General features: G+C 41.9%; 1 long non-coding RNA gene across 1 annotated transcript; it reads left to right on the forward strand.

Annotated features, from left to right (window-relative positions):
- The first annotated feature begins 34,958 nt into the window (after window positions 1-34,958).
- Window positions 34,959-78,485, forward strand: LOC134336795 (uncharacterized). Its single transcript, XR_010015888.1, has 3 exons — window positions 34,959-35,019; window positions 71,439-71,500; window positions 78,370-78,485. It is a non-coding gene; the product is annotated as an uncharacterized LOC134336795 (long non-coding RNA).
- Window positions 78,486-144,179: the final 65,694 nt, after the last annotated feature.

The raw sequence follows: 144,179 nt of genomic DNA on the forward strand, positions 1-144,179 counted from the left end.
CCCTCCTCCTTTACTTGCCCTCCATGGTCCACTCCCCTCTTCTATAATATTCCTTCTTCTCCAGTCCTTTACCTTTCCCACCCATCTGGCTTTACCTTTCACCTTCTAGCTTGCCCACCTTCTCTTCCCTCACAGTTTTATTCTGGCATCGTCCCCCCTTCCTTTCCAGTCCTGAAACATTGGCTGTTCATTCATAGATGCCGCCTCCAGCATTTTGGATATGTTGTTCTGGATTTACAACATCTGCACAATCTCTTATGTTTTTGTGATACCTTGGGTTTTCTTGGCATGAATAGTGCCCATTCCCTTGTTACTTGAGAGCAAAACTTTCCAAAATCTCTCCAATTACTTGTAATAGAAGTTGGCCTTGAGATCATCTATCTTAAGGATTCCTGCAAAGGCAAAGGATTGCACTTCAAAATTCATGGTTCTCACATTATAAGTATACTGGAACTGCTCTGTGGGATTTCCTTGAAATGCAAAACCAGCTGGTAAAATGACACAGGATACGTAAAGAGGAAGAGAACCTTTCAACCAACTGGTCTGTACTGGTGTTTATTTTTTTAAATGAGCCTCCTCCCATTACTTCTACCTTATCTCAGCATACTTTCTATTGCATACAAGCCAAGTTTCCAATTAAACAAATTGATTCAAACAGTTCCTTTGATGATGGGTTATATATTCTAGCCACTCTTTGAATTAAGAAAATTTTCCTTATTTACCAGTTGGATTTATTAGTGGCTATCTTGTATGTATTGCCACTGGTTTGAAATGATCCCCGGAGGGAATAATATCTACCCTAACCAATACATTTATATTTTTTCCATGTCTGTTCCCTCTTCAAACAGTAAATGTTTATTTCTCTCCAGCATATGCTATGATTGCTGATCTTTGCTGATAAGTCAGTTACCAAATCCTCCACAACTATTTATTCAATGCTCTTGATACTTGATATTAGTAAAGATCAAGAGCTATCACCAATCAAGGAAAGGACTGCCAAGTCTTTTCGCCTTGTTTCTTGGTCTGTTTGGTGATTTTCTGGAGTGTATTTTATAATTTCTGTCATTTTTGCAGCAGCATGAATGTGCAAACTGCAGTTCCAGCGATCTTCTTTGATGTTGCAGCAGCAAGGCGTAAATCCATAAGCTCATCTTCCTCTTCAGATCTTAGGCTGAAATTGTCTTCATTCATTGCCCTATCTACAGTATGAGCGTTATATGGCTTCAGACTAGGATGTAACGAAATGTGGATGTAATCCTCCTCTGGCATGTGAGAGTTGATTAAAGACCAGCTGATCAGAATTCATATTTGGCTTGGTCTGATAGGGTGTAAGGACAAGGATGGTAAAGTAAGGGAACCTTGGATACCAAGAGGTACTAAATTTAGGCAGTAAAAGTAAGGAAGTATAATTAAGGTTTAGGAAGCTTAAATCAAACTGAACCTTTGTAAATATAAAGATATCCAAAAAATGCACAGGCAGGTGATTTGGAAGGCTAAAAGAAACCACAAAATGTTCTTGAAGAGCAGGATCAAAGATAATCCATAAGAATTTTATACATATTACGAAAAAGTGGATAACCAAGGAGAGTGTAGGTTTATTCAAGCATAAAGAAAGGAATTTGTGCTTTGAGTCACAGCAAGTGTCTAAGGCAGTGGTCCCCAACCACTGGGCCGCGGACTGGTACTGGGCTTCAAAGCACGTAATACCGGGCCGCGAGGAAACGATATGAGTCAGCTGCACCTTTCCTCATTCCCTGTCACGCACTGTTGAACTTGAACATAGGGTTGCCAACTGTCCCGTATTTGCCAGGACATCCCGTATGTTGGGCTAAATTGGTTTCTCCCATACGGGACCGCCCTTGTCCCGTATTTCCTCCACTAAGGTAGAGCGTTCCTATGAAATCTTTCGTGTCGAAATGGCGTAAAGCAAAGAAGCAATTACCATTAAGTTATATGGGAAATATTTTTTGAGCGTTACCAGACCCAAAAAATAACCTACTAAATAACACATAAAACCTAAAAGAACACTAACATATAGTAAAAGCAGGAATGATATGATAAATACACAGCCTATATAAAGTAGAAATAATGTATGTACAGTATAGTTGGGAAGATTAAGCCAAAACCGATTTGTGGAAAAAAAATTGGCACGTACACGCATGCGCACAGAGGCGCCTGCGCAAGGCTTCATGGTCATGGTAGTCTTTCTCGGGCTAAACACAAGTGTCCCGGGATTTGACTGCTACTTTTGTCCCTTATTTGGGAGTGATAAAGTTGGCAACACTAATTGTAAAAGACCTGTTGAGGTGAGTATAACCCTACTTGAACCCCTCCCCCTCCGTCAGCCGGTCCGCAAGAATATTGTTGGGGACCCCTGGTCTAAGGTACTATATGAGTACTTTGTGTCGGTATTTGCTGAGGAGAGTTAAAATTGAAGGAGAGTGAAAATAGGATGCGGCATGCTAATATCCTAGGACAAATTGTGATTAAGAAGGAGGTTTCAATAGGTACATTTAATGTCAGAGAAATGTATACAATATACATCCTGAAATTCTTTTTCTTCACAAATATCCATGAAGACAGAGGTGAACCCCAAAGCCCACCCCTGCTCCCCCCTCCCACGCACAAGCAGCAGCAAAGCAACGACCCACCCCCACCAGCAAAAAAGCATCGGTGCCTTCCACTAAGCACTCAAGCATGCAGCAAAGCATCAATAAAGACACAGACTTGCACTACCTCAAAGTCTACTCATTCACCCAGTAATTCGACATACTACAGGCTCTTTTTCTCCCTAATAAGGGGAAAAGAGGTGTTCCCGTTTCACAGTGAAGAGGATACATAACAAACAACTCACTGATTTATGAAGTTAAAAGTTTTTTGCATCGCTTTTTCTGAGCTCTGCGCCCAGACAGTCGGCCCCGGAAAGGCTCAGGTCTCTGGACACACCGCCAACGGCAACTAACCTGCTGCTTCCAGTGTTCTGAGTTCTCCTGCGATGCCTCAGTCAGGGGCACCATCCTAGAATCAGCCCGTCTCCAGAGCCATGAAAATCCGGCATTCTGAAGGCATGCTCGTTTTGCAGCCCGCGTCCTTGGGGTATCAAAAAGTGGCCGGTTCTGAGGCCCTGAGAGTGGATCACAGCCCTGCAAAGAACCGAAGTCAGAGTGTAACTCTGGGTCAGGTCCTTGAAAAGAAGAAAAGACATATATCAAAGAGAGAAATAGAGGTGTTTCCAAAGATACAAGCAAAGGAGTTGCCATTTAGCCACATCATAACTTCGTTCTGCCCTTAGTGTGGTGTCTTCTGAAAAGCACTAAGGCTCCAAGGTCTGATGTCATACATTGTATATCCTTGCATATCGTAAGAAACAAGTGAGGAGATCATTTGGCCTTTGGCAAAAAAAAAAAATTTTTGTACTTGCTAACAGACAAGACACTGGAAGGCTGGACAGCATCAGAAATTGTGCTTTTCTTCAGGAAGGGAAATAGGGATAATCCAAATTAATATAATCCAATGAGCCTCACGTCAGTGGTAGGGAAGCTGTTGGTGAAAGTACATAGGCATAAGAATTATGCACATCCTGAAAGACATGGGCTTGCTTAGGGTCAGTCAGCATGGCTTTATGCGGGACAGGACATGCATTGCAAACTTGACTGAGTTTTTGAGGAGGTGCTAAAGATACTTCATGACGGTAAGTCAGTGAACACTACCTACATGGAATTTAGCAAGGCATTTGACAAGGTACCTCCAGCAGGTCATGGAATCACAGGGAAGCTGGAAGTTTAGATTCAATATATGTCACAAAGAACATATCCTTGATCCTTGTGTTACACCACTGATCATGGATCTTCAGCCAGAATAATAGACTTCCACGCATTACTCCTTGTCTCTTATGGGCAAGAGGAAGACAGAAGACCAATATACGGACTGTCAGATGGAATTTACAACAGGCAAGTGTAAGTGTCGTACTTTGGGAGGTCAGATAAAGGTGGAAAGTACTCAGTTAATAGTTAGACCCTTAACAGCATTGAAGTACAGAAGGGTCTTGGAGCCCAAATCCATAGTACATTGAAAGTGGTTGTACAAGTAGATAAAATGATAAAGCAGATATGTGGATTGCTAGCCTTCATTTTAACAGAGTTGAGTAACGAGTTAGGAAGTCCTCTGCAGCTACATTGCCTATAAAAAGTATTCACCACCCCCCCCCCCGGAACTTTTCAGGTTTTATTGTTCTCCAGCATTGAATCACAATGGATTAATTTGACTTTTTTGACACTAATCAACAGAAAAAAAGATTCTTTTGTGTCAAAGTGATCTCTACAAAGTGATCAAAATTGATTACAAATATAAAACACAAAATAATTGATTGCATAAGTATTCACCCTCTCCAAGTCAGTATTTAGTAGATGCACTTTTGGCAGCAATTACAGCCTTGAGTCCATGTGGATAGGTCTCTATCAGCTGGACACCGTAATTTTCCCCACTCTTCTTTACAAAACTGCTCAAGCTCTGTCAGACTGCATGGGGATCAGGAGTGAATAGCCTATTTCAAGTGCAGCCACAAAATCGCAAATGAATTGAGGTCTGGACTCTGACTTGGTCACTCCAGGACATTAACTTTGTTGTTTTTAAGCCATTCTATGTATCTTTGGCTTTATGCTTGGGGTCATTGTCTGTTGGAAAACAAATCTTCTCCCAAGCCACGGGTCTCTTGCAGACTGCATCAGATTTCCCTCTGGGATTTCCCTGTATTTTGCTGCATTCATTTTACCCCTTACCTTCGCAAGCCTTCCAGGGCCTGCTGCAGTGAAACATCTTCACAGCATGATGCAGCCACCACCATGCTTCAGGGGTGGTGTGTTTTTGATGAAGTGCAGTGTTTGCCTTACACCAAACACAACATTTAGTCTGAAGGGTAAAAAACTCAATTTTGGTTTCATCAGACAGTTGAAACTTCTTCCAGCTGACTTCAAAGTCTCTCACATGCCTTCTGGCAAATTCTACTCAATATTTCATGTGAATTTTTTTTCAACAGTAGCTTCCTCTTTGCCATTCTCCCATAAAGTTGTGACTGGTGAAGCACTTGGACAACAGTTGTATGCAGAGTCTTTCCCATCTCAGCCACTGAAACTTGTATCTCCTCCAGAGTTGTCCTAGGTCTCTTGGTGGCCTCCCTCACTAATACTCTTCTTGCACAGTCACTCAGTTTTTGAGGAGAGCCTGCAGATTTACAACGGGGCCATATTCTTTCCATTTTATGATGATTAACTTAACTGTACTCGCAGGGATATTAAGTGACTTGGAAATTTATTGTATCCATCTCCTGACCTGTGCTTTACAACAACCTTTTCGCGGAGTTGTTTGGAGTGTTCTTTTGTCATCATGGTGTGGGTTTTACCAGGATACTGACTCAGCAGCTTTTGGACCTTCCAGATACAGGAGTATTTTTACTACAATCTATTGAAACACCCTGACTGCACACAGGTCTCCAAAAACAGATCTCCATTCAACTAATTACATGACTTCTAAAACCAATCAGCTGCATCAATGATGATTTGGTGTGCAATATTAAAGCGGGTTGGGTGAAAACAATAAAACATGAAAATTTCCAAGGGAGGTGAATAAGCACTGCATATAAAACCTTAGACCAGATTTGTTGTAACGTCAGCAGTTCAGGTCACCTTATTATAGTAAGGATGGAGAAACTGGGAAAAGGGTACATTAGAAGCTTAGTAGTATGCAGCCTGGATTAGAGGGATGAGCTTTAAGAAACGGTTAGACAAACTTGGGTTGTTCTCCGTAGAGCATCAGAAGCTGAGGGGAGACCTGATGGAGGTTTTCAAAATTATGAAAGGCATGAATGGGGTACTCATTCAGAATCTTTTTTCCTGGATAGAAATTTCAAATATATATGACATAATATTGGAGGGAGAACGTTTAAAGGCAATTTGAGGGGCTTGTTTTCATACAGAGTGGTAGGTTCCTGGGTTATCAGGATTGTGGTGGTAGTAAGCAGTTTGGTGTCGTTTAAGTGGCTTTTAGATCAACTCACTATGTAGGGAATCATAGGAAGAGGACAGCTGGTATAAATTGGCATCAGATTAGTACAGCACCTTGTGCTAAATGGCTTGTCCAATGCTGAAACAAATAATTCAATAACTCAAAGGCTTCAACTGTCACTGAGTAAGGATTACTGCAATTTGTTGAATTCTGTTGGATGGGGCTTGATCATGAAAATATCCAAACACATTGAAAAACTAAAGCTGCAATGAATAAATTATATAATCCTCATTTAAATAGGTGAAGTGGGTCTGTTTTAAACTGCAGAACTGAGAAAATACTGTAACATTGGGCTACATTTTCTTGTAAAATACACCAGTTATTCAGACAACTGGACTGTATTTTGATTCACTTCAGTATCACTCATCAAATAATGTGAAAATACCTACTGTAAGTAGCTTTGTCCTTGTTTTTTATCATCTCTCTCCTGTATGCATTCTTTGCTGTGGTGGAATTGGTTTCCCTGTTGATTCATTTATTGGATCAGAATGTCGCTAACAAGACAGCATTTCTGATGTATCTCTTTCTTACTTTGACAAGGTGATGGTTGATCCACTGATGTGATGGTACTGGTCGAAAAGGATGCACCAGTCCATGAGGTTAAAGATTGTCAAGATTTATTTGTTGCTTTTGACAGGTTACAGTGCCACTTTTTAAGTAGGTATTTAGTTACCAAACACTTAGGCCAGATCAGTTTTGCATTTATCTCTTTAGTACAACTGGAATGTTACAATAGAGGGTGCCCTCAAAGGAATTCTTTTTTTCCCTACAAGTTGGTAGCTTCTGTCATTGTTATCGTGGGCATATTCACTCAATGGACATTTTTTAGGTACATCAGAGCACCTGTTTGTTAATGTAAACATCGAATCAGCCAATAATGTCGCAGCAACTCAATGCATAAAAGCATGCAGTCCTGCTTTTTGTTCAGTTGTAGTTCTGACCCTTCAGAGCGGGAAAGAAATGTGACCTAAGTGATTTTGACTGTGAATGATCATTGGTGCCAGACAGAGTGGCTTGAGTATCTGAGAAACTGCTGATCTCCTGAGATTTTCATGCACAACGGACTCCAGAGATTACAGAGAATGTTGCAAAACATGAATATCAACCAGTGAGTGGCAGCTTTATGAGCAAAACTGATTTATTTGTGAAGAGGTCAGAGGAGAATTGTCAGACTGGTTCAAGCTGACAGTAACTCAAATAACCATGTGAAGCAGTGGTATGCAGAAGTGCATCCCTGAATGTACAACACTTTGGAACTTGAAATGGATGAGCAACAGCAGCAGAGGACCACACCAGGTTCCACTACTGTACCTAATAAAGAGGCCATTGAGTTTAAATTATACCACACAGAGTTTGGTGAGGGTGAGGTCAGGGAGGCTTATCCCTCAGAAAGCTTCACTTGCTTCCTGCCACAGACACAAAATGAGACTGGATCTTTCAGGACCCTATCAGTTTTGGTACCACCAAACTTTTGGTTATGCGCATTGAAGTTTCCCACGCATGTATTCTTTCTATTTTTATTGTTTTTTCCATGTCTTTCAACATATACTAATTCATCAGTTGGTAAGGGATGGTTGGGGCAATAAGGAGAAGTCCTTACCAAAGTCTGATAGTCTGATATTAGACTATGAGTTCTGGAGTTGATATATATTACTTTACCGCTCTCCTTTGTGTGTCTGTCCTGACAATGGGATTGTACTTTGAAACATTCTGCCGCACTGCGAATAAGGAAGGCTCTGTTAGGCCACTGCTTGCATTACATATTGCATTCACCAGTACTTCTGGAACTGAAAGAAACTAGTCATCTTACAAAATGAATCAATATACCAAAGATGCAGTTGGGGATCTGAGCTCAAACCAGTGGATTACTAGTCTCAACCCCTGGATTATTAGTCCAGTAAATTCACTGCTGCACTACCACAGCATTTAGTCTGAATAAAATGGGCAGTCACATTGCATATTGTTGAAGTTGAGCCTCCTCTTAACTACTAAGCATTTTGACGTGTTATTTTGGGAAATTCTGACTTAAGTGAGTGAAGATTAGTGTCACAATGGACAAGGGTTTATAAAAGAAAGAATATCCAGAGGTAGCAACAGTTTAAGTGTAATGTTCCTCCAATTAGGCCACAATAAATCGCCTCCAAGAACATTTGCAGATCTAAAGTACGAGTTTCTTTTCTCTACCTTGGTGTCATCCTTTCCTGTTATCTCTAGCAAATGGTTTGACTGGTCAGATTTCTTTCCAAATAAAATGAAATTGTTGTTAATGTATGATCTGAAGGTTTCCAAATGAGTAATAGAAGGTTTCTTAAAGCCTAAGTTAAACAAATATGTTTATGAAAATCAAATCCAATTGACCTTCCAGTATCTTCCTAATACAGAATTATATAAAAAACAAAATAAATGATTAATTCAATAATGTGGTTAATGAGAACTTCCTTCAGCAAAACTTGACATGAGATTCCCAAAACAGAATCTGTGTTAGTTAGTTTGTTTGTTAATTTTGATGCCTGTCAATAGTAATGAAGTTGTACTCATTGACAAAGGTTAACTAGATTATTTTGAGCTGTCAATGAAACAATTAACATTATAACAAACATTATAACAGCTTTCCCATTGACTGAGATAACTTACTGTGCAACAAATTGCAAGTGAAGCTACTTCAGAATACTAAAATAGCTGCTGTCAAGAATAGCGGCTAGTCTGTATATTAACACTGGTGTCAAAGTGCTTAATGTTTTGCAATTCATCTGTGCAATTCTTTAACACAGACAAAATAAAATGTGTTTCAGTGATCTAATTTTTTCTTGAAGCTGGATGAAACAACATCAGATTTTTCACCTACTCTGGAATTTACAAAAGGTATTCCAGCATAGACCTCATAAAACAATAACTCAAAATCTACAATTTCTTTCTGTTTTTCCCATCAATTACATCAGTCAGTATAACTGTCCTGAGACTGTGGTGTTGCCAGACTTGATCAATGGTTGAGGTGACCCCTAAGTAATTAGAACACCTTCTTTTCACCTGCTTTACGCGTTGCTCTTCCAATCCAGGTACAAAATTGTGCTTCAGGATGAAATGCTTCTCCTCAAGCTTACCTTGAATTTTCTTGGAATGGTGGAGAAGGATGGGGTCAGGGGGAGAAATATAATTAAAGAGACTGGAGATTCAGAGTCACCCCTACCTGCAGGATGAAACTATAAGATCCCTTCATATAAGACCATAAGATATAGGAGCAGGATTAGGCCATTTGCCCCATGGAGTCTGCTCCCCATTTCATCATGACTGATCCAATGTTCCTCTCCGCCCCAATCTCCTGCCTTATTTCCATATGCTTCATGCCCTGACCAATCAAGACTCTATCAACCCCTAACTTAAATAAACACAAAGACGACCTCCATAGCAGCCTATAAACAAGAATTTCACAGATTCACCAAGCACAGGCTAAAGAAATTCCTCTTCATCTCCAATCTAAAAAGACACCCCTATATTCTGAGGTTGTGTCCTCTGGTCTTAGACTCTGCCACCATAAGAAACACTTTCTCCATATCCACTCTATCAGGGGCTTTCACCATTCGATAGGTTTCAATGAGGTCACCCCTCATTCTTCTGAATTCCAGTGAATACAGGCCAGGAGCCATCAAACGCTCTTCATATGACAAGTCATTCAATCCTGGAATCATTTTTATGGATCTCCTTTGAACTCTCTCTAGTTTCAGCACATCATTTCCAAAATAAAGAGCCCAAATATGCTCACAATACTCCAAGTGAGGCCTCACCAGTGCTTTATAAAGTTTCAACATTACATCCTTGCTTTCATATACCAGTCATATTCATATTCATATTTCAAATGAATGCTAACAGTACATTTACCTTCTTCATCACAGACTCAACTTGAAAATTAACCTTTAGGGAATCCTGCACAAGGACTCCCAAGTCCCTTTGCACCTCCAATTTTTTGCATTCTCTCTGCATTTAAAAGATAGTCAACCCTTTCATTTCTTCTACACTTGCGTGCACTTCCCAACACTGTATTCATCTGCCACTTCAGTGCACATCCTCTTAATCTGTCTAAGCCCTTCTGTAGCCTCTCTTCTTAATCAAAAGTATCTGCCCCTCCACCAATCTTCATATTTTCTGCAAACTTTGCAACAAAGCCATCAATTCCATCATCCAAATCATCAACATATAATGTGAAAAGAACCAGTCCCAACAGAGACTCCTGTGGAACACTGCTAGTCTCTGGCAGCCAGTCCAAAAGGGCTCCCTTTGTTCCCTCTCTTTGTCTCCTGCCAATCAGCCACTGCTTTATCCATACTAGAATCTTTCCTGTAATACCATGGGCTCATAGCTTGTTAAGCAGCCTCATGTGTGGCACCTTGTCAAATCCAAGTACATAACATGAACCAATTCTCCTTTATCTATCCTGCTTGTTACTTCAAAGAATTCCAACAGATTTGTCAGACAAGATTTTCCCTAAAGGAAACTATGCTGACGATGGTCAAATTTATCATGTGCCTCCAAGTAATCGAGGGCGCGGCTTAGGATAATGGCACCTAATGGCCACTCCTTTGCTTGCACCTTTGGATACAGCTCTATTTTGATATTTAATATCTGTTTTTTTCCTTTTCAGGTTTCTTTTGAAGACCCTGACCTGAAGGTACACACTGACTTCGGTTCTTTGCTGGAATGGGACCAGCTCTCAGGGCCTCACGACCAGCCATTTCTCGATATGCTAAGGATACCTAGAAGACTAGTACGCCTTTGTGTGCTGGATTTTCATGGCTCTGGAAGCAAGTGGATTCGAGGTCGGTGCTGCCACAGAAAACTGGTGTCTTGTGGGAAACGGAAGATCGTAAGCTGAGAGTTCGCTGTTGGCTGTGTGCCCTGGGATCCGAGTTCTTTGGGCACAGAGCTCGGAAAAAGCGACATAACGGAGTTTTGACACCATAAATCAACAAGTTGTTTTGTTATGACTCCTCTCTTGCTGAGAAACGGGACACCATTTTTCCCTTATTAGGGAGAGAGAGAGAGCCTGTGGTACGTCAAGTTACCGGGTGAACGAGTAGTCTTTGGAGTACTGCAAGTCTATGTCTTTACTGATGCTTTGCTGCATGATTGAGTGCTGGTGGAGGGTGCAGATGATTTTTTGCTGCTGGAGGAGGGGTGGAGGTCGTTGCCTTGCTGTTGCTTATGCGTGGGAGGGGGAGATGGGGGAAGGATTTGGGGTTCTAATATTTAACTGTCATTCATTCTTTGGAGCATCCTCTGTTTTCGTGGATGTTTGCGAAGAAAATGAATTTCAGGATGTATGTTGTATACATTTCTCTGACATTAAATTGAACCTATTGAAGTACCCTGAGACCTCACCTTAATAATCGACTCCAACATCTTCCCAACCACTGAAGTCAGACTAACAGGCTCATAGTTTCCTTTCTTCTGCCTCTCTTCTGTTTGAAGAGTGGAGTGACATTTGCAATTTTGCAGTCTTCCAGATCCTTTCCAGAATCTAGATCATTACTAATGCTTCCGCGATGTCTTCAGCCAGCTCTTTCAGACTCTGAGGTGTACACTATTGGTCCAGGTGACTTATCTACCTTCAGATCTTATAGTTTCCTAAGAACCTTCTCTCTAGTTATGATAACTTCACACACTTAATGCACCCTGAGCCATGGAACTTCCTCAATACTGATAGTATCTTCCACAGTGAAGACAGATGCAAAATACTTATTCAGATCATTCACTAGTTCATTGTTCCCCATTATTATCTCTCCAGCATTGTTCTCCAGTGGTCGAATATTCACTCTTGCCTCTCTTTTACAAGTTATGTATCTAAAGAAATGTTTGGTATCCTCTTTAATATAATTGGCTAACTTAATTTCATATTCCCTCTTTACATTCTTAAAGACTTTTATAGTTGCCTTCTGATGGTTTTTAAAAGCTTCCCAATCCTCTTACTTCCTACTAATTTTTGCTTAATGTATGCTCTCTCTTTGATTTTTATGTTGGCTTTGACTTCTCTTGTTAGCCATTGTTGTATCATCTTGCCTTTAGAATAGTGTTTCCTCTTTGGAATGTATATATCCTGTGCCTTCTGAATTGCTTCCAGAAAATCCAGCCATTGCTGCTCTGCCATCATCCCTGCCAGTGTTCTTTCACAATCAATTCTGGCCAACCAACTCCTCTGTCATGGCTCTGTAATTTCTTTTACTCCACTGTAATACTGATATATCTGACTTTAGCTTCTCCTTCTCAAATTTCAGGATGGATTCAATCATATTATGATAACCTGCCCCTAAAAGTTCTTTTACCCTAAGGTCTCTAATCAATTCTGGTTCATTGCACAGCATCCAATCCAGAATAGCTACTGGGCTCAACCAAACGCTGCTCTAAAAAGCCATCTTGTAGGCACTCAAGCAACTCCCCTTCCTATAATCCAGCACAAACCTGATTTTTCCAACCTACTTGCATAGCGAATCCCCCCATGACTGTTGTAACATTGCCCTTTTGGCTTGCATGTTTTATCTCCCATTGTAATTTGATTCAACACCTTCTGACCCTCTGTCTCCACTTCCTAATGATTTGATTTCATTTTTTACCAATAAAGCAATGCCAGCCCCTTTGCCTTACAATGTGTATCCATGGACATGAAGTTCCCAGCTATAATCTTTCAGCCATGATTTAGTCGAAACACAAAAAATATTGGAGGAACTTAGCAGGCTAGACAGCATCTATGAAAAAGAGTACAATGGAAATTTCGAGACGAGACCCTTCATCAGGACTGAGGAAACAGAGTGAGAAGTCAGAGTGAGAAAGCAGGGGGAGCGGAGGAAGAATCACAAGGTGATAGGTAAAACCGGCAGGGGAGTGAGAGGGTTGAAGTAAAGAGGTGGGAATTTGATTGGTGAAAGAGATACATGGCTGGAGAAGGGGGAATGTAATAGGAGAGGACAAAAGGCCATAGCAGAAAGAAAATGAGGAAGAGAACCAGAAGGAGGTGATGGGCAGGTAAGGGGATAAGTTGAGAGAGGGAAATGAGAATGGGGAATGGTGCAGGAACTGGGAGGAGCATTCCCAGATGTTCAAGAAATTGATGATCATGCCATCAGGTTGGAGGCTACCCAGACAAAATATCAGGTGTTGCTCCTCTTCATGACAGTAGAGGAGGCCATGGACAAACATGTCAGAGTGGGAATAGGAAGTCGAATTAAAATGGGTGGCCGCTAGGAGATCCTGCTTTTTCTGGCAGTCAAATTGTAGGTGCTCGGCAAATCAGTTTCCCAATATACGTCAGGCCTCATCGAAAAACAGGAGGCCACACTATGAGCACCGGATATAGTAGATGACCCCAATGGACTCAAGTTGAGATGTCCCCTCACCTGGAAGAACTGCTAGGGGCCCTACATGGTAGTGATGGAGGAGGTGTAGGGGCAGGTGTGGCAATTATTCTGAATGGTAGTGAGGGAGGAGGTGTAGGGGTAGGTGTAACGATTATTCTGAATAGCAGTAAGTGGAGGAGGTGTAGGGGCAGGTGTAACAATTATTCTGATGGTAGTGAGGGAGGAGGTGTAGGGGCAGGTATGACAATTATTCTGAATGGTAGTGAGGGAGAAGGTGTAGGGTCAGGTGTGATGATTATTCTGAATGGCAGTGAGGGGAGGAGGTGTAGGGGCAGGTGTAACAATTATTCTGAATGGCAGTGAGGGAGGAGGTGTAGGGGCAGGTGTGACAATTATTCTGAATGGCAGTGAGGGGAGGAGGTGTAGGGGCAAGTGTAACAATTATTCTGAATGGCAGTGAGGGGAGGAGGTGTAGGGGCAGGTGTGACAATTATTCTGAATGGCAGTGAGGGGAGGAGGTGTAGGGGCAGGTGTGACAATTATTCTGAATGGCAGTGAGGGGAGGAGGTGTAGGGGCAGGTGTAACAATTATTCTGAATGGCAGTGAGGGAGGAGGTGTAGGGGCAGGTGTGACAATTATTCTGAATGGTAGTGAGGGAGGAGGTGTAGGGGCAGGTGTGACAATTATTCTGAATGGCAGTGAGGGGAGGAGGTGTAGGGGCAGGTGTAACAATTATTCTGAATGGCAGTGAGGGAGGAGGTGTAGGGGCAGGTGTGACAATTATTCTGAATGGCAGTGAGGGAGGAGGTGTAGGGGCAGGTATGACAATTATTCTGAATGGTAGTGAGGGAGAAGGTGTAGGGGCAGGTGTGACGATTATTCTGAATGGCAGTGAGGGAGGAGGTGTAGGGGCAGGTGTAACAATTATTCTGAATGGCAGTGAGAGGAGGAGGTGTAGGGGCAGGTGTAGCGATTATTCTGCTTGCAAGGCTAAGTGCCAGGAGGGAGATCAGTGGGGAGGGATGAATGGACAAGGGAGTTGCATAGGGAGCAATCCTTGTGGAAAACAGAAAATGGCGGGGGGGGGGGCAAACAGAAAGATGTGCGTGGTGGTGGGATCCCATTGGAGATAATGGAATTTACAGAGAATTATGTGCTGGATGTGGAGGTTAGTGGGGTGGTACGTGAGGTCAAGAGGAACCCTATCCCTGGTGGGGTGGCGGAAGGATGGGGTGAGGGCAGACATATGTGAAATAGAAAAGATGCGTTTGAAGGCAGCATTGATGGTGGAGGAAGGGAAACCCCTTTCTTTGAAGAAGGAGGATATCTCCTTAGTTTTGGAGTAAAAAGCTTCAGCCTGGGAGCAGATGCAGTGGAGACAGAACAATTAAGAGAAGGGGATGGCAGTTTTACAAGTAACAGGGTGGGAAGAGGTACAGTGCAGGTAGCTGTGAGGGTCAGTGGGTTTATAACAGACATCAGTAGATAAGCTGTCACCAGAGATAGAGACAGAGAGATCAATAAAGAGTAGGTAGGTCTCATGATTCAGTGAAGCCTAGAACATCATACCTGCAAATCTGCATCTGTGCTACAAGTTCATCTACCTTATTCTATGTACTGCACACGTTCAGATATGACTTCAGCCCTTTTTTGATTTTTGTCTGCCTTTTACATTGCAACTGATCCTGTTGACTGCAATTTTTCCCTATCAGCATTCTCTCCTCACTACACATTCCTCGCATTTACAAACCAGCTACCTCACCCTCATCACTATTATCTGCTTTTCCTACGATACTTCTTGTATTTAAATTCAAGATTCAATATTCAAGATTCAAAAAACTTTATTGTCATTCTAACCATACATCAGCTCTGCAGGGCAGAATGAGACAGCGTTTCTCAGGGGCCGTGCAATCATAACATAACAAATGCAACACTAAATAATAAACATAACAATAAATAGTAAAACACAACAGCCACATGTCAGTAAAAATCATGTTATAAGTGTCCAGTGCAAGTTAGAAGTGTCCAAAGCAGAGTCAGGTGGAGTAGCTATTTAGTAGTCTGGGGCAGGTGTAGGGGCAGCTTAGGACTCTAGTAGTACCATGCTCAGCTTTTGATTCCTAACTTTGTCTGAAATCTTACCAACATCTTCTTCCACAACCTCTTCACTAACTATTCTGGCACTCTGGTTCCCATCCCCCTGCAACTTTAGTTTAAACCCCACCATGCAGCAATAACAAACCTTCCCGCTGGGATATTAGTCACCCTCCAGGTCAGGTTCATACTGTCCCTTCAGTACAGGTCCCATCTTCCCTGGAAGAGAACCCAATGATCCAAAAATCTGATGCAGTTCCTCCTATACCAACTTTTAAACCACATATTAAACTGTATAATCTTCCTAGTTCTGGCCTCACTATCACGTGGCATGGGTAGCAATCCTGAGATCACAACCCTGGAAGTCATGCCATTTATCTTTGCACCTAACTCCATGAACTCCCTCTGCAGAACCTTGTCACTCATCTTACCTACCCATGTCATTGGTACCCACATGGACCATGACTTCTGGCTGTTCACTCCCACTTATAAATGCTGAGGACTCAATCCAAGATATCACAGACCCTAGCACCCAGGAGGCCACTTACCATCCGGGAATCTCATTCTCGCCCACAGAACCTCCTGTTCATTCAGGTAACTACCGAATCCCCTATCACCACAGTGTGTCTCTTCTCGCACACTTTCCTTCTGATTCACAGAGGCAGATTTAGTGCCAGAGCCCAGACCATTTTGACTTTACTTTGTTAGCTCAACACCTCCCCTCTGACAGTATTCAAAGTGGTACGCCTGTTATTGAGGGCAATGGCTGCAGTGGCACTCTCCTCTTTCTGACTGTCACCCGGTTTCCTGTGTCCTGCACCTTGTGTGTAACTATCTCTCTATGTCTTAGCACCACTTCAGCCTCCTGAATGCCCCAGAGTTCATCCAGTTCCAGCTCTAACTCCCTAATGCAGTTTGTTGGAAGCTGCAACTGGATGCGCTTTTCATATTTGAAGTCATCAGGGACACTAGAGGTCTCCCTGCCTTCCCACATCCTGTGAGAGGAGTATTTCACTATCCTGCCTGTCATCCCTACTGTCCTAGCTGAGCAGAAATAAAGAAGAAAAAACCTGACCTTTTCTTTCCTTTGTTTTCTCTGAGCGAAGCCTCTCTTCACAGAAGTCTTGAAAAGCTAAAGCTTAAAGATCACCACTCCGATTAATATCCACTTAGACAACTGCTGCTGCAGTGGACCTGATTGAAATCCCCTCTTCTCTAAACTTCCAGTGTCTGGATTGGCCACAGGTCAAAGTTCTATAACTCTGCCACGACCCTGGTCTTGCCTTTTATCATTGCCCAGTGGACCTGATTGAAGTCCCCTCCTCTCCAAACTTCCAGTGTCCAGATTGGGCATTGAAACGTGATGCTCTGTAAAGCAGCTACCAACCCCTCTATCTGTGGTCAGCTCGCCTTAGACTTAACTGATCATCAACATGCAATTTTTTTCTATAACATAAAGCAAACATATCTGAAACACAGAAATCAAATGTGTAATGCACTTGATCTTGTAAGGGGTAAAATTCAAAGGTGAAAATGTTGAACGTGTTTACAAGTAAGCACTCAACTTTTGATTTCATTTTGTGGTGAGAATTAGGTGGGTGGAGTTGTGGAGAGAAAAAATAAGGGCTTAACTTCCTGACCTTTAACTTGAGGTCCGATGGAGGAGAAAAGGGAAATTATTTAGGTTTAAAAATTCCTTCCTTGCTCTTATTCCTCCATATTCCACAGGGAAGATTTAACAAAATACCAGTGGACCCTGGTTTAGATCTTCATGGAAGGAACTGTCTGGTCTTAAACTAGTGCCTCTTGTTCTTATGAATAGTTAAAGTGAAGAACACTGTCATTAATGTCTGTACACAAATCAGCCGTCTTGTTTTAACCGTTGACTGAATTCCACAGCCAATAAATTGATATTTCAACTAAGAATAAAGATGCTGGATGAACTCAACCGGTCAAATAGCATCTGTGGAAAGATAAACCAATTACTTTTCAGGTCGAAGACCCTGCACTGGTAGCTTATAGTGACGAGCTTTCAAACGGAAATTTTAGCTGGATTCTCTTTCCACATATCCTGTTTTGCTGGCTAAGTTTTTCCAGCATTTCTGTTCTATTTTGTTTCAGATTCCAGTATATGAAGTTAAGTATGTTTTAAGTTAAAATTACACCTATCTTGCAATTTTGAAATTGCAACACTCTTCACCAGAATGTTGTCTAGGTTGGAGGAATTTAGGTATAAGGAAAAATTGGATAGCTGGGCCTGTTTTCCCTAGAACAAAGGAAGTCAACCTGATAGAAGTATATAAAGATGATAATAGGCATGTAGAGGGTAGTTAGCCAATATTTTTTCTCATGTTAGGGGTTATCGAAAACTAGAGGGCATATGCTTAAGGTGAGGGGAAGAAGTTTCAAAGGTGATCTGAGGAGTACAGAGAAAGCGGATGCACATCCTGCCAGAAGAATTGGTGGAATCAGATACAATTAAAATGTACAAGTGTTGTTTAGGATGGCATAGTAAAATTCTTTTTCAAAACAGGCAAATGGGATAAGTATAGATGGACAAAAATGTAATCATAAATATAGTGTGTCAAAAAGCCTGTTTTCATGTTCTATGAATCTATGACTGTATATAGCATACTGATATAATTTTTCATATATTTCCAGCTTTCATTCAGCTTAGGCTCCCAACAAAATGCTTGCAGAACTTCTACTGGTTCCTGTAAATGTCTTTCTCTAATCTGGCCTTCCCTGTCACTTTTCCATCAAATTCCTTCAAAATTCCTCTCTCAAACATTTAGTGTCCTAACAATGAAATTCTTCTGATATCTCTGTTAGATTAATTAGTGTCTATTTTACTTATCTATGCCTTGAACACTTTACTCTACATTCCATTTTTCCCTTGTGCTACCTCACTCTACTGGAAGTATAAAGAAACTGTAGCTTTTGAAGCAACATTAAATTTTTACAGTTCACTCAAAGAAAAAACAGGGGTGGTGGAATTCAGAAATAAGATGGTAATTGTAAGGTCTATACCCTCGTGTATATCAGCATATGAAGAATTAATCCGATAAGCTCCCTGTGTTGATCAAAGCCATTTTGCTCCTTTTTTGCACGTCAATTGTAAGCTTCATGTTGTAATCACTGGGCCTTGGTCAGCATGAACCTTCCAGTGACTTGGAACCTGTCATGTCAACAGAATCATTCCTGTCCTGTGGACAGCTCAGAAAATATAGGAAAGCACACAGTTTTTATTCCTCAGCACTTTCTCTGAGAGCAGCACTTACCTTCTCCTGTGGCTGCCGTTGGGAGTGGTCTTTAAATACCGACTCCCCAGTGAGCAATTGACAATGTGATCTATAAGCTCTGCTCGTGGCTCCTGACTAATAATAACCATCTCATTTCCCCATTCTGTTGCCGTCCTTAAAGGTAAGTGTCTATAATATGAAGTATGCCAGTGCAAAATAAATATTCTAAATCAAAGTATCGTTATAATTCAGAGCATTCCAATGATCAGCAGCAAGATACCACAGTGACATTCCCTCAGTGACCGTTTTATACATGATTTTGCTTATCCAATTGTCTCAAAGCAAAGCTTCCTCTGTGACATGGAGGAAGGCCATCTGTTTCCCCTTCTAAAACAATAATGAATTTCAGCACCATTAGAATTGACTGAGACATGCCTCCTTGCAGTCCTACTCAGGGCTATTTCCTCACATCTCACTTATTAGTGAATCATTAATGAATATGGCAATGCTACTTAATGCTTTCATACACAGCTTAAAGGTTTCATCATCTTGGCCGCCAATTCCCATCTCAAACTCACTTTCACCTTATTCATCTTCTCCCTTCCCACCTCAATTTAGGAATAAATTAGTGACCATTATTCATCTCAGGCTCACAAAATCTCACAGCTCTCTTGATTTCACTTTCTTCTGTTCTGTGACAATTCCTTTGAATTCTCTCAATTTCTTTCCCTTAATTGTATATGCTCTGATTATGTTTTCCAAAACTAGTGCTTCTGATAGGGCTTTGTTTTCTTAACAGTACCCGTCTATGACAATTGATGGAGATCTTAGCTATCCACTCCATTCCCACTCTTCTGGTTCCACCTCTTCTTTTTCACCCCAAATAAGGAAAGTGCTCCACTTCGCCTCAACTTCCACCCCAGCAGTTTGAAGGTTCAAAGGTTCAAGTATTATTTCTTATACCTCAGAAGTGATCCTCCCACTCTGTTTTCACTAGTCTGAAGCAGTTGTTTACTCTGTGATGATCGCCAGCACACACTCTCCTCTCTATAGTATATTTCTATGGGACCAGTTAGAATGTTATACCTGCCCATTTCCTCTTCTTACTTTCAAATTTTGAGCACACTTTCTAGGTGAAGAGGCAACCACCTTATACATCCAATATTGCGTACTGCACTCTGTACTTATAATATGCTGTCCTACAAAATAGCAGAAACGCAGATATGGTGAAAGCTTGACAGAACACCTCTTTTCATTCTGCAGGGGTGATTCTGATCATCCAAAAGCTTTAAAGGTTCATCCCCCTCTGACCTTGGTCTTGTACACCAGTCTAACAAAGACCAAGGTAAGCTTGTGAAGCAGCAACTCATCCTCTGACAGGTCACATTGTAGCCTTCAGGATTCAATATCAAATTCAACAGATACATGTGTGTGTGTGTATATATATATTCACACATTCTCAGACTTCTTCCTTCTTGTCACTCTTCTTCTGAAGTTTCATAAATCATTCCTCTCCCCCAATATTCACACTTCCATCAAATGCAACTTCATTGCCACTTTCACCTGGCATCACTTGTGTCATTTAGTCTCATGAACCATTCAGAAGTCTGATGGTAAAAGGGAAGAAGCCGTTTATAAAATGTTTAATGTGGGTCTTCATGTTGCTGTTCTCCTTTCCTGATGGTAGTAACAGAAAGAAAGCTTGAACCAGATAGTGAGGGTATTTACTGATGGATGTCACCTTCCATGACACCAACTGTTGAAGATGTCATTGATGGTGAGGAAGGTTGTGCCCAAGATGGAACTGTCTGAGTGTACAGCACTTTGAAGTATCTTATGATCCTGTGCATTTGAGTTCCATAGCAAGCGGCGATGCAACCAATAAGAAAACTCTTCATCGTAAATCATTTTGCTTAGCTTAGTTGTGTATGAAACTCACGGCATCATTTATTGAGGACCTCCTGATTGAATGCTAATTGGTTTACTAATTGCTCTTTGATGAGATGATCTAGAAGAATGTCCCAAGTATGACTTTCCGGGGACTTTTCTGCCCTTCATTTTTGTCCTACTTCTGGGACCATGACCTGGCCCCTGCTCATTCTTTCCTTCTTGAGCTCCTTTGAACAAAATAACTGAGGCAGCAACCAGATATTGCAGGAGGCTAGAAATCAGTACAAACTCTTTGTTTTTCCAATATATCATTCTCTGGATACTTTATAATTTTAAAAGAAAGCCAAAAGAACCAATCATCCTGAAATCTTTATTCCTTAGAAATCAATTAGTAACTAACCTGCAAGTAATTGATGATCTGATTAAATAGCATAGTCAGGATTCTTTCCGAGTGCTAAGTGCTTGATCTTCTGTGTTGAACATATGGTATTTATTGTTGAGGTACAATTTGACAGCATGAGTGTTAACTCAGCTTTGCACATGGATTGATGCCACAATCTGCCTGCTCTGCATAATTCCACAAGTAAGAACCTTTCACGTTTCAGCATCCTTCCCAAAATGGCAGTTAATATACCCTGTGCTATAAACGTGTGCATGTGCATTTGCAGTGATGAATGGACACATATCCAAATGTGACACCTAATCCTTGATAAGTACATTTAACAACATGTGCCAAACATTATCCGGCTTTACTCTTCCTATTTAAATGTACAATGTGCACATTTTAAGTTAACTGGCAATCAATAATGATTTTGGGAACTTATTAGCCTCTGTCTGTTTCTGTACCCAATGAACCCCATAATTTGCTGCCATTCATAAACGTTGAAATTCGTGAGTCCAAGACATTTACGTAAATAGTGAACAATAGTAATACAAATCGATTCCCACCTTTTGACAATTTGAGTAATTATCTTTCCATGCTTGCCTCTGTTTTCTGTTATGTAGTCAGCCTGTTCTCCTCTTGGCCTTTCGATTTAGATTGCTACAACACTGCCAATTATAGTTGAGTTCTGGGCAGTTTTGTATGTGTTGACTTGTTAGAGACTTGATTGAAACTGACAGAATTCTCTTGAGATTCTTGCTGACAGAGAGAGAGGAGAATCTTTCCCATCTGTTCTGCTTGGATTGAAGCCAAGCTCCTTGGGACAAGAAGGGATAGTGTTGTTAATGATCTTGGTATTTTAATACTGTGTGCCATAGAATCCCGCAGGATTTGACAGTTTGAAAAGGAGTAATTTGCTTTTAGTGCCTTGATGGATACAAACCTATATTTGGATGAACAAAATGCTTTCTTATACAGCTGTGTTATTAAGACAAGTTGAGTTACAGTCTCTGGGCTATTTTCTGTGTATGTAGCAAGTGAAACAGATAGATAAAGTCAGAGAGACTGATGATGCCCCTATCTAGAGAACAGCTTGAATCATCTAATCACCAGCTTCTTATTTATCCTATGTGTTTTAAGCTTGGTTTTCTGCACCATAGGCCTGCGAGTTGATCTGGGTTACCAACATTTGAAGATTAAAATGTAAGATCATAAAGAGCTAGTCATTCAAGAGGCATTATATTTGTCATCATTACTATCCCTTCAGAAATTTCCACCACAAGGTATCTCAAAACCACAAAAGTCAGCACTGTAGTATATATTGCTAGATGTTGCAACTGACTTCATACATCAGAATTGGTGAGTGTCTGTGCATCTACATTCACTTGCTAAGCACATGCAATGCTCATATACAGCATACGTTTGAAGAGTGGCCAGATTGTGTTGTCAGTCTCCAGTCAATGCTGATTTCACAGCAAGTCTCCCAAATCAGATCTCTAATGAGAGTGTGAACTTTAAAAGGTAAGTCTCTCGTCAGATTCTTTCTTTGTTTGTTTATTAGCAATAAGCTACAGAAGGAGGAATGGTTGCGGAGTCTGTTCTTTATGTCAGATGTGGGACTTCAGAGAAATCTCCAGCCTCCTTGATAACTACATCTTGGTCAAGTGCATGCAGCTGCAGCTCCTCACAGACCGTGCTAGGGAACTTGAAAATGAGGAGGTGATAGATAGGACCTACAGGGAGATAGTTATCCCCATATTGTATGAAGCACGTAGCTGGGTGACTGCCAGGAGAAGGAAGGACCCTGTGTACCCTGTGGATGTTCTCCTCAAAAGTAAGTATACAACTTTGAATAATTGTTGTGGTGGGAGGTGGTGAACAATCAGGGGATCAATCAACCTGGTGTCAGAGTTACCAGATCTCTGACACTGTGGCTCAGAAGAAAGGGAGAAGAAGAGAAGTGTAATGGTGATAGGGGATTCTATAGTTAGGGGAGAAGACATGAGATTCTGTGGATATGAAAGAGATACCCGAATGGTATGCTGCCTTCATGGTCCTAGGATCACAGATGTCTCAGATGAGGTCTACAGCATTCTAAAGTGGCTGGGTTAGCAGCCAAAAATCATGGTAAATATTGGTACCAACAACACAGTTAGGATAAGGGATAAGGTCCTGAAGAATAAATATAGGGAGCAAGGTAAAAAGCTAAAATGCAGGACCTCAAGCTTAGTTATCACTGGATTGCTGCCTATGCCATGTGCCAGTGAGGATAAGAATAGAATGATTTGGTTGATAAACCTGAATGGAAGGGGTAGCCAATATCCTTGTGGGTAGATTTCTAAGAGCTATTGGGGATTGTTTAATGTCATTTGCCACAGAGATGGGAACTAGAGTGCTAGAACAGAGGATGGGGCAGTTGGTGTACAGGTACATGCAGATTGTAAAGCAACTACCTCACTGAGGCCAGACGGCAGCTCTCTGACACCTCCTCTTACTTACCCCTGGAACAGGACCCCACCAAAAAACATCAACCCTTTGTCCCCCGCACAATCACCGCCCTTATCAACTCCGGAGACCTTCCATCCTCAGCCACTAAACTCATTATTCCCACACCCCGCACCACTCGGTTTTACCTCCTCCCCAAGATACACAAGCCTGACTGTCCCGGTAGACCCATAGTTTCTGCCTGCTCCTGTCCCACCAAACTTGTATCTACGTACCTGGACTCCATTTTGTTACTCATAGTTCAGTCCCTCCTCACCTACATCCGGGATACATCCCATGCCCTCCACCTCTTCAATAACTTCCAGTTCCCCGGTCTCGACTGCTTCACTTTCACTGTGGATGTCCAATCCTTATACGCCTCCAATCCCCATCAAGAAGGCCTCAAAGCCCTCCTCTACTTTCTGGATAACAGACCTCACCAGTTCCCCACCACCACTACCCTCCTCCAGTTGGCGGAACTGGTTCTCACACTGAATAACTTCTCTTTTAGCTCTTCCCACTTTCCTCAGACCAAGGGTGTAGCTATGGGAACTCGCATGGGCCCTAGCTATGCCTGCCTCTTCGTTAGTTATGTGGAACAGTCTGTGCTCCAAACCTATTCTGGTACTGATCCCCAACTTTTCCTTCAGTACATCGACGACTACATTGGTGCTGCTTCCTGCACCCATGCTGAGCTCGTCAATTTCATCGACTTTACTTTTAACTTCCACCCAGCCCTCAAATTCACTTGATCTATCTCGGACACTTCTGTCCCCTTTCTCGGTCTCTATCTCTGGAGACAGACTGTCCACTGACATCTTCTACAAGCCCACAGACTCTCATATCTACCTCGACTATACCTCTTCCACGTGCAAAAATGCCGTTCCCTATTCCCAGTTCCTCCGTCTCCACCGCATCTGCTCCCAGGATGAGGCTTTCCATTCCAGGACATCTCAAATGTCCTCTTTCTTTAATGATCGTGGTTTCCCTTCTACCGTCATCAATGATGCCCTCACCCGCATCTCCTCCATTTCCCGCACTTCGGCCCTCACTCCATCCACCCACCACCACGACAGGGACAGAGTACCCCTTGTCCTTACCTACCACTCCACCAGCCTCCGGATCCAGCACATTACCCTCTGCAACTTCCGCCACCTTCAACAGGACCCCACCACTAAGCACATCTTTCACTCTCCACCCTTCTCCGCTTTCCGCAGGGATTGGTCCCTCCATGACTCCCTTATCCACACATCCCTCCCCACGGATCTCCCACCTGGCACTTATTCCTATAAGCGCAAGTGCTACACCTGTCCCTACACCTCCTCTCTTGCCACCATTCAGGGCCCCAAACAGTCCTTCCAGGTGAGGCAACACTACACTTGTGAGTCTGTTGGGGTCATCTATTGCATCCGGTGCTCCCGGTGCAGCCTCCTCTACATCGGTGAAACCCGATGCAGATTGGGGACCGCTTCGTCGAGCACCTCCGCTCCGTCCACCACAATAGACAGGATCTCCCGGTAGCCACTCACTTCAACTCTGCTTCCCATTCCCATTCAGATATGTCCATACATGGCCTCCTCTACTGCCATGATGAGGCTAAACTCAGGTTGGAGGAGCAACACCTCATATACCGTCTAGGTAGTCTCCAGCCCCTTGATATGAACATAGAATTCTCCAACTTCCGGTAATTCCCTCCCCCTCCCTTCCTCTATCCCTATTTCACTCTGCCCCCTCCCCCAGCTGCCTATCACCTCCCTCATGGTTCCGCCTCCTTCTACTACCCATTGTGTTTTCCCCTATTCCTTCTTCACGTTTCCTGCCTATCACCTCCCTGCTTCCCTTCCCCCACCCCGTTGTCTTTCCCCTTACTGGTTTTTCACCTGGAACCTACCAGCCTTCTCCTTCCCACCCTCCCCCCACCTTCTTTATAGGGCCTCTGCCCCTTCCCTCTACAGTCCTGACGAAGGGTTCCGGCCCGAAACATCGACTCATCGTTTCCACAGATGCTGCCCGACCTGCTGAGTTCCTCCAGCGGGTTGTGAGTGTAACGATGAGGAAGAATAGGCATTTGATAAAGCATCATTACAATCAGTAGGGTGGGTTGAAGTTTGTCTATTTTAATGCAAGAAGTATTAGGAACAAGGTGATATATTTAGAGCATGAGTCAGTGCATAGAACTATCCAGTTATGACCATTACGGTGACTTAGCTGAGACAAGGGCAGAAATTCTGCTGGATGTTTCAGAGTGAGATGCTTCAAAATAGTCAGGGAAGAAGGCAAAAAAGTGGGTAAGAGGCATTGCTAAAATCAGGAGCAGTATCACAGCTGCTGAAAGAGAGGATGTCATAGAGGGATTGTCCACTGAGTCAGTGTGTGTGGAAGTCAGAAACAGGAAGAAGAAATCACTCTATAATAAGTATTCTATGGACCCCCAATAGCAATAAAGACAGCAAGGAACAGATTGAGAGACAGATTTTGGAAAGGTTTTAAAATAACAAGGTTGTTCTGTTGGGTGACTTCAACTTCCCTCGTATTGATTGATATCTCCTTAGTGCAAAAGGTTTAATTCGACTAGAATTTGTTAGGCGTGTCCAGCCAGGAAGGTTCCTTGATGCAATATGAAGACAAGCCAACTACAAGAAAGGCCATACCGTATTTGATGCTAGACAATGAAGCAAGTCAGGTGTCAGATCACTTGGAGAGTGAACATTTTGGATACCGTTGCCACAATTTCCTGACCATTATTATACCCTTGGAAAAGGAAAAGAGCAGTCAATATGGGAAAGTACTTATTTACTTATTGAGATACAGCTTAGAATAGCCCCTTCTGCTCCTTCTAGCCATGCTGCCCAGCAATCCACCAATTTAATCCTAGCCCAATCACAGGACAATTTACATTGACCAATTAACCCACCAACCAGTATGACTTTGGACTGTGGGAGAAAATCAGAGCAGCCAGGAGGTAACCCACACAGTCACAGGGAAAACGTACAAGCTCCTTACAGGTAGTGGTGGGAATTGAACCCAGGTCACTAGTACTGTAAAGCGTCGTGCTAACCATTAGGCTACTGTGCTGCCCTAATTTAATTCAGGGAGGGGAAATTATGATGCTATTAGGCAGGGACTTAGGATCGTAAATTGGGATTGAATGCGTTCAGGGATAATCACAACAGAAACATGGTGATTGTTTAGGGAGCACTTACCTGGGGTTTTGGATAGATTTGTCCCATGGAGGCAAGAAAAGGATGGCAGGGTGAAGGAGCCATGGTTGAGAAGAAATCTAGAACATCTAGTCAAAAGGAGGAAAGAAGCTTAATTAAGGCTTGTTCAGCAAGGATCAGATGGGGCTCCAGGGAGTTACAAGATAGCCAAGAAGAAGCTGAAGAATGGATTTAAGAGATCTAGAAGGGGACATGAGAAGGCATTGGCAAGTAGAATGAAAGAAAACCCAATGCATTCTACATATGTGTGAAGAACAGGAGAATGTTGAGTGAGTGTGGGACCAATCAGAGGTAGAAGAGGAAATATGGGCCTGGAGTCAGAGAAGTTAATGGAGGTCTATTGCTTCAGAATTCACTAATGAGAGAGACCTTGATGATTTGAGGACAGTATAAAACAGGGTGATGTGATAGAACATGATGTTTTAAATAGGATGTGCTGGAACATTTGAAAGCCAATAGTTCTCATTAAGTTAAGTTAAGATAAGTTTTCGTGGCTGGTATGGATATGCCCCAGGTTACTACAGGAAGTGAGAGAAGGGATTGGTGCACCTTTGCAGAGCTGCAGAAGTTTGTAAATTTAGTCGGCTTCATCTTGTGGACAAGCCTACAAAGTACCCGGGACATCTTCAAGGAGTGATATCTCAGAAAGGCAGTGTCCATTATTAAGGTCCTCCAGCACCCAGGGCATACCATTTTCTCACTGTTACAATCAGGTAGGAGGTACATAATCCTGAAGGCACACACTCAGCGATTTAGGAACAGCTTCTTTCCCTCTGCCATCCAATTCCTAAATGGGCATTGAACCCCTAATCACTACCACACTTAATATATATTATTTTTGTTTTTTGCATGAATTTTAATCTATTCAATATACATATACTGTAATTTATTTATTTATTTATTTATTATTATATTATTATTTTTTTCTTCTTCTTCTATATAATGTATTGCATTGAACTGCTGCTGCTAAGTTACCAAATTTCACGACACATGCCAGTGAGAACAGGCCTGATTCTGATTCCGGTTCTTTGGCGATGACCTTTGCATCCACACGAGTGGTACCAGATGGCAATTTTTATTCCTCTGTTCAAGAAAGTTTGTGGGGATGACCTTACGAGTTATAGACCAGCCGGCTTACTTCAATGGTGGGAAATTATTGCAGAAGTACTTAGAGACAGGAAATGCGAGCATTTGGAGAAACAGTCTGATTAGGGATTATCGGCATTACTTTGTGAGGGGCAGGTCATGCCTCACGAGCCTGACTGAATTCTTTCAGGATGCGACAGGGAGCATTGATGTAAGTAGAGCAGTGGATGCGTTATATATAGATTTTAGTAAGGTATTTGATACGGTTCCCTATGACAGGCTCATTCAGAAAGGCAGAAAGCATGAAACCCAGGAAAACTTGGCTGTGAGGCTACAGATTTGGCTTGCCCATGGAAGGCAGAGGGTGGTTGTAGATGAAGTGCACAAGGATATGTTGAATGAGGTAGAGCTTTTCTCTTCAGAGAGAAGGACAATGAGAAATGACTTGATAGAGGTGTACAAGATGATAGGAGCCATAGATAGAGTGGATAGCCTGAGACATTTTCCCAAGAAAGAAATGGCTAAAATGAGGGGGCATAATTTTAAGGTGATTGGAGAAAAGTATACAAGGGATGTCAGAGTAAGATTTTTTAAACCAAGAGTGTTGAGTGTGTGTAACACCCTGCCAAGGGTGGTGCAGAGGAAAACACATTGGAGGCATTTAGCTCTCGGATAGGCACATGGATGATAGAAAAATTAAGAACTATGTAGGTGGGAAGCATTATATCTTCGAGTAGGTTAAAACATCAGAACAACATCCTGGGCCAAAGGACCTGAACTGTAACGTCTATGTTCTATGTTCTAATGATTTACTCAATATGGAATATTGAGCACAGTTTGAACATTCAAGATTGTTTAATGTAATTTCCTGTACACAAGTGTAAAGGAGAATGAAGTAATTCTTACTCTGGATCTGATGCTGTTACCACAGTTCAGATATGGCACAAGTGCAGAGTGAGAGACACTGAAGCAGGTTGATAGTTCACAGACTTTAATACGAACAGTGTTAAAGGGAAAATAAAACAACAATTGCCAAGCCAAACAGGGCCGTTAACTAAAACTCTCAAAGGAAAACGAAGCCTACACTGCGGCTGAAAAGAACATCTACACATTAAACAAATACCGCTAGTCTTCAGAGTCCGTTTGATTTGAAAGTGCAATATCTCAGGGAAGGCCGAATACAAAACAACAGCGAAGCGTTGCTATGCTCTGTCCAAGTCTCATCAAGCACTACGACAACAAGAATGGAGTTAAATACTATCACAATTAAATAATAATTACCTGACACGTGCAAATTCACAAGCGCAATTGCTGTATCTACCGCGCTGCCGAATCCATGGTTCTGACAGGGCTCCCCTCCAGCCACCGAGGCACCACAGACCTGTGTCCACTGGAAGTCCCGGATCAGCAACTTGTCCAAGATGTCATTGGTTGGGATCCAAGTACGTTCTTCTGGGCCATACCATTCTCAGTCCACAAGGTACTGGACCTTACCACGTACCCGGCGAGATGCCAGGAGGCACATCACAGTATAGACAATGGAACCATCTACCAGGCGGGGAGTAGGGGGATGTGGGGTGACTGGGGCCAGGGGAGAGATAGTAACCGGCTTGAGCTGGGAAACATGGAATACTGGGTGGATCTTCAGTGATGCTGGCAGACATAAACTATAGGACACCTTGTTGGCAGCCTTTTCCATGACAAGTGGTCCCACATAGAGTGGTGCCAATTTCTGGTTCTCGTCTTTCAGGGGAAGATCCCTTGATGCTAACCAGACCTCTCCTGGCCTGAATGGCCTTACCTGTCGATGGAGCTGATCAACCTGCTGGGAATGCTGTTTCGGGACATGCAGCAGAGAAGCCCTGGCTCGTCTCCAGGTACGCTGGATCAGCTGTTCAGCAGCAGGAACTCATACGACGATCTCCTGATCAGGGAAGAGCGGGGGTTGGAATCCCTTCTGGCATTCAAAGGGAGACATACCAGTGGAGGACGACTGGAGGTTATTGTGGGCGATCTCTGCTCAAATCAATCAGGAGCTCCAGGATGTGGGATTGGAAGAGGCAAGACAGCGCAGTATTGGCTCGAACTCCTGGTTCACTCTCTCAGTCTGGTCATTAGTTTGGGGGTGGAAGCCAGGCGAAAGGCTGGGCATGGCTCCCACAAGAGAGCAGAAAACGTTCCAAAAGTGGGAAGTGAACTGTGGTCCACGATCAGACACTGTGTCTTGAGGAAAACCATGGAGTCTGAACCCAGGTTGAACCCTGAAGTCTCACTAGCCGATCCTGCTCCAATCCCTCAGCCATGCATTTATCCTCCATCTCACTCTATTCTTATACTCACTGTCACGTGGCATAGGCAGTAATCCCAAGATTACTATTTTTGTGGTCCTGCTTTTCAACTTCTTTCCTAACTCCCTGTTTTCAGGATCTCTTCCCTTTTCCTACCTATGTCATTGGTACCAATATGTACCACGACCTCTGGCTGTTCTCCTTCCCACTTCAGGATATCGTGGACGCGGTCAGAAACACCCCAGACCCTGGTACCTGGGAGGTAAACTACCATCTGTGCTTCTTTCCTATGTCCACAGAATCACCTGTCTGACCTCTTAACTATAGAGTCCCCTATCACTGCTGCCATCCTCTTCCTTTCCCTACCCTTCTCAGCCACAGGGCCAGACTGTGTCAGAAGCACGGCCACTGTTGCTTCCCCCAGGTAGGCCATCCCCCCGCAACAGTAGTCAAACAGGAGTACATATTGTTAAGGAGTACAGCCACAGGGATACTCTCTAGCATCTGACTCCTGCCCTTCCTTGTCCCGAATATTACCCACGTGTCTGTCTCCCGAGGTCCTGGTGTGACTACCTGCCTATAGCTCCTTTCTATTACCTCCTCACTCTCCCTGACCAGACAAAGGTCATTGAGCTGCATCTCCAGTTCCCTAACGTGATCCCTAAGGAGCTGCAACTTGATGCACTCGGCGCAGATGTGGCCGTCCGGGAGGCTGGGAGTCTCCCAGATTTCCCTCATCTGACACTGAGCACAGATGAGCACTGGCCTCACAGATATACTTCCTGTTTGTATTCTGCACAGGAAACTTACCTGGCCTTGACCCATTATCATCGAAGCCTGTTGAGCCAAAGCCTTCCTACTCTGTCTCCTTGTACTCTCGTGAACCACTCTATAAAGCTGTCTACTTTTTAACTCTTCTCGCTGTTTTAACTGGCTGACCTTGACATGCTTGTGCAGTCATGCCCCAATCAAACCACTGAAAAAATAACCGTCTCCTTTTAAACTCTTCTCGCTTTTAAACTCATTTCACTATTCTAACTGGATGACATCCACGCGCTTGCGCAGTTGTGCCCTGATCAAACCGCTGAAGAAATAACCATCTCCTTTTAACCTCTTAAAACTTAAGGCAGAGATAGATAGATTCTTGATTAGCCAGGGCATCAAAGGGTATGGGGAGAAGGCATGGGAGTAGGGATGACTGGAAGAATTGGATCAGCCCATGATTGAATGGCGGAGCAGACTCAATGGGCCGAATGCTCTACTTCTGTTGCTATATCTTATGGTCTCATGGTCTTAAATATAGCCTAGAAACAGGCCCTTCAGCCCAGCACACAAAATAATTCTACACTGATCTTAGATTATTCTCCTGATATTCCCACCTCTTCCCCTAGATTCTGCCCCTTACCCGCATACTGGGGGAAATTTACGGTGGCCAGTTAACATCCCAACCCTCACATCTTTGGGATGTAGTAGGAAAGCTATGCAATTACACGGAAAATGTGCAAAGTTGACTCATAGTGCCAGAGGTCTGGATCGAATCCTGATTTCTAGTGCTGTCGGAGAGTGGCTCTACTGTCATGCTTCTGGGAGCTGGCATATAATATGTGATATTGCTTTTGAAAGTAGTTGTTATAAGGCCTTCAGCTACATCTTCATCAAATCAGAATCTGATTTATTATCACAGATTTATATGAAGTGAATTTTGTTTTGCAGCAGCAGTACAGTGTATAAAATTACTGTAAGCTAAAAAAAAGTGCAAAAGTCCTTCTTTCTCTCCGTCATCAGATTTCTGAATGGTCCATGACCCATGAATTCAACCTTGTTACTCCTTTCTTTTGTACTTTTTTTTTTGCTATTTATCTCCATCACGAGCACAACTCTCCTCATTACTTGAGGACTCCTTCAAGATGCAATACTTCAAGGAAGCAATGTGAGATAGCAAGAGACCAGAAGCAGCACGTTCCTGTTAGGCTGACGGGTAAACCTGAAGACACCTTAGAAGTCAGCAGGGCCACCTGTGTCTCAAGCCACAGGAGGTGTGTAGAATTTTTAATGAGCATTTCTTCTCAGTGTCTACTGAGGAGAAAATCAAGAAATAAGGGAAACAAGCTGAGATGTTTTGGAGGTTATTCATGTTACAAGGAAAGAGGAATTTGTAACCTTACAGTGCATCAAGATGGATAAATTCTGAAGGCCTAACTGAGTATATCCTTGGAATTTGTGGAGGCTACAGAAGAAATCCCAGAGTCCCTTGAAAAGTTATTTACTTTATTATTGGCCTCTGGTGAAGTTCCCAATGATTGGAAGGTGGTTAACATCATTCTGTAGCTTAGGGAGAGAGTGGGGATCTGCAGGCCCATCAGCCTGATATCAGTGGTGGGAAAGTTATTGGAGAGCATTCACAGCAATAGGGCCTACCAATATTTGGACAGAGAGAGTCTGATTAGGAAAATTCTGTATGGCTTTGTGCATGGGTATTTGTGTTTGTTAAGTCTTTTAGACTTCTTTGAAGAAGTAATCAAAAGAGTAGAGGTGGGTAGTGCAGTGACTGTTGTCTATTTGGACTTCAGCAAGGCTTTCTAATAGATTTTGCATGGTGGGCAGGTCTGGAAGATTAGGTACTATGGAATCCAAGGGGAACAAATGAAGTTTATCTATGGCATAGCTTTGCAATTCTTTTCAAGTAATCTTGCTAAATAGATTATTTTTTTGTATCTGTGATGAAACTGTGTCATGTCCTCATTCAGACCTAAATTCAAATGATTCCAGTGATTTAGAGTATGTTCATATACTGGCTTCAAAATCAAGCCTTTCTGTGTAGGTCTAGCTATTTCCATTGTGTTAGGAAAATCACCTTCTAACTCCTACTGAACAAATTTTTTTATCTTCAATATCTGTTGTGGCTTCATTCGAGGGTATCTTAACATGATACCAGCTTCAAACTGAAATAATGTTGTGGAGATTAGGCCAGAAGTATCTGGCATACAGATAAGGGATATCTTGGCAATAGATGTATAAAGCCAAAAGGTTTTATTTTAATCCAAAGATGTTAGAAATAGCTGGAAGCTGTTTGGAACAACAAGCCAAGAGGGTGAGGCAATTAATGATTACATTGGTTCATTAAGGAAATTACCCATGCATTGCAATTTTGATGCCTTTTAAGATTGTGGCATGCATAATAGTTTGCGTGTGGACTGGCAGATTAACAATTTCACTCAAAGCTCCCGATCCTTCCTATTGAATGTGCATGTAAAATTGCTGTGTTATTAGAAATGCCATTAAAGTCTGTCGAGAACTGAAGGTGATAGCTGAATTGAAATGACACCATATCCTCCTGTTGCGCTACATTGGGAGCCTCAGCATGTTTGATTGAGTTGAAGAATCGACTCTTTTATTGAATTGCAACTAGTCTATTGGCAGCCAACACTCAGAGCAGAAGCAACATCCAAAACTACAAAACCACATTTAAATCACCCAGAGAGACATGTCTAATGAACTGTTTTATTTACCATGGCAACCACCCAACAAAGTCTTTTTAGATTATTTCATTTTCTTTTGACATAGTAGGCCATTGATCTGACTGAGATGATATCGGCTCTCAGCACAATTCCATCAATCCCCCTTCTCACTGGCTTTTCTGCAGCTTATATGACTATAGAACATGGGATGGTACTGCCTGTGTCAACCTTAATGCCCAAGGAAACTAGTTCTATCTGCCAGTACAGGATTATTATCCCCCATTCCCTTCATGTTCATGTGCCTGTCAACATGTTTCTTAAATTCCACTATTGTGTCTGTTTCACCACCAGACCTGGCAATGTATTGCAGGCACTTACCACTCTGTATTTTAAAAATAACAACCTGCACATCTCCCTTTACCTTTTACTTTCATCAGTATCTATTCTACTTGTCATCTTTTGTCAATCTCATTCCTTATAATTGCCTTGCTTTATCCTTATTATCAAGGAAACTCATTTCCCACTAACCAATAGCACATTTGATTGCACTTCTGAAATATAAAATGCAAGTTCCTAAGTTCAGTCATGCTACAACTATAGCTCTGAATCTGTCTTGCTTATTTGCACCATCCATCAAGTGCTTCTTGCATTTAGATAAAATATCCTAATTCTAACATTTTATCTTTTTTCCCTTTATTTTCCCCTTAGCATAAGAAAATTTACAAAGTAGACTTTAACCAATCTGGCCTAGCTCCCCAAACTAGCTGCCTTCTTGCCCTGCACTTAACATATACCAGAAACAATCAGTGACCTTCCGTACCTGGGAATAGTCTGTGCACAGCGGTGGGCTCAATGCTGTGAGCAGGACCCATGTGTTGAATCCTGAGACCTTGCTTCCTGAACATCTTAATGATGTTTGAGATCTTTCTACTGTTAAAGGCTTTTGGAACTAATAATTGGAATCACATAAAATCTGTTCAAATCAGTTTGTAACTCAAAAAAAATATAAAACTACATTTTAAAATTGCTAACTACTAATGAAAGACATTGAAATAAGTGGACTGCTTGCATTCACTTGCCTGTTCTCACTGGATCAGTGGCATCAATCACATAAATGCTTCTCACACCAACCATTCCTGGAGTAATGAGCAGCAAAAAAAAAAATCTGCTGGAGGAACTCAGCAAGTTAAGCAGCATCTGCAGGGAGAAATGAATTGTCGATATTTTTGGGCCAAGACCCTGAATCAGAAATTTCCTCCATTTCCTCCATCAGTTTGTATTGTGCTCCAACCTGCAGCATCTGCAGTCCCTTGTGTAATATTGAAGGGTTGTGATAGAAGGCCATTTAGTTCCTCTCCTCAGCATGTCATTTCTTTTGTTCAGCAGTGGAAGAGTTGGTCAGCTGATTAGGCAACTGGTTTATCTCAAGCTTCTGCCATTGAGAGTGAAAGCAACAGTATCTAAGACTTGGTAAGTCTCTGTGGAACTTAGTGAATAAATAAATAAACTGAATGAACTGACAACACACATAAAAGTTGCTGGTGAACGCAGCAGGCCAGGCAGCATCTCTAGGAAGAGGTACAGTCGACGTTTCAGGCCAAGACCTTTCGTCAGGACTAACTGAAAGAAGAGCTAGTAAGAGATTTGAAAGTTGGAGGGGGAGGGGGAGATCCAAAATGATAGGAGAAGACAGGAGGGGGAGGGATGGAGCCAAGAGCTGGACAGGTGATTGGCAAAAGGGATACGAGAGGATCATGGGACAGGAGGTCCGGGAAGAAAGACGGGGGTGGGGGGGAACCCAGAGGATGGGCAGGGGGTATATTCAGAGGGACAGAGGGAGAAAAAGGAGAGTGAGAGAAAGAATGTGTGTATGAAAATAAATAACGATGGGGTACGAGGGGGAGGTGGGGCTTAGTGGAAGTTAGAGAAGTCGATGTTCATGCCATCAGGTTGGACGCTACCCAGATGGAATATAAGGTGTTGTTCCTCCAACCTCAGTGTGGCTTCATCTTTACAGTAGAGGAGGCCGTGGATAGACACGTCAGAATGGGAATGGGATGTGGAATTAAAATGTGTGGCCACTGGGAGATCCTGCTTTCTCTGGCGGATAGAGCGTAGGTGTTTATTTCTTACATCCTTCACGTATATGAGGAGTAAAAATCTTTATGTTCCGTCTCTGTCTAAACATGTAATGTGCAAACATAGTAATTTATAATAATTTATAATTATAAATTATAAATTATAATTAATTAATGTAACATAGAAATACACTCAAATCAGTGTGAGTTAATCAGTCTGATGGCCTGACGGAAGAAGCTGTTCCAGAGCCTGTTGGTCCTGGCTTTTATGCTGCGGTACCATTTCCGGATGGTAGCAGCTGAAATAGAATGTGGTTGGGGTGACTCAGGTCCCCAATGATCCTTCGGGCCCTTTTCTCACACCTGTCTTTGTAAATTTCATGAATCATGGGAAGTTCATAACTACAGATGCACTGGGCTGTCTGCATAACTCTCTGCAGATTAAGGGAGATACAGTTCCCATACCAGGCAGTGACGCAGCCAGTCAGGATGCTCTCAGTTGTGCCCCTGTAGAAAGTTCTTGGGATTTGGGAGTCCATACCAAACTTCTTCAACCGTCTGAGGTGAAAGAGGCACTGTTGTGCCTTTTTCACCACACAGCTGGTGTGTACAGACCACATGAGGTCCTCGGTGATGTGGATGCCAAGGAATTTAAGGGAGTTTACCTCCTCAACCCCAGATCTATTGATGTCAATAGGGGTTAACCTATCTCCATTCCTCCTGTAATCCACAACCAGCTCCTTTGTTTTTGCGACATTGAGAAAGAGATTGTGTCAGAGAGATTACTTCTTTTCTGTCGACCACCTCATTATTGTTTGAGATTAAGCCAATTAATGTAGTGTCATCAGCAAATTTAATTAGCAGATTAGAGCTGTGGGTGGTGACACAGTCATGGGTATACAAGGAATAAAGGAGAGGACTTAGTTTACAGCCCTGAGGGGGTCCTGTGTTGAGAGTCAGAGGGGTGGAGGTGAGAGAACCCACTCTTACCACCCGCCGGCGATCTGACAGGAAGTCCAAGATCCAGATGCACAAAGCAGGGTCAAGGCCGAGGTTTCTGAGTTTCCTGTCGAGCCTGAATGGAATTATGGTGTTGAATGCTGAACTTTAGTCCAAGAACAGCATTCTCACATAAGCAACCTTCTGCTCCACATGTGTAAGGATGGTATGTAGAGCAGTGGCTATTGCATCATCTGTTGATTAGTTGTGTCTGTAGTTGAATTGTGGGGGGTCCAGTTTGGGTGGTAGCAAGCTGCAGATGTAATCCTTGACCAGCCTCTCAAAGCATTTGCTTATTATTGAGGTGAGTGAAACAGGCCGCCAGTTGTTTAGGCACGTTACCTTGGTTGTTTTTGGTACAGTGACAATGGTGGATAATTTGAAGCAGGAGGGCACTCTGCGCTGAGAGAGCGAGAGATTAGAAATTTCTGTAAACACACGTGCCGGTTGTGCTGTGCACATCCTGGGTATTCGCCTCAGGCAGCCGTCCGCTCCTGCAGCCTTGCGACTGTCCACTCATTGGAAACATCTGCGTAGCTCAGCCTCAGAGATAACCAGGTTGCAGGTTGTAGAGGTGGCTTTCCTCGGAGGCTCAGAGTTAGCGATATCAAACCAAGCATAAAAGCGATTGAGCTCATCTGGAAGAGAGGCCAGGATGTTGGTGGCACCTCTACATTTGGCTTTGAACCCTGCGATGGTACACAAGCCTCGCCACAAGTTCTGTGTGCTATTTGTTGTGACTCCTGACTCAATATTGTCCCTGTATTCTTGTTTCGCAGCCTTGATAGCTTTGCGCAGATCGTGGCTGCTTTTCTTGAGCTCCTGCTGATTGCTGGCAGCGCAAGCTCTGTGCCTCGTGGTAGGTGCCGCTCACGCAGAACTATTGATCCAGGGTTTCTGGTTCATAACTTAAACTGAAAGTAAGCAAATCCTAGTTTATTGTTTTTCCTTATCATAATCTCCTCTATGGCTTCTGTTGTTGCACTTTACTTTAACCTGGTTTTCCTCCATCAAAACCTAATCCCAATTGCAATCTCCTCCATTTTTTCTTATTTTAAGACCCAATCCAGACTTAAGTCTTTTAGTACGTCATTGGTGTCAGCTCAACTTGGATAGGAACTGGTCTTGTTAAACTGTACATTAAACATAGATGATACATTCAAGATCAAAAATAGACTGATATATATCAGCACGGTTGTCTGGTACCATTATGCCTTTTGTTGATTGTTTTTTTAAATTGCACACTTCATTTTGTTATCATTTGCTAAGAATGGAATAGTCTGATAACTCACAAGATCAATTTAATATTGCAAATCTAATCTAATGAAGAAGGATGATTAAAAGAAATGAGGCTGTTTATAAACAAAATTACTTTTGAAACTGAATGTTCTGGAAGTTAATGAAATAATGAAAATATTCAATTAACTATTATAATGATATTGTAATACTTGTGCCATTCACAGCACATCTAATGTGGGTTATGAGAACCAAAATAATAACAGCTATAATTAGCAGGATTCAGACTGAACAAGTCATGTAAATGATGACAAATATGTGATGCACATTATGTAAGTAATATCTATTAGTAAGCCCATGGACTTTCAAATTGCTAAAATATGGATTTCCCTGAGTAGGAGAAGGGGTATTCTGTTACTTGGCTATTTCAAAGGCAACCATCAAGTGAATTTCCTAATAATGTCATTGGAGTGTAACTTATGTTTTTATTTTGAAGGAAAGTTACTGGAATGGTGAAATTTGTACGAACTGCTCTGAAGTATCATACTAAATGTTGCATACTTTGGAACAATTCTTCTAAAACTATTAAGCTTCTTGTATAGAACTTGCGTGTGTGAATTAGGATGATGTTTTTGCAGGGAAAAGTACTATGGACACGTGGTTGATGTTTAGGGATCTGTTGCAGGATGTTAAGGATAAATTTGTCCTGGTAAGGAAGATAAAGAATGGTAGGGTGAAGGAATCATGGGTGAAAGGCAGCATACATGAGGTTTAGGAAGCAAGGATCAGATGGGTCTATTGAGGAATATAGGGAAGCAAGAAAGGAGCCATAGAAGTGGCTGAAGAGAAAGGGGCATGAGAAGGCCTTGGCGAGTAGGGTAAAGGAAAACCCCAAGGCATTCTTCAATTATGTGAAGAACAAAAGGATGACGGGAGTGAAGGTAGGACTGATTAGAGATAAAGGTGGGAAGATGTGCCTGGAGGCTGTGGAAGTGAGCAAGGGGCTCAACAAATACTTCTCTTCAGTATTCATCAATGAGAGGGAACTTGATGACAGTGAGGACAACATGAGTGAAGTTGATGTTCTGGAGCACGTTGATATTAAGGGAGAGGAGGTGTTAGAGTTATTAAAATACATTAGGATGGATAAGTCCCTGGTGCCTGAGGGAATATTCCCCAGGCTTCTCCACGAGGCGAGGGAAGAGATTGCTGAGCCTCTGGCTAGGATCTTTATGTCCTCGTTGTCTATGGGAATGGTACCGGAGGATTGGAGGGAGGCGAATGTTGTCCCCTTGTTCAAAAAAGGTAGTAGGGATAGTCCGGGTAATTATAGACCAGTGAGCCTTACATCTGTGGTGGGAAAGCTGTTGGAAAGGATTCTTAGAGATAGGATCTATGGGCATTTAGAGAATCATGGTCTGATCAGGGACAGTCAGCATGGCTTTGTGAAGGGAAGATCATGTCTAACAAGCCTGATAGAGTTCTTTGAGGAAGTGACCAGGCATATAGATGAGGGTAGTGCGGTGGATGTGATCTATATGGATTTTAGTAAGGCATTTGACAAAGTTCCACACGGTAGGCTTATTCAGAAAGTCAGAAGGCATGGGATCCAGGGAAGTTTGGCCATATGGATTCAGAATTGGCTTGCCTGCAGAAGGCAGAGGGTGGTGGTGGAGGGAGTACATTCAGACTGGAGGATTGTGACTGGTGGTGTCCCACAAGGATCTGTTCTGGGACATTTACTTTTCGTGATTTTTTTTTCATTTTTAAATCTGTTTTATTAATTATTATTGAAAATCAACAAAAATGCATTAAAATAATCAAGTCAACATGTCAATATGTACAATAAGAATTAAATTATAAAATAACTGATTAACAAAGCCAAACGATATATCAATAATAAGGAGAATAAACAAAACGTTAAAACTATTTTTTTAAAACAAGAAAGAAGGAAAAAGAACCCCTACTAACTAAAACAAAAAAAAACCTACTAACAAAAAAAAACAACCCATTGGGATCACAACCCTGGAGCTATACACCATACAAGCTTCCATAGAAAAAAAACATCTATCCGCCAACCAAATCCATTTAAATGAAAATCAGAAGGGGACCATCTTAACTAACTCTAATCCAATGATAGTAGCGGGCAAAAGAACCCCACCTTTTCTCAAAGTCAAATCGAGGATCAAAATCTAATCTAATCTAATAATCTAATCTAAAAGTCCGACTTCTGATTTTCTCCAAACTAAGACATAACATCACCTGAGAGAACCATTGTATCTAAGTGGGAGCAGAGACATCCTTCCATTTCAATAAAATAGCCCTTCTAGCCAATAATACGACAAATGCAATTACATGTTGGTCTGATATAGCATCAAGAGAAACAACACATTGGGGAGTCTTAGAAAGGGATGAGTATTTAACATTTAACAGTCTCCGAGTATTAGAAAAGGAATAACGACCTTTTATAAAAGCTGTTTGGTCCTGAGAAATAATTTTAGCTAGAATATTCAGCAGTCAATTAGCCATTATTTTTGAAAGAATTTTAGCATCCACATTTAATAATGAAATAGGTCTATATGAAGCGAAGTGAGTAGGGTCTTCCATAAGAATTAAAGAAATAGAAGCTTCATTAAATGTGGGAGGTAACTCTCCTAACAAAAAATAATCTTTAAGCATTTCCAACATATATGGAGAAAGCAATTTTTCAAATTTTTCATAAAAACCTACAGAAAAACCGTCCAATCCAGGAGCTTTACCAGATTGCATTGAAAGAATAGCTTTCTGAATTTCCTTTTTAGTAATAGGAGTATCAAGAGTTTGTTGATCTTCAACAGATATTCTAGGAAAATCAATCTTTTGTAAAAAGGCAAACAACGGGAATTCTGCAGATGCTGGAAATTCAAGCAACACACATAAAAGTTGCTGGTGAACGCAGCAGGCCAGGCAGCATCTCTAGGAAGAGGTGCAGTCGACGTTTAGTCCTGACGAAGGGTCTCGGCCTGTAACGTCGACTGCACCTCTTCCTAGAGATGCTGCCTGGCCTGCTGCGTTCACCAGCAACTTTTATGTGTGTTTTTTGTAAAAAGGCATTCATTTTAGAAGGATCAGCTGGAAACTGAGATTTATAAAGTTCACTGTAAAAGTCTTGAAAAATTTTATTAATGTCTTCATAATTACAAGCTAAACTACCGTCTCCCTTACGAATTTCTAAAATTTGTCTTTTAGCTCCAGCTGCCTCTAATTGGGATGCTAACAGCTTATTATTTTTATCCTCAAACACATAAAATTGACTTTTCAATTTAAGCAAATTTCTTTCAATAGGATAAGTTAATAGTAAATTATATTGTGATTGAAGTTCAACCCTTTGTTTAAATAAATCAATGTTAGGAGAGACTGCATAAGTATTATTCAAGTCTTTTATTTGTTTTGAAATCTTATCTAACTCTATTTTTGTCTGTTTCTTAAGCTTAGCCAAATAGGAGATTATCTGACTTCACAAATATGCATTAAATGTATCCTATATAATCAATTTCGACACGTCTCCTGTATTGTTAAAAAGAAAAAAATCTTTTATCTGAGTCTCAATAAATTTGACAAAGTCCGATCTTTGTAATAAATTTTCTGGAAAACGCCACTGCAAGTTTGCAATGCCGACATCATTCAATTCAAAAGTTAAGCCTAAAGGCGCATGATCCGAAACAACGATAGTGTCATATTCACATTTCTGGACTTTGGACAAAAATCACAAATCAGCTATAAAATAATCGATTATTGAATATTTTTTATGAACATGTGAATAAAAGGAATAATCTCTATCATCAGGATGTAGATTTCTCCAGATTTCGATCAAACCATAATCAATTAAAAAAGAGTTAATAAGTGATGCTGAACACCTTGGAAGACGCTGATTGGTTGAACTCTTGTCAATCAAAGGATTTAAACAACAGTTAAAATCACTACCCATTAACAACATATATTCATTTAAATCTGGCAATAAACCAAATACGTTTTTAAAAAAAGGATCATCTACATTAGGTATATATAGATTAACCAGGACAATTTCTCCATTACAAATTGTTCCTTTGACAATTAAAAATCTACCATTAATATCTGACACAATGTCTTCTTGGATAAATAAAATATTGGATTTAATAAAAATAGATACTCCCTTTGTTTTATTTTGACAAGTGGCATGATATTGAAGGTCCTTCCACATTTTAAAAAATCTATTTTGATCACCCGTTCTGATATGCGTTTCTTGAGCAAAAATTATATCGGGCTGGAATCGATTAATAATTTTAGAAGTCTTCTTTCACTTAATAGGGTGATTCCAGCCACGTACGCTCCAACTAATAACGTTTATCTGTTTAACTACCATAAAATATTTTTTTAAACACATAAATACACACATACCAACGTGGGCTAATCAAAATTGGTGGTGATAAGTATAACCATATAGAAAACACACATACTCTGGAAATCTGTAATGGGAAAAAATAGAAGAAGAAAAGAAAAACTAGAAACAATGAAATTAATCCTACATTGAAACCTATAATTCGAAACTCCCCTAATCCTCCCACCATCCCAGAAGGTAGAAATCCCGCAAAGAGAAGGAATAGGCCGAAATTCATCCTCACAGAAAAAGAAAAGAGAAACAGAACTCCAAGTGCTGCTCAATTTAAATAGTATTTTTAAAAGTTTTTCTTAATTCCTCCCCCACTTTACAAAAAAAAACACACAGCCCTAAGATAAGAAAGCCCTGCAGAGGGAAAAAAAGATGTTTATGCTTAATCATTAACAATAAACTAGGGAATGCAAAAACCATCTCCAGAGATGTCAAAACAATAAAATTAAACCTAAACAATGTAATCTTTAATGAAGAAAAATTGGCACCATTATCGCTTTAACTTACTGCCCGATGAAAAAAACAGTTTTTAGCAGAAAAACTGAAACTAATTATCTATTTACTAAGCACTCCTTGCTATATATATATATACATAAAATCAGAAAAAGTCTATATAAACTATGAAAACTATCACTTAATTGATGAAGAAAAGGAAGAATAAAAACAAATAATCAAACCAGTTAAGAATCTGTCCGTTGTGTTAATTCACTCAGTATACCAAACAGGCTTCGGAAAACTCATTCATCAGTCAAATCAAGAAGTTCACATCTTCTTTAAATGGCCCATCGATCAAAGGATATATTCAAATATCAGAAATCTTCAAAGCCTGTTTTCTTTCAGAAAATTATTCAGCAGACCTAATACCATTCAGACCTCGGCCACCTCCAGAATAGAACTAACATAGTCCAAAGCCGCTTGGGGATCCAAAAAAACACGTGGAGTCGAATCTTTAGGAAATAGTTTTAATCAGGCTGGATAGCGAAGTGATGGGGATAATCCCTTATCATGGGCTATCTTCATAGCTGGAACAAATTTGAACCACTGTTCCCTAACTTCCCATGGATAGTCTTCATAAAAACGCATCTTGGAACCCTTAAAACCCTCTGTGTTTCTTTCCTTGCATATTTTATGATTTGGTCTTTAACTTTGAAACGAAGAAAACTGACCAAAACTGACTTTGGTTAAATCCAGATCTTGAGATTTCGAAGTGAAAATTCTATATGCTCTTTCAATACCGGGAGTCGGAGGTAGAATATCTGGAAACAGAGATTGAAACAAATTAGCAAAATAGTCCAATAAATCCCCACTCTCAGATCATTCCTTCAGTCCAACAATTCCAATGTTATTCCGATCAGACCTTGCTTCCAAATCGATAATCTTGCGTTGAGCCAGTTCCAAGTGTGCTGAAATATCCGCTATCTGACACTTCGACTCTTTAAGCTCAGTATTCAAGGAAATAATATTTTCATCTATGAACTGAAAACTCTGTTGAAACGACTTCATCTCAGAAGTGTTATTGTCTATTTTCTTGTCGAGAGCCATCAACACATGTTCTAAACGCTCAGCCCAGAGAGGCATATCTTCTGATTATTCTTTCGAAGATTTTCCCTTTCCATTGCTGGATTCAGAAAGCTGTTTTCCATTTCTTAAAGATTGTGACATAATGACAACTGTTCCTTTCTAAGATATGACAAATAAAAGTTAAAATTCAAAGTTTAAACTGGGGAAAAGGAAGAATTAAAGGCAGCCACAGAATTTGTGTGTTACTCCATTGAGCTGCGGGTGGAAGTCCCTTTGTGATTTTTATTAACGATCTGGATGTGGGGGTAGAAGGGTGGGTTGGTAAGTTTGCAGACAACACAAAGTTTGGTGGTGTTGTGGATAGTGTAGAAGATTGTCGAAGATTGCAGAGAGACATTGATAGGATGCAGAAGTGAGCTGAGAAGTGGCAGATGGAGTTCAACCCGGAGAAGTGTGAGGTGGTACACTTTGGAAGGACAAACTCCAAGGTAGAGTACAAAGTAAATGGCAGAATACTTGGTAGTGTGGAAGAGCAGAGGGATATGGGGGTACATGTTGACAGATCCCTGAAAGTTGCCTCACAAGTAGATAGGGTAGTTAAGAAAGCTTATGGAGTGTTAGCTTTCATAAGTCGAGGGAAAGAGTTTAAGAGTCTCAAGGTAATGATGCAGCTCTATAAAACTCTGGTTAGGCCACACTTGGAGTACTGTGTCCAGTTCTGGTCGCCTCACCATAGGAAGGATGTGGAAGCATTGGAAAGGGTACAGAGGAGATTTACCAGGATGCTGCCTGGTTCAGAGAGTATGCATTATGATCAGAGATTAAGGGAGATAGGGCTTTACTCTTTGGAGAGAAGGAGAATGAGAGGAGACATGATAGAGGTATACAAGATATTGAGAGGAATAGATAGAGTGGATAGCCAGCACCTCTTCCCCAGGGCACCACTGCTCAATTCAAGAGGACATGGCTTTAATGTAAGGGGTGGGAAGTTCAAGGGGGATATTAGAGGAAGGTTTTTTACTCAGAGAGTAGTTGGTGCGTGGAATGCACTGCCTGAGTCAGTGGTGGAGGCAGATACACTAGTGAAATTTAAGAGACTACTAGACAGGTATATGGAGGAATTTAAGCTGGGGGGAGGTTATATGGAAGGCAGGGTTTAAGGGTCGGCACAACATTGTGGGCTGAAGGCCCTGTACTGTGCTGTACTATTCTATGTTCTATTTTATTAATTGTCAACACTGGAAGATGGCACTCTCAATAAACTGCATTCATGCAGAAGAAATTCTTAATTTTTTTTTCAAGTCCTATCAATAAAAGGCACCTATGGAGTTTCAAAATACAATCAGTGGCCACTTTATTAGCTACACCTGTACACCTGCTTATTAATGCAAATAATGTATCTAATCAGCCAATCACATGGAAACATCTCAATGTATCAAAGTATGCAAACATGGTCAAGAAGTTCAGTTGCTGTTCAGATCAAATATCAGAATAGGGAACAAATCAGGTCTAAGTAACTTTGACTCTGGAATAATTGTAGGTGCAGGACTGAGTATCTGCTCTCATGACTATATCCCTTCCTCCACACGAAACCACCACGGTGGGCTTCACAGCTGAACAGGTGAGAAAACAACTGAAACGTCTCAACCCAAGCAAGGCTGCAGGACTGGATGGTGTCAGTACCAGAGTGCTCAAAGCCTGTGTCCCTCAGCTATGTGGAGTACTTCGCCATGTCTTCAACCTAAGCCTGAGGCTCTGGAGGGTTCCTGTGCTGTGGAAGACATCCTGCCTCCTCCCTGTGCTGAAGACGCCGCGCCCCAGCAGCCTCAATGACTACAGACCGGTGGCATTGACCTCCCACATCATGAAGACCCTGGAGAGACTTGTTCTGGAGCTGCTCCAGCCTATGGTCAGGCCACACTTAGATCTCCTCAAATTCGCCCTACCAGCCCCGACTAGGAGTTGAGGATGCCATCGTCTACCTGCTGAACCGTGTCTACGCCCACCTGGACAAGGCAGCAAGCACTGTGAGGGTCATGTTTTTTGACTTCTCCAGTGCATTCAACACCATCCGCCCTGCTCTGCTGGGGGAGAAGCTGACAGCGATGCAGGTGGATACTTTCCTGGTGTCATGGATTCTTGATTACCTGACTGGCAAACCACAGTAGATATGCTTGCAACACTGTGTGTCCAACAGAGTGATCAGCAGCACTGGGGCTCCACAGGGGACTGTCTTGTCTCCCTTTCTCTTCACCATTTACACCTCGGACTTCAACTACTGCACAGAGTCTTGTCATCTTCAGAAGTTTTCGGATGACTCTGCCATAGTTGGATGCATCAGCAAGGAGATGAGGCTGAGTACAGGGCCACGGCAGGAAACTTTGTCACATGGTGTGAGCAGAATTATCTGCAGCTTAATGTGAAAAAGATTAAGGAGCTGGTGGTAGACCTGAGGAGAGCTAAGGTACCGGCAACCCCTGTTTCCATCCAGGGGGTCAGTGTGGGCATGGTGGAGGATTACAAATACCTGGGGATACGAATTGACAATAAACTGGACTGGCCAAAGAATACTGAGGTTGTCTACAAGAAGGGTCAGAGCCGTCTCTATTTCCTGAGGAGACTGAGGTCCTTTAACTTCTGCCGGACGATGCTGAGGATGTTCTACGAGTCTGTGATGGCCAGAGCGATCATGTTTGCTGTTGTGTGCTAGGGCAGCAGGCTGAGGGTGGCAGACACCAACAGAATCAACAAACTCATTGATGTTAGAAGACAAAAAAAAAACACTCAAAAACTTCTATAGCTGTACTGTGGAGAGCATTCTCACAGGCTGCATCACCGTCTGGTATGGGAGGTGGTCGTGTGCTATGGCACAGGACTGCAAGAAGCTGCAGAGTGTTGTAAATTTAGTCGGCTCCATCTTGGGTACTAGCCTACAAAGTACCAAGGACATCTTCAAGGAGCGGTGTCTCAAAAAGGCAGTGTCCATTATTAAGGACCTCCAGCACCCAGAGCATGCCCTTTTCTCACTGTTACCATCAGGTAGGAGATACAGAAGCCTGAAGGCACACACTCAGCGATTCAAGAACAGCTTCTTCCCCTCTGCCATCCGATTCCTAAATGGACGTTGAATGCGTGAACACGACCTCACTTTTTAAATACATATTGTTGTGGGTGAAGCACCTTCAATTACTCCAAAAGACTGAGGTTTGGTAAAATACTGAAAGGCTTTTATTCGCTGTACAATATGACCTCCACAGTGTGTGTCTGCCCCCGGACTGAGGGGGAGGGGCAAGGCGAACACCTTTATACAGGATTCTGTGGGAGGAGCCACAGGGGCAGTCAGCAGAGGAGTGTGTCCAGATAGGTAACCGAGTTACAACATATATACATGGTTTACCACATTCACCCCTCCTTTTTTAAAAAAGAGTCCCGCGGGTTTACAGGTCAAGTCTATCAGGCGGTCGAGTCTGTCGCTGTGACCTACGTAGCACCGGCGGTGATTGCACCGGCGATGGCAGTTGTGCTGGTTCCGGCCTGACTTCAGGCGCCAGCACATTAGGCGTCGGTAATCACTCGTGCGTGTGCGTCGCGCCCGGTATGGGAGTGTCATGTGGTGTCTGCATAGGGTTTGGGGTGCACGGTGTCTTATAGGTACATACATTGGTGGGTACGGGGTCAACAGTCACCACGGAGTGTTCAGGGTAGGGGCCCAGAGCTCCTGCGGGCGCCAGGTCGCGGATGGAGACCGTGTCCTCCCGCCCATCAGGTAAAACCACGTAGGCATACTGGGGGTTCGCATGAAGTAAGTGAACCCTCTCAACTATCGGGGAGTATTTATTGCTCCTCGCATGTTTCCGGAGCAGCACTGGCCCCGGGGACGTCAGCCAAGATGGTAGGGTGGTTCCAGTGGTTGACTTTCTGGGAAAAGAAAAGAGCCGCTTATGAGGGGTGGCATTGGTGGCTGTGCATAACAGGGAGCGGATGGAGTGGAGTGCCTCAGGAAGGACCTCCTGCCAGCGGGAGACCGGCAGTCCCTTTGACCTGAGGGCTAATGGCTTTCCACACTGTGCCATTCTCCTTCTCTACCTGTCCATTCCCCCGGGGATTATAGCTCGTGGTCCTACTGGTTGCAATTCCCCTAGCCAGTAGATATTGGCACAGCTCGTCACTCATAAACGAGGACCCTCTGTCACTGTGGATATAGCATGGGTATCCGAACAGAGTGAAGAGCTTGCGCAGGGCTTTTATAACTGACATGGTAGTTGTGTCAGGGCAGGGGATGGCGAAGGGGAACCGCGAGTACTCGTCAATTACGTTAAGAAAGTACACATTGCGGTCGGTGGAGGGAAGGGAGCCCTTAAAGTCAACACTGAGTCGCTCAAAGGGGCGGGTGGCCTTGATGAGTGGTGCCTTTTCGGGTCGGTAGAAGTGCGGTTTGCGCTCTGCGCAGACTTGGCAGTCCCTGGTCATCATCCTGATCTCCTCAAGGGAGTAAGGCAGGTTCCGGGCTTTCACCAAGTGGAAAAGCCGGGTGATTCCCGGGTGGCGAAGGTCTACATGTAGGGCGTATAGCCGGTCGATCTGCGCGCTGGCGCATGTTCCCCGGGATAGGGCATCGGAGGGCTCATTGAGCTTCCCAGGCCTGTACATGATGTCATAGTTGTAGGTGGAGAGTTCGATTCTCCACCTCAGAATTTTATCATTTTTGATTTTGCTCCGCTACTGATTATTAAACATGAATGCGACTGAGCGCTGATCAGTTAGCAGGGTGAACCTTTTGCCGGCATGATAGTGCCTCCAGTGTCTTATAGCTTCCACTACGGCCTGGGCCTCTTTCTCTACCGCAGAGTGCTGAATTTCAGGGCCTTGAAGGGTACGGGAGAAGAACGCCACTGGTCTTCCTGCCTGGTTGAGGGTAGCAGCCAGCGCAAAGTCGGAGGCGTCACTCTGTACTTGGAAGGGAATGGCCTCATCCACCGCATGCATTGCTGCTTTGGCAATGTCCCCTTTTATGCGGTTGAAGGCCGCCTGGGCCTCGGCAGAGAAGGGAAATGTGGTGGACTTGACCAGGGGGCGGGCCCTGTCTGCGTAGTTAGAGACCCATTGGGCGTAATATGAAAAGAAGCCCAGGCACCTTTTGAGGGCTCTGAGGGTATTGGGAAGAGGGAGTTCCAACAAGGGGCGCATACGGTCGGGGTCAGGGCCAATGACTCCATTTTCCACGACACACCCAAGGATAGCAAGTTGGGTGGTCCCAAATACACACTTGTCCTTGTTATAGGTGAGGTTGAAAGATTTGGCCGCTTGGAGAAATTTTTGGAGGTTGTTGTCGTGATCCTGCTGGTCGTGACCGCAGATGGTGATGTTATCCAGATATGGGAACGTGGCCTTCAGTTGGCACTGATCCACCATCCGGTCCATTTCCCTCTGGAAGACAGATACACCATTCGTGACACCAAAGGGGATGCACAGGAAGTGATAAAGCCTGCCGTCCACCTCGAAGGCGGTGTAAAGGCGGTCTTCCCGGCGGATGGGGAGCTGATGGTAAGCGGATTTTAGGTCTATGGTCGAGTACACCTTGTACTGTGCTATCTGATTGACCATATCCGCGATGCGGGGTAGAGGGTACGCGTCAAGCTGCGTGAACCTATTGATGGTCTGGCTATAGTCCACGACCATCCTTTTTCCCTCCCCGTTCTGAACAACGACCACCTGCACCCTCCAAGGACTTGTGCTTGCCTCAATGACCCCCTCCCTGAGCAGCCGCTGCACCTCCGACTTGATGAAGGCTCTGTCCCCCACGCTGTACCTCCTGCTTTTAGTTGCCACAGGTTTACAGTCGGGGGTCAGGTTGGCGAACAGCGGTGGGGGAGGGATCCTGAGGGTGGAGAGGCCGCAAGTGGTGTCGGTAGTGTGGCAGTTGGCATGATGTTGGGTGGGATGCGCGGGTCGGTGTGTGTGTGTGTGGTCAGTAACGGGGTACGTGACATATCTCTACAAAACAGGGGATTTATGACAGTAATTGGCAGGAGGGGCCCATCATACTTCATTGTCATGCTTTTCAGGTGGCTCTGGAAGACCAACCCCAACAGCACAGGGGCACACAGTTGAGGCATGACCAGTAACGTAAAGTCTCGATATTCTGTGTCCTGCACCACTAGTGTCGCTACACTACCCCCCCGGATGTCTGTTGTATGCAACCTGGAGGCCATGGTGACCCTCCGACTTACCGGCCGTATCATGAGTCCACAATACTGCACCGTGGCCGGGTGGATAAAACTCTCCATGCTGCCTGTGTCAAACAGGCAGCTTGTCCTGTGCCCCTCCACCAGGATGTCCATCATTGACCTTGCGAGCTGGTGGGGAGCGCTTTGGTCGAGGGTCACGGAAGCCAGGGTGAGGTCGCTGTCTTGGTCCGGCGTGGTGGGGTGCCCCGTGAGCACCCGTTGGTCGTAGGCGGTGGGAAGTGGCGCCGACCAAGATGGCCGCCCCCATGTCTCGCACGTGGTGGTGGCGTGCAGGGAAGATGGCGGCAGGCAAGATGGCAACCCCCATGTCTCGCACGTGGTGGTGGTGTGCAGGGAAGATGGCGACCTCCACGTCTCGCACACGGCGCTACTCGATCCCGCTCGCGGTTTTGACTTACAGACCTTGGCGAAGTGGCCCTTCTTTCCGCAGCTGGAGCAGGTAGCTTGTCGGGCCGGGCAGCGTTTCTGGGGGTGCTCCTCCAGTCCGCAGAAGTAGCACTTCGTAGACTCACGACTGGCGGCAGCCGAGGTCGATTCGCCGGCAGGTTGCGGGGTCTGCGGCACCCATGAGGCCATCGGGGGATCACGTGCCTGGAGAGCCTCGGAGTTATGCAGAGCGGCCTCCAAAGTATCAGCCAGCTCCATCGCCGAATTTAGGGTAAGAGCGGCTTTTTTCCAGCAGCCGCTGACGCACGTACACTGACCTGGTCCCCGTGACGAAGGCGTTTCTCACTAGGAGTTCTGCATGCTGCGCCGCCTTCAGCTCCTGGCAATTGCAGGCTTGCACAAACATCCGTAGGGCCTGGACGAACTCAGTACTTGATTCCCCGGGTCGTTGTTGCCGTGTCGCTAAACGGTGCCGAGCATAGACGCTGTTTATCGGCCGCAGGTATTGTCTTTTGAGTGCGTTCATTGCACTGTCGTAGTTCGGCTGGTCTCTGATCAGCGAATAGACCCGTGGACTGACCCTGGAGAGTAGAACACTGCGCTTCGCTACGGGGTCGGTCGCTTTAATCTCCTCTAGATACGCTTCGAAGCAGGCCAGCCAGAGTTCGAAAGCGTTTCCAGCTGCAGGTGTTTGCGGATTGAGGTCTAATTTTTCTGGTCTCAGGGCCTGTTCCATGTTTTAAAACGTACAGCGAATAAAATTGAAGCACCTTCAATTACTCCAAAAGACTGAGGTTTGGTTATATACTGAAGGGCTTTTATTCGCTGTACAATACGACCTCCACAGTGAGTGTCTGCCCCCGGACTGAGGGGGAGGGGCAAGGCGAACACCTTTATACAGGACTCTGTGGGAGGACCCACAGGGGCAGTCAGCAGAGGGGTGTGTCCAGACAGGTAACCGAGTTACAACATATATACATGGTTTACCACATTGGGGATGGAACTGGACTCTCTGACGGTGGTGTCTGAAAAGAGGATGCTGTCCAAGTTGCACGCCATCTTGGACAATGTCTCCCATCCACTACATAATGTTCTGGGTGGGCACAGGAGTACATTCAGCCAGAGACTCATTCCACCGAGATGCAACGCAGACTTCATAGGAAGTCATTCCTGCCTGTGGCCATCAAACTTTACAACTCCTCCGTTGGAGGGTCAGACACTCTGAGCCAATAGGCTGGTCCTGGACTTATTTCCTGGCATAATTTTACATATTACTATTTAACTGTTTATGGTTTTATTACTATTTAATTATTTATGGTGCAATTGTAACGAAAACCAATTTCCCCCGGGATCAATAAAGTATGACTATGACTATTTCAGAAACTATTGATCTAGGACTTTCATGCACAACAGCCTCTGGAGTTTACAGAGAAAAGCACAAGAAACAAAAAAAAAAATTACATCCAATGAATGGTATTTCTGTTGGTAAAAACACCTTGCTAATGAGAGCAGTCTGGGAAAATGGTTAGACTGGTTCAAGCTGACAGGAAGGCAACAGTAACTCAAGTAACCATGTGTTGAAACAGTGGTGTGCAAGATGCATCTCTAAGTGGACAACATGTTGAATCTTGAAGTGGATGGGCTACGGCAGCAGTAGTTCACAGACATACACTCAGTAGTCTCTTTATTAGGTACAGAGGGTATCTAATAGACTGGCCTCTGGGTGTAAATTGCCCATTGTTCAGATTATGTGATGTAGGTAAAATTTTACTTTTGCTCATTAGATGGCATCATTAGAGGGAGGAGAAAAAGATATATTTATAAGTATTTTGTGCAGTAACAATAATAGTAGATACAATTTACTTCGGCTGACAAAGTATGACGCTGGCCATAAAGCAAAAAAATGGCAAAGGTAAAAGACTTCATCAAGGTTTCAGGTGCTGATGGGTTTCTTAAAGTAGTGAGAGTTTGGGGAAAAGGAATTATAAACTTGTTCAATAACTGATGAAAGAATGGCTGCCAATAGCCGAGTGTGTAAAATCAGCAGTACAAAGGAAGTGGCTAAAACTAAATTAAAGTAAAAATTAGAGTAAAGAAAGCAAGAAGGATTGCAGATTTGAAAGAGATTATGTAAAACAAGTGATTGGGGGATGCAATTAAAGTACAAGGTAAAGGATGATAAAGCAGAGGTATTGTCAGACAATTGTCAATATGTTAGAGCAAGAAATGTGAAATATGAATGAGATGTGGAACAAATTAATATCCAGGCAGCACAGATTAGATTAAGAAATTTAATTTAGGGAGAAGCAGGAAATATGCTAGGAGAACAAGGGAACAGGGACGTTAGCAGGTAATGAGCTGAGAATTAGGGTTTCAGTGAGATCAGAACCGACGTGGGGGCAGATCCTGACAAAAATATGGTGTAATTTATATCCAGTTCAAAAAACCTAGTTTACACCTTCACTTTCCAATGTGATAAAAAGAGGAAACCTAAAGAAATCGTGTCAGTACAATTGCTTCTGAAGATTAGTAGAATTTAGCCATCAGCAGGTTGCTCTGATGATCTTTTAATATTCAGCTTTAATTCACTGCATTGCAACTGCCTTGAAATGAAACCACAAAAATTATGTAGCCATGAACACTACATTGTATTGACATTTTAAGTCATTGATTTAAATTATTTTATTAGCTTTGGCTAAAAGCTTGACTCTGAATTCTCATTACAATATACACATTTGAAAATGCATACATGCAGCCTGTTTTCTGAGCACCTTCAGCAAGGCGTGAAATACATTACTTATCCAACAGACTTGGGCGTATTTCATATTGTATTCAAATAAAGAAAATCAGATGTGTTTGTTGCAGTATTTATTGGGTCCTTTTGTATCCATGGAAGTGTGATCCTGTGGAGATAATGGACTAAATATCGTAAAAGCCCCAATTTGCATCCTTAAAATATTGGCACATGATTTATTTGTTTAATCTTATGCTAGTTGAGGAACATTGCAGTTTTAGTTAAAAAACAATATGTGTAATTACATATTTATTCCTCTGTATTCTGAGATGTTCTAATAATGTTGACACAATCTCCTTAACATAAGGACATTAATGATCTGTTTCAATCTTTCCAGCATTAAAACTATTGATCTATTAATAAAACAAACAGAAGTCAATGTTTTATAATGAACAGTAGTAAATAATAGCCTAAATATAATGTTTCTGTTTTTCTTTTTCTTCTAATGCAACCCTATATAGTTTGAGGAGTGTCCAATGCTACTCATTAGAATGGAACAAAACCCTACACTTTCAGTAATTTATCATTCCCTGGATGTACTATATGATTACGATTTGATAATTGGAATATGATAGTTGCACTTATCACAGATGTCTGCCTAATGTGCAACGTATTATCTGTTCCCAGATCAATGTGCCAAGCGGGCCTATTGTATTTGCTTGAAACAAGATTGACTTCATTTTGCCAAGGTTTTTTTTATTACATCCATTTAATTAATCTGTGTCTAAGCAGGTAGTTTTGCTCATTTACAGTTAGTCTGATCCGTTTCCATGGATTTTCTGACTATTTCAGAGGAAATTAAGATTTACCTGATGTGGAATTTGCATACAGTCCAGATCAGCCTTTGGAGATAAATTTCTTTCTTTGAATAATATTGGGCAGCCACTATTTTTTACAGTGATCCAAGATGTTCCCACTGACTCATTCTTTTAAATTTCCAGATTTTTAAGAAGACAAATGCAATTCTCATTAAGTTACAGTATATAGATAACATGCATAGAAACAGACCCATTGGCTCCCCAAAGCCATGATGACCCTTAACTGCTCAATTATACCAATACTTGTTTTCTTTCATTCACTCAATTTTCCCATCAAAATCCCTCAGATTCTAATGCTCACCAACATACAAGGAACAATTTATAGTGACCATTTTACCTACCGAGCCTAATAATTAAAGGCAACATCCAAAGCTATTTATTAAAATGGAGTAAAGGCTATGCACCCATTAACTATTTTTTATTTAGTGGGTTGTGGGAGGAAATTGGAACATGTAAAGAAAACCCACACAGACACAGAGAGTATGTGTAAATTTCATGTAGGAGGTACCCGGGGTCAGGAACCCCATCTCTGGCCTGCTGTACCACAATGCCACTATTCAGCCCCTCTTATATGGATTACTAACTTGTTAATCTTTTTCCCATGTCAAATGTTCATACATTAAGCCAAGTAGAATAATAATTAAGTTCCACAAGAAGCAAAAGAGTAGATTTTATTTCTTCTATGTAAGTAAAAACATGCTTTGATACATACTGTTGATGGGATCTATTCAAGTTAAGTTCAAAGCCACAGAGATGTGACATTCTAAAATGGATGATATCATTACAAACCAAATTCCTGAGCTTTCCGTTGTGGGGGGATGGGGGGGAGGGGTGTTGTTTTAAACCAGATCTGTTCTGAAGTGGAATGCACAAGCAATGGAGAAGCACCACACATCTGAAATGACCAATGTAACATTCAGGGTGGTGCTAAGGTGGTGCTAGCTGGTGCTATAGCCCCAGCAGAAATTGCAATAGCACCAGCGCAGCATCACCAAGAAATTAACTGAAATTTCACATACAAATTGCAGCTGCTTTGCTTTCTCTGGATAGCTATACAGCTTGTTTCTCTAGTTGATCTAGTGAAACAGCACCCCCAATTACCATAGCACCAATGCGGTAATAAAGTTATAAACTCTGTCAGATCCACTCTATACTTCTGCTTATTCGTTCGTTGTCAATGTCTTGCCGTTGCTGTCCTCAGTTCAGTTAAACCGATCTAAGATCACTTGAGGTGGTGATATCACTCACTCTCATTCTGCGAGAGATTGATAGTATACATCCAGGTGCAGATCGATGGTCTCGTGAGACTAATGGATGCCACACACACACACACACACACACACACACATTGTGCTTTTACAAGATAGCATCGACCTGGCACGTGCATTATTTTGGCTGTGTGAAAAATGGATCAATTTTTAGTGAGAAAACCTCATCCAGAGGAATCAGTGGTGTCTCAGCCTGTCTTAATTGAAAGTGACATGCAGAAAGAAGTAAGTGGGGATGAGGACGACAGTAGTTCATCAAAGGGTGTGAGGGCGAGGTAGAGGAATTCGGATTCGGGAGCGGGATTCGGAAGAAAATGTGGATGAAGCTGTTCTTAGTGCTAGTGGCAATACTGTTAGCAATGTTAGCCAGCAGCCTGAGGAAGGACCCCATGGGCCAGCATTGAAAAAGTATCCTCGCTGTTTGCAACAGTTTGGCAATCAGCAAAGGAGTTTTATTTGTGGCTGGTTTGACTGACTGGAATATTTGATCACGAAAGATACTATGTTCTGCTTCACATGCAGGCATTTTCTGTGTGGAGGACATGGGTTCCATTCTGAGTCTATCTTCACTGTCACCAGTTACTGCAACTGGCGGAAAGCTACAACAGCTTTCAAAACCCACCATGTAAGTGCAGCTCGTAAGTTTGCTATGGAGGCAAATTCAGGTTGAGAAAACAAGACGGTTCAAGATTGGGAAATATGCTTGACAAAGAACATGCAAAGATTGTCCAAGACAATCATGAGTATATGAGAGCTGTGGTTGAGTCTCTAGCAAGGACAGACAGTGAATGACACAGTGGAATTTCTAGCTCCATGAGACCCTACCACGATGCATTTATAGATTTATGCAAACTAATCTGCATATCATTGACTCTACCTGTGACATCTGCCTCATGCAAATGGAGTTTCTCTTGCCTCAGATGCATCAAAAACTACCTAAGGAATAGCAGCGGCGATGCTCAGAACAGCAACTTGGCCCTGTTGGCCATAAACAGCCAGAGGACCAAAGCACTTGACATCCAGAAAATCATTGATGCTTTTACCACCAATCACAACAAAGATGGATTGTGCTTTTCTGAAAACCTCAATGGTGAGTGCAGTTGATCTTTTAAAAACTTGGGCCAAAACTAATGCTGATTATTATCATTATTTTGTGGTGGATACCCCATAGTCCTTATGTTTCCTGCAAATCCTAAACTATTACATTTACTGCTATTAAGCCTACTGGTTTTGCTTGGACTCCCAAGCGGTGATTCTGTTGATTTTTGTTTTAAATTCAGTAGCCGAATTAATTGAGATATTGCATGGTCAGAGTACGACTTGTCCAACTCCTGGTAAAGCCTTGCATCTGTTGTTTGCCATATTTGACTTTAATAACAACGTATTTTTTGGCATTATCTGTCTATGTAATGCGAATAGCAATGGACATTGTGGGTTAGTGTTGTGTTATTCAGTTGAAAAGCACGCATTTGACGTTGATTGCGGGATTAGTGCGTGATTCACGTTGTGCGCTGTGGGTTGGATGCTCTGCTGGTTTGTTTGTTTATGCTCTGTGTAGCCCGGGTTGTCTTCGATGCTGTTGACACTGTCACAGTTCACTTCTATATTATATTTATCAATTGCTGTTGCTTGTGAATCAACAGAGGCATTTATAGTAGGAACATAATGCTTGAAACTGACTTTTGAATGCCACGCGTCTGGCCTTGCGAATACATATTACCACAGGGCAGCGGTCCCCAACCATCGGGTCACGGACTGGTACTGGGTCGCAAAGCATGTGCTACCGGGCCACGAAGGAACAATATGATTTGGCGATATGAGTCACCTGCACCTTTCCTCATTCCCTGTCACGCCCACTGTTGAACTTGAACGAACGTGAGATCATTACCCATGTGTCATCCATGTCAGTGCGGGAAGAAGATCAACTCCTCGAGCTTGCAAATGACGGTAGGCTGAAAAGTATGTTTGACATAACATCTCTGCTGGCATTCCGGATCAAAGTCAAGGCTAAATATCCTGAGGTAGCCACGAAATCAGTGAAAACGTTGCTTCCATTTCCAACATATCTCTGCGAAGCAGGCTTTTCTGCAATAAATGCAATGAAAACTAAATTGCGGAATAGACTGGACATAAGGAACCCCCCTTCGAGTATCGTTGTCTCCCATCACCCCTCGATGGGACCGTCTCGTTGCAGGGAAACAAGCCCAGGGCTCCCACTGATTCAGCCATATTGGTGTGTTGCAATGGTTTTATATGTTCATAAAGGGAAAATATGCGCTGTGTGTTTAATACCCAAACGTTACTTAAAATGTTATGATGCCATTGACTTATAAGTGACTTATAATTGACTTATCACTATATTCATGCACTGTGTTACATAAAACCTAAAATAACACTAACATATAGTAAAAGCAGGAATGTTATGATAAATACACAGCCTATATAAAGTAGAAATAACGTAAATACAGTATAGTTCCACTGAACAGAATTGCCAAAAACGATTTGTAGAAAAAAATGGGCACGTACACGCATGCACATGTCACGCATGCACACATAGGTGCCCGCGCAAGGCTTCATGGTCATGGCGGTCTTTCTCAGGGTAAACACAACGTATTTTACTGCTACTCTTGTCTGTTGGCAACCTTACCCCCCGCCCCACCGGTCAGCTGGTCCGCAAGAATATTGTCCATATTAAACCGGTCCACAGAGCCAAAAAGATTGGGGACCCCTGCCATAGGGTACATCTCTCAGCACCATCACTGAATAATTCAGCCCCACTGCAGCACCAGCAAGAAAAAATCTCTGACGCCACCACTGGTAACATTGTGCAACTGAAGAAGGAATTTCCCTAAACAACACAGATTTCGACAACTACATTACACAAGGACAATGTTGGGACCATATTGACTGAGTTAAGACAACATTTTTGTCTGGCTATATATTAACCCCATTGATCAACAGTGGAGAAAACCTTCATCCCAACCCACCCCAAAACCATGGGCTATCGTTACAATTGAGACCATGACCACTCAAACAACAACAGTTATGCTGCTTGAGATTATAGTTTGTATGTCTAATTGTGCACAGGTACAGAGGTTTACATTGTAGTTTCTTGAGGGGAACCCATCATGAAAGGAATTGCTATGTGTTTCCAGTAAAGTGGTGCTACTCAGGACTTATCCATACAGAGGACTCAGTTACAAATTCTGATTGGGCTGCTAGAGAAGAAAGCAGATGGACTTGCACAACACGGCTAATACATTAGCTGCTCTCTTAACTCAAAAACCCTGGCCAGGGCTCTCCCCCTTGATAGCCACCTGACTTCAGTGTCCAAGAGAAGGTGTTTATGTTCTGCATCCATTTCCTCGCAAAACTGCTCAAACAGATGTGAATTGAGGGCTTTTGCCTTGATGTGATTGATAACTTCAACAACATCACTCAATACGCTGTTAAGATCAGGTGACATTTTTTGGCTAGCCAGCATTTCCCTGTGTGTGACACAGTGTGTAGACTGGCATTCAGGAGCAACCTCTTTGACTCGGATAGTGAAACCAGACAGCCGTCCAGTCATAGCTGCAGCCCCGTCTGTGCATATTCCAACACAGAATAACCAGTCCAGTTTGCCTGACATGTAGTCATTCAAAGTCTTGAATAGTTCTGCCCCAGTTGTGTTAGTTGGCAGTGGCAGTGCACACAACATATACTCGTGCACATAATCTTGAAATTTACATCGCACATAAACCAGCATTATTGCCTTGTTGTTGAGATCGGTAGACTCGTCGACCTGGATAGCATACCATGGTGACTCGTTAAGCCGTTCCAACAGCTGTGCTTCGATTCTCCTTGAAACTGTGGTAGCTGAAAGAGAAGTCTGTGCCATCTTGTTAGCTGCAGCTTCTCCCAACAGTTCATGGCACATGTCCTTGGCAGCAGGCAAAATCAATTCTTCACCAACAATGAAAGGCTTCTTAGCCTTAGCAATATGGCTAGCCACTAAGTACGATGCTCTCAGAGCAGCAGCATTTGTGAAGGTTGTAGCTCTCAGTATTTGCTTCTGTCCTGCTTGCTCACGTTTTTTCCGCTCAAAAAACTCAACGGGTTTGTGCCCGATAGCCCATGCTTTGTGGCCCGATGGTTGTGGACTACTGCATTAGCAGGCTGCCAAAACCCTATTTATCCTACCACAAACTAGAGTGGAGACACAGAGACTGCAGTTGTTGGAATCTGGAGAAACACTAAAATCCCTGGAAGAACTCAATCAGTCAAGCACATTTAGGGAAGGAAATAGATCGTGGACTTTTCAGGACGAGAACTATCATTCAGACTGGGTTTCCCCCATAGATCACAAGTAAGAGAAAACCTGCAGATGCTAGAAATCCAAGCAACACACACAAAATGCTGGAGGAACTCAGCAGACCACTCTTCGACAAGTCCCTGCCTAAAATGTCGACTGTACCTTTTTCCTTAGGTGCCGCCTGGCCTGCTGTATTTTATGTATGTTCCCTCCATAGATGATGTTTAACTCATTACATTCCTCCAATTTTTTGAGTACCTTCCCCACATTCCCATCAGCCAAGGTTCTACCATTCACCCTGTGTCACAACAGCAGACTGTCGCAGGGTCGGCGTGCCCTCACAGGCGGGCTGCAGAATAGGTTTGGCAATCACGCTTGTGAATATGCACATTTTATCTAATTAGTGCTTCATAGTGGGGGTATTTAACCCCATTCCTCTTGTTCCAGTCTTGTTGAGAGTTGACCAAAAGTACAGTTACGTCAATGCTCCCTGTTTACCTTCGTCCTTGTTCCAGGAAAGAGGATTACTGCTGAGATTGATTCTGTAAAAGAATGGTATTTATTAAGTTATTGCCTTCTAGCCAATTGTTGGCATTAGCTTTCTGACTGAGAGTTTTAGTTTGGCCCAGCATTTATTTTTTTTATTTTTTTTTTCCTTTAATTCAGAACAGTTCTTATAGTAAGTCACTGAACTATTTATCCACTTCAGTGTCTCTCACTCTGCACTTGGGCCATAACTGCACACTTGTGTCAGCAAGCCTAGACCACTAAAATGGAACCAGTGGAAAGAGAACAGCTGATCTCTGCCCTGAATTTTGTTGGGTAGCTGGGAGAGGGGCTATAGACAGTAGAGGCTCATTTCGCAGATGTGGCCCATTGGTGCAACAACACCCGACAGGGTGGCAAGCCCAATCCAAATCAAAGTCCATTGGTCAGATAGAAGAGAAGTTAAAGTCAGTGGAGTCTGGTTTGGCTGAGATGGCACGAACAGTCCAGCAATTGTTTTCAGAGCAGTAAGCCCAGTCTGAGCAGGAAGAGCAAGTGTCAGCACTCACAGTGACGGTTCAGCAACTCGCCACAGACAGCCAGAATCAGGTGGCAGCCATTACCACTCTCGCTGCCTCAATTCAGCAGCAGTAGCCTTCAGCAGGGACAGTCTTACTCCCGGCATCTCATTTATCTTCCCATCAATCCCAGCCACTCATGCCCCGATTGCTTTATTCGTTTCTGGATCAGAGACTAACATTGCTCCACCAAGCAAATGCACCAGTGACCCCAACGGCTGCAGGATCTTTAACTCTGGTGATCTCCCATCCCTTGCCCCTCTCCTCCCATTTCTACCTCCTACCCAAGATCTACAAACCTGTCCAGGACACTCATTGTTCCTGCTTGTTCCTGCCCCACCAAACTTTCATCTGCATACCTCGATTCTGTTTTATCCCCCCAGCTTCAGTCCCTTTCCACCTGCATCTGTGACACTTCACACATTCAGCATCTTTTCAATGACTTCAAGTTCCCTGGCCCTGATCGTCTCATTTTCACCATCGACATCCAGTCCCTATACACTACCATCCCTCATCAGGAAGGTCGTAAAACTCTGTTTCTTTCTAGACAATAGACCCAGCCTGTTCCCTTCCACCCCCATGCTCCTCTATCTGGCAGAAATGGCCCTCACTCTCAATAATTTCTCCTTAATCACCTCCCACTTCTTTCAAACCAAAGATGTAGCCATAGTCACTCACATGGGTCCCAGCTATGCCTGCCTTTTTGTTGGATACAATGAACAGTCTATGTTTCAAGACTACACTGTTATCACTCCCCAACTTTTCATACACTACATTGATGACTACATTAGCACTGCTTCCTACACCTATGCTGAGCTCGTTGACTTCTTCATCAACTTTGCCTCTAACTTCTACCCTGCCCTCAAATTTATCTGGTCCATTTCCAACATCTCCCTCCCCTTTCTCTCTCTGTCTCTATCACACTTTATCCACTGGTATCTTTGATAAACCCACTGATTCTCACAGCTACGTGGACTATACCTCTTCCACTCTGTCACTTGTAAAAACACCATCCCCTTCTCTCAGGTCCTCTGTCTCCGCCAAATCTACTCTCAGGATGAGGCATTTCATTTCTGAACTAATGAGATGTCCTCCTTCTTCAAAGAAATGGGCTTTCCTTCCTCCACCATCAACACTGCCCTCACCCACACCTCTTGCATTTTGCACAATTCTGTCCTCACCCCATCCTCCTGCTATCTCTCCAGGGATAGAGTTCCTCCTGTCCTCACCTTCCAGCCCACTAGCCTCCACATCCAGCACATAATTCTCCATAACTTCTGCCATTTCCAGAGGGATCCCACCACCAAGCACATCTTTCCCTCCCACCCCACTTTCTGCTCTCCACAGGGATCTCCTTTGTCCTTTCACTCCTCTCTATTGATCTTCCTCCTGGCAAGCAGAACAAGTGTCATACCTGCCCTTACACTTCCTCCCTCACTACTATTCAGAGCCCCAGACAGTCCTTCCAGGTGAGGCGATACTTCACCTGTGAGTCTGTTGAGTCTACTGCATCCAGTGCTCCTGGTGTGGCCTCCTGTATATCAGTGTGATCTGAAATAGAGTGGGAGACTGCTTCACCAAGCAACTACACTGTGTCTGCCAGAAAAATTGGGATCTCCAGTGGCCACTAATTTCAATTATATTTTCCATTCCCATTTCGATATGTCAGTACACAGCCTCTCTACTAACCCAATGATACCACACTCAGGTTGATGGAGCAACACCGTATATTCTGACTGGGTAGCCTCTAAGCTGATGTCAAGAATATTGGTATCTCAAACTTCTGATTATTGATTACACGCCCCCACCCCCCACACACACACACACTTCACCATTTTCCCAGGGTGCTCCTCCCTCTTCCCTTTCTTCCATGATCTTCTACCCTCTCCTATCAGATTTCCCCTTCTCCAGCCTTTTATCTCTTTCACCAATCAACTTCCCAGCTCATTACTTACCCCTCCCCTTTTCTCAGTTTCGCCTATCAGCTACCGCCTTGTACTTTTTCCCTCCAGTCCACCCGCTTTCTTAGTCTGGCTACTTCCCTTTCCTTTCCAATCCTGACGAAGGGTCTCGGCCTGAAATATTGACTGTTTACTCTTTGCCATAGATGCTGCCTGGCCTGCTGTGTTCCTCCAGTATTTTGTCTGTGTCACTTTGGATTTTCCAGCATCTGCAGATATTCTCGTGATTAGGCAGGAACTTTGTTACCCATTATGAGCTGACTTTCCAAGCCCAGATAGGCTGGTTCAGTGGTGATGAGTGTAAACTGGCTGACATGTTGAATATCTTGGACAGACCCTCAATCAGCCTGTTTAACACTCTGTGCAGAACAAGGTTCCCCTGCAGCCCAGTCCTTCCAACAATTTGTAGTTGAGTTCAAGAGAGAGTTTGATCTTCCAGTACGGGGTCAGGAGGCAGCCCACTGATTGTGATCCTGTGCAAAGGGAAAGGGACAGTATGGGACTACACAGTAAAGTTCTGCATGCTTCAGGTTGAGACGAAGTGGATCAAGAGATCCCTCATCACCGCTTACCATTGTTTGCTGACCATAGGGATTCTGCATGAGGTTGCAGTGCATGATGAGATAGGCAGTCTGGAAGACCTAATAAATTGATAACTGGACAACTGCTTGGTGCAGAGAAAGAACACTCCAAGCTTCTTAATCTTTAACTCACTGTCTGTCTTCACCCTCTGCCTTAGCACCCAGTACCAAGTCCACGGAGGAGCCTATAAGCCTATCTCAGGAGGAAAGAGATTGTGCAGGAGAACAGGTTCCTTCCTCTGCTCTGGCGATTCAGGACACTTACAGGCATCATGTCCCAAGTGCCCAGTGAAAGAGGATATCTGTTAATAGGAAGGGAAATTCTGATGGTTCGATTTGATTCACCCTGAAAGCATTGTTTCCTAATCGCTTAAATTGCCTAATGCTCCCAGCTTCCTTGCCGTGGGGTTCCAGAGCCATGAGTTTCAGATATACTGTATATTGACTGTGAGTAGCCACAAACCTCATGGATATATCTCTTTGGCTCAAAAATGGAGAGTTCTGATTCAGCAACCGAGAGAAAATATTAACAACAAAGCTCTAGAAGGTTTGCCTTTGGGTGCTGGCAAGGTTTATTTTTCCACAGAACCCTTCCGGCTTGAGCTAGAAGGCAACCATAAGGAACAGCTCTTCTCTTTGGTTGATTCACCTGAACTGCTGCAGGTACTTGAACTTCTCTGTTTATCTGGACACAACTCACAGATTGATGGTCCCTAACGGCATTCCAATAGTTGGGACCGACATGTCTGTCCACCTAATCTGGGTCCAGCAGAAGCCTCCGTCCACAAATCCCCTTCAGTGTCAACTGATATTCCGGCTGAATATGCTGACCTTCTTGAAGTCTTCAGCTAAAAAGAAAGCCACCTCTCTATCTCCACATTGGCCAGACAACTGCACTATTGATCTCTTGCGAGAGACTAGCCATCCCCGGGACCAGCTCTTTTGCCTCTCTCATCCTGAAAATGTGGCCATGGAAGAGGATATCGAAGAGACATTGGTCTTAAAGCTTATCTGGCCGTTAAATTCGCCAGCAGGGTGGGCTTCATTTTTGTGAGCAAGAAGGGAGGCAAGCTCCATCCCTGCATTGTGTAACAACCCCTTAACAATATCACACTGAAGAACTGTTACTCCTTCCCGTCTGGCTCTGCATTCAAACGTCTCCAGGGAGCAATCGTATTTTCCAAGATATATCTGCACAATGCCTAAAAGCTGGCTCATAGAGGACGAGTAAAAGACACCCTTCAATACCTCCACTTTGGTCTGGCCAATGCCCCAGCTGTTTACCAGTCCCTGGTCAATATTGTGCTCGGGGATACATTGAATCAATTTGTTTTCATGTATATGGATGAAATTCTTATCTATTTCCACTCTTGTCAGGAACTCATTTAGCATGTCCAGATGAGTCTGTCTGCTCTCAAGAATAACTTTTATGCTCAGAAACTAAATGCCCAGCAGTCTGATTGGCTCTGCCAACAGGTGCGACATCTTTAGCAAGGGTAGAAGGTCTGGCTAACATCTAGGGATCTCCCCTTGAATGTAGAGAGATAAAAGCTGGCCCTATGCTATGTGACATGATTCATGTTGGAGAAGGCTATCAACAGGTTCTCATATAGATTGCCTTTACCATCATCAATGAAGATCCAACCAGTGTTCTAAGTTTCCCAGCTCAAGCTGGTGAATTCCTACCTGCTTGCTGCAGTTATCCCCTTCCCTCTCCTTCTGCTTGGTGACTGGGTTACTAATCTATGTTCTGTGGTGCCTCATGGCATCTTGCCAGCTGTGGGGTTTAGTCCAGTATCTCGTGAATTGGGAAGAGTATGGCCCTGAGGGGCATTCTTGAAGTCCAGCCCATGACGTTGTGGACTAGTATCTCATCTGGGACTTCCGACAGACACAGGTCTCTAGCATATCGGGAGCTGTGCCCAGGGAGTGGGGCCCTATCACAATCACAGACGCTGCTGTGGGGTCTGCCCACCCTCGCAGGTGGGCTGCTGAATCGGTTCGGCAATCGCGCTCATGGGTATGCACATTCCAACCAATTAGTGCTTCATTGTGGTGGTACTTTCCTCTTGTTCCAGTTCTGTTGGATCTTGACCAAAAGCACTGCAATGTCAATGCTTCCTTTCGTCCTTGTTCCGGGAAAGAAGACTACCGTTTAGTTGACACCGTAAATGAGTGGTGTTCATTTAGTATTAAGTTACTGCTTCCTAGCCACAGTGTTGGCATTAGCTTTCAGATTGAGCATTTTTGTTAATGGCCCTGTTGGCCCATTATTTATAGCTTCTTCCTTTAATTCAGCACAGTTCTTATTAACAGTCAGTGAACTGTTCGTCTGCTTCAGTGTGTGTCTCTCCCTCTCTCTCTCTGCACTTGGGTCATAACTGCACGCTTGTATCACCCTGCATACCAAGTAACCTTCCAATCTGAACATTTTTGGTATATAAGGGAAAACTGAAGCTCTTCAAGGAAATCCACTTCATCACCTGGAGAACATGTAAATTGCATAGACTGCACCTGAGATCAGGATTACGATCAAAGGTAGTCCCAACTAGTTCCAACTGTCAATTGCCTCTCCCTTCTCCACTGCAACACACACAAAATCCTGGAGAAACTCAGCAGGCCAGGTGGTATCTATGGAAAAGAGTAAACAGTTGATGTTTCAGGTTGAGACCTTTCATCAGGACATTCCTTCTCCTCGAGTAGGTTCCATTCTCACCTCCTTTACTGCTCATCTCCTTCCAGCTGCTGTCTCCCATTTTATACTCATCTCCCCTACCTTGCTCCACCTGTTGTTTTTTCCTTTTCCTCTTGATGCTTCCATCTATCATTCACCTGCTGTAGTCTTCTAATTCTACCTTTGCTCGCCTCCCCGAAATGGCGATACCTGCCTGTCATCTTACACCTTTCCTCAGTATGTCTCGGAGTCCTTTCCTACACTCCCATTTTCCTGCCCATCTTAAACAGCACACACAGAATGCTGGAGGAGCTCAGTAGGTCAAACAGCATCTATAGAAATCGACATTTTGGGCTGAGAACCTTCTTCAGGACTGAGAATGAAGAGGGGAAGATGCCAGAGTAAAAAAGTGGGGGGTGGGGAAGGAGGCTAGCTGGAAGGTGATAGGTGAAGCCAGATGGGTGGGAACAGTCAAAAGCTGGAGAAGAAAGAATCTGATAGAAGAGGGACTATAGGAGAAAGGGAAGGAGCTAGGACCCAGAGGAAAGTATAAGCAGGTAAGAAGAAGTGAAAGGTCAGGATGGGGGGAGGGGGGTAATTTGTTCAGTGGAAGGAGATATTCATACTATCAGGTTGGAGGGTACCCAGAAAGAATATAAGGAATATATTGTGTTTCTCCTCCATCCTGAGGGTGACCCCTTCTTGGCACAGGATGAGGATCAATACGTCAGTACAAGAATGGGCATCAGAATTAAAAAGTTTGGCCACTGGGAAGTCCTGCTTGTGTCGGATAGTGCAGAGGTGCTCAGCAGAGCAGTCCCCCAATTTACTACAGGTCTCGCCAATGTAAAGGAGGCCGCATCAGAAGCACGGGACACGATAGATGACACCAGTAGATTTGCAGGTGAGGTGTTGCCTCATCTCGAAGGACTGTTTCAGGTCCTGGATGGAGCTGAGGGAGGAGATGTATGGGCAGCTGTAGCAGTTAGGCGGCATTCATGGATAAGTGCCTGGAGGGAGATTAGTGGGGAGGGACAAATGGACACAGGAACCCCAGAGGGAGCAATCCCTGCAGAGAGCAGAGAGAGGGGGAAGGTAAATATGTGTATGTTTAGTGGTAGGATCCTTCTGCATCTGGCGGAATTTGCAGAGGAAAATCGTTTGGATGCGGAAGCTGATTGGGTATTCGGTAAGGACAAGAGGGACTCTATCGCTATTAGGGCGGTGGGAAGGTGTGGTGGAAATGGAAGAGATGTGGGTGAGGGAAGCATCAATAATAGAGGGAGAGAAATCCCATTCTTTAAAGAAGGAGGACACTTGTAATGGAAAGCTGTGTCCTGGGAACAGATGCGGTGGAGGCGAAGAAACTGAGAAAAAGGAATAGCATTTCTACAGGAGATAGCTGGGAAGAGGAACAGTCAAGATAACCATGGGAATCAGTAGGTTTATAAAATATATCAGTTGACAGTTTGTCTCCAATGATGGAGACAGAGAGATTGAGAAGGGGAAGGCAGGTGTCTAAGATGGACTAAGTGAATTTACGAGCAAGGTGGAAGTGAGAGGCAAAGTTGATAAAATTGATGCATTCAGCATGGGTGCATGAAGCAGCACCATGCAGTCATTAATGCAGTGGAGGGAAGTTTGGGGAGTATAACCTGGAAAGGCTTCGGATATAGGGCCCATGCGAGTGCTCATGGCTACCCCTCAAATTTAGAGAAAGTGGGAGGAGCTGAAGGAAAAAATGTTCATTGTGAGGATCAGTTCTGCCAGATGTAGGAGGGTGAAGGTGGAGGGGTATTGTTTGGTTCTTTGGTCAAGAAAGAAAAGAGGAACTTTGAGGCCTTCCTGATGAGGGATAGAAGTCTTTTGGGACTGAACATCCATAGTGAAGATGAGGGAGTCGGGGCCAGAGAATAGAAAGTTACTGAGGAGATCAAGGGCATGAGAAGTGTCGCTGATGTAGGTGGGTAGGGACTGAACTAAGGGGGAATAGAATGGAATTGAGATATAAGGACACAAGTTCAGTAGGGCAGGAGCAGGTAGAGACAATAGGTCAATAGAATCTTGGGTAGGAGGCTCCTGTCCATATTGCCTCTCTGATCTCAGTCTTGATCCTGTGTCTTAGCTCAAAACATCAACAATTTTTATCTCCCCTCTGATGTTGCTTGACCCGCTGAGTTCTTGCAGCAGCTTGTGTGTTGCTCGTCATTTCAGCATCTGAAGTCTCTTCGGTTCCCTACAAATGTGTGTTACCAAAGTACTAGCTCGTAAGTGCAATTATGAGGAAAGCACAGCAGCATCTCTGCTTCCTTAGACGTTTGTGAAGATTCAGCATGGCATCTAAAACTTTGGCAACAGTCTATAGATGAATGGTAGAGAGTGTATTGACTGGTTGCTTCATAGCTTTGTACAGAAACACCAACTCCCTTGAATGGAGTATCCTACAAAAAGTAATGAATATGCCCTGGTCCATCACGGGTAAAGCCTTCCACACCACTGAGCACATCTACATGGAGCACTGTTGCAGGAAAGCGGCATCCATCAACAGGGACCCTACAACCCAGGTCGTGCTCTCTTCCCCTTTTTGCCATCAAGATGCAGTACAGGAGCCTCTGAACTCGCCCCACAAGGCTCAGGAACAGTTACATCAGGCTCTTGAGCTAGTGGGGAGAACTTCACTCAACTTCTCTGGCCACATCACTAAACTGTTCTCACAATCTACAGAGTTACTTTCAAGGACTCTACATCCCATGTTCTCAATATTTATAGCTTACTTATGGCATTTTTTTTCTTCTGCATTTGCATTGTTGGTTGTCTTTTGCATATTGGTTGTCTGTCCACCACGTTGGGTGCAGTCCTTTATTGATTCTATTATGGTTCTTGGATTTACTGAGCATGCCTACAAGAAAATTAATCTTGGGGTTGTATTTGGAGGCTTTCGTGCCTCAATATCTAGGAAAGCTATGTTGGTTGGAGAAAGGGCTCTATGCTTTCATCTTTGGTAGCGTCCCCCTTGCCAAACAAGCCAAAGGGTAGAGGCCAGACTAAGAATGATCTACCAGTCCACCAGGTTAGGGGGTTCAGCTCAGGGCTACTAACTCTGACTGATGAAACAAAATTGTTATGGAAACAGCAATGAAGAATCTTTCTACATCTGAATATGATGGTATTCCCAAGACCTCACCTGGAGCTTGCATAACTGACTGCAATGAAAACCGAGCTACTGACATGATGAAGGAAGCCTTGAACACTACCAGTGATAGAGGACCTTCATTGTTGCCTTAAATGCTAGTGGAGTTACAGACAGTAGAGAGAGAGATGGTGACATAAATGTATTTTGGCAATAAATTTACTTTGAATTTTGAACTATATATGCTATATCCAGATGGCAGTCGTTAAAGGACAGAATGTGCAATAACAGGATAGACACTGTCCTGTAATTGTACTGGCTTTCAAAGCCCCCAAAGAACTGCATAAATGTATTTGTCCTAATACTAAAATTTGGGATCAAGTACAATAAAATCTCTGAACAAAAATGTTTAATGCTTGTATAATGTTATTGTTCAGTGCATGTACAATCTTCCTAATCATCCCAAATTGAAAGTAAATGTGTATCCTTCTAACGTTTGATCTCCCACACCCACGCTCAAAAATGTGAATTTGGAACGTGTAAGTAAAATAGACCAGAGTCATTGAACAGGGAGAATGGGACAGGGGGAAATGCTGGAGGTGACATTCCGGATTGTCTGAAGAAGATTGCAATCGATTTAACTGAGCAACAATTTGTTTATTTTTGGAGAGTGACACATCACAAAGGTCATATCCCTTAACTAAATTGCACAACTGTCACTGCTAATGAGGTCAGAGACAGATTTTATATCCAGTTTCTCACTCTTACCTGAGATATAAAAATCACACAGGCCCATTCTGTACACATTATACATTCAATAAGCTTTATGTACATTTTATTACTCACCTATTTTATTGAGTCCATTAAATATGCTGCAATATCAAACTGATGAATTGTAAGATAAAGGTTACATTAATATAAAAATCAGTGTATCATTTCATCAACAAATCATTTCAACAGTCAACAAGGTGAAAGTTTATGATAATCTTTTCAAGAAGTGAGCGGTGAATCTGTAAGTTATTATGGTAGTTAGGAAGGGAGAGAAAAGTTGAATTAACACCTCTAAAATGTATATGGAATCAATTAGCAGCCTTTAGAGTAGAATACAATGTGCTCCTTTTGTCTGCTAATGACAGTGGTACTAATTGAGACATTTTGATGAATTAAATCTGTCAATCAAAGCAACGGTCATCTATAAAATATGAAAATAATGGGATATCTCAGTGTATGTCACAGTTAGCCAGTCACTGGTAGACTTAATTCCAGAACTGTTGCTCATGGCAATACTAAGGAGATTTTTTTTAGGGAAAGAAGCTAATAAATCATACAACCATGTACAGGCAGTTTTTAACTATAGATAGCTCCTTGTGAACAAGATTATAATTTATTAATAACCATTCTCAATCATTTCCAACCATGTCTTTTAAAAAGATTGGTATAAATTAAAATGTCAATAAATATAATCACTTCATAAAGTCTCTTGCAATCTTTCCCTCGACTTTGATTCTCTATACTATTGCTGAATGGAGCGTGACTATTGCTTTGCCAATACATTTGCAATTTATTACTTGTTCAAGAATACATGCATGAGCAACATTCATATCGGGGTAAGATTGCTGCCAAATGACCATTTCAATCAATTGACAACTTTTGAAAAAGGCTTAATTTAATGGCATGTTCTAATCCAGGGGATAATTACCACAGAATCTCTTTCTGGAAACTGAAATTTAATAACAGAAACTGGTTCAGGAAATCTACTCCATCACAGAACATTATTATGATAAATACACTTTGCGAGAAATAATGTTCAAAAGCTGTGTTTGCTTGAATGCAGTATGTTTGAATACCATACAACAGGATGCACACGGAAACAATATTCTGTTTCTAAGATAAAGCCACTTTTAGTGTTAAAATATATGATATTATTCAAACTGAAACCCAGAGTGGATTGTTCTTCTATAACATGAAATATGGAAATATAAAGCAACCTACTTCAATGGTGCAGCTCTGCAATGCTGTACATCAGTGTAGTACAGCACTGCACAAAAATAAAATGAAGATGTATCTGAGTACCTCTTTTGGTTGTCTGTTCCCTTGGTCTATCTGTGGTGTATTATTGTTATGCATGTGTGTTAAATCTATCTTCCATTCTTGTAAAAGCTGTTTCCTGCTGCTCTATATGTAGGAGATTTGAAGGAAACTGAATCGACAATTTGTTTAAAGAGCAGTGCCTGCTGCTTTTGGACGGCTCAAAGAAAGAAAATGGAGGATTAAGAGAATTTTGTGAAAAAATAAAAATTAATACTTTTAGGCAAGGTAAATTCTAAGAATGGAAATGTAAAATTATGTATTACGTACTATATGTTGTTTGGCAGCTAACACTGAGAAATGCATATTAATAAATACTAATTCTCTACTTCACTTGTAGATTGTGAACTTGATATTCCCTAACTCACTGAACTCTTGGAGTCTAGCAATCTCAATTTAAAGGTAAGATATTTGTTTATATTGCATCATTTTACATGCCTAAGGATCATATATGATTTAAAGTTTACACTGCATCTCAACAATAATCAGTAACAGGTGTTTAGCCCTAGTGATGGGTGGCACAATGATGCAGCAGACGTTGGTGCTTTATTACAGATACAGCCAATAGGGTTCAATCCAGACCTTTTTATTACTACAAAGGAGCTGTGTATTTTGACTCCTGACATATAGGCAGAGACTGAGAACCACAACATAATTTGTGAAGATCACAAAGTTATGGTCAGGAGAGGTGGAAAAGCATGTTGGATTAGAGTGCAGAATTGTTATTTTTCTTAATATTTAATGTTTCCAATGCTTTCTTGTATTTTTTATATAATCACACAGGTGTATATGTGTGGCTGCTCAGTGAATCTGTCATTAATTGAGGTATAGCTGCTTTTGTATTTTCTAGAAGTTTCTTAGTTTATTTGCAGAAGGAGTCATGCACTAAAATCTGGCTATTTCATAGGTTATTTGTTATTATAGATGTCTTATGATCTTTCTAAGTTGACCTAGGTTTGAGTGTAGGACATTTTTACTCTTTATCTTTTTCCTTTGTTCATTCTTCATTCCTGTAACACATAATAAATGGCTGTAACCAAGAAGTTTTATGCCTCAGTCTTAAATTTTGAAAAATTATTGAATCACAGTATCACTGGGATCCAACAGGTGGTTATGGGACTGCTTTAAATCATGAACTGGACTATATCTATGGTTTCATCTTCATATCTGAATAAATACCTCACAGTCGTCACTGACCTCATCCAGAATGATGTGGATGAATGCGTACCCTCTAGAACATACTGGACATACGCAAAGCAGCATGGATGAACAAGTTTGCTGAGATCTAGTGATCTAGAACCGTACAAGAGTCCAGACACAATCTACTGAAAACCACCATGAGAGCATAAAGACAAATCTGTGTGAAGTTAGAGACACAATCTGATGGACACTAGCGGTGGCAGGGTTTGCATGGCATTACTTCCTAAAAGCCAAAACCTAACACAATAAATATCTGTGATGCTTCACTCCCCGATGAGCTCCAAACCTTTTCTACACACTTTGAAAGGGAGAATAAAACTAATCTGTGCAAATCCCCATACCAGCTGGTGACCCTGTGATCTCTGTATGCAGGCCAACGTTAGAACCTCCTTCGAGAGAATGAGCCCTCACAAGGCGTCAGCCCCCGATGGTGTAACTGGCAGCCTACTGAAAACCTGTGCCAGCCAACTGGCTGGAGTGTTCAGGAACATTTTCAGCCTGTCCCTGCTGCAGTCGGAGATTTCCCACCTGTTTCAAAAGGGCATTATTCAAACCTATGCTCAAGAAGAGCAGGATGAGCTCCCTCAATGACGAGCACCCAGTAACACTCATATCGACTGTGAAGAAGTGCATTTACAAGATGGCTATGGCTCGAATTAATTCCTGCCCTCACAAGGACACTGCAAATTTCCTATGGCCACAATATGTCTACAATGGATGGAAAACCCCTAGCTGTCCACTCAGCTTTGAACAGCTGAAAAACAACAATATCTACATCAGGCTACTGTTTATCAATTACAGCTCAGCATTCAACAACATCATCCCTTCAGTAATAATCAACAAATTCCAAAACCGGGCCTCTGCAACTGGATTCTTGACATCCTCACCAGGTGCCCACAGTCAATGAGGATTGGTAATAACCTATCCTTCTTGCTGTCAATCAACAAATTCAGTTAAAGGATGCATAACCACTACTGTATCCTTTCTGCACTCACGGCTGTGTGGCTAAGCACAACTCAAGAGGCATCAACGAATTCACCTATAATGTCACTCTGTTCAGCAGAATCCCAGATGGCAACAAGGAGGCATTCAGAAGTGAGATAGAGTGGTTAGTTGAATGGTGTTCCAACAACAATCTTGCGCTTAATGTCAGCAAGACCAAGGAATTGATTGTGGACTCAGGAAGGGTAAGTTGCGAGAAAACACACCAGGTCTCAGTGAGTGGTCAGAAGTGGAAAAGGGTAAGCAGATTCAAGTCCCGTGGTATCAGCATCTCAGAGGATCTATCCTGGGCCCAACAGATTGATGCAAGCACGATGAAGGCACACAAGCTGCTCTACTTAATTAGGAGACTTGGTATGCCACCAAAAATTTTAGCAAATTTCTACAGGTGTACAGTGGAGAGCATTCTGACTGGTACGGAGGGTCTAGTGCACAGAATCAAAAGAGGGTGCAGGTGGTGGTAGACTAAGTCAGTTTGATCATGTGCACAAGCCTCCCCACTGTGGAGGACCTCTTCAAAAGGCAGTGCCTCCAGAACACAGTGTCCATCATTAAGGACCCACTCCACTCTCTTCTCAGTACTACCAACAGAGATGAGATACAGAAGCCTGAAGACCAACTTTCAGCTCTGTAGGAAAAGCTTCTTCCCCTCTGCCATTAGATTTCTAAACAGTGCATGAACCCATGAATGTTACCTCACTATTCCTCTTTTGCATTACTTAATTATGCATTTGTATTGTAACTTATAGTGATTCTTTATGTCTTGTGGTGCACTGTTAGCACAAACCAACAAATTTTATGACGTTATGTCAGTGATAATAAATGTGATACAGAATCTAGTTCTGAATTGTGGCTTCATCTCAACCACGGAGCCCTTAACTACAGCTTAACCATTTCCCACAGCCTTCACACATGGACAGAGAAAGAGCAGTTTACCTGGAGACTCTACTGGAGCAGCTTGTGGGAGATAAGGAATTTTTGGCACTTTGGGGTTGAAGCCACATCAGTTCTCTTGGTCCTTATCTCACACCCCACTAGCCTCTATGTTCAATTTCTGACAGTTCCAAGAAGGTTCCACCACCAGACACATACTCCCCTTCCCTCCCTTCCCCATCTTCTTTCAGCATTTCAGAAGAATCACTCTTTCATAATTCCTTTCTTAAGGATTTAGCTTAAGAACATATAAATAGCAGCCCTGCACCTTGCTCTAACAATCATTTTTGTGCCATATCAAATTTCTTGCCAACCACCATATATTTTGATTTTCTTTATGCCTCAAAATGTACAGATTTCAGCTTTGAATAAATTCAGTGAGTGAACATCAACAGCAATCTGCAGTAAAGAATTCCAAAGATTTATGATGGTGTTGTAAAAGAAATTTCTTCACATCTACATTCAAAATGGCCAATGTTTTCTCCTGAGACTGTTCTCCTCCTTCTGGACCCTCAATAGAAGGAAACAACATCTCTTCCCCTTCAAACTCTCTCAATAACATATTTCTTAATGAGATCATCTCTAAGTTCTGATGAATTTAAGGAAACCTAATGTAATGCTTTGGTTACGAACACGTTGTATTGCTATTATTATGTGTTTATTTTCTGCAGCTTTCCAGTAAAATGCAGTATGTTTTGTTAATTAAGTTTCTTTTGGTTTCTGCTAAGATAAGGAGCCATTTGGTCAGCTTAGGAATATTATGTCAGCCAATCAGGTTTGTCTTGGTAACATTCTGTCCAGTGGGTTGCTATGGAACATACTAGAGATCTGGGAAGGATCAGATTTCTGAGGGGCAGTGGGTTGGTTTTGAGTCTTTTAGTTGGCTGGGGTTGGAAAAATAATGAAGTGCAAAGAAGAGAACAAGGGAAGATGCTCGCAAAATCCCACACGAAAGAGAGACCCTGTTGTAAGAAGTGCCTTGTGCAGACAAATAATTCCAAGTAGGAAGTGTCAATGTTCCTGAGTTAGCCGATTGGCAATCATAATGGTCTTCAAGGGAAGTTCGAACTACGGCAAAACAGGGGTTCAGTGTTTGAGTAAGCAAAGCACCCGACTATCCAGAAATGATCTCCAACGTTTATGTGCACATTTAGACTGGTATAATTGTAATGGGCCCTTGTTCTTTTTCTATTAATTGCTTGTTAAAGTTGAAATATCTAAGAATATACTTTCACTTTAACTTTATGCCAGTGTAAGGTCTGTTATTTCCTAGCAAATGACACCTTGGAATTGGTCAGTATTGATAAAGCATTCATTCCCTCAATGGAACATTCCAACTTTCCTATTTGGTTGAACCCAAATCATACTGACCTTTGACATGTCTTTCTTATTGCAGGTGGCCATCTCACTGTTACCCATGCAGTACTAAATCACGTGGCTGCTTGCCCGAGTAAACTAAGGAGCTTAGTTTGATATGGGTCTCAATGAGAGGATTACACTTACTTAAGCTCTCTCTACAGCACAACCTCGTTATGCCCTGAATCACTGTAATGAATCAACACTGCATCAGATCCAATACACAAAACTCCTTTTAGATACAAAGACAAAAAGTGCACAGAGCACCCCAAGCATAAAGCATTGTACATTCTCAACAAGACTTCCTAATCGTTGTAATTCAATCTGCCTTGCAATAGAGGCTGACATACTACTTCTTATTATTTTTGCCTATAATAAATAGTCTTTTAGCTGTGGGAATAGTATTATCTTTAGCCTCTGAAGAATATGTGCTCAAATTGCATTCCAGATATTAGATCTCAGTTCAGTTGTGCGAATGTAATACCTTAGGCAGGTTAGGTTTCCTGGATAATCTGAGACTCCTCTCGGATAAAATCACTTAGCTTCAATAACTTTAGCAGAGATAAGGGTATTCTCCCATTCTCTGACAAAAGTCACCAAAACTGGTATCCTGGATTAGTTGCTCATTACCAAAGTCTCTTAATTATTACTGCACTATTGATTTCTATATTGGCAATTTTAATTATACACCTATTACTGGAATTTATTCTGAAGCTTCACTGTTGTTTGAAGGACAACTCCTCAAAAATTAACTATAGAAATCAACACACACAAAATGCTGGAGGATCTGATCAGGTCAGTCAGTATATACGGAAAAAAGTAAGCAGTCAAAGACATGGGGACAGACGTTTCTTCAGGACTGGAAAGAAAGGAGAAGATGCCAGAATAAAAACAGGAAGGGAAGGGGGATAGCTAGAAGGTGGTTGGTGAAGCCAGGTGGGTGGGAAAGGTAAATGGGTGGAGATAAAGGAATCTGATAAGAGAGGAGAGTAAACCATGGGAAAAAGGAAAGAAGGTGAGGCACCAGGGGGGAAGTAATAGCAAGCAAGAAGAAATAAGAGGCCAGAGTGGGGAATAGAAGACAAGGGAAAGGGGAGGGAAAAGTAATTACCAGAAGGAGAAATCAATGTTTGTGCCATCAGGTTAGAGGCTCCCCAGATGGAATACAAGATGTTGCTCCTCCTCCCTGAGAGTGGCCTCATCATGGCACAAGAGGAGGCCATCGAACAACATGTTGGAATGAGAATGGGAATAGAAATTCAAATAGTTGGCCACTGGGAAATTCTGCTTTTGGTGGTTGGAGTGGAGTTTATGTAGAAATGCTATCATTCCATCCATGCCAATTCTATTTCTCAAGAGCATGCCATGCCTGAAATATGCCAAGGTCAGGATAATCTTCTTAGAATATCAGAGAAATTGAACCCATAGCAGAATTATTAGAGAGCAATCCAACCAGTCTTACTCCTGCATTCTTTGCTCATTGCCCGGCATTTTGTTTTCATCCAATTCCTTTTACAACCCAACTGTTGAATCAGTACATGCCGTTGCCCTGGATGCTACATTGCAACTCATAACCATCGGTTGGGAGAAAATGCCTTTATCTTAATTTAGCCCTGAATCATTTACCCAACCACTTTCCCTTTGCACCCTGAGCCTTCTTTTTATGAGGACAATTCCTCTCTTTCTAAACTTACACACTCTTTTAAATCTTTGCTTCAAAGACTACTCATCCTAGACTTATGAAAGACAAAGTCAAGCTTCTTGTCATATGCATATAAAGAATATTTATGTGCAGGTGTAATGAAAAACTTACTTGAGCAGCATCACAGGCACATAGCATCATGTCAAGAGCATTCACAAGAAAAGCATTAATTAAATAGAAATTATACATCATTTGCTCAAGTAGAACAAGAAAAAGTCAATTTTAGTGCAAAGTTGTTAGAATGATCATGGTTTTGCTAAACGGTAGTGATTAGGATTTGGCTGGTTGGTTCAACGACCAAGTTTAAGTTCAAGTCCAAATTTAGAAATGAGTTACAGTCAGGTCAGCCATGAACTTATCAAATGACGAAGCAGCCTAAAGTGGCAACAGGACTGAGCCTAGATCCTCTTTTAATGTTCATTTGTTTATGAAAAGAAGCTTGAAGCAGGCTATGATAATTAACAATAATGTTGTTTTGTTCAAGCACTCAGCCTTGCATGCAATGTTGATGTCTTTGTGAGATACACAGTGGGTTTGTGTATGGAGATGCAAATGGGAAGTGTAAATATAAAATTAACCATTGAAAGATACAGGAGAATTTTGTCCACTTCAGCTGATGTTACTGCTGCATTAACATTCAGACTATCATAGTAAAGTCTAAAGCTACGTAACCTTGTTGATGGGGCCAACATTCACCATCAGCCTTTCTTGCTTAGAACAGCATAAGTATTTCAGTTGCCAAAAGAAAAACTTAAGAAAGTTGCAGATCCAGTGTAAGCAAGGCAACAAAAACATTTGCAGTGAGAATTTAAGTTGCCTAGAAAGAAAAAAAAAACTTAATAGTTTGGAAGTTCATTCATCAAATGAGATTGTACACTGCTGGTTATCAGCAATAATGGCAAGTAAGAGACAAACATGTGAGTAAAGGTGCTGGTTAATAAACAGCAAATTGACATGACTATTGATAATATCACTACCTCTACCATAATGAGTTCAGCACCTTCAGCAAGTTCTCCCAGATATTGTTGATGTTAAACATTAACACAGAGAAAAATGACTTTCTTGTGATCTTTTACAGATGTTAGGACAAATGCAGTGCACCACAATGGGCAGCGAACACCGCTACACATAATGGGCAACGTTTGATGCAGAAACACCAGCTGAGACAACCTGCACTTGATTGGAGCAACATGTTAGGCAATGGCATTTTAACTCACATTGACACATAGAAATAGAACCATAGAGCAAAGTTAACAAACCCTTCAGCCGACAATGTCTATGCTGAACACATTGGTGGAAAGGTTTGATGATATGTCTAAGTAAAGCCCAATTAACAAATCAGGGTACTGTGCATGAATTCATGTTACACTGGTCTATTGCAATCCAAGAAGTCCTATGTCTGCTCCAAAAAGTCAAAATGGGAAGAAATTGGGTAGACTAACAAAGAATGAAATTCTTCTGAAAACTGCCCAGCAATGGCTGTGTCAAGAAAAAAAACTGTGAGTCTCTGGAGACTAAGAATACATATTAATCAAACAAGAGCTGATGAACAACATTACTATATACAGTACTTAATGACAGTTGTGTACAGAATTAGCAGGATCAAATATCTACAAAGAATTGAACCACCCCATGCCATTGCAAAATTCTCTGTTGACAAAAGCAGTACCTTGCCATCAACACACACTGACAGGTTTATCATTCACAAGGATAACTTTTGGAATCACGGCTTCTTCCAAATTTTTCCACACCTTAGCAGATTAAATCATATAAATAGTGGATCATACTTGTGCAACAAACTAATCTGTTGATTGTCATGAGCACAGATTCTTATGTTAGAAGCAGTACAACATTCAGTTGAAGTGAAACAACCCTGTGTTTTGTAATGACAAGTAGTAACATTTGAATTAAAGATTGATGCCAATGAAGGAGAATGTTAAGAGTATCCTTAACGTGCCAAAGCCTGGAAATTAAACAGTGATAAAGATGTGAAATGGATGTGGAACAAGGAGCAACAAAAGGCATGTAATGAGGGGGCAGAGGCTTGGCAAGTGAAGTTCCCTTTGTGATTGTGAAGTGTCATGTCATTTTGAAGATGTAGTGATGGATGGAGAGTGAGAGAAATCCATCACTTTCACTACCACATCTTCACAGGGATAGAGCACAATTATCAGAATATAAAAATACAAAATTAGGCCATTTGACCCTGGAAAGAGAGAAAACCAAAATCATGTTAAAGTAAATTTATTATCAATGTCAGTATATGTTAACATATACTACCTTGAGATTTATTTTCTTGCAAGTACTTACAGGAAAATAGAGAAATGCAATTGAATTTATACTAAAAAAACTGCACATATACAAAGACTGACAAACAACCAAGTAATCACTTGCGATGAAAACATTATTAGAAAAATATTGTTGAAAATTCTATACCAGCATTTAGAAAACACAGGCTAATTAAAATAGCCTGCATGAATTTTAGGTGAAGATAGTGTCTGAAATTGATTGTATGACTAAATTGACTGCATTTTTGAAGGGATAATCAAGAAAAGTAATAAGGTCCACTTGATGTTGTCTACATGAATTTTAGCATGGCTTCTGAAAGCATTGGCCAAGTGATCAGGAAAATAAAACTTAGGTAACAAAGCATGTTAGTAGGTATGGGAGTTCTAAACTTCTATAGATGTTCAGTGGAGAGTTATTCACTGACTGCATCACAGCTTGGTATAGAAACACCAATGCCTTCGAAAGGAAAATCCTACAAAAAGTAGTGGATACAGTCCAGTCCATCACATGTAAAGATCTCCCCACACTGAGCACAGCTACATGAAGCATTGTTGCAGGAAAGCAGCGTCCATCATCAAGGTGGTCTCCCTCCACCCAGGACATACTGTCTTCTCACTGCTGCCATCAGGAAGAAGGTAGAGGAGCCTCAGGACTCACACCACTAGGTTCAGGAATAGTTGCTGCATCTCAACCATCAGGCTCTGGAACCAAAGGGTATAACTTCACCCACTTCACTTGCCCCATCTTTGAAATGTTCCCACAACCTATGGACTCACTCTCAAAGACCCTTCATCTCATGTTCTTCATATTTATTGCTTATTTATTCATTAATACTCTTTCATTCTTTTTGTATTTACAGAGTATGTTGTCTTTTGCACACTGGTTGAATGACCAAATGATGTGGTTTTTCACTGATTCTATGATGGCTATTGTTCTATTACGGATTTATTGAGTATATCCAAAAGAAAGTGAATCTCAGGGTTGTATATGGAGACCTATATGAATTTTGATAATAAATTTACTTTGAACTTTGAATTCCTTTTAGTTATGGACTACATGGGCCAAATATCCTCCTTCTATGGTGTATCCATTCTGTGTTTCTAGGTTTAAGTTGATATCATGGAGAAAAAAAAAAGAGTAGTCATTCAGCAATCCAGTGATGCTTAAATAGGAATACAGCAGAATTCTCCATGATTCAGTGATATAATGTGTGGCATGGTTGTGTTTAGTGCAATGCTTTACAGTGCCCGTTATAAGATTGTGGTTCAATTCCCACTACTGCCTGTAAGGAATTTGTAATATTCTTCCAGTGACCATTTGCCTTTCCTCTGGGCACTGATTTGATTGACGAAAGTGACTAATTCACTGTATGTTTCGATGTGTACATGTGACAAATAAAACTAATCTTTATCCTAATATTTAGCTTCCTCCCTTATTCTGGCATATGCTGATGATTTGGACTTAAATGTAGGGAAATTATTTAAAAGTTTAGGAAGATACAGAACGGCAGAATGTTTAATGGTGAGGAAGAAAGTACTCGGCTGATGCACAATATCAATGGCAAGATTGAGTAGAATAAAAATGGTAAACTGAATTCAATCCTGAGAAATTTCAAGACAGTGTAAGCACAGTGAAAGAACATGAAGTAAAACTTATAATACTGAGCAGTTTAGAAGGACAGCAGGTATTTGAAGTGCACATCCACAGATCCATGAAGGATGCAGGTCATGGTGCTTAAGAAGATAGAAACATAGAAACATAGAAAACCTACAGCACAATACAGGCCCTTCAGCCCCAATGCTGTGATGAACTTAAGAAATTACCTAGGGTTACCTTTAACTTTCTAGCTTCCTAAGTTCCAGGTACCTATCCAGGAGTCTCTCAGAAGACCCTCTCCAAATGTTCATAAATCCTGCCTCTCAGGATCTTCTCCATCAACTTACCAAACACTGAAGTAAGACTCACTGGGCTTTCTCCTGAGCTATCTCCTAATGTCCTGGGCTATCTCTACTCCCTTTCTTGAATAAGGGAACAACATCTGCAACTCTCCAATCCTCTGGAACCCCCTGCATTCCCATTGATGATGCAAAGATCATTGCCAGAGGCTCAGCATTCTCCTCCCTCGCCTCCCACAGTACCCTGGGGTACATCTCATCCGGTCCCAGTGACTTATCCAACTTGATACTTTCCAAAAGCTCCAGCACATCCTCTTTCTTAATCTCTATATTCTCAAGCTTTTCAGCATGCTGTAAGTCATCCCTACAATTGCCAAGGTCATTTTCTATAGTGAATACTGAAGCAAAGTATTCATTAAGTACCTCTGCTATCTCCTCCAGTACCATACACACTTTTCCACTGTCACACATGATTGGTCCTATTCTCTCACATCTTATTTTCTAGTTCTTCACATATTGTAGAATGCCTTGGGGTTTTCTTTAATCCTGCTCAGCCAAGGCCTTCTCATGGCCCCTTCTGGCTCACCTAATTTTATTCTTAATCTTCTCACTGCTAGCCTTATAATTTTCTGGATCTCTATCATTACCTAGTGTTTTTGAACCTTTCATAAGTTTTTTTTTTCTTTTTGTCTATATTTTTAACATCCTTTATACACCATGGGTTCCTGTACCCTACCATCCTTTCCCTGTCTCAATGGAACATACCTATGCAAAATGCCACACAAATATCCCTTGAACATTTGCCACATTTCTGCCGTACATTTCCCTGAAAACATCTCTTCCCAATTTATGCTTCCAAGTTCCTGCCTGATAGTTTCATGTTTCCCCTTGCTCCAATTAAACGCTTTCCTAACTTGTCTGTACCTATCCTTCTCCAATGCTACAGCAAAGGAGATAGAATTGTGATCACTATCTCCAAAATGCTCTCCCACTGAGAGACCCGACACCTGATCAGGTTCATTTCCCAATACCAGATCAAGTACAGCCTCTCCCTATCCCTGTTATTATTGCACCGTTACAGAATCTGTCTCCCTATGTGCTCCTCGATGTCCCTGTTACTATTGGGTGGTCTATAAAAACACCCAGTAGAGTTATTGACTCCTTCCTGTTTCTAACTTCCACCCACAGAGGCTCAGTAGATACTCCCTCCATGACTTCCTCCTTTTCTGCAGCCGAGACACTATCTTTGATCAGCAGAGATTTATGGAATACCTATTTTTATCAGCTAAGGCAAAGAGGTCATGCAAAATTGTGTATACAAAAAAAAAAGAACCTGGTCATTGCTGACGTATCAGGTAAAATTCTGGTCACCCACCACAGCACATGTGAGGAGGTGTGAAAGGCATTTGTCTGATTTTAATGCTTAGATTGCGTCTCTCAAAATGCTGATTTATGTTGTTTCCAAAAGCTTTTTTTTTAAATAATTTACCCACGGCTGTTGTCAGACTAACTGCCCAGTGGATACCAATTCATCCCTTTCAACTTTTTAAACAAGGCTATCACAATAGCAATTTACTGGCTCCTCGGCATCATGCCTGCAGCTAAAAGGAACAGGAAACTGAAAGGTAGAGTTTGTTCTCATTTCTCTCCTGTTTCTGTTAAAAGCCAAAAATACTGTGTACTTGCCAAGGCTGTTTAATTAAAGTTATGAGGAGAGACCAACAAGACTGGTTTATTTATGTTGGAACATTGAAGCAAGATTTAATTGAGGTGCACAAAATTTAAGCAGCTTTGACAGTGTCAACAAAAAGGATCTATTTCCCTTGGCAGAAAGACCAAAGACTAACAAACATATTTAGATAACAAAGGAATTAAGGACAAAACAATTTCCCGAAAGAGAAGTAACGAATTTTGTGGCTGAAAGAAAAAGAGGAAGAATCCCCTCATGTTTTAAAGGTAGCTGGCTGAGGATTTAAAAAAAAAGCTACGATTTACAAATCTGAAAGAAGGGAACTGGGAGTAATTTAATTCATACTACCTTGGGATAGTTTGAAAGGCCTTCACTTGTGTTGTAAAATGTTATGCTAGTACTAATCGGAGAATCAGCAAATTTTAATTCCTAGGATTTTTCATTTCAGAGAACCTTCCCCAGAATGAAGAAAACACAGCAATGCCTCTACTTCCTTAGGAGTTTGCAAAGATTTGGTATGACTTCCAAAACTTCAAGAAAAAGCTATAGATGTGTGGTGGAGGTTATGTTGAATGGTTGCCTCACAGCCTGATATGGAAACACCGATGCTCTAGAACAGAAGATCCTACAAAAAGTAATGATATGGCCCAGTCCATCACGGGTTAAGCCCGCCCCACCATTGAGCACATCTACACAGTGTGTTGTTGCAGGAAAGCATCATCTATTGTCAGGAACCCCACCACTCAGGTCATGCTCTCTTGTCACTGATGCCATCAAGAAGAAGTTACAGGAACTTGAGGACTTCTGCCACCGGGTTCAGGAACAGTTACTGCACCTCAACCATCAGGCTTTTGAAGCAAAGTGGATAGCTACACTCAACTTCACTTGCCCCATAACTGGAATGTTCCCATACCTTATGTTACGTACCCCATAACTGGGTTGCCAAACCAGCAGAAATGGACCACTTAGTTGGAGTCTGGATTACTGGAACTAAGAAAGTTTTATTAAAGAAATAAGCAACACAGTACTCTAATAGTAAGGATATAAATGCAACAGGTTAGCAATGAATAAACACACATGTACACAGAACTAGGATAATAGGATCAATCAAGCTCTATCGCAGTCTAGGGGTAAAATGATCAGTCTCATGTGACACAGAGTTCAGTTCAATATAGTTCAGTTCGCAGTAATCGCTGTTGTGCTGTTGGGGAGGGAGAGAGAGAATGAATGAATATGCAAATCGGATTCCAAACAGACCTTCGATATTCCTCGCAGTTAGCTTTCGGGCGAGCCCTTTGTAATGTCTTCTGAGGTCACCGACTGTGACCCTTCCGTTCCGGATACAATCGTTCTTCTGCGGTGAACCCGGCACCCAGGCAAGGGCGGACACACACACCAGGTTCCCGCCCACCATATCTTTCCACCCTGTGCATCTATGGCTGGTCCCGCGACCAGACCTCCAAAACACTCACCATCTTGTGGGGGCACACCGCTTCCAGGGTCTCGTTACCTTGTGGTGTCGTGGTGTGTGTGTCTTGCCTTAGCGAACCTGTTCCTTTTATTCCTCTGCTGGGGTATCGCCTGTCCATCAAACTTCAAACAGTTCAGGTTCAAAGCAACCAGTGTCTGACAATACTCGGAACTGTGTCTCCTTTTCGTTAATCCCTTTCGTCTCTCATTAACATTTCTGAATGTTCCCCCATTGTCCTCTTATCGACACCAATCTTCTGATAATTTGGTCTGTTGTCACACCCCTATCCTTCAAGGATTTTTACCGGGGTAAAAATCATAGTCATGAATACACTATTAGGTACACACAGATATACATGTTTATCAGGTATTTGGCTAATACAGAGAATTTTAAGTCGCCAACACCTTGACTGACAGTCAGCAATCACATTTTCCGTTCCTTTTTATATGTGTTATTTTAATAATTCTCTAAAACCAGGATCCAACTTAGCAAACTTCATAGTGGCCAAAAACACTAATGAATTGTGATCAGTGTAACTTCTCAGTGGTTTTTGCCCCGGACACAGATAACAAGGGTCGTCCCATACCAACTTAGCATTCTTTGGCAAGGGCTTGGTGGGTAATATCCGCAAAGTTGTTTTTTTTTCTGCAAAACTTCCAATAATACCCCACCGCCTCCAAGAACCTTCTCAGGGCTCTCTTGTCTGTCGGGGTGGGGACTTCAGAGATAGCCCGCACTTTAGCTTGCATCAGAGCCAGCTGCCCCTGTCCTACCACAAATCCCAGATAAGTGACCTTCGCGCGGCCGAACTCACTTTTTGCGAGGTTCACTGTCAGGCTGGCTTCAGACAGCCGTTTAAACAGTGCCACAATGTGCTTTTCCCACGTGTCACTCCAGACCGCTACTTCACCAATATATACTTCTGTGTTCTTTAGCCCTTTTGTCACTGAATTAATCATTCTATAGGGGTGTTGCTCACTAGGCTGACCTGATGTGACAACAACTCCATGTCCCAGCTCTTTGCATCGCCTCGGGACATCTGGACCTATGTGTGCGTGCCGTTTAATTAGCTCTCTTAACGGGTCGCTTTGTTCGGGGATTAAGGGAGAGAACTCCTCAGCAAAGTTGGTCAGCACAATAGAGTTCTCCCATCTGGTCAGCACCACACTTATCTTTTCAAAATGGATTTTCCCCTTATCAGGTGGCACCCTAGCCTCATTAATTTTCATGATATCACCAGCTAGATCTGTTTTCTGATCGTGGTGAGCTTTTAACATGTTAATAGCCTCTAACTGTGTTAACTCACGTCTGCAATAATCAATAACATCCTTCCTCCTGTGCAGCCAGTAAAACTCTTTCATGATTCTGCCGACTGCTTTCCTCCCCCCAAAATGTCCACTGAGGGGTATCTTGTGGGCCAGGTTAAGAATCTCATCCCCATAAATTTTTGGCACTACCCCCCATTCCTCATCTGCGGGCATGGTACTTGGTCTCCCTTTCTTCCTTAGCACTCCCTCCTCCACACAATAGCCTACTGGCTTCCTTTTTAATTCTGCTTCAGAGAGTGCTGTCTCCACCGAAACCCGCAGCTCCTCATCTCGCTCCTGCACCTGTACAGATTCCTTCCTGGCTAATGCTAAGTCTGCCTCAGCCCCATCACTTCCTCCTGTTTCACAACGCTCCTTCTTTTCACTTTCTACCTCCCCCTGGTACAAGGCCGGTAAAAACGTCTCAGCCAATTCTATATTTACGTCGACAGCCTTTCTAGACATACGCCGAGTCACTGCGCAAGCAGGATGAACCTGTGAGTCCATGGGCGGGGCCTCAATGCTGGCAGGCTGGCTCGTCAGTTTTACTGCTGAGAACACATTTCCGCCGGCGGGGTCATTACTGAGTAAGACTTCCACGCCTTTCATCGGTAGTTCGGGCGTCACCCCGATCGTGACCGGTCCAGAGACCAAGTCGCTTTTTAGGTGTATCTGGTGCAAAGGTACTGCCTCAGTCCCTTTCCCAATGCCTTTTATGACCTTGACTTTCCCAGTCTCGGTCTCTGAACTAAAGTCTAACACACTCTTTAATATCAATGACTGACACTCTGCCGTGTCTCTCCAGATCCGTACTGGAACTGGGTTTAACCCCTCCTTCACCGACACCAATCCGGCCGAGATAAACCTCTCGCGCCCTTCCTGAACTTTGTCAGACCTCTTCTCTCCTAGTGGTTTGCTTAACAGCTCAATACAGCCAGGCGGAACCACCGCTTTTCCTTTTCCCGTCTCCTTCTTTGGGGCAAAGTACCTGGACGCAAAGTGACCGGCTTTCCCACAATTATAGCATATGACCCCAGGAGACTTCCTACCAGACTGCTCCCGGTCTACCTTATCCTTCTCACTAGTCCCCGGCTTACTTACTGACTTTTCTGGCGGACTCTCCCCGCCGTCCTGACTACCCTTCTGGTAGCCTTCACTCGGGGAAAACTTCGTTTTATGTGTCAACGCATACTCATCCGCTAACTTAGCAGTTGCGGCTGAAATGTCTGCCTCTTTCTCATCTAGGTAGGGTCTCATACCGTCAGGGACACAACCTTTAAACTGCTCAATCAGGATCAGCTGTAGCAGTCTGTCATAATCCCCATTTACCCTCTTCGAGGCGCACCAACGCTCACAATATGTCTGCATCTCACGGGAAAACTCTAAATACTTGCGGTCCCACTGCTTCCTCACATTCCGGAACCTCTGCTGGTATGCCTCCGGGACCAACTCATAAATCCTGAGGATGGCCTCTTTCACCACCTCATACCTCTGGGCATCTCCTGCAGACAAAGCCGAGTAAGTTTGTTGGGCTTTTCCTTTAAGTACATGCTGAAGCAAAACAGCCCACTTATCCCTCAGCCAGTCCTGACTTGCAGCAACTTTTTCGAAATGGAAAGTACCGATCCACATCGGTATTGTCAAATGGGGGAACCAGCCTAACCTCCTGGGTCGCCCTGAACCCTCCACCTAGGTTTGGCACGAGCCCCTGCTCTGCCCTTATCTTTAACTTCTCCAGCTCGAATTCCCTTTCCCTCTGTTTCTCCAACCGCCTCTCTTCTCGCTCCAACTGCCTCTCTTTCTCCTGCCGTTCTAACTGTTTCTCTTTGTGTTCTAGCTGCCGTACCCGGAACTCGTGCTCGAATCTCAATTTTTCAAACTGCACCTGTACTGCGTCTTCACCTGGTTTTCCAATAGACATCACCTCTAGTGCCCCTTGGGGAAACACACCTTTAGACACATAATGCTCTATGATAGCTCTGTGTATCTCCTCTCTGCTCATTGTCGACTTCCCCTTAACAAGATTCAACCGTTTGGCCACAGCTGCCAATTCTGCTTTCCTGGCATCCTCTAATGCCTCCAAGGTCGACGCCTTTAGAAATTCCTCAATCTCCATTTCTGCTATTTGCCTTTTCTTTCTCTCGGGAATTTTAACCCAATCAATTTACCCCGTCCCAAATTTAGCTTTCAAAATCGCGGACGAGAACCCCACTTATGTTACGAACCCCGTATCTGGGTTGCCAAACCAGCAGAAATGGACCACTTAGTTGGAGTCTGGATTACTGGAACTAAGAAAGTTTTATTAAAGAAATAAGTAACACAGTACTCTAATAGTAAGGATATAAATGCAACAGGTTAGCAATGAATAAACACACATGTACACAGAACTAGGATAATAGGATCAATCAAGCTCTTTCGCAGTCTAGGGGTAAAATGATCAGTCTCAAGTGACACAGAGTTCAGTTCAATTTAGTTCAGTTCTCAGTAATCGCTGTTGTGCCGTTGGGGAGGGAGAGAGAGAACGAATGAATATGCAAATCGGATTCCAAACAGACCTTCGATATTCCTCGCAGTAAGCTTTCGGGCGAGCCCTTTGTAATGTCTTCTGAGGTCACCGACTGTGACCCCTCCGTTCCAGATACGATCATTCTTCTGCGGTGAACCCGGCACCCAGGCAAGGGCGGACACACACACCAGGTTCCCGCCCACCATATCTTTCCACCCTGTGCGTCTATGCCTGGTCCCACGACCAGACCTCCAAAACACTCACCAACTTGTGGGGGCACACCGCTTCCAGGGTCTCACTACCTCGTGGTGTCGTAGTGTGTGTGTCTTGCCTTAGCAAACCTGTTCCTTTTATCCCCCTGCTGAGGTATCGCCTGTCCATCAAACTTCAAACAGTTCAGGTTCAAAGCAACCGGTCTCTGACAATACTCGGAACTGTGTCTCCTTTTCGTTAATCCCTCTCGTCTCTCATTAACATTTCTGAATGTTCCCCCATTGTCCTCTTATCGGCATCAATCTTCTGGTAATTTGATCTGTTGTCGCACTATAGACTCACTTTCAAGGACTCTTCGTCTTATGCTCTCGATATTTATTATTTGAATATTTATTATTATTATTTCTTTCTTCTTTTGCAGTTTTACACACTCCCTTTTACACACTGGCTGAATAAGGCCTTTCATTGATTCTATTATGGATTTATTGAGTAAGCTCATAAGAAAATGAATCTCAGGGTTGTGTATGGTGACATCTATGTACTGACAATAAATTTACTTTGAACTTTGAACCTTGAAAACTGGCTAGACCTGTAAAAGCTAGGTGATCCATTTTGTCAGTACACTGGCATGCCATAATGCTGAAAACTATCCCACGCTATTTTCTTAAATTGACATAATTTAGCAATTTGACATCATTCAAAAATATATTTTGGTTCTACTAACATCAATATGTTTTGATACAGCTAGTAGAGCCTGAGGCGAAAGGAAAGATCTTTCATTTAAATAATACCCTCTTCAACCACTAGATGTCTGATAGATTATTGAATTCACTGATTCTATTGTAATATTGTAAAAATAAAAGTAAATTTGCTAACTGCATATTATCACAAGCAACAATTTGGCATTATCTGTAGCTGAGGTTATTCAGACTCAGAATCAATTTGCATTGGTTATTTGTACTGACGCACTTCAGCACCGTATGATAAAATTCCCTTTTGTATTCCGTATATGTAGGTAAAATTCAATTTACAGAATAGTTAAAGATCTATGTGACTGATACCACAATTGGAATACTGTGTGCATTTTAGGGTTCTAAGCAGGAGAATGCCCTGGCAGTATATGAAGAAGACTGTGGTATTGCACTGATGATCAGGTCAGCAAAGCCAGATGAACTGATCTCTTCATTCGGTGTCTGTGGAATATCACCATGTATACATAATCCTTCATGCTTGCCCACAGAACGGCAGTAGATGTACATCATTTAACGCACATTTCAATAGCAGATGGATGTAAAGTAGCATTAATTTGAAGAAAAGTTTCTTTAAATAAAGTTTCAACACTTTGTAAATCGAATATTGTGTCCTAATCCAATTGTGGGTCTCCATCCTTCCTGACACAGTGATTCCTAAAAGAAGGAGCTATTCACATTTGAACGGGTCCCATTCTGTTAAGTGGGGCAGCTGTTTGTAATTCTAACCCAACATATTGATCAATAGAGAAACACTACATTCTGGAAAAGTGCTCCACCTGCTGGGTGCACTGTAGAGCAGGATATCAGTAAGCTCTTATTGCCGGAAGGCACATTTGCTCTGCAGATATCCCTGGGATATTCACATGACTCAAGAAACACAGCACTCTTCTGGTATAACACTAAGAATTGAACATCTCAAGAAAACACTTTATCATTCAATAAAATATGTAATGACCCAATATTATTTCAATGGCATCTTATTGAAGAATTATTCTATCCTCTGTACATGTGATATATACAAATAATAAAAGTTCATGCATTCATCTTCTCTATTTATGGATGGCATTTGTATCTGAGATAGTTCCAAGATTACCGGACTGATGGTTCATCCACACTAGTGGCATGAAAGAGTAAAAAATTACCAAAATTAGATAGTTACTGCCCCTGGGTAGGCTGGTGAGGAAAATGTTACTGAACTAGTTCTGTCAATTTAGAAATTATCTAGACTGGAAAATTGCATATGCATTATATACATATTAATTATATTGTAACTGGAATTTTATCTACATGGACCCAATGCAAAGGGAAAATTCTTCAGAGCTATACTGAAGCTGCAATAAAATAGCCTGTGCAAATCCATTGTGAGTTCCAATAACCTCAATTAAGGTTATTGCTAAATTGCTGTTTGTATAATCTTGTTGTCCAAGAAAGCTGAAAAAGAGAAATCATGATTAACATCTATGGTGGGGAAAATAGAAAAAAATAATTATTAATGTCTGAATAACTAAGTTGGTAGAGAATTTTGAACTGCTTAGGGTGAAGAAATGTAGGATTTACATAGGTTAGTCAATCCATAATTATCTTAATTGAATTGATTTAAGAAACTTAAAGTAGTGGATGGGAGAATGGAGGTAGATGTAGATTATGGAAACTTCTTGGAAGCATTACACGTTGAAGATATTAGATTTTAAAAATCTCAAAATTAGTGGCAAATGATTGTGTTTTATGTCATAGAAAACAACAATAACTATTCATATTTATATATTATTAAACAGTGTAAGCTGTTCTCCAAGGGCAGTGTTAAACTACTATTGACAGCCCCAGACACCAGGAAAAATAGCCTTAAACTTTATTGAAGAAGTAGGTTTTGAGGAGCGGCTTAACAAACAAGTAAGACTTGATCCTGATTCAGTCCTGATGAAGGGTCTCTGCTCAAAATGTTAACTCTTTATTCCTCCAGCATTTTTTGTGTGTTACTAAGTACAATTAGGCTGGGTTAAAGGAGAGGGCAATAAAGCTTAGAGCTAAGGATTTTGAAAATATGGCCATTGAGGCTAAAGCGATTAAATTCAGGATCTAATTAACTCAAATCAGAAGAGAGAAGAGCTTAAAAAAGTAATAGAGCCCAAAATCTTGAGGTATATGCCCAGACCAGTAGATGGTTTGCGCTCAGATTATCGAATAATGAAAATGGCTCACGGGGTTTAATGTCTGTATCTGTTTTTATTAATCAGCTGATTTGTGTGAAGTATAACTTCCTGACATCAGTTTTCAAGTTTTTCAGTTTCATTTATATCTTCTTTTCCATCACAAAATTTCATTTGAAATAATTTTCTGAATATATTTCCTTCATATTGCTTAGTATCTTTACTGGGTTAATTTCCTAACAACTTCATTCAAGGCAATGAAATATCCCAGTGCTGTATGCAACACTCTGAGATTGGATATAATGCAATTCAATCTTATTATTCTCATATTAAAATTTACCATCTTGTATTTATATAATGTTCACCCCCTTGAATGGCAAGAATTCAATGTGCAAGACACCAGTATTCAATAAAGTCAATGGAAGCAATTTTTGAAAGCAGAGCACAATGTATACATACTACAATATCATGCATTTACCACATACAGCAGAGGACAAGCTTCTACTTCTGTCAATGGCTTGAAAGTCACATAATGAAAAATTAAGTTAAAAATATCCCCCACCATTGCACCTGGCCCTCATTAGAAATTTATCATCTTCCAAATGTCATTTCTCATTTCTCATTTTTTGTTACCTGGTGCTAATGATTCCCAAAGCCACTGTTGCATCGAGGTTGATTTATTGACTTTAAGGCCCTCCACTGGCCGGGGTTGACCATGGATGTCTACAAGTCGATGCACAAGCCAAGGGCAGTATGATATGGAGTGAAGTTGTCGCCCAGGCAGCAGGCTCCACCACTCCATGCAGCTGTTGAATCCAAAGGAATGGCAGAGATCAATTTAATTTAACACCAGCGGCATCACAGAACTCTTACCAGTTAAAATTGAACTCAATGTAGGACTGCCTTACACACTCCAGCCCCAGAATTTTCTTCCGGGTTTACTCCTTAAACCATCCCCTTGAGTGGGTATAGCCACAAGGCAATGTAGGTTTGAGATCAGAGTTTTCCTTCTCCTAGACCAACTTCCAGCCACGGCTGACGAGCCCTATCTGCCAGCTGCAACTGTTTTTAAGATGCCAGTAACCCACCTTTGCCCCTTCTCCTGTCAGTAGAATCGGTTCCACTGGGCTTAGTAGCTGAGACCAGACAGCCACCCTGCAAAAACTCATTTCAGGGAGGTAGCACCATCAATTTGCAGGAGAATTCTGGGAGAGGTGGGATGTCTGCAATAGAGTAGCTCCTTAGCAGCTGGCCAGCTAGTTTAAATAACGTTAGCTAAGCTAATGAACGAATGACACCTGTTAAACTCACCTCAACATGTCTTTTACAGTCTTAACCCACCATGGGCAATAGAAAAGTCACTGTTGCAAACAGTGCAGCCAGCAACACTGTCATTACTTTTGACCCCTATTAGGCAGGGGTACACTTTAGTGTAGTCTGGGGTGACGTACGTTTTATATTTTCTTTTTTTGGAACACTCTGCCATGGAGCGCTCTCACTCTCTCTCTCTCTCATAGTCACTCTCTCGCTCTCGTGCTCGCTCTCACGCTCTCTCGTGGTCACTCTCGTGCGCTCTCTCGCTCACAATTTCCGGGACATTGTATATAATTTGCGGGCATCAGGGAGCCACTATTAATATGCGGGAGACTCCCGGACCTTCCGGGAGAAGTGGAATGTCTGTCTGAGACATACGTGAAGGCCAGAAGCTGGACTTTTTTGCTAGAGGTTATTGAAATGCATGCTATTGGGAGCATTTAACAGGTAGAGGGAGCTTATCCTCCTACCACCCCCGGCTATAACAACCTCAACAAACTTTTATTGACTGGAGTTTGGCCATCACTATCATTACCTGTAGAATGCATGTAAGAACTTTATAGATAATTATTCTGAAAGTATTTTATTTATATACAGTATAATATGTCATTCTCTTAACTCACATGTGCTCTTTTGTTAATTGGCTATCAGCAGCTACAGCTATCTCAAACACATCTTCTTCCACTCTGCTTTCTCTAAATGTTCTCTGTTTGTTGGTATTTAGAAGGATTGGTGGGGGGGGTGCGAGATCTCATTGAAATCTTTTGAATGTTGAAAGGCCTAGACAGGGTAGATGTGGAAAGGATGTTTCCCATGGTGGGGGAGACAAGAGGGCACAGCCTCAGGATAGAAGGGCATCCATTTAAAACAGAGATGCGAAGAAATTTTGTTAGCCAGAGGGTGGTGAATTTGTGGAATTTGTTACCACAGACAGCTGTGGAGGCCAGGTCATTGGGTGTATTTAAGTTGGAGATTGATAGTTTCTTGATTGACCATGACATCAAAGTTACAGGGAGAAGGCTGAAGAGTGGAGCTGAGGAGGGGAAACAGGATCAGCCATGATTGAATGACAGAGCTCACTCAATGAGTCAAATGGCCTCATTCTGCTCCTGTGTCTTGTGATCTTTTGCTTTATGGTTCCATTTTCTGCCTCTGTTAGATCTGTTCTGATGTTAAGGTTTTCGACGACAGTGCATTTGAATTGTCTTCCATTTTTCTATTACTCTATTTCCTACATTTTGGATAACAACCTCAACCCTTCCAGCTAAAATGAGAATGGGGTTTCCCTTCACAACTCTAACATTCCCAACAGGTGCCTTCCAATGGCATTGTCTCTTGCAAGTAAAGGGCCTAATACACCTTCTCTTTTCACAAAACTGGGATGCCAGCATTCATTTCAGATGAAGGATTACCCCACTTGGAATTGTTCAAATTTAGCACATTTTATATGGTGTTCATGATGCCTAAGGGAAAGCAAACACAGTCTGAGTGACCACTTTGCAGAACACCTCTGTTCACTCTTCCGGAGGTATCCTGAGTTCCCAGTTGCCAATTGCATTAATTTCAATGTCATTCCCATCCAGAGTTCCCTGCATTCAGCTTGCTCTATTGATCCAATAATGTCCAGGGTAAGCTCAAGCAAAAACACCTCATCTTCTGCCTGGGCATGTTTCAGTCCTCTAGTCTTAATATTAGAACATAGAACATGGAAATCTATAGCACATTACAAGCCATTTGGCCCACATGCAACCTACTCCAGAGACTGCCTAGAATTACCCTACCACATAGCCCTTTATTTTTCTAAGCTCCATGTACCAATCTAAGAGTCTCTGAAAAGACCCTATTATATCCATTCCCACCACCATTGCCAGCATTGCACGCCATGCGTTTAATCACTATTGATTGAATAACTTCAGGTAACCACCTTTTCCTTTTCTCTTCTCTCTCTCACATTTCACTGGCACCGTATCACTCCCCTACCCTTCACTGCATCTTAAAGCAGACTTGTTTTCTCTCTTTTCTAGTTTTGGAGAATTCTCCTTGTCTCTTTCCCCCTGCTGATGCTACCTGACCTGCTGAGTGTTTTCACCATTTTCTGTTCTTGTTTTACATTTCTATCAAGTTGCAGTGCCTTTATGAATGATAATAAAATAAGAAAATTTAGACTGTAACGTTATTAGAACAAACAAAAAATCATTGTGTCTGTTTAATTTCCATAAACTATGTGTCATTTGATTGAACAAACAGCAAAATTGGTTCGACAGGTCGTCTGGGATGTGTATGTGAACAGCGGAAGCAACTGTCTGATTTCCTAACAGATTGAAGGATATAGAAACATAGAAGGTAAAAGCAATAGCTGACTTTTTGGCCTTTTGAGCTTGCTTAATAGGATAATAGCTGTTCATCTCTTTCAACATTATATTCCTACTCGCTCGTGATAGCAAAGAATTAAAACTTAGCTTTCCTCTTCTTAAAGATTTTCAGCAACTTGAGTGCTGGTGATGAAACGTATCAGCTCCTGCCTGAGAGGTAACTTGGATACACTCCAACTTGCCTACCGAAGCAACAGGTCCACAGCAGATGCCATCTCATTGACTCTTCATACAACCCTGGAACATCTGGACAGCAAAGATGCATACATCTGGATGCTCTTTACAGATCAGTGCTCAGCATTTAATACCATTATCCATTCAAAGCTATTCAATTAGCTCCAAGACCTTGGCCTCAATACCTCCTTGTGCAATTGGATCATGGCTTTCCGCACTTGTAGACCCCAGTCTGTTCCGATTGGCAACAAAATCTCCTCCATGATCTCCATCAGCACAGATGCACCACAGGGCTGTGTGCTTAATCCCCTGCTCTACTCACTTTACACTTATGACCTCATGGCTAAGCACAGCTCCAATACCATATTTAGGTTTGCTCATGGCACCATTGTTGAGGGTCATATCAAAGGTGGTGATGAATCAATATACAGGAGGGAGATTGAAAGTTTATCTGAGTGGTGTCATTACAACAACCTCTCATGCAATGGCAGTAAGACCAAGGAACTGATTGTAGACGTCAGGAGAGGGAAACCAGAGATCCATGAGCCAGTCCTCATCGGAGGATCAGAGATGGAGAGGGTCAACAGCTTTAAATTCTTGGGTGTTACTATTTCAGAGGATCTTTCCTGGTCCAAGCACATAAGTGCAATTGTGAAGAAAGTACGGAAGCACCTCTATTTCCTTAGGAGTCTGTGGAGTTTTGGTATGACATCGAAAACTTCGACAAACTTCTATAGATATGTGGTGGAGAGTGTGTTGACTGGCAGCATCACGGCTGGTATGAACATGAAAAAGCAAGATAAAGAGTCTTTAAAGTGACATCATTGGTAATGAGAACACCTCAATGGATGAGTGAGTATAGCTTCCCCCTTTTGTTCAAGAGTCTGATGTTTGTGGTGTAGTAACTGTTTTTGAAACTGGTGCACGTCTACATGAAACACTGTCATAGGAAAGCAGCATCTATCATTAGCGATCCTCACCACCTAGGCCATGCTCTTTCCTTGCTGCCGCCATCAGGTAGAAGATACAAGTACCTTAGGATGCGCACCACCAGGTTCAAGAACAATTACTACCCCACAACAATCAGGCTCTTGAACAAAATGGGATAGCTACACTCACTTGCTCATCCATTGAGATGTTGTCACAACCAAAGATCTCACTTTAAGGACTCTTGATATTTCATGTTCTCATTATTTATTGCTCTTTATTTATATTTGCATTTGCACCGTTTGTTGCCTTCTGCACTCTAGTTGATCTTTCATTGATCCTGTTATAGTTACTACTCTACAGATTCGCTGAGCATGCCCACAGGAAAATGAAGCCCAGGGTTATATGTGGTGACATATATGTACTCTGATAAAAACATTTACTTTGAGCTTTGAACTTTAAAACTCTAGGTGGTATGAAATGATAGTTTCACCACACTCAGATGCATAACTTTTCTTTATGACAGTTCAAAATATGTTGCCCTGAGATTGTGACAGTCAGGCAGGGAAAATATCACCTACTACCCAGTCTGTCTTGTCCTCTCAGAGTTCGGTAAGCTGAAAGCAGGTTTACACTCATTTTTCTAAGATCAAGTAAATATACACCTAATGTATTTAATCTCTCTTCAGCATTCAGGAATTAGTTCTGAAATGAACTGTGCAGCATCTAAAACAAGAAATAGAAGAATACATAAAATAGGAGCAGGAGCACACCATTCATTCCTTTAAACCTGTGGTTCCACTCAACAAAATATGTCAAAATATATAATAAAACATGTTCATATCTATTCAACATACCTGTAAATTAAACTGTTTCAATATTTCCATAAATATATTCTGAGCATGTGTAACCTTCTGGTGTCTGGTATTCCAAAGATTTGCATGTCAGTGGTTTAATAATGCTATTCTCTATTCTGTCCTAATTGGTCAAATCTAATTCTGATGTTGTGACCATTAGATCTATATTCTCGACAAGAGGAAACTTCCTCCTACCATTCATTTTAAAAAATTCTGTACATTTCAATATTTCTAAACTCCAGGAACTCAAATGACAAATTTAATTTGGAAGTCAGTTACTATCCTTGTACTATCTTTCCATTTGTCAGAAGATTATAACTTTCCCATCAGGTGTGACTTCACCATTGCAGTTGTGGCTGACTGAACTGAGCCTCATGGAAGCTGTAATTGGGAGATATAAAGGATCTTCATTCAACGCAGCAGATCGTCTAGACAAATCAAGTCCTTCTGTTTCCACACAATATTTTATACTTTTAAAAACAAAGTCAACAATTTAATGACCAGCTGCGATTTAAGTGGCCACAATTACCCACATACACAGATTAACTTTTATTGATTTATTTAGCAATGCAGGTGTGAGCAGGCCTTTCTGGCCTTTTGAGCCTCACTACCCAGCAACTTTCGATAAACCCAATTAACCCTAACCTAATCATGGGACAATTTACATGACCAATTAGACTACCTGGTACATCTTTGGGCTGGGAGAGGAGACTGGAGCACCCGGGAAAAAAAACAGGTATTCCACGGGGAGGATATCCTTACAAAATTGTGCCCGAATTGAACTCCAAACTCCGGAACGCCCTGAGCAATAGGTATTACACAAACCAGTACACTACTGTGGTACCCAGTTTACATTGGAAGCACATCCTAACTAGCAGAACCTCTTTGAATATTCAGATACTGATGAGAGTTCTGAGGACTCTAAGTGCAAACTGTGTTGTAGTGTGAGGGGTATGCAAATAGTAAAACAATGAACATAAATCTGAGGAGCCGTATATAAAATTCATCATCCCCCTTAACCCAAGCAATCTGGAATTGTCACTATACTCAAGGATAAGTCCAACAGTGAAATGAGATGTTAGACAGGCCGCTCTCTGATCTCAGTGTTTTCTTTACTTTTGCACAGCACTAACATGCAGCTAGGACATAGCAGTTAGTTCTCATATGAACTGCTCGCCAAAGATAAACATGACCCAGCATACTAACTGGTATCTCCAGGATTAATTGCTAAATCTATGCTGTTCAATTTTTTAAAACAAATTAATCTTTTTAATGGGTGAAATTAAATGGAGTTTTTAAAGTGGACCAGTTCCTTAGCCAGGTGAGGTAGGGGGGAATAAGCTCCGACTACCAATGGTGTGCATCTCAAATAGCCTTTTACAACTATGTCCAGCTCCTGGCCTTCACGTGTGGCTTTGCTGCTAAGCCTGGCAAAATTGTTTCTACTGACAGACAAGGTGTGTTACTGGTGCCTTAAAGCCAGTCACTTAGGGCAGGTAGAGCTCATCAGCCCATGATTGGTGGCTCATAAAAGAAGGAGAACTCTGATCTCGAACCCCCGTTGCTTTGCAACTATACCCACTCATAGGGAAGGATTTGGGAGTAAGCCCAAGGAAAAATTCAGAGCAACTGTCCCTAAGGCAGTGTTATACTGAGTTAAACACTGACTATCAACTCCTGCAACATCGCTGGTACCAACCTGTATCGGTCTCTACTGTTTCTTTGGATTCTTCAGCTGGGGGATCCTGCTCCATGAACAGCAGCTTGCTCTCCATATTATACTGCCCTGGCTTGTATATCACGTAGACAGCTAGGACACAACATCCATAGTCATCCCCGACCAATGGAGGGCCTCATAAAGTGGACCCTGACCTTATTTCAAAGTGAGTTGGTGGACTAAAAACATAATCACATCTATCAAGCAGCAAGTGACGAATGTGGACTCTTCTTCTCCCCAAGTCTCTCAAAATTGTTATGAAACTTGTATTGAATGCTGGCTGTTATGCAAAATCTGCTCACGAAAATAACAGGTGTGTAGATCTGCAACATCTGCAAGTTGATAGTCTACATCAATTTAAAATGATTGCACGGAGTATCAATGAGAAGTTTTTATACACTGTTTTGTCTCCACTGGATTCACTCTCACTCACCTTTATTACTCGGGATACTCTACCTCTAACACAACGTCTACAATAAGAAGCTAAATTTAATTGCCACTTTCAATTGATGAGAGCTCCAGCACCTAGGTCCTTCTTTCCTCCCATATATTTATTGAGATATAGAGCACAGAACAGGCCCTTCTGGCCTAACAAGCCGCACTGCCCAACAACCTCACCCTCCCCCCCCCCCACTTAACACTTGTCTCACCATAGGACAATCCGTGCACAGTTCTGATTTGATGAAGACAGGCGTCAGAGCACAGAGGAACATCTGGAAAACTTCTGAAAAGCCCGCTTCACTGCCGAGGCCCCGGAATCCTCGGCTTTGCGCGTTTCAGCGGCCGGGGCGAGGTCGAAGGCGCTCTGCAGAGGATGGCGCTCGGGAGGCTGTATCGGAGAGGCTGGTCGGAAGCTCGAAGTTTTCGGACGGATGGACTCAGTGTCGGCTGTGGTCCGCTGCTTCCAAGGCATTGGCAAGTTGACGGTGTCTGGAGGTTTATGGCAGGGAGTTTCTCCCTTTTGCCGCCTGCTATCAGGGACTCGGGAACTTTTGAGACTTTATTTACCATGCCCATGGTTTGTTCTTCATCAAATTATGGTATTGCTTTGCACTGCTGTAACTGTATGTTATAATTATGTGGTTCTGTCAGTGCTAGTCTTTGGTTTGTCCTGTTTTCTGTGATATCACTCTGGAGGAACATTGTATCATTTCTTAATGCATGTATGCATTTCTAAATGACAATAAAAAGAGGACTGAGTGTTCTCATAATCTAATCTAATCTACAATGAACAATTAACCTACTAACCTATATGTCTTTAGACCTTGGGAGGAAGCTGGAGCACCTGGAATCAATCCATGCAGTCATGGGGAGAACACACTGGAAGATGGAGGCCCAGAGGCATGCTATTCTGTGGTTGGAGGACTGTGTGTCTGTGTGTGTGGCTGGGTGGGAAGGAGGAAAGGGACTTGTTTTGCTGCAGTTGTTTTGTTACTGCTGTTGCTGTTGTTGTTGCTTGTGTTGTTCTGCTGAAAATTGTGGGCATGCTATGTTGGCGGCGGAAAGTGTGGTGACAATCACGGATTGTCCTCAGTACATCGTCAGGCTGTGTTGGTTTTACAGCAAATACTGTGGTCAATTTAACAAGCCATTGGTTCTCACTGGCATGTACTTATGCAGATAAGCCAGATATAGATGGATGTTCATTGATAACTTAGGTTTTCGCATTTGAAATTGTGACATATTGAATGAATGATTTATAATGATGTCATCACTGCAGTTCTTGTGAAAGATATGTGGGTGTTAATTGTGCCAGAAAATCTAGGCACAGCTAATTAAGTAAAGCAAATGAAATAAGGGTGAAAATTAGATAATGAAAGAATTGCATTATGCTTATCTATTTTAATTTAATAAATCCTCCAGTCCAATAGAGTTTGTTTTGAATACCTCAAAGTTAAAGAAAAGCTTATTGGTATCATTATATGAAGAAATTGCATTTCTTTGAAAATCATTAAATAAGTTCTAGACAAGTCACTGGGAATTGCCTATCAAATGAGAAATCCTTCGACCCAGAAGCAAAATCACTGATGTCCATTGTTTCCATTTTTCCAATGCATGCAAATTTACTGAAACATCACATGCTTTGTGATTGCCTTCTGACAGTTACAGTCTACCAGCCATCAAAATCAGACTGCTTTTGACGACACAGCAGAGACCCAGCAGTATTCAATGACGATACTCCAGAAGAAAAGAAATCACCATTAAATGCCCAGTTCCTGAGTGAACTCAGATCAACAACTGTCATTTCCGAAAACAGGAAGAGGAAACTAAGCTCATGACTGACCATCTAGACAAACTGGTAGCCAGGATGGAGCCAGGCTGACTTTAGTGTAGTGGTTCCCAAAGTTGCCAATATTCCCCCCCCCCCACCGGTGGCAGTGGGAGTCTCTAAGACTGGGAGGGGAGTACTCAGTAGCAAGGGGGGCAGCTGAAGGATTACAAGCTTTATTTAAGAAATGAATGACTTATTATAAGCATTTGATCCTCGGTGCCTCATAACTGATTACAATGAAATTGTAATCACCTCATCTCTTATGACCCCACCATTCTCTTAGACTTTGCTTAAATTACATTATAGTTGTTGAAAAACAATGTGACACTTCTATGCTTGACATATCACGAGATATCTGGACTGAAGGAATCATTTTATTTTCGGGTTTGGCCTATGCGCATTATTGCCGTTCACTACTGTACTACAGTATGAATAGCTAGTACAATTCCCATTCTCTAATCACGCAGTTACACTTTTCCTGTGAAGGAGGGCATGGCATTTAATAGGGTAAAGTTATATTCTGCTCTTTTGAATAGCCTTGATTGCAATTCTCCAGCTCATAGCCCAACTGAGATATTGCTCCCTTACTTTATGTACTTTCAGGCACGGCTAGATTTTCCCTGAGCTATGATGATGTCATAACTTTCCACTTTATTGATCACAGCACAGGAGATTGAACTTAAACAACAGGTGATTGACCATGTTCATTATTCCAACATGAAAATGACAGAAGCAGACCAAATGAAAAAGAAGTGTAGCAGTATAGTAAGAAGTATTTGAAAAAAGGATTTATACCAGCACTAAGCACCAACAGCAGCCAATATGTCTGTGGTGTAAAAAAAACATTTTCAAAAGAAGCAATGAAACCATCCAGGCTCCTTTTAGAACTGAAGAGAACATACTCTGTTATGGCAAACAGGAACTTGGCTTATTTTCAGTCACTTTGTGAAAACTTTCAGAAAAGGAAAACAATTAAAAACATGTTTGCCAGCACTGCACAACTAAGCAGTGATGGTTTGCATACTTTATACAACATTTCACTGTTGATTGCTGGAAAGCCCCAAACAATTGTAGAAGAAATCATTCTGCCAGTAGTAAGTGAGGTTCTGAGTATAGTTTTGAATGTCAACAGACCAAATAATTAAAGCAATTCTGCTCAGTGACAACTCTGCTCAAAGACAAATAGATGAAATGTCTGAGAATTTGAAAGACAAATTATGCAAAATACTAAAGACAATAGAACTTACTCTGCAGTTCGATGAGTCGACTATGCCAGGCAACACAACTCTGTTTCTTGGTTATGTTTGCTTCTTAAAAGATGAAAGCACGGTTCAAGAGCTGTTATTTGCAAGAGGCCCTGAAACAGATACGAAGGGGAAGTCAATAGTTTGAGCAATATTTCAAAGAGAAGGAGAATCCACTCACCAGTATTCTCGATTGAGCAACAGATGAGTACCATCAATGACAAGATGCCACAGTGGGGTTATTACTTTCTTAAAAAAAGCTGTACCTAACATATTTACCATTCACCGTGTAACTCACAGAAAACATCTTATCACAAAAAACCTGAGTGAATGGCTTCACAAATCATTAAATACCGTTATCACAGCAGTAAACAAAATCAAGTCCCAAGCTTTCAATTCTCAACTATTTCAGGGGCTTTGTATTGAAAATAATGAACAGTTTGAAACTCTGCTATTGCACACAGAAGTCAAATGGCTCTCAAAAAGAAACTGCCTGAAATACTTCAATGCACTTTTTGAAATAGTGATAATATTCTTTGAAGACTCAATGCTTCATTCAGTAATTATCTCGAGTCTATTAGGCATGACATTCTTCTTGTCCGAATTATTGGCAAAGTTTAATGAAATCAATCTTTAATTGCAAGGAATTGCAAAAAAAATATCAAAGTCAAATCAGTCATCTCCACATTTCTGTCCAAGTTAACCCTATTTAAGTGGAACATTGGCATTGTGACCTTTTCCAGTTTCCAAGCCTCTTTGAGCAGGAAGTATGACAGAGAGGTTTCTTGATTTTCTCTCGATCCAATTTCCAGATTCTGTATTAGATCCATTTCTGGACACTTGCAATGAGGGATTAACTGGAAGGATGGAGGAAAAAATTGATTTTGCTACAAAACATCTTCAAGCTTAACCAAAGGTTCAAAAAATCATATCAAGACTTTTGGTTACAGACAGATATCTCTGAACATTATCCTGAACTGTGGAAAAATGTCAAGATTTTATTTAATGCCTTTACAACCTCATATTTAGTGGAGTGCGGTTTCAGTGCAATCACCCAACTTTTTTCAAAACAATGAAGCAGACTGCAAATTACTGAATGTGAGACTCTGAGACTCCTTCTGAGTGACATTTAGCCTGCTGTTGAGAACCTGATATCACTGCACCAAGCCCATCCATCTCATTAAAAGGTGAAAAAGCAATAAAGTAGTGAATAGTTCAATTGCTAATGTACACTCTGAAATTGCTGATGAAAATTTTTTATGTCATTAAATAAAGAAATTATTCATAGCTTTAAATAATTTGAATATTTTTTGCAAATAATTGTCACTGCTTTAAATTGATCATCCTTATCTTCTTTCACTGTACACTGTAAATCAAAATTATTAATAGTTTTTATGTAATAGCTGGAAAGGGAGAGGGAGCACTGGGGAGAGGGGAGGGTTGAGGGTTATAACCCAAAAAAATCAGGAACCATTGCTTTAATGGCTTTGTGACAATGTTTGCATTATTTTAATTTTAATATATTCTATAATTTATTTTCTTGCTATCACTTTTCTTATCAACCAGTAAATGTTAATGATAAACCACTATTCAGGCATGCCTATGTAAATGATGTTATTTACTTCCCTCTTGAGGTTCTACGACAAGGTGAAGTGGAGAATCTTTCATTGTAGTGTCCTCAGCCTCTAACATTATTGATGATTAATCACCTTCTCCACCGTTCACACTTTCTGCTCAGTAACCCAGTGACTATTGTATTCTGTGGCCACCTGTTTAAATTCTCCTGCCAATTAATGCAAATACCTAATCAGCCAATCATGTGGCAGCAACTCAATGTATGCAGACATGATCAAAAAGTTCTGTTGTTCAGACCAGACATTAGCATGGGGAAGAAATGTGATTTAAGTGACTTTGACTGTAGAATTGAGTATTTCTGAAACTGCTGCTCTCCTGTGATTTTTACACATATCAGTCACTAGAATTTACAGAGAATGGCGCGAAAACCAAAAAAAAAATCCAGTGAGTGGCAGTTCTGTGGGTGAAAGTGCCTTGTTAATGAGAGAGGTCAGAGGAGAATGTCCAGACTGGTTTAAAATGACAGGAAGGTGATAGTAACACTTGTCTATTCGTCCCTCCCATCCCTTCCCACCGATCTCCCTCCCGGCACTTATCTTTGTAAGTGGAATGAGTGCTACACATGCCCTTACACTTCCTCCCTCACAACCATTCAGGGCCCCAGACAGTCCTTCCAGGTGAGGCAACACTTCACCTGTGAGTCAGCTGGGGTGATATACTGCGTCCGGTGCTCCCGATGTGGCCTTCTATATATTGGCGAGACCCGACACAGGCTGGGAGACCGTTCCGCTGAACACCTACACTCTGTCCACCAGAGAAAGCAGGATCTCCCAGTGGCCACACATTTTAATTCCACATCCCATTCCCATTCTGATATGTCTATTCACGGCCTCCTCTACTGTCAAGATGAAGCCACCCTCAGGTTGGAGGAACAAAGCCTTATATTCCGTCTGGGTAGCCTCCAACCTGATGGCATGCCCCCCCTCCCCTTCATACCCCATCCCTTATGTATTTATGTATGTATGTATGTATGTATGCATTTATTAATTAATTAATTTATTTATGTATTCTTTTCCCTCTTTTTCCTCTATTTTTTCTCCCTCTGTCCATTTCACTATAACTCCTTGCCCATCCTCTGGGCTTCCCCCCCCCCCACTTTCTCCCTAGGCCTCCCATCCCATCATCCTCTCCCTTCTCCAGCCTCGTATCCCTTTTGCCAATCAATTTTCCAGTTCTTAGCTCCATCCCTCCACCTCCTGTCTTCTCCTATCATTTTGGATCTCCCCCTTCCCCTCCCACTTTCAAATCTCTTCCTTCAGTTATTCCTGACAAAGGGTCTCGGCCCAAAACGTCGACTGTACCAGTTCCTATAGATGCTGCCTGGCCTGCTGCATTCACCAGCATTTTTTGTGTGAGTAACTAAAATAACACATTACCTAACAGCATCTCTGAATGCACAACATGTTGAACCTTGAAGAGGATGGGCTACAGCAGCAGAAGACAGGAGGTACTTAATAAAGTGGCACCAGTGCTTAATAGGTACACAGATATCAGGGATTCCACAAAACAAAAAAAAAAGCACAGGGAAGACGTGGAAGTATAACAAAAAGTTAGATCCTGCTGTAGAACACAGACTGATAATTCCAGCGTTTTCTATGGATATTTTTATTCTGATAATATTGTGAACACTTTCTGAAAAAGACCTCCACTGAAATATACTCAACTGACCCCACTTATTCTCCAGAATTAGTTCCAGGAGAGCTGGAGATGCCCTAATCAAGAAATTTCTTCTCTATACATTATCATTTTTTTCTCTTTTTTTGTACTTACACTCTTACTATTCCATACAATGTAATTAATTGAAAACCTTCACCATCTCTACTTTGTCATTCTGGCATCTTTCTTCAATTTTCTTACAATCATGTTCCTCTATCTCCCTCCCACTGTATAACAGCCAATGTACTAAACAGAGGAACTGCTCCTTTTTATTTCCTTAATTCCATTCTCTGCCATTGACCTTCTTAATACATCTTCCACCTGTTTGTATTTTGATTCAGTATTATTCAGCAAAGAACCAGAACAAATAACACATTTTCTCATTAAATGCCAACAAAAAACATTTTCTTCTTTGCCAGCAATGATAGCTGGAAATTAACATTGGTAGATTGGAGGAGGAGGACAGATTGCCATGGAGGGTTGATTTCATCATTGTGGCTGTTTTCCCCAAAACTGTTCTTTCTTTGGCTGGATATGTAATGTGGGTGCTTTTACTGAAGCTTTGAACAGCAACTGGAAAAAGTAATCTGAAAAAATAATGTTGACTTCAGATCCAGAACAGCAGGAGCCAAACACAACTTTTTTTTTGTTTTGCAAATGGAACAAATACAGATGGTCAGATGTTTATCCTGCATTCTGCGCATGAAGCCCAATTATTTAGGGCTGACTTTTGCTTGGCTCCTAGACCAGAACACCTGCTCTGTTTTTTTTGGATGGTAATATAAATTACAGGAATATTCTTTTCATCACACCCTTTTTTTTTTGCTTTTTCATTTGAAAATGAAAGAGAGGCAGAAAGCTCTCCACCTTTTTGTTTTTGATGCAGGGTGATCCATGCAATTTTATGAAGTTCCACTTCTGCATAGAATTTGCTAGATGGATTTGACCTTCACTGTTCCCACCATTCTGCCACCTATATTTTTAGCAAGTTTAGGTCCACCCTCATCAATGGCTCCTGTTGTATCTTTAACTTTGCAAGGAGAAACATTTTACTTTGCTACAAGTGCAAAATTTTGCACCTTAGCCAATGCTAATACTAATTGTGCAGGAAATACAATAAACTATATAATTTAGGTAATGATTGACTGTGTGAAAGCACTGTTTACTGGCAAACAAAAGGCAAGAGATCTACATTTAACTGTAATAACATAAGAACATTTTTTCCACCTCTATGAATATTTCAAAATTTGTACATTCTCCCCATGAACGTGTGGGTTTCCTCCGGATGCTCTAGTTTCCTCCCACATTCCAAAGACATATGGGTTAGTGGTTAATTGGTCACATAAGTGCAAATGGGCAGCACAGCCTTATTGGGCTGGAAGGGCCTGTTACCATGCTATATCTTGAAATAAAATAATTTTAAAAATGTTTTGTTCACTCTAGCAATGCTGTCTGACACACTTCACATTCCTTTCTACATATATTTCAACATGGTCTACAAAGCTTTTCTTTGCCAACTCTGATGCACACAGTATGCTGCTATAACTATGGACCATTGTTTCGCAATGAAGCTTGAGAGAAATTATGGAGTGTGCTTTGTGCAGTAGAGTTACTTTGAGCAAGCGTTACTTGTAGAGTCGGTGGTGGAGAAGGCAAATGCAATGTTAGCATTCATTTCAAGAGGTCTAGAATTACAATAGTTAGAGATGTGATGCTGAGACTTTATAAGGCACTGGTGAGGCCTCACCTTGACCATTGTGAACAGTTTTGGGCTTCTAATCAAAGAAAAAATTTGCTGACATTAAAGAGGGTTCATAAAATATTCACAAGGATGATTCTGGGAATGAAAGGATTATCATACGAGGAACATTTGATAGGTCTGTATCTGTATTCACTGGAATTTTGAAGGATGGGGGGGATCTCATTGAAACCTTTTGAATGTTGAAAGGCCTAGACAGGGTAGATGTGGAAAGGATGTTACCTATGGTGGGGGAGATGAGGACAAAAGGGCACAACCTCAGGATAGAGGACTGTTCATTTAAAACAGAGATGTGGATAACTTTATTTAGCTGGAGGATGATGAATTTGTAGAATTTGTTACCACAGGCAGCTGTGGAGGCCAGGTCATTGGATGTATTTAAGGCAGAGCTTGACAGATTCTTAAATTGGATACTGCATCAAAGGTTATGGGGAGAAGACCAGGGATTGGGGAAATAAAGATCATCCATCATTGAATGCTGGAGCCGACTCACTGGGCCAAATGGCCTAAGTCTGCTTTTATGTCTTATGGTCTTATGGTCTAACTATAGTAACAAGTACAGTAATCAGAATCAGAATCAAAATCAAGTTCATTATCACCAGCATGTGTCACGAAATTTGTTAAATTAGCAGCAGCAGTGCAATGCTATACATAATATAGAAGAAGAAAGAAAAATAAATAAATACATTAACACGAGGAATTCTGATGATGCTGGAAACTCAAGCAACACACATCAAAGTTGCTGGTGAACGCGCAGGCCCGAAACATCGACTGTACCTCTTCCTAGAGATGTTCCCTGGCCTGCTGCGTTCACCAGCAACTTTGATGTGTGTTAAGTAAATACATTGACAGTATACATATATTGAATAGATTAAAATCAATTACTGTATATACTGTATATTTATGTTAAATAGATTTAAAATATGCAAAAATATGTATATACATATATAAAAAGTGAGTTCATAGGTTCAGTATCTAGGAATCATATGGCAGAGGGGAAGAAGTTATTCCTACATTGCTGAGTATGTGCCTTTAGGCTTCTGTAGCTTCTTCCTGATGGTAACAATGAGAACAGGTCATGTCCTGGGTGATGGGGGTCTTAAATAATGGACATCACCTTTCTGAGGTGCAGCTCCTTGAAGATGTCTTGGGTACTACAGAGGCTAGTACCCAAGATGGAGCTGACTAATTTTACAGCTTTCTGTAGCTTCTTAGTATTACCAATCCACACAGATTGTGGTCTTCCAGTTAGGAAGTCAAGAAGGCAATCGTAGATGGAGGCACAAGGGCCCAGATTCTAAGGCTTATTGGTCAGGACTGTGGGAGTGATGGTGTTAAACACTGAGCTATAGTCAACGAACAGCTCCTGACATAGGTGTTTGTATTGTCCCAGGTAATCTAAGCTGTGTGAAGAGACATTGAGATTCAATCTGTCGTAGACTTATTGTGGCGATAGTCAGATTGTAGTGCATCCAGTTCCTTGCTGAAGCAAGAGTTCATTCAATAGGTACATTTAATGTCAGAGAAATGTATACAATATATATCCTGAAATTCTTTTTCTTTGCAAACATCCACGAAAAGAGGAGTGCCCCAAAGAATGAATGACAGTTAAATATTAGAACCAGCCTTGACCAATCTCTCAAAGCATTCCATCATTGTGGATGTAAATACAAGTGCACGATAGTCATTAAGGCAGTTCACACAATTCTTCTTAGGCACTGGCATAATTGTTGCCTTTTTGAAGCAGGTGGGAACTTCTGACCGCAGCAGTGGGAGACTGAAAATGTCCTTGAATATTCCTGACAGTTGGTACTTTTCAGGTGCTCCATCGGGGCCTGCTGCCTTGTGATGGTTCACCCTCTTTAAAGGCAACCTAACATTGGCCTCCAAGACAGACATCACAGGTGTGGCAGGGATCTTCACAACTGTCTGATATAGAATTCTCATATTGTATAGTAGCTTGTACCTGGTCAAAGTATAGACAAGGAAGGCCAGACATGAGGTTCCAAGATGTGGTGATAGGAACATCAACATTCCTCACTGGAGTGGGGGAACTTACTTATCATTGTCCACACAGAAACCAACAGCAGAGGTAAAACCAGGAATGGGGTTCTGATGAGGTACTTTAAGGAGCTAAGAAAGATTAATAATCTAATTGTTGTTATTGAAGATCTTTGCAGATTGACATAATTTTAAATGAATAAGAGATGTGGCTTAAAGAGAGTTATGAGAGTAAGTAGTTCTAATCAACTGAAACAGTACCAGAGAAAAAAATGAATTAGACTAGCCCCACTTAAGCCAAGCAAACACAAGGAAATTTTGAAATTGAATTACTAGAACTATTGACAGGACTTTAAATTGACAAAAGGAATTAGTTGCAGCAAAGTTCAGCTAAGAGGAAAGTTATAGATCTAAAGGGGAATGGAAAGGCCACAGAGCAAATAAACAATTTGAGTAGCAATAAGCAGAGAAAATGTTCTAAAAAGTTTGGGGGGATAGGTTTTAATCTTGTGATGAGCTCGGAGTTTACCACATTCAGGGGCAGAAACAGAGATGTCCGTACAACCTTTATTACTTATAAGTGGACCTGCAAAAGTTTTCACCACAGACATTCAAAGAAACCAGATGGTATTGCATAAAGGACTTCATATAAAGCCTACAGCTGTTTTTAAAAGTACACTACATAACCCCCTTCTTCTTCAGGGCATGCTGGGAAAATAGCTTTAGGCAATTTTCAATTCATATTAATTTTCCATGTCCTGAAGACTGATTATGATGATAACATCATGAATGATTTTGGTCTAGTAGAATGTGAAAACAAGTAAGTATGGGAGTAGACAGGAGATAACAGGGAACAAAAAGCACTGTTTGAAGTGATTTCCAGAATCCATAATGGCAGTAGCATAGTTAGGGGGAGAATTATCCAAGAAACAAGAAAAACCTGTAACATTAGTTATAGTTTTTGTTTGGTGCACAATGTGTGTTTTTTCGAAATTCCACTGATACTATGTTTAACATCTCATTTAGCATTTCCTTCCACTAATATAAATGGTATCTACAGAGTGATGGTCCAGTCCTGTAGAAACCTACTAGAGAATAGCTGTCAGAAAGCATGCGTCTTCCTTCCTTGCATACGTACTTGCGCAGGAAATGCAAGCTCCTTGATATTTTCCTGCAAGGTCCAGGCTATGGAATAAAAAGTAGATTTTTCTTTTGTACCTGCTTCCCTACATCCTATGGTTATAAAAGAACAAGACATGGAGAAATCAGATGCATTAGTGATAATCTTAAAACATTTCCTAAACTTGGCGGTAGCCAACTAGAAGGCTTGATCATTGGACCTTCAGGTGGTAGCTCTTCAGTTACATAATGTTTCTCTTCAGAAATATTACATGTTTCAAATGTGGTGAAGGTTTCTGTATCTATTCTTTCAGATTATGAATTCCAGACGCTTCCCACTGTGGGTGGAAAATCTCCTGCTTTTTCCCCTCTGATCCTTCTGTCAATTACTCTAAACCTGTGTCTCTTGGTTTCTGACGTCTCTATTGAGACGAATAGGTCTTTCTTAGTTACTCTATCCAAACTCACTGGGGTGTATGGGGTGTCAGGGAGGGGTAGCACCTCTGGTGGGGTAACATGTCGCGTCCTTTTCAAGGTGGTTAGTCCATCTTTGGTCCCCACCTGGCACTCAGCTCTCACCTGTGGCTCCCCGTAGCTGTTTGCATGCGACAGCGGCCACACCCCGGGCAATGGCTTTGACAAGCCAGCTAAACCAGGTGAGGGTAGCTGACGGGTCTCAAACCCTCGGTGAGATAGGGAGTTGTCTATCCCAGCATGTGAAGACAGGCTCCGGCGGATTGAGCGGAAGAGACCAATGGAAGGTCCAACGGTCAAGAAGGCGGTATCTGCAAGCGTCGTGGAATGTGTAGAGCAGAACAAGACACAGAAGACGTCCTGGTCATCCACTGCGCCTAGTCCCATCTCCAGCCGTCTCGACTCTGTCTTGCCACTGGATCCAGATGGGAATTGGGAAGAGAGAGTAAGGCTGACGCTGCGCAACTCTCCCTCACTTGAATCCAGGTCATGCGCTAGTCTCGACACCATCAATAATGGTGTCAAGGTCCTCATCGATGTACGATGAACGAACAACAACAACATCCAAACTCATCATAATAATGTAGATCTGGATTAAGCCTTCCTTTAGCTTGATCTGTACCTCAGAAAAGAACAAATTCAAACCTTGCTCAGAGCTAAACAGTTTGGGTCCTGGTTGTCTTACATCTCCTCTAATGTTCTCTTAAATTTCCTCTGGACCCTCTCCAGTGCAATTGCATCTTTCAGTCATGCCATTACCAGAAAATTCTCAGGTTCTGGTCTACACAAAGTCGTTTACAGTTCAAGTATCATCTTCTTGTTCTCCTCTTAATAAATTGTTCTGGATGCCTATTTAACCATTTTTTTCAACTGCCATACTACTTTTAAGGATCTGTCAACATACCCTACAAGTTATATATTCATCTTCATCCTGCATGCATATTTTCTAATTTTGCTGCACCTTCCCAGCTAACACCCATTTGCCACTCATTGCCCAACTGACCAGATTGTCTAATTCTCCCTGTTATTTAAATCTTTACATTGTTAACCACATAGCCAGATTTATTTAGATCCAGTTCATCAATATATAATATTAATACATAGTTCACAAGTGAATTGTAACTTCAGAAACATGTACTGGGATTGTAAAAATGAAATAATAAAGGCGACTGCAGTTTTGTGGAAAGATTTGTCTGCAGCTCTAGAATGTCAGGTGTACATGCAAAATAACATTGATGGAACACAACAGGAGTGACAACGTGTCACAGGCAATCCTTGTCTGCCATGGTTAGGATGTGGCTGGAGGTCTACTTGATGATTTAAAAACAAGACAAAGGTCAGTCATGTCTTGGTTAGAATAACAATCGAGGTTGTGTTAGTCTAAAAATGACAGTTGGCAATATCACCAGTTAAAGTCTAGGCAGGCTGAGACACACTCTTCACCAGGCATTGATCCTCTGCAAATGAAGGGGCTTACTATTGAGTTAGTGCACAGCTGTAAAATTGAAATAAGGCAACACACATAAAAGTTGCTGGTGAATGCAGCAGGCCAGGCAGCATCTTGAGGAAGAGGTGCAGTCGACGTTTCAGGCCGAGACCCTTCGTCAGGACTCGTGACGAAGGGTTTCGGCCTGAAACGTCGACTGCACCTCTTCCTAGAGATGCTGCCTGGCCTGCTGCATTCACCAGCAACTTTTATGTGTGTTGCTTGAATTTCCAGCATCTGCAGAATTCCTGTTGTTTGCGTTTAAATTGAAATAAGCTTCTGTTTGCGAATGTTGTCAATGGCAATTCCTAGGCTACGATAAAGTGCAGTAAGAATTTTAGCTTTCTATAACTGACAAGTTCAGACATGCAACTATATGAAATAGAAACAATACATTTCTTTGTTCTCTTTCCAACTGCAGCTCTGTCAATGGAAGTGGAGTGTACCTGACATAAATGGAACAGTATCAATAGGAACTTGACAGCAACAGCTACAGTACTCTACACCTGGACCAGGAAATAGGAAGTTTAACATTCATCCTGGGGTGTCACTTCACTTCTAAATTTCTTGGTACCCACACCCGGCCTAAAGCAGGAAGATGGTAAAAGTAAGGCGGCTTTCTGAGTTGAGAGTAAAATGTTACATTGTGGGCCAGAGGAGAGTATTGAATGTCCAAAAGGCTGTTTTTGGAAATTCATAGTCCCCTACCCTGAACTGATGCCCTATTCTGTGAAACCATCCAGTTACATTCTCCCCACCCCTGTTCCAATCTGCTTGCAGGCCAATTGACTGCCAAGGCAATGTTCCATTGAATGAAACTGAGGTTAAGCTGCATTACAGTAGGAGACCAATTTAGCCTACATATTGGAGCATATAATAAATAAAACAATAAATGTAAGAATCCCGAGAAGTGCTGAAATATGGTCTTGAGGAAGAGTGGACTTGCCTGTTGGAATTGATACCCCCCCACTTTCCTAATCATTCATCCTTCTACCACTGACACACTTCGGCTGCAGTGTATCAGCTACAGAATACAGCTTTTACTTACTTGAGATTGCTCAGAGATGTACTAAGAATTCCACATCTGAATCATATCTGCAACATCAACTTTATACTGCAAGGAAAACACAAATGTATCTTACATTTATTGTTTCATTTATTTCATTAAAACCACTACATGTAAGTTAGTGATTTTAATGTATTAACTATTAACGCTCCCAAACTCATGACCTGTACTGACAACAATGGAAAAGGACAGGATGTGCATGAGAACAGCATGTTCGCCTCCCACTCACATACACACACACACACACACACACACACACAGAGTATGCTGGAATTTTGTCACTCTTCATTGTAAATAAGTCTCAGGTTTGGAAATCCCAAACTCATATTTATTTATTTATTTGTTGGCATACAGCGCAGGGTAGGCCCTTCTGACCCTTCAAGTCAGGTCGCCCAGCAATCCCCCAAATTATTCCAAACCTAATCACAGGACTATTTACAATGACTAATTAACCTACCAATCAGTACATCTTTGTATTGTGGGAAGAAAGTGAAGCACCCAGCGGAAACTCATGTGGTCAAGGGGAGAATGTATAAACTCCTTACAGGCAGTGGTGGGCAGGGGGAATGGCCTGAATAATGGGGTGCTATCACTGTGAGAGTACCTACACCCAGTGGTTCAAGCTGGTAGCTCCCTAATTTTTGTATGAAGGAAATCAGGGATACTAAATGCTGGCTATGCCAGTGAGATGCACGGCCTTAAAAAAAATGAATTAAAATAAATGTTACACTGTTGCACAGGATTGCAATAATTATTGTCTACAATAAATAACATGAATGCCCACCCCATTTTCTATTTACTCCTAATTCAGAAAGATGAGCTGGATTAAACACCACATCAGAGAAGCAGCTGGAAAGAACACTCTCAGCAGGATAACAGGTCTAGACAAATTTACAAGGCCCTTCTCTTAATTCTTGTAGCCTTTATAAATTCTCACAGGTAAAATGTAGAACAGATTCTGGACCTTATCAGTTGATATCACTGGTTGAATGTGCAGTGGAAGTATGGATACATTCTAAATTGAGGCTTTCACAACTCTTCAGTGTTCAAAGGATGCTTATATTTATACGTGGCAGATAAATCACTGTATCTTTTATGATCTCCACAATATGCTACATTAATGTACCCACACACACTGACAGTATGCCAATACATAATAATACATGGATAACAATGCAATATCCAGATGGATAAGGGTACTTATGTTCTCTAATTTTTTATCATAGAAAATTCAATAATGTAAAAATTACAGAGGAAAACACTACAAACTCTGCAGCAATGAACAAGAATGCATAGTGGATGAATAATACTTCTCGGAGACTTACTTGTCATCCCACATTTGCACCTTACCTGCAACACCAATTTGAATTTTTGTAGTGTCTTTAATGTCATAATTTTTCTAATGCTCTTCAGATATCAGTCACAGGTGACACCGAATCACATAAGGAGACATTAGAGGAAGGGATCAGAGGCAGAGTTAAACAGATCAAGTTAATAACGAAATAGCAGAGAGATCTCAAAACAGGCATGCTGGTCTCAAAGTTGTGACGTGGACAGATTTGGAACGTCCAGAGTTTTACAGTAGATGCTCAGGGACTTCAAGGATGCACGACCAGCAAAGTCAACAAAAAAAAAGAGAAAAGTACTTTCTACTGCTTACTATCAAACAATGTATATCACCAGTTAAAACAATATCATGTTTCAAATTCTTTTAACCTTTCCACTTAACATTGTTTGATTTATTGGATTTCAGGATGAATCTGACCAAGTATGATTTAGGTGTCCACCTGGAGAATACCAAGTTCCAGGATTTGTATTTGATTTTGTTTTCTCTCACAACGTGATTTATTTTGGGTTTTCCCTTCTCCTTTGAGAAATGTGCTTAGAAGCCATTTCTGGGTTACAAACACCCCAAGATGCAAACAAACTCCTACTTAATTGGAAAATGAGACATAGACTGAGTGGACCTCCAGAGACATTTTCCCAGAGTAGAAATGGCTAGCACAAGAGGGCATAATTTTAAAGTGATTGGAGGAAAGCATAAGGGAGAAGTCAGAGGTAATTTTTTTACACAGAGCATGGTTGGTACATGGACTACACAGCCAGGGGTTACAATAGAGGCAGATACATTAAGAACACTTAAGAAATTCTTTCAAAGGCACATGGATGATAGAAAAGTGGGTGGTTATGTGCGAGGAATGGGTTAGATTGATCTTAGAATAGGTTATAATAATTGGATGAAGGGCCTATACTGTGAAATGTTCTATAAAAAGCATATTTCAACACACGGCAGAACATGTTTCCTTTGAGATTGGAAAAAATGAGAATGCTTGATGGCAACAACTGGAATCACCACCAGCACAAATGATGGTGACCTGTACAATGCCGTATTGGATAGCAGTGTTCAGGATTCTTTACACATTCTGTATAGTACAGTGCTTATTATTTTGCTATTAATATTACTATGCCTCCCCAAAGTATTCAAGGCAGATGTGATGTCACAAAATGGAAGCTAAAGTGGATACAATCAAGTGATCAGGAAGAGGAAAATGCTATTGGAGATTAATAAAGGGTTGCGTTTTGTTCATTCAAAGTTCAGTGCCTACATAAAAGGCAAAGCTTATCAAAGGAACATGCCTGATGTTGGCTCTTGCACATGGTTGGAATGAGATAAAGCTCAAAGTTCAAAATGAACTTACTATTGAAGTACATATGTCACCAAATACCACCCTGAGATTAATTTTCTTCCAGGCATTCACAGTAGAGCAAAAGAGTATAACAGTGTCAATGAAAAATTACGCAAAAGGACTGACAAGCAACCAACGTGCAAAACAAGACAATTTGTGCAAATACAAATAAATAAATAAATAAACAAACAATACTGAGAACATAAGTTGTGGAGTCTTTGAAAGTGAGTCTATAGAACATGTTCAGTGATCAGTTCAGTGTTGTGGTGAATGAAGTTGTCTATCTGGATTCAGAAGCCTGCTGCTTGAAGGGTGATAACAGTTCCTGAACCTAGTGGCATGGGGCCTAAGGCTTCTGTACCTCCTTCCCAATGGTAGCAAAGGATGGTGTGGCACTTGATGATGATCGTTGCTTTCTTGAGGCAGTCTCTTTGCAGATATGCTCAATGGTGTTGATAGTTTTTCCTGCGAACTGGGCTATACCCATCACATTTGTATGCTTTTCTATGCTTACACACTGGGGTTTCCATTCCAGGCCTTGATGCAACCAGCGAGGAGAGTCTCCACTATGTATCTATGAAGTTTCTCAAAGTTTTAAATGACGTGCCAACTTCTAAGGAAGTAAAAGTGTTGCAGTACCTTCTTTGAAATGGCACTTATGTGCTCATCCCAGTACAGATTTTCTGATATTATAACACGCAGGAATTTAAATTTACTGACCCTCTTCACCTCCAATCCTCTAATGAGCATTGGGTCGTGGACTTTAGATTAGATTATGAGGACACTCTTTTATTGCCATTTAGTAATGCATGCATTAAGAGATGTTACAATGTTCCTCCAGTGTGATATCAAAGAAACACAAGACAAACCAAGACTGAAAAGTTGACAAAAAACACATCGATATAACATATAGTTACTACAGTGCAAGCAATACCGTAACTTGATGAAGAACAGACCATGGGCATGGTAAAAAAAAAAGTCTCGAAGTCTCTCGATAGCCCATCATCTCATGCAGACAATAGAAGGAAGAAAACTCTCCCTGCCATGAGCTTCCAGCGCCGCAAACTTGCTGATGCAGCATCCTGGAAGCAGCCGACCACAGTGCAACTCTGAGACCATCCAAAAACTTCGAGCCTACGACCAGCCCCCTGACACCGAGCACCGAGCACCATCTCTGCCGAGCACTTCAACCCAGCCCCAGCCACCAGCAACAGGCAAAGCCGAGGATTTGGCACCTTTCCCTCTGGAGATTCTTGATCGCACAGTAGCAGCGGCAGTGAACCGGACATTTCAGAACTTTCTTCAGATGTTCCTCCGTGCTTCTCACGTCAGTCTCCATCAAATCAGAATTGTGCATGGCCCCGTTTAACAAATACAATATCTTTCACCGGAGAGGCCGCGCGCGCTGCGTCGTGCCACCATCTTCTCCTCCCTCCTTTAATTTCTTCCTCAACAAATATGAATGGTATATGATGATACTTTATCCTAATATTGTCTTGGAGACTTCCCAAGACAACGCAAGGTTTGACAGAGAAAGTGGTTGCTTTTGGTATCACCTTCAGTCTAAGATTAATGAGGATGACATTACTGACTTCCCCAAATCTCATGCTGAAGAATTAAGCAATGAAAACCTTATGGAACTTGAAAAGCAACTGATAAAAGTGGAAAAGAGCAAGAATCTGAAACCTTAGAACTTGAAAAGAGATTCACTACAAAAGGATGGCAGCACCTTTGAAAAAATTGAAGTTTTGGCAAAGCTAGAAGAGCTCAGAAATAACTTAGCAAGATATACCAAGACTTGTAGGGGTATCGTCAATGAGAGTATTCAATACTACAAAGAAATATTTGAGGAAAGTGAAAAGCAACAATTCAAACTTCTCTTGATAAGTTTTTCTTGAGTTAGAAAGAAAATTAGAATCAGACACCTTCACCTCAGCAGCACCTGTAGAAACAATTGCATCTGCCTCAATACTGTGGAGATAACTGATTTCGCATAAATACAGACTAACTTTCTGACTAATAGTCAAAATTGACTTAATGCCATTTATAACCTTTGGATATTCATTAGATGTGCAAATTCAAATCCGGAAGACCACTGTACACAGTAAGACATGGATCAGCCTTCCTGTAGATTTTCTGCAATGAGTCCTGATTGACTTGCTACATTCGTAGAATATATCTCCTGAGTTACTGTTAGCCCCTTATCATGTTATTACAGAAAGGAAATTATGAAAGATACCAACACCGTAGGAGCTTGAGAACAGACCATGGATAATGCTGTTCATTTGGGCATTATACATAAATAGCCATTAAAAAAATATCTGAGTGGTAATGAACATTTCTGGAACTGAACCAAGAACAGCAATTGTGTAATCCTTTTGGTTGTAATACACAAAGATCAAAGTTTTATATCTCCAAATAGATTATAAAAATTACTGTATAATTTAGGAATAATTTTTAAGGCTGAAGGAATCATTACTTATGCCATGCTAAAACTGTCAGTTATAAGATCTTTTGATGATGTTATACATTAGCATAAATGCACTTATATCTAATTTCACTCCTAAATTTCCAATATATTGAAAAAAGATCTAGTGCTATGCCAGCATATATGATGAATAAACTTTTCTTGGGCTCCAGCTGGGTACAGGTATCGATTATAACCGCCTTTTCGATGACAAACACCACCATCTTTATTAGGGATGATGTGTGGGTATGTGTAGTCCAGTGGTATTTATACACACCATAGTCTGTTCCTCCTGACTGGTTAGTTCTCATCTAATCAGGTTTCCATTCTCCCACCTTGTTTACAATCAAATTCCTGTTCTTTCTTACAGCGAAATCTGCACCTTTGTTAAAATTCTTTTCCTCTAGTTTTATTCAATGGCTTCCTATACTAAATGGTCCCAAAAGCCATTGGTGTGGTAGCGTAGTTTTGTGCCACCAAAGTCAATCCTATGGCCATTGTGAATGCAGTGTTCTGCTACTACTGATTTCTCCAGGTAACCCAAATGGATACATCTCCTGTGCTCCTTGATGCGGGTTTCCACCGTAAGTCCCGTACGACCGATATACACTGCTCCACTTTCACAGAGAATCTTGTAAACATCAGCCGACCCAAGTCCCAGATCATCTTTGATCTGCAAAGGCTATGATTTGAGCTTCTTTGCGGGTTTGTGGATGGTATTAATCTGGTATTTCTTCAGGATCCTGGCAATCCTTCCAGAAACCATGGAAATACAGGGAAGACAGGCAGTAGCACAGTTTCCACCTCCTTGTTAAGTTTCCTGTTTTTTTGGTTAGCCCTTTAAAGGGCCAATTGATTTTCTTCGCCTCGTAGCCATTCTGTAGGAACATCACCTTGGGAAGACACTCCAGGTCTGAAATAGTTTTCGCACAGTTAATCAAAGTAGAAAAAGCTGCTCTATGTTGGGAAGCATGATGATTGCTGTTATTGTTGAGGTATAAGCCCATGTGAGTGGGTTTCCGATAGATGCTATGTCTGAGGCTACCGTCTGGTTTCCGTCATATAAGAATGTCCAGGAACGGGAGGTAGCCATTCTTCTCTATCTCCATCAAAAATTGAATTGTTTATATGTATGCTGTTCAGATGACCATGGAACTGTTAGAGTGTCCGGAGTCCATGAGGGCACACTAAAAAGGAGTCATCGATGTACCTGAAGAAACATTAAGGGCATAAGGGTGATGAACTCAGAGCCCTGTGCTCAAAGTCCTCCATGTAGAAATTAACAATAGCAGGTGACAAGGGCAATCCCATGCAACTCTGTCCATTTGTTCATAATAGTTCTTCTTTTAGTATTTCGTAGATGTACATCAATGTAAGGATATGTTCAAAATGGTCAATGGTACCCGTATCAAACCTTCACCACACTGTCCTTAATGGGAACTCTAATGAACAAGGACACTATGATGAAACTGACCATTATATCCTCTGGGTTCAGTTGAATGTTGGTTATCATTTTAATGAAGTTGGTCGAATACATGATGTGATTCTCACAGCCCCCAGCAAAGGAAGACAGCATGGTCATTAATGTTAAGCAAGGTAGTAAGTCAGAGAATCTATCCCACTGACAATAGGCCTGTTCTCTCTATCTTTGTCTTTTGTCATCTTATATACCCTGAATCTCCTGACTTGCCCCTTAACTATTGAATCCCCCATCACCACTGTTCTCCTCTTCTCCCTCCTACCCTTCTGTGCCATATAGCCAGATTTCAGTGGCAGAGACATAGTCGCTGTGACGTTCCCCAGTAGCTCAATTCCCCTCCCCCTCCAACAGTATCCAAAGTGGTATACTTCTGATTGATTAGAACATACAGGAGGTCAGAACATACCACATGCTTAGAACTGTGCCAAAAAACTGTTTTGTAGCGAACTAAGCTTGGGGACCAATAAACATTTGAATCTTAGCTAATGTCAACAGTTGTTAGTGCACCTAGCATGGCTCCGATCACCTCACGACAAAGGTAATTTTTTAACTCTATATTATTGGGTAGATGTGTTTAACATGCTTTTAACATAATTTACTTCCTCATTTTTCTCAAGTATATGCATGATTTAACTGTATGATCATCAAAGAAAATGTGAACAATGGAATGGAAACAGCGCAAAGTTTCACAGGATATGTAGGTGGTTGCTCATATTCTCGTCCCCCTCTCCTATCACAGCTCCATGTCTCACTCTTCATCACCTGACATAGACTTCTCCAAAATTTCATCCTTCACCAGATCCACACCTTCAACTCCTATTTCATTTTCTTTCCTTGCATCCAAGAAGCATTAGAAGCATGTCGGCCTTCAGGCCACAACCTCGGCCACATCCAAGTTGGGCCTTGGCTTCCGGCAGACTACGGCTCTGGCTGCCTCCAGCTCTGCTGTTTCTAGAAGAATGGCGTTGAGAGAGATGATGAAATGGCAGAGCAGAATGCCCTAATTCTTCTCCTATGATTTATGGTCTTTTTATGGCCTTTGAACTCAGGCCTGTCTGCTTCCAGGCCGCAAACTCCACTGCCTCCAGGTCCAAGTTCCAACCTTGCCCCTCTAGTCTGAGACCTTTACTGCCACTAATTCTCATAGCCCCCTTCTTCCATCTTCACTCCCCAGCAACCCCTGGTCTCTCAGACACCCCCCTACCCTTCATCTCGCTTCCATTCTTTCATCTTCACTCCCCACCACCCCCCGGTCTCTCAGACACCCCTCTATCCCTTCTCTCCCTGAACAGCAGAATCCACCCTTCCTGTTTAACCTCTCCGACTCTCTACACTCCCTTGATTGCAGCTTTAATACCTGCCCGGTCTTCACCATCCCCTTCAACGTTCCCCTCTCTGAGGAAGAATGTTCAGTTGTCAGGAAAGGCCTTACCTTTGTACCTTAGTGCCCGCATCCCAATGTGTTCCATAATAACCCTGAAGCCGAGTTTTTCTTCCATCACTTCTCTCTAGAAGCCTATTTCTTTGGTAAGGACTTCCCATACCTTACCAATAACCACTTCCCTCCACAACTCTCTTCCCCTTCTTGGGCATTCCACTCTGGAACCTTTTGACTCTAACTGCTGATGACACATCAGCCATCTTAAATTCAGCATTCTTCCTGTCTATCAGAACCTCACCCGCACTGTTCTCCATTGTTCTCCACTCTCTCCACACCAATCCCAACCTCACCAACAAACCCACTGATAAGGGGTATGCTGTTTTAGTCTGTTGGACTGACCTCTACCATGCTATGGCTGGGCTACAATCCCAGGCACATAACCTTACTTACACCTTGAACAGGACTCTACTAAGAAGCATCAGGCCATTGTCTCCTGTACCATCACCAACCTCTGCCTCTGGAGGTCGCTCATCCACTGCTACCAATCTCATAGTTCCCATATCCTGCACTACTTGTTTCTACCTCCTACCCAAGAACCACAAGCCTGCCTGCCCCGAGGGCCCATTGCTTCTGCCTGTTCCTGCACGACTTCATTTCCCTTGGTTCTGACACTTCCTACTTACATGCATGATACTTTACATGCTCTTGATCTTTTCAATCACTTTAAGTTCCCTAGCCCTGAATGTCTCATTTTCATTGTGGACAACCAGTCCCTTTATACTTCTTTCCCCCATCAACGATTCTAGAGCTCTCCCCTTCTTTCTGGACAACAGAGCTAACCAGTTTTCTTCCATGACTTCTTGTTTCCTTCTAACAGAGCTGATTCTCACCCTCAACAATTTCCCTTTTGGCTTCTCCAATTTCTCAAACCGAGTGTAGCCATGGGCACAGACATGGGCTCTGGCTATGCCTACATTTTGAACAGTATTTCAAGCCTTCACTGGTAACATTTCACAGCTCTTTCTATGCTACAGTGAAGACTGCATTGTTGCTGCATTCAGTACCAAGCTGAGCTCATCTATTTCATCAACTTTGCCTCCAGCTTCCATCCTACCATCAAATATACTTGGTCTATCTCTGACATATCTCTTCCCTTTCTCGATCTCACTGTCTCTCTTTGCAGACAAACTATCTCTTACTGACTCTCACACGTATCTTGTCTATACCTTCTCTCACCCTGTCACTTGTAAAAAAGCTGTTCCCTTTGCTCAGTTCCTTCATCTTCACCACATCTTTTCTCACGATGAGGCTTTACATTTTAGAACATCTGATATGTGCTCCCTTTTCAAAGAATGGGGTATCCGTTCCACCACCATCAATGCTGTCCTCACCTACTCCATTTCCTGCATATCTTTCCTTATTCTGTTTTCCCACTGCCATAATGGGAATAGAGTTCATGAGCCTCCATATCCAGCGCATGATTCTCCATGACTTTTTCCATCTCCAACAGAATCCTAACACTAAGCATAACTTTCCCTCCCATCCTACTCCCCACTTTCAGTAGGGATCGCCCCCCTATATGATGACATTGGGCCACTCATTCCTCCCCACTGATCACTCTCCTGGCACTTACGCCCTGCAAGCAAAATAAGTACTATACCTCCCCCACACCTCCTCCTTCACCTCTATTTAAGGCCCCAAGCAAACCCTCCAGGGGACACAGCACTTTACCTCTGAACCTGTTGGGTTTATTTATTGTATCTGGTGCTCCTGCTTCGGCCTCCTCTACATCACTGAGGTCCATCATAAATGGGGGACCACTTCATCGAGCACCTTCACTCCATCTGCAGCAAAAGGCGGGATCTTCCGGTAACCACCTATTTCAGTTCCCATTTTGACATATCTATCCATGTCCTCCTTACTGCCATACTCAGTTTCGAGGAGCAACACCTCATATTCCCTTTGGATAGCCTCCGACCTAATGGCAAGAAAATCAATTTCTCTAATTTCTAGTAAATTCTCCCTACATCCCAATTCTCTCTTTTACCATTTAATTTACTGGATGCCTTCTTATACCTTCTCTTCCTTTCCTCTGATTCCCTTTCTCCTTCCCCTTCTTCCATGGTCTACTATCCCCTCCTATTAGATTCCTTCTTATTCAGCTATTGAATTCTTCCATCTATTAGCTCCAAGCTTCTCATTTCATTTCCAGTCCACCGCCCAATCATTCATCTTCCCTCTCACCTGGTCTCACTCATCACTTACAGGTGGTAATCTTTCCCTTCACTCACCTTCTTACTGTGGCTTCTGCCCCCTTGCTTTCCAGTCCTGATGCAGAAACATTGACTGGTTATTCCCTTCCATGGACGCTGCCTGACTTGCTGAATTCCTCAAGCATTTTCCATGTCTTACTCTTTGCCCCTTGAGGCCTAGCTGCTGTTTGCCATTCACTGCCTCATCAATTTGTCACTGCAGCGAGGTCTGCAGGATATGGGAGCTACATGGCCATAAGAGGAAAGTACAATGTCAGGCTTTATTTGACTGTAAATCACAAAAAAGTGCCAGTCCAGATTGTTCAGGACCTTTGTAATGCACATCTCCTTCATTTCTATTAACCTGTGCTTTACAATAAAATGCATTTTGATATCAAAATTTATTTCCTAAACCTATGCTCTCCCTTGTTCGTTGAAACCCCATTGTGTAATTGATATTTCTTTCATTTAAAGATCGCATAGTATTTCCTCTGATTACCAAACTCTGGTTGGGCGTCAGAGTCCTGTCACTGTTTCCGAAGGAAAACGGTTGTTTATGTTGGAAACTAAATATCTTCCATAAAATCAGCAAGTTAAAACATGAACAATAAATATTAATTTCAGAAACAAGAAGATCATACACACAAGATGCCTAAATTGTGGAAATTATGTTTTTTTTGTGAAAAATATTAACCATAGCCACTGTCTGTTCACCTGCGGGGAATTCCCTCTATTGTATATAAGTTCAGTTTTCACTTGGGCTGCGAGCTTGTTCAATACTTAATTTTCTTTCTTAGGCGTTTCTTCAGAAGATGATGAACTAATGCAGGCCATAATTCTTTAAAAGTTTTTTGAGATATCCAAAATCTTGACATAGATGTGAAAAGTAATGGCAATGTTCAACAAGGCCAGGAAATAGTTGAAGGGAAATAGATATGACAATGCTACCCTCTTATCCTCCTTCTAGATGGAAGCTCCAAGTTTGCAAACTCTTACCAAAAGAGTCTTGGCAAGATGCTGCAAAGCTTCTTCTGTAAGGAACACCCTGCTACAATGCTGAACCAGGGTTGGATGTGGTAGATCATTATGCCAGAGGATGAAAGACTAATCAAGCAAATTCCTTGAAACTAAAACTTAGATCCAATCAGTCTGGGATGGATTCAAAACAAATTACGAGATGAAATGATAGCACATGAATAAATTGCAATACAAAATCATCTGTTCAACATTTCCATGAGACCATTTTGATTTAATTTTTTAACAATCTCCATAAGTATTCTAAAATTTCCTTATGGCATTGGAATGGTTTAATATGGGGTTGTTAATATTCCAGTGGAAAATCTCCAGGTACAGTAGCTACGTCAGTCCACAACAATATTTTGTAAAGCCTTAAATTCACCAGTGTGAAATGCTTTGAAATTCAGAATTAATTTGCTTAATTAGTTCATTGTTATAGTTGGGGAGGGGAAAGCCATTGGTTTCCTTTCTTGCTATTTCCCTGGTAAAAGCACTATAGCATATTCAATTTCCAAGAAATTCAAAGAGGAAGATTAAGTTACAAAATATGTAATTAGTTATTTTGAATGCATCTGGATCAGCTCCAGGAAATTACACATCAATATTTGTGTAAGAGTGCACAATGCTGTTCTAAATTCAATTGCAATGATTGATTCCTCCAGGTGTAAACGGAAATTGCCATGATAGTACCAAGATATTCCTGAAAATGGCTGTATCCTACAAGACTGTTATTAATAATCAGAATGTATTATGGCAAGGGAAATTGAAATACATTTAGATTTAACTTCTTGCATTACTTGAGATTTGAATTGGCATAACCTGGAATCTACAAGACCTCGCTTCATTCTATTTATTGTTATCTCCAAATACCTTAGTCATTATGTCATTGCTACCTCATATAATAGCCCATACTCCACCAAATTGTAAGTTCATTTTTGCATTTGCTGCAATCACTATATTTTCCACCAGAAAATGTTTATTAATTCCCATCTTATAAAATTATGACAATAAATTATTGGTACATTCATAATTAATGACATAACCAGAATGTTTCAGAATGTGAAGATCATTAGCCATAGATTTGCAAGATGAAAGTGACAGCAGTGTATTTGCAATATAAATGATATTTTAGGCAATTACACCAAAAGCTTGCAGAGTAAGGTCTTTTATAGAGGATCTGAAATAATGATGTTACTGCACAGTCAATTATTAAATCCGAGCATGTTATAATAACAGATCCAGGAGCATTACACTGAGTTAATTTCTTTTTGGTATTTTTCTTCTTAATTCTTGTTTAGAATTGTATTTGACAATAAAACATACTAAATTTTCAATTTCCAATCTTCCTTTTGTAGTGCATGATTCTTTTGTTTAAGTGTGCATTGTTGCAAAATTCCACCAAAGAATTGTTTAAACGATTATATACACTTCCACCTGATCTACACTATCCTTATGAATAACATAAAAAAAAAATTATTTGAAGGCCTAGGGGAGAAAGGCCAAGTGTACCACAAGAACAGGCTGCTTTGAACTGCAATGTAATGCACTACATTACCCAGGCAGTTGGAGTTTCATGTATGGCTATAGTACTTTTGGATTAGGAAGGGAGGGGAAATTTATTCCCATATTCCAGTTTCCCATTATTTAGCAATAATCTCTAAAAATGGTGCAAACAATATCAAAAGCATGTGATTGCAATAATAGAATTCAATTGATCCAGACATGCATAGGAATCACATTGTTCTTATTCATCTTGTGGTTGTACATTATGTGCTAGCTATCTGTGTAACCATCTCTTTTTATAACTATAATTGAATAGTCCTCCACACACTAGATGGCATAATTCTGAATAGAAAGAAATACTCAGTGGCATTATACAGAACTATGAGGCCCTCATCCCTATGTTTATCCCATCTCTTTCTTTCCATGGTTTGATAAATACAAACAATAGATAAAGAGTCAAAAACATCAAACTGACTCTTCTCGGGCTTACAGCCAGGTACTGGTATCGATAATAACCAATGTTTCAATGAGAAACTCTGCCACCTTCTTCAAGAAGATGGAAGGGTTTGTCATGAAAATGTCATCATATACGCCATGAAAGCACTAGATCCTTTTTCAGTCAAAGACAAATAAAAAATAATCACAAGCAAGAGAAAATCTGCAGATGCTGGAAATCTGAGCAACGCATGTAAAATTTATGGAGGAACTCAGCAGGCCAGGCAGCATCTATGGAAAAAAGGACAGTCAACATTTCAGGCCAAAACCCTTCAGCAGAACTGGAGAAAAAATGCTGAAGAGTAGATTTGAAAGTTGGGGGGAGGGGAGAGAGAAATACCAGGCGATAAGTGAAACTTGGAGGGGGAGTGATGAGGCAAAGAGCTAGGAGGTTGATTCGTGAAAGAGTCAGAAGGCCATGGAAGAAAGAAGAAGGTGGGAGGGAGGTGGGCGGAGGAACACCAGAGGAAGGCAATGGGCAGGCAAGGAGATAACATGAGAGAGGGACAAAGGGGTGGGAAATGGTGAAGGGGAGAGTGGATGGAGTCATTACTAGAAGTTTGAGAAATCGATGTTCATGCCATCAGGTTGGAGGCTACCCAAACAGAATATAAGTTGTTGTTCCTCCAATCTAAGTGTGGCCTTATCCCGACAGTGGAGGAGGCCATGGATGGACATATGCTAATGGGAAGAAGAATTGAAATGAGTGGCCACTGTGAGATCCCACTTATTCTGGTGGATGCCAAATACTTGGCAAAGCAGTCTCCAAATCTACATCGGGTCTCACCATTGTACATGAGGCCAAACTGGGAGCACTGAATGCAGTATATGACCCCAGACTCACAGGTGAAGTGTCACCTCACCTAGAAGGACTGTTTGGGGCCCTAAATGATAGTGAGGGAGGAGATGTAGGGGCAGGTGTAGCACTTGTTCCGCTTGCAAGGATAAGTGCCTGGAGGGAGATCTGTGGAGAGGGATGAATGGACAATGGAGTTCCATAGGGGGTGATCTCTGAAGAAAGCAGAAGTTGGGGGTGGGGGGGTGAAGGAAAGATGTGTTTGGTGGTGGGATCCATTTGGAGGTGGCGGAAGTTTTGGAGAATTTTTTGCTGGATGTGGAGATTGGTGGGGTAGTAGGTGAGGACAAGAGGAACCCTATCCCTGGTAGCATGGCGGGAGCATGGGGTAAGAACTGACATGCTTAAAATGGAAGAGATGCAGTTGAGGGCAGCGTTGATGGTGGAGGAAGGGAAGCCCCTTTCTTTGAAAAAGGAGGACATCTCCTTTGTTCCTTTGCCCGTGAGTGGGCAAATTCATGGCAGATGCAATTTAACGTGGATAATTGTGAGGTTATCCACTTTGGTGGCAAGAACAGGAAAACAGATTACCTGAATGGTGGCTGATTAGGAAAAGGGGAGGTGCAACGAGACCTGGGTGTCATTGTGCACCAGTCATTGAAAGTGGGCATGCAGGTACAGCAGGTGGTGAAAAAGGCGAATGGTATGCTGGCATTCATAGCAAGAGGATTCGAGTACAGGAGCAGGAGGTACTACTGCAGTTGTACAAGGCCTTGGTGAGACCACACCTGGAGTGTTGTGTGCTGTTTTAGTCCCCTAACCTGAGGAAAGACATTCTTGCCATAGAGGGAGTACAAAGAAGGTTCACCAGATTGATTCCTGGGATGGCAGGACTTTCATATGAAGAAAGACTGGATGAACTGGGTTTGTACTCGTTGGAATTTAGAGGATTGAGGGGGGATCTTATTGAAACGTATAAAATTCTAAAGGGATTGGACAGGCTAGATGCAGGAAGATTGTTCCCGATGTTGGGCAAGTCCAGAACGAGGGGTCACAGTTTAAGGATAAAGGGGAAGCCTTTTAGGACTGAGATGAGGGAAAACTTCCCACACAGAGAGTGGTGAATCTGTGGAATTCTCTGCCACAGGAAACAGTTGAGACCAGCTCATTGGCTATATTTAAGAGGGAGTTAGATATGGCCCTTGTGGCTAAAGGGATCGGGGGTATGGAGAGAAAGCAGGTACAGGGTTCTGAGTTGGATGATCAGCCATGATCATACTGAATGACGGTGCAGGCTCCAAGGGCTGAATGGCCTACTCCTGCACCTATTTTCTATGTTTCTATGTTCTAAAATGAAAAGCTTCATCCTGAGAGCAGATGCAGTGGAGACGGAGGAATTGAAAGGAGGGATGAGGTATAGTCCAGGTAGCTGTGACAGTCTGTTGGTTTATAATAGACTTCAGTGGATAAGTTGTCTCTGGAGATAGATACAGTGAGATTGAGAAAGGGAAGGGAAATGTCATCAATGGACCAGGTGAATTTAAGGGCTGGGTGGAAGCTGGGGGCAAAGAGGATGGTGCAGGAAGCAGCACCAGTGCAGTCATCATTGTAGTATCGGAGGAGTGTGGGACGGTCACCAGTGTAGGTTTGGATCATAGACTGTTCCATGTAGCTGACAAACGGGTCGGCATAGCTGGGACCCATGTGAGTGCCCATGGCTATCCCTTTTTGTTTGAAGGATGTGGAAGGACCCAAAAGAGAAATTATTTAGAGAGGGGACAAGTTCCACTAGGTGGAGGAGAGTGGTGGAGAGGGAATGGTTGGGCCTGGCGTCCAGAAAGAAACGGGGAGCTTTGAGGCCTTCCTGGTGGGTGTGGAGGTGTACAGTGTCTGGACAGAAATAATCATCAAGCTAGTGTCTATATTCCAAGCACAGATCCTTCTGGACTCCAAATAATCATTATTCCACAGAGATTATTCTGACATTTATAATGAATGTTTTTCCTGTTCATGAATGTTTTTCCTTTTCCTGTTCCTATCCATTGTTTTCCCAATTTGACAAATTAGTGCAGCTTGGTTTGTCCTAAAATTTCACCAGTAAATGGCAGCAGATCATAGACTCATGGTGTCATAGAGCAATACAACACCAGTAGCAGGCCTTTCATCAACAGGGGAGTCACTCCTCCTGGAATGAATGCTCCCTGATCCAAAGCTTTCATTATTCTTATTCTATTTCTTATCCATTTTCCTCATTATCTCTAGCCACATGTGCTGTGCATACATAGAGTGAGGTGAGCCTTTTGCAGTGTCAAGCATCTGTGCCTATGTGCTGTGTGAGCTGTGTGCAGTTCTGCTTTTAACTTATATGTACAAAGGTAAGCTTCTATCCTGGAGTTTGATCAAGCTGTTGCTAGGCTAATAACAGGACATGGCTTCAATATAGTTTATTTTAGCCTGCAGTTTGTGGATCAGGTCAGTTGAGCCTATAAGAAACTTTCACTGCCTGCTACCAATCCTGTAGGTGACTCCCCCCCCCCCCCACATATTTGTCTCTTTACTACATTCTCATCCCTGATCTCTCTCTGCTATGCTACAGACCCAAGAATTCACTATTCCTTACTATAATGTCGCTGTCTACAGGTTCATGTCTCTCTAAGTCAGACAACCCGAATAGGCAGACCGCAGGCCAGGTCCGGACCGCGAGAACCAAATGTCTGGACCGCGCCAACCCATTGGCACTTACGTGAACGCACCTGTCATAACATGTAAATAAAGCGTGCCCTGCTCTAATTTATTTTAACTTCATCCCACACCGTACACTTGACCTAACCTCCCAAAGAGCATGCAATGCCAAGTTCATTAAAACATGTGCAGTTGATATTGTTGGTGAAGTTTTAAGTCATGATGAGAAAACCAAGAAAACGGTTCTGGAACTATTAAAGACGGTGCCATTGTCGGCTAACACGCCAACAAGAAGAGTAGAAGTTTTAGCAGAGGAGTGTTTTTCCAATCTACTCACCAATTTGGAGAAATCAGAAGCCGTATCACTAGCCATAGACTCCTCCTGTGGCCGAACCGATATCGTGTGTTCGCAAGATTTTTTGATGGGAAGACCTTTCGGGAAGAGCTACTTTGTTTGCTTCCTCTGCCTGGGCGCACAGCTGGGGAAATAATTTTTAATGAATTGACACAGTTCTTTGCGAAGAGTGGCTTGGATGTGAGCAAACGTGTGTCCGTTGTCACCGATGGGGCTCCGTCGAGGGTGGGACAACACAAGGACTTGGTAAGCAGGTTTGCCGCTGTTAACCCAGCACTCTTGGCATTTCATTGCATTATTCATAAATCAGTGTTGTGCACCAAACTGTGTGGCTAAATGAAAGAGGCGATAGATACTGTGACAAAACCGGCAAATTTCGTTCGTGAACATTCTAGTCAGCAACATCGCCTTTTCAGAGCATTGCTGGAGGAAATGTCAGTGGAATACAAAGATCTTTTGCTGCATAATGATGTTCACTAGCTGAGCAAAGGCCATGTGTTGGAGAGGGTGTGCGACCTGCGCAACGAGCTTGTGTCATTTTTATCCAGCCTGCAGAGCCAAAAAGCCCAAGGATTTAGGAGGTTTTTAAGTGACGAAAAGGTGATGGTACATGTTCTTTTTTTGTGTGACATCATGTCTCATATAAATAAACATAATCTTCAATTACAAGGCAACAACCACACTGTTGCGGACATGTATGAGGTGATTGAAGCTTTCCGGTCAAAGCTGAACCTTTTGGAGAGAGACACTCATGGGAGAAGGTTGCACTTTCCACGTCTGTGGGAGCATTGCGAGAAGAATAAAATGTGGGAGGATCCAGTGATGGAGGATTTCGTGACGAGCCTGGCAGAAAACTTCAGGGAACGACTTGAAAGCTCCCCGAAACTCTCAGGTGACATCCTCTTCTTCCTGAGACAGCCATTCTCCGTTTCGGCTGATGGCCAGTGGACTGCAGAGGCCAAAAGGCTGGTGCCTTCCATAGATGAGGCAAATTTTCAGATGGAGGTCTTGGAAATGGGAATATCTGATTTGCTCAAAGCACAACACAAGGACGTTGGGGTGACTGACTTTTGGATCAACGTGGTTCCCCAAGCTCAATTCAAAAACATGCGAGCTATTGCAATGCTCCTACTCACACTGTTCCACTCCACGTACATATGTGAGTCATTGTTTTCTTCAATGAACTCTATCAAGAACCAGAACAGAAACAGACACTCCAATGCACATCTTGGCCAGTGCCACAGGATTGCCACAACAGAATACAAGCCCGACATCAGAAGGATTGTCTCATCCCGTCACTGTCACTTCTCTCACTGATTGGTGAGTGAATCAATTTATACTTGTCCATTTGTCAATCTTATTGTGGTATAATAATATTACAACAACAATAATACCGATAATTTCATTTATAGCTACGCTTCATACTCCAAATGCTACATAGCTTAATTAAAAAGAACAAATAATTAAATGAGAGAACAGAAACAGTGGAAAAGGCAGTACTACTAAAATTCTTTGTGTGGAAGAGAAGTGGTGAAGACTACCATATTTACAGTGTGTGTGTGTGTGTATGTGTGTGTGTGCGCGTGTGTGTGTGTGTACGTGTGTGTGTGTGCGTGTGTGTGTGTGTGCACGTGTGTGTGTGTGTGTGCACGTGTGTGTGTGTGCGTGTGTGTGCGTGTGTGTGTGTGTGTGTGTGTGTGCATGCATGTATTTTAAGTCCCAGATGAGTTCTCAATGTGACAGCTGACAGTTGTGATAGCTAGAGTCATAATTAACTAGTTGGTCTTGGACTTAAAAGAGTGCTTTTTTTTTCTTGTGTGGCCCACAACACAGGCTTTGAGAATCCCAGGCCTAAGTTATTACTAGTACTACTACTACTACTACTACTAATAATAATAATAATAATAATAATAATAATAATGATAGTAGCAGCAACAACAACATCTGCCCATAAAGCAACTTACTGGTGCAAGGAAAAACAACCCTGGATGTTTTGGCCCTTGGCTTGGCATGCTTGACATAATTTAGCCCTTGTGGAAAACTATTTGGGCAACCCTGCTCTAAGCTATGCCCCGGCACGTACCTAAGTGTTTCCAAATGTTTCGATGTATACAAGTGTTTCAAAGTGATACTATTGTATGTGCCTCAATCACTTCCTCTGGCAGCTTGTTCCATTTCCACTCCACCACCTGTCTGAAACAGTTTCTCCTCAAGTCCCTTTTAAATTTTTCCCCTCTTATCCCACAACTGTCTGCCCATTCATTTTGGAATCCCAGTCACTGAGGAAAGAACTGTTATCTTCCACCCTATCTGTGCCTGTCATAATTTTAAACATTTTGCCATGGTTACACCGCATTATCCTACATTAAAAGGATATAAAATCCTAGCCTGGCCCTCCTCTGCCTATAACTTATTAAAGAGCCCAGTCCTTACATCCCATAAGTTTTCTCTGCACTCTCTTCAGATTAGCTATGTCATTCCTATAACCAGAGAGGGACCAAAACTATACACAGTACTCCAAATAAAGCCTCACCAACAAATTATATAACCGCAACATAATTTCCCAAACCCTATATTTGATCTCCTGACTGATGCCTTTTGCAGCTTTTTGTCTACCTGCATTGCCGATTTCAATGAACATTGTACTTGTATTTGTAGGTCTCCCTGTTCCACTAAACTCCCTAGTGCTCTGCCATCCTAGCACACACTCAGTGGCCACTTTATTAAGTATCTCCTGCCATTACAATAAAGTGGCCATTACATGTATGTTCATGGTTACCTGCTGCTGTAGTTCATCCATTTCAAAATGGCACATGTTCTATGTTGAGAGGAGTTTCTCTGCACACCACTGTTATAACACAAGTTTATTTGAATTACAGTTGCCTTGCTATCAGCTTGAACCAACCTTCTGACTTCTCTTCTGACTTATCTCATTAACAGGGCATTTTTGCCCACAGAACTGCCACTCATGGATTTTTTTTTTTGTTGTTGCACTATTCTCTGTATATTCTAGAGACTGTTCTGTGTAAAATTAACAGGGGATCTGCATTTTCTGGAAAACTACCCTGTCTGGCACCAACAAACATTGCACAGTCAAAATCAAGGTCATTTAGGTCGCACTCATTCCCCTTTCTGATGTTTGAACTGGACACCAAATGAGCCTCTTGACTATGTCTGCTTGTTCTTTTTACATTGAGTTGCTGCCATATGATTAGCTGATTTGATATTTGCATTAATGAGCAGGTATACAAAGGTAACTTAAAAAGGGGCCAGAGTGGAAGTTCTATGGTAGTGTGACCCTCAACAGTGTTGTACTGTTCAGTATATTTGAACTGTTTTTTCATTAATTCTATTGTGTTTCTTTGTATTTACAGTGAATGCCCACAAGAAAATGAATCTCAGAGCTGTATATGTAATTTGATAATACATTTACTTTGTTATTTGAACTTTGAACTGTGATGATCGGATTTTCCAAAATGCATTCTTTCAAGAAAGAGTTAGATAGAGCTCTTAAAGATAGCGGAGTCAAGGGATATGGGGAGAAGGCAGGAAAAGGGTACTGATTGTGGATGATCAGCCATGATCACAGTGAATGGTGGTGCTGGCTCGAAGAGCTGAGTGGCCTATTCCTGCACCTATTGTCTATTGTCTATTGCATCACTTCACACTTAACTGTTTTGAACTCCACTTGCCACTCTTCGGCTCACTTCTATAACAGATCAAGATCCGCCTGTAATCTATGAATATGTTCTTCACTCTTAATACACCTTCTATTTTTGTGTCATCCACAAAGTTATAGGTCCATTCTTGTACACTCACGTCCAAGTGATTTATATAAATAACAAATAACAACAGTCCAACACCGACTGCTGCAGCACACCACTGATCACTGGCCTCCACTGCAAAGAAGCAATCTTCAGTCACCACCCTCTACTTCCTACATCTGAGCTAATTAACTAGCGCTCCCTGGATTTCATGAGACCTAAACTTCCAGACCAGCCTACCAGGAGAGAACTTGTTGAAGGCTTGCTAAGAATCAGAATCAGGTTTAATAACATTGGCACATTGTCATGAAATTTGTGGCTTTGCAGTTTAATTGGGGGTTCCTTTCCCTACCTTTACTGTGTCCCTTGCTATCTTTATTACTAAACTTGTTCTTCCATGCTACTCCTTTATCCTATGATTTGATCCTACTCGGAGTCCTGCCCCTGCTGAACTAGTTTAAACCCTCATATGTAGTAATAGCTAATTTCCTTATAAGGATATTGACCGCTTTCTGGTTCAAGTGTAACCTGTCCTTTTTGTACAGGTTACCTCTACCTCAGAAAAACATCTCATTCATCCAATAATCGAAATCCCTGCTCTCTGCACCAGCTTCTCAACCAGAAACTCATCTGTTCTATTCTTCTACTTCTGTCCTTGCTTGTACATAGCACCGAGAGTAACGCAAAGATCATGATCTTAACTGCTTATCTAACTCCCTCTACTCACTCCGCTGGACTTCATCCCTTGCTGTATTTTTGTTGTTTATGTCAATGTGTGCAATGACCTCTGGCTGTTCACTCTCCCCTTCGAAAATTTTCTGCAGTTGCTCATAGAAATCCTTGACCCTGACCCAACACACCAACCTGGCCTCCTTTCTGTGGCACAGAATCTCCTGTCTGTCCCTTTACTTTTGAGTCTCCAACACTATCTCACTATCTCACTGTCACTGCACCTTTTGTCTCCGAGCCTCAAAGCTGGCCACAGTTCCAGAGACCTGAGTTCTGCTGTTAGTCTTTGAGAGAATATCCTTTCAACAGAAGTATACCCATGAGAGAGGGAGATAGTTACAGGGGAACTTCTACTGTGACTGCCTACTCCTCTTACTTTTCCTAGTAGTCACTCATCTATCTGTTGAGTGTGATCAATAATACTGTCATCAATGATGCTCTCAACTTTCTGGATGAGCCTAAATACATTAAACTCCGGCTGCAGTTTCTTGACATGGTCTTTCAAGAGCTGAAGCTGGCTGTACTTGCATCACATGTAGTCATCAGGAAGACCATGGGGTCTCCTGACTTCCCACAGGAGGAACATTCATCTTGAGGTAAGCATTCTTTTACTTGTAGAGCGTGGTTGAAGTTCAGGAAACATCTGGTTCCAGCAGGGACATATTGCTCTGGAACTTATGATGCCTTCATTCATCTTCATGATGCTTCAACATGTGACAATCCCAATGATGTGTGCACAGACATGATATTTTGTACATATACAGTCTCTTTTAAATTGAAGTAACAATCAATTAGTCTTGATATTAACAATGAAAAATTAATGTGAAAAGATCTGTCCATATGAATCTATTCATTTTAGCATGGCCTCTTGCGCGATCTTCTAATGGGAGCCTAATTCATAGCTGTTCAATGTGCCTATGTGAAACATGGGGCTGTAGGACTGTTGAACAGCCAGCCGGCCACTCTCCTAAAACAACTTTAACAGTCGGCTGCAGGTGGACCAGTCTCATTTCTCCATCACCACAATGGACGTGTGCAGCTCTCAAGTTCAGACTTACAGCATGTGGGTATTTCATTCAAAAGCAACAACATCACAAGAGCCGCAATCTTAAATGAATGCTGGAACTACTCACCAAATCAGATTGCAGCTGTGGAAAAGCACACAGGTGTATGTTAACAATCACTTTGTTCTTCTTTATACTTGAGTACTAAAAATGGCAATAAACAACCTTTCATTGTATTTTATAAAGTCCTACAGCACAGAAACAGGCCCACTAGTCCAACTCATCCACGTCAAACACAGTACTTCCTGAGCTAATCCCATTTGGCAGCATTTGATCCATATCCTTCTAAACTTTGCCAATCTCTGTACCTGTCTAAATAAATTAAACGTTGTAATTGTAGCTCTATCATCTCTGACATCTTGTTCCATATACATACCATCCTCTACATGAAAAAGTTACTCCACAGATCTGCCTTAAATCTTTCCTTTCTCATCTGAGTCTATTCCCTCTTGTTTTGGACTCCGTTACTCTGTAAACCAGACTGTCATCATTGACCATATCTATGTGCCTCATGATTTTATTAACCACTGTAAAGTCAGCCCCATTCTCATGCATTCAGCCTCAGTCTATGCAATAGCACCTTATAATTCAATACCTCCATTGCAGGCAGCATCGTGTGAATTTTCACTATGCTCTCTCAAGCTTAATCATATTCTTCCTCGAATATAGTGACTAAAACTGCAGACAGAATTCCAAGTGTAGTGCCACCAATGTCTTATACAGCTGCAACATGACATCCCACCTCTTGAAGCTCAGGTTCAAGCATTGTATACACTCAAGCGTAACATACACTTTCTTTGTCATCCTGAATGTTGCTACCTTCAGGAAACAAAGTACATGTACTCTGAAATCTCTCTGTTCCACGCTACTCCTTAAGGCCCTGGCCTTCACCATATATGTCATAGCCTGAATTTAACTCAGGCAAGCATGCTTGATTTCATTCGTGTCAGAGTTAAATGCCATCTGCCATCCTTTTGCTCCTTCGTTAAGTTTGATCTGGATCCTGTAGTAACCTCAGTTTACCTACTTTACTCTCCACTACACCAGCAACTTCAGCATCATTCACAAACTCGCTAATCATGACCACTCTATTTTTATTCAGATAGTCAATTTATAGCCTTTCCTGTCTTGAATTTAAGTTATTCATTGTATATAAACAGTGATATTCTCTGGCATAATTCATTAATATGGTGTCACAGAATCATGTAGCATTGAAGTAACATAGAGTGGTAGTTCATTAATGGCCAATGTCTTTGAACTTGATACTTGTGAGATTTGCAGCATGGAGCACCTGGTGGAAGCAACAGTGTGCAATGATCCTATATCTTCTGAGCAGACGTTAATAGTTAAGTCATTTCGTCCTAATGTTTCCATTGTTCTTCTCAGACCTCAAACATTAACCAGTAAAGTTTATATTTCAGTTATAGTCCCAGGCCTTTTGACATCTCATTTTTCAAACAGTACCAATGCATTCGAACAACGCCAATCCTTCTTTAGCCAACTCAAACCAATAAAGAAATCAAGAGATTTCAATAAACCACAGATTCATGCTCTGAAGCTTAAAATGATCACACACCTTTTGAATTATTTAACAAGATAGTGATGGATGATTGCTTGATGAAGGCAGAAAAAAAAGGAGTCAGTGTCAAAAGTGAAAAAAGAAACTGCTCTTATTAGTTTTAGACTTTAATCCCATATCCCACTGGAAGAAGGTTTAATATTCCAGTAGCATCTTCAAAATGTAACTGGCAACAAATATAAACCAGGCTCTTTTTGCATTACTTTTATCACTATGTAATTAAATTAGCACTAAATGTTTAGAATATTATACATCACAAACTGCACAATCCCATATGTCCAATGAAAATACATACATAAAAGCTGCATTAAAATACAGAACTGAATTCAAATATCCCTGTTATATTTACCAAATGCTTGATGAAAATATTATGTATACTAATCATATGTAACTTGGTTAAAAGTGTTTGTGGTTTTAGGATTGTTCATATTTCTCTTTGGAAGCATTTTTTCATATCTTCTATGCTAAGTACTTGAGCCAAAAAAAATTGCACTATCTTTTAGTCTTCAACAAAAAAAAATTGAGGATTTTGGAATGCTAAGTCAGATAATCCCAATACTTCAGGGAATGGCTTTCTCCTTTCATTTTGATTCAGCATGAGCTACAAATTTACACTGAATATAGCCTATTCAAGGAATTACATGTGTCTTCCTCTAATGAATAGAGACCAACTATAAGTTGACCATTCCAGAAAATTATAACTTGGAAATAGGATCTTGTAGTGCTGTATTTTTGCACACAACATGATACAATTTAAAAGAAGAATAACATAATATTGACACTTGAAGGATTCTCTATAAATTGCATGAACTCTGCAATTTCAGCTCATTTCTCACTTATGTAGTCATATGCAATGTGCAATGGTGAGCAATTCATATCAGGACTCCACCTATAATTTTCAGCTTGCCCTGTCAGCAGGCCACCTCTTGCTCAGTCAGCTTTCAGAGCACTCACCCATAATGCCTGCTTCTTCATCACTTAAAACTGCCTTTGAAGCATTTTGAGAAGTAAAATAAAGATAGGAGAAACAGAGCAAATTGTATCTAGGGAATGTTGATAAAGAGAGTCCTGGGAGTCCAATTCCATAATTCCCTGAAAATGGCAAGACAAGTCACAGATAGTGAAAAAAACATATGTCATATTTACCTTGGCACATTATATTATAAATGTATTATAAAATATGGCATATTTACAGAATACATGAGTTGGAACATTATGTTGCAGCTTTATAAAGCATTGGCTAGGCTGCACTTGTATTTTATTATGTGCATTTTTGGTTGCCATACTCTAGACACGGAGGATTGGTTGCACTGGAGAGAATGTAAAGGAATTTCATCAGGGTGGTGCCTGGATTGAAGGATTTTAGCTATGGGGAGAGATTGGATAGGGTGGGCTTGATAGGGCAAGCTGAAAAATACAGCTGCTCGTTCATACAAAGATCTTATCAGCCAATCATGTGGCAGCAACTCAATACATAAAAGCATGCTGACATGGTCAAGAGGTTCATACGTTGTTCAGACCAAACATCAGAATGGGGAAGAAATGTGATCTAAGTGAGTTAGATTGTGGAATGATTACTGGTGCCAGATAGAGTAGTTGGGTATCTCAGAAACTGCTGATCTCTTGGGATTTTCACTCAGAAAAATAAAAAAAAACATCCAGTGAACGGAAGTCCCATGAACAAAAAAATCTGAGAGGCAGATAATTTTGAGGAAGCAGGGAGGCTGCAGAAGGACTTAGACAGATTAGGAGAATGGGCAAAGAAGTGGAATACAGTTTTGGGAAATGTATGGTCATGCACTTTGGTAAAAGGAATAAAAGCATAGACTATTTTCTAAATGGGGAGAAAAATCAAAAATCTGAGATGCAAACAAAAATGGGAATCCTTGTTCAGGATTCCCTAAAGTTTAATTTGCAGGTTGAATCAGCGGTGAGGAAGGCAAATACAATGTTAGCACTCATTTCAAGAGGACGAGAATATAAAAGCCAGGATGTAATATGGAGGCTTTCTAAGGTGCTGGTGAGGCTTCACTTGGAGTATTGTGAGCATTTTGGACCCCTTATTTAAGAAAGGATGTACTGTCATTGGAGAGGATTCAGGGGAGGTTCACAAGAATAATTCTGGGAATGAAAGGTTTATTGTATAAGGGGTGATTGATGGCTCTAGACCTTTACTCACTGGAATTTTGAAGTATGAGGGGGGATCTCATTAAAACCTATTGAATGCTGAAAGGCCTAGATAGAGTGGATGTGGAGAGGATGGTGGTGGAGACAAGGATCAGAGGGCATAGCCTCAGAATAGAGGGATATCCATTTAGAACAGAGATAAGTAAAAGTTTATTTAGCCAGAGAATAGTGAATCAGTGGAATTCCTTGAAACAGACGGCTGTGGAGGCCAGGTCATTGGGTGTACTTGAGGTGGACTTTGATAAGTTCTTGAGTAGTCAGGCTGTGAAAGATTACAGGAAGAAGAAAGGAGAATGGAGTTGAGAGGGAAATGGATCAGCCATAATGAAATCGTGGAGCAGATTTGAAAGGCTGAATGGCTTAATTCTGCTCCATTTAGTCTTATTGTCTTATTATGGTAACTCTAATAACCATGCATTACAACAATGGTGTGCAGAAGAACATCTCTGGATGCACAATACAGCAAACTTGAAGTGGATGGGCTAGTGCCACTAGTCAGAGAAACACCCCTACACTATACGACTGCACTTTGTCTTCAGTAACTAAATCCAATTTACTATCCAATTTACCAATTCACTTTAGATCCTCTATGACATAAATTTTAGGCCAGTCGATCATAAAGACTTTATCTAATGCTTTATTAAAGTTCATGTTGACAATATCCCCTAATCAAGCACCTTTTACACTTCTTCAAAAACTTCAACCAGCTTTATAAGGCAGCACATCCCCCGTACAAAGCCATAGTGAAGTATTTGAATCACTTTGTGGTTTTTCAAATGTGAGAAAATCCTGTCCATAGGAAACTTTTCCAATAATTCCTTGACCAGAGATGTTAGGCTCAACAGTTTATACCTTCCTGGATTATTCCCATCATCCTTCTTAAACAAGGGAACAGCACTGGCTATTCTCCATTCTTCTGGGACCTCACCTTTGGTTAAGGAGGATACAAAGATCTTGGTCAAGGTGCTAGTAATCTTCTCCCTTGCCTCCATCAGTATCGTGAGATTGATTCCATCAGGCCAAGGGGATTTATCCACCTGAATGTACTTCAATTTTTTTTTTGAGAGGCCTTAAACATTCTTCTTCTTAATATCAATATAACCATCTCTGATCTCACCACCATCATATTCTTCCCTTTGGTGAATATCAATGAACTCAATTTGGTCCTTGCTCACTTCTTTTGACTCCAAGCATAAATTCTGTCCTTTTTCCTTGAGTGGACATACCTATTACTTTGTTAACAGCTTGCTCCAAATTAACAGTATGTATAAAATGCCTTGTGATTCTCCTTAATCCTACTTGTCGGAGACACTTCATGAGTCATTTTAGTCCTTCTAATTCCTTGTTTAATTTCTTTCCTGTTTCCTTTATATTGCTCAAGTAACTCAGCTCATTTCAGCTTCCAAACTTTACAACTGCTTCCTCTTCCTTCGGACAAAAGTTTTTGTAATCATGGTGTAACGTCAAACAAAATGACGTTTCTTACTGGCAGTAAATATCAAGCAAATAAACAGAAAAAGGAGCACGGAGGATGTAGGAGGAGTGATATCTGTCATGTGTGGACAGATATGCTGAGCCATCTGATGCATCATTTAACATCAAGTGTAACTTAATTGTAGGTCGACAATAATTGAATTGTGATGAGGTAAACGTGAGACTGAGACAGACACAAAGACATGGCTTGAGCTGGATCCCTCTGTGGTCAGGGCTTATAAGTCAAAAGTTTTGCCAAACCTGAATGTCATGGTCCAGTCTGTGAAGTCTGCATTCCGGTTCACGGTCCGGTCCATCAATCCTTATTCCAATTGAGGCACCTGATTCTGATTTTAGGCTGACTACATAAATAGCTCCTGGGTTCAGCTTAATTGGTGGGACTGTTCCCTTCTCTTCCCCTTCTGCCTGCAGCCTTCGCCTGTAACACCGTCAAGTTCAACCGCTGGAGCAAGACCGGGGTCTTGCTGTGTCAAGATAAGGAACAGTCTGTTGCTGTTTGGAATTGTCTCTTTGTGTCCTCGCCTTCACTAAGTGGATCTGGCCATTTGCCGCTACCTTGAGTTCGGAACTGTTTCTGCGTCCTCACCTTTGCTAGGTAGGTCTGGTTGTTTGCCGCTACCTTGTGTTGGGAATTATCTCTTTGTGTCCTCGCCTCTGCTTGGTAGGTTCGGCTGTTTGCCACTACCTTGAGTTGGGAACTGTCTCTGTGTCCTCGCTTTCGCTAAGTAGGTCCGGCCGTTTGCCACTACCTTGTGTTAAGAACCATCTCTTTGTGTCCTCTCCTTCGCTAGGTAGGTTTGGCCATTTGCCGCTACCTTGAGTTGGGAACCGTCTCTTTGTGTCCTTGCCTCCGCTGGGTAGGTCTGACTGTTTGCCGCTACCCTGAGTGAAGAACTTTCTCTTCGTGTTCAGTGTACTGTATATAGAAAGAGCCCCAGCCCTCAGTCCTGTTCCCAAGTAGGGGTCCTGGCTCTGTCTTTCATGTTCCTGTGCTCAAGACCAAAGTTCTGAGGTTCCTGAGTTCCAAGTCCAAGGCTCCAAATTTCTTGTCTCCCAGGACCAAGTCAAGGCTTCATGTTCTCGTCCTGTCCATGTGTCTCGTCCTGTCCATGTGCCTCGCCCAGCCCTGTGCTGGATATCTCTTGTCCGGTGCTGGAGTTCCCTCGTCCTGTCCAGGAGTCTCTTGTCCTGTCCAAGCTATGTCGAAGCACCTCGTCCTGTGCTGGTGTACCTCGTCCAGTCCTGTAGACTAGCCATGTCCAGTCCTGTAACCTAGCCACATCCAGTCCTGTAGTCATGTCTTGTCCTTGCCTAGATGCGGGATCCGAGCCCGAGTCAAGACCCAGATTCCAGGTCCCTGTCCAGTCTCTGGCTCGGAGTCCTTGCCCAGGCTCTTTGTTCCTAGTTCCTTGTCTGGGTTCTGTGTTTCTTGTCCATGTCCTAGCCCAGGCCCTGCATTCTAGTCTCGTCCAGGGCCAGTGTCAATGTCCAGCGTCGTTTCTTCCCCACTTACCTTGCTTTCTTGACAATCAGAGTCCTGTTCCTATTTCATCAGTGTCTGTGTCTTGCATTTGGGTCTGCCATCAACATCCCCCCCCCGTATGACACTGGGTTGTAGCACTGCCACACAAGAGACTGCAGATGTTGTAACCTGAGTGATCAACGAGTTGCCGGGGGTACTCAGTGGGTCAGGCAGCATCTGTACGGAAAAGGGCAGCTGACATTTCAGATCAGGATCCTTCATCTGAAATGCAAGGTAGACGGAAGAGAGCTGGTATAAAAAGAATAAAGGAGAAGTGGAGCAAAAGTTTGCAAACAAAAGGTGGATCTGAGGTGAGAAGGGGTGGCGGCCAGATTCAGGACTGGAGAGTGGAAATAATGGCAGGCACCCTGGATTATTAATTTTAGCTGCAAAATTAAGTAAGCCAGGGAGGAAAATAAAGGCGAGTTATGGAGGTGACCCAGTGGACTTTGCTTTAACAGAAATTATTGAAGCAGACAGAACACCAATCCAACTCTATGCTAGCAGGTGTGGGGTCATAACTTAAAAAAAGGAGAACAGAAATTGTTATTCCAGCCATAATTTAAGTGTCTGTACTTGCTGAACTCTAGTTAAGATTGAACATCATAGAATAAAAAAATGTCATCATTTATTACATTCTAGGGTTAGACTTCTGTTTAATGGACATTAGTTCAATTCCTTCCCCTTGTAAGTGCAGGCAGGTTTAGTTTCCTGTGGAAAAAAGCTTTAGATGACAGAAGGGTGTAGTTGGTCTCACTATTGTGATGGAAAAGCATCAAATTATTTTTACTCTGAGAAATAAATGGAAGATACTCTATATATTCATGTCCTTAGACATAGTAAGACAAATTAATTGTATGAGATATTTTTCTTTTTTTTAAACCGAGGCAGATAATTTAGATACAGGGTGCATATGCCAGGAATTTACACAATGGTAGCCAAGTCGCAATGTGGTATTTTGTAGACTCCGCTCAACAGTTTGCAGAAAGAGGAAATTATATTGGAGAATATGCAAAACAGCTTACAAAGATGATGCCAAAGCTGGAAAATGTTGGATAAGAGAAAATATTTAATAAACTGGGAGAGTGTAC

The sequence above is a fragment of the Mobula hypostoma genome, chromosome 2 (assembly GCF_963921235.1).
Source record: "Mobula hypostoma chromosome 2, sMobHyp1.1, whole genome shotgun sequence".
NCBI lineage: Eukaryota > Metazoa > Chordata > Chondrichthyes > Myliobatiformes > Myliobatidae > Mobula > Mobula hypostoma.